The sequence below is a fragment of the Onychomys torridus genome, chromosome 5, assembly GCF_903995425.1.
Source record: "Onychomys torridus chromosome 5, mOncTor1.1, whole genome shotgun sequence".
Taxonomy (NCBI): domain Eukaryota; kingdom Metazoa; phylum Chordata; class Mammalia; order Rodentia; family Cricetidae; genus Onychomys; species Onychomys torridus.
Window position 1 is genome coordinate 131,588,448 of NC_050447.1, and position 144,179 is coordinate 131,732,626.

The 144,179-nt window shown below is 44.3% G+C and overlaps 1 protein-coding gene across 1 annotated transcript; it reads right to left on the bottom strand.

Moving 5' to 3' along the window:
• Positions 1–13,483: 13,483 nt before the first annotated feature.
• Positions 13,484–69,086, bottom strand: Slc28a3 (solute carrier family 28 member 3). The gene is made up of 18 exons (XM_036186705.1): positions 68,976–69,086; positions 46,624–46,713; positions 40,950–41,035; positions 38,890–38,981; positions 37,072–37,261; positions 34,836–34,980; positions 32,346–32,459; positions 31,566–31,643; positions 30,735–30,815; positions 29,190–29,270; positions 27,473–27,598; positions 24,750–24,880; positions 22,730–22,898; positions 21,684–21,881; positions 16,838–16,919; positions 16,193–16,291; positions 15,858–15,969; positions 13,484–13,610 (listed from the first exon to the last, which is right to left on the bottom strand). Exons 1-18 carry the CDS (start codon positions 69,084–69,086, stop codon positions 13,484–13,486), a joined length of 2,112 nt encoding a protein of 703 aa, XP_036042598.1.
• Between the last annotated feature and the right edge of the window lie 75,093 nt (positions 69,087–144,179).

The following is a 144,179-nucleotide window of genomic DNA, read 5'->3' on the forward strand; positions in this document are numbered from 1 at the left end:
GGTATGTACCTGATCTAAGGAGCTCAGCGGGTTCGTGGATGGTGGGAGCGGAGGCTAAATACAGGGCATTTTTGTGCTCCTGAGCTGAGTCTTGTTAGTTCTGGAGCTGGAGATGCCTGCTGCTTCCTGGCTCTTCAGTTTAGCCTGACCTTTAGGAAGACCACCAAACTCTGTCAGTCAAAATCATGTTTTACTATGGTTCTTGGCATCTGCCTGTGGCAGATGATTAAGACTTGGGGCATTAAGTAACTTGTACAATGCCACTTAGGTGATAGGCAGTGGAACTGGGGTATGACCCTTGGCAAGCTGGCTCCTAGTAACCTTTCTGTCCCAAGTGAATGAAATGATGTAAGAATGCTTACTCCAAGCTCACAGGAGGCAGCATCAGACTCAAGATAATGATATAAAAGCAACTTCATAATGAAATTATTTGTCCCTACATAATTAAAAAGATCAATATTCCAAAAATTGCAGACACCTCATCTCTCCTCTATCTGCAAAGCTCTCGGCTTGGAGATGGCTTGGGGATAACATTTTGACAAATGGTGGACTAGCAGGTGCTAACTTCTCGAAGTCTATTATTTCAAAGTGGCATAAGCTTGGGGATGGTATAGAACAGGTATTTAAAGAAACAGAGTTTTCTCTAAACACTTTACTTTCTAGGTTGTAGAAGAGTTCAGCACCCTCTTTTCTTCCTCACCCAAACCTGATGTGCTCAGTTGAGTGTGAACCTAAAGTGTAGTGATTTGATGAGGCGCTTTTACTGTTGCAGCAGATCTGGCCTCCTGACATCATAAGAACCAATGGGCATGGAGAAAACATCCCTTCTCACCATGGCAATTGGTGCAAACTAGTCCCCATCTATATGTTTCCAGGCTAGGGACTCTGAAAAGAGCCTACCTGTATCCTAGCAACAGGAGGATGCTACAGTTGACTTTAGTTTTTCAAATGCCCTGGAAACATTTCCCTCAAGCCCCCTAACCCCTTTCTTTCTGTTGTCTCTCAGGTGCAAAGCTGTTGAAGTCAGAGCCTGAAAGAAACAAGGTGGGAAGAGAGAACACAGGACTTTAGTAATGTTGGTAGCAGGTGTGTCCAAGTTGGGCCAGCAGGAAATGTGAAGCATGAGTCTTAGGGAAGGGAGTGAATTGTATTCACTGATGCAGCTTGAGAGATAGGTAAGGGGTGAATTACAAGATCTTTACTCTATGAGGTATTGAGATTTAAGGAAATTAACCATGCCTGGTTCTTGAGTGTTGAAGACAAAGAGTCACTGATGCAGCTTGGTGCCATGGTGCCGATCCCCTGAAGTTCCCTGTATGAATGCTGCTGTGAGCCCAATATTCTGAATTAACTTAATTCCTAAGGCTAGTTCTATAAAATAGAGATGACAGACAGATAGACAGATGGTAGACAGAGAGATAACAGACAGACAGACAGATGGTAGATAAATGACAGACAAGTAGATAGATAGACTGACAGATAAATAGACATCTAATGCTGATTAGAATAGATAGATCAGTGAAATAGAACAGAAAAGCCCACAAAACTCCAACATGTGAAACTTTATCATATGCTAAATGGAGTGTCTACCTAACAGAGGTGTGGATGAGGGATAGATCGAATGTTCTAGAAGATGAGCTATAGATGGTTCATATATACATACAAAGAGATGCAGAACCTCACTTAACTAAATTAAAGCTGCATTGCAATGCTGTTCCTTTGTATTTGGTAAAACAAACAAACAAACAAAACCCCCAAACCAAAAACCATTAAAGTTCAATAAAAGACAGCACTTTTAATGGCTGGTGGGGATGTTACTTGGTTAAACCTCCACAGAAGGCAACATCTTTTGAATTATTATGTCCTAAGTTTCAATAGCTTCATTTTCCACAACATCTCCAAGAGGTGTACACGTGAAGTAGATATAGACCAGAGGATAATTACAGTTCTCTAGACATCTAGAAAGGACGTTGTGTGTGTCCCAGGGGGGACTGGGAAGAGTGGGGAGAGATGGTATCATCAGGTACTCCAGACCTGGTCTTGGAAGAGCCTGGGCCCAGATGTCCAGGAAGACAAGAAAGAGGCAACAGTGAGGCTGTGGACATCATGAATTCTGGGGGCGGGGGTGTGTGTGTGTGCACATAGCCACCTGAGGCCACCTGACCCGGGGAACAAGTCGGGGCTCCTGGATGACTAACCCTGTAAGAATGGCCAGCTGAGATGAGATGGTAAGGCCTTGGCTCTGGAGTATCAGCCGGCCACCTTCTCAGGGGACGGGCTTTCTGCATAAAGCACAACTTGGAGATTCAGCTCCACCTCCACTCTTGACACTTGTGGAGAGATGCAGCATGAGCTCTGGTGATCCGCTTACAGAGTGACGTGTGCAGAGGCCATTGCTGCAGCGTTTTGTAGAAATAAAAAATGGATGCAATATCAACAAGGGCTACTAAATAAATCATAGCAAAGACATATGCTGTGCTCAAAATAATGAGAAAGGTCTTTTTTCGTTTTTGAAAGGTAATGGAAATTATCTTTCATTTGGCAAGAGCCCAGGGTGTATTGTTAGAGGATCGAGCAGGGTTGAGAGCAGTACACACAGTTAGCTCCCACAGTGGAGCGGCTGGTCACCCTGCCCACATGGTAAGCCATGGAGTAGGACAAAGAGTTCTGCTTTTGCCATTTGCTGATGGAATTGCTAGCCTTCCTTTGATTGGATAGATAGATAGATTCCAGATAACAAGGACTTAGATGCACTGGCCACTCTGCTGTTGCTGTCACATTGGTGGGATCTCTGTGAACTAGGACCCCTTCATACTGCACTGAGCCTAAAGATTACAACCATTCAAAGGTCTTTGTTTTTCTTATTGAATTCATGTTGATTATATGAATATAAGATAATGAACTCAATGTTCATTATAAAGGCTGAAGACACAAGGAAACCCTGTTAAAATTCCAGAAAATGCCTGAGTCAGATGAAGGTAACCTGGTTTGTCATTTCCCCAGTGGGTTTTTACAAGTGGTTTAGTGGAAGAAATCCTTCATAATGGGCTGGTGAGACTGCTCAGTAGGTCAAGGAGCTTGCTGTGAAAGTCTGGGTGACCTGAGTTTGATTTCTGGAACCCACAGTGGAAGACTCCCCTCTCTGCATACAGGCAGTGGCATATGTGTGCATGTACCCACCCATATACATCATACACCTCCACATGCCCTCTTCCCGCAGCACAAATACTCACATATACATTAGATAAAGCTGATTTTGGGGGTGGGTAGTGGAGACAGAGTCTCTCAACACAGCCCTTGTTGTCTAGAACTCACTATGTAGACCAGGCTGGCCTTGAACTCACTGAGATCCACCACCTCTACCTCCCAAGCTTGGATTAAAGGTGCATCCACCACTGCCTAGCTTGTTAATGTTTTTAAAAATATTTATTTTTTTATGTGTATGAATGTTTGCTTGCATTTATGCATGTGTACTAGTGCCTGTGGAGGCCAGAAGAGGGTGTGGGACCCCCTGGAGCCAGAGTTACAGATGGTTATGAGCCTCCATGTAGTTGCTGGGAATCAAACCTGGGTCTTTTGCAAGAACAGCCAGTGCTCTTAATGACTGAGCCATCTCTCCAGCTCCAGGGTTATTAATATTTTCCTATAACAAAGCTGAGTACTTTCATAGGAGCATCTTACAAAGCTGTCAACACAGTGGGTTCCCACCAGTGCAGCTGTAGTGGCCCAGCATAGGGTCTGGGAAGTCCCCCTGGAGTCTGAAACTCTGTCTGGCCCTCACAGACCACTACCAAGTTTCTATGAAGTAGCCCCTGGGTGGTGTTGGTGTACACCTTTAATCCCAGCACTTGGGAGGCAGAGGAAGGTGGATCTGTATGAGTTCAAGGCCAGACTGGTCTACATAGCAAGTTCCAGGACACCTAGAGCTCCATAGTGAGACCTTGTCTTGAAAAAGGAAAAAAAGAAAAAAAGAATGAGAGGGAGGGAGGGAGAGAGAGAGAGAGAGAGAGAGAGAGAGAGAGAGAGAGAGAGAGAGAGAGTTCATTTCCAGCTGGTTATGGTGGCACATGCCTTGGATCCCAGCATCTGGGAGGCAGAAACAGGTGGATCACTGTGAGTTCCAGGCCAGCCAGACTACCCGGTGAGACCCTGTCTAAACTGAATTTAGGGGCTGGAGAGATGCTCAGTAGTTAAGAGTACTGGCTGCTCTTTCAGAGGACTAAGAGTCACTTCCTAGCAACCATTTGCAGCTCTAGTCCCAGGGGATCTGGTACCTTCTTCTGACTTCTGTGATACTGTATAGACATGGTGTCCAGATGCACATTTGGGAAAAACATAAAAATTTAAGAACATGAGAAAAAAAATTCATTTTCATATTCTCTAGAGGACCCAGGAAGAGCATCCTTCACTCATCCTGCTTTAAATAGAATTCTGATTGGATTCTTTCTGAATACTTCAGTAGCATTTGAGCAAACAAAAACGCTGAGTATCCAGCTGCAGGCTCCCTGAGCACATCACATTCTGCACCTCTCTCTAGTTGGAGGACTCCATAGTCTGTTGCTATGGAAACAGTAGTCAGGCCACTCTTCTACAAAGGACCTCTCCTGGGTCCGAATATATTGTTTCCTTCTGTTTGGTTTGGTATCCATGGAAACCTGCACCTTCTGGACAATCTGCTCTCCATGGCTGACTGATGAATGGACAGAAGGAGAGCAAGCAGCTGTGCTGTGAGATGCTCCTGCCAGGTGGGCTCCAGGGTCTTATCTCCCCCTCCCTCCCTCCCTTCCTCCTCACCCCTCCCCCAGTCTCTCTCCTCTTCTCTTCATCTTTGCTGTCTGTCCCCTTCTCTTTTCATGGAGTCTCCCTGTGTAGCCCAGGCTGGCTTCCACCTCATGACCCTCCTGCCATAGCCTCTCAGTGGTGGGGGTCACAGGATTGTAGGTTGTGTTTGATCAGATAATTCTAATGAGACACACATGTTATAGAACTGGCCCACCTTCCAGAGAAGCAGGGACAATTTTTTATAACAACCAAACAACACAATTTTCAGCTGGTGGCACTCTGTGACTTACAGGCTGCTGGAGTCATACTGTTACTGAGCAGAGCTCAGTACGCACACACAGTGACTTTTCCACAGTACCTTCAAACAACTATTTTTCACATTTCTTCCCCACTTCCACTACTGTTCTTATACCATATCCATATGAAGTAAAAAACGGAATGATTTTTCTCAAACTTGTGGGAGACCTTTTCCACATCCCCTTCAGCATGAAGGGACCTTGTGGCATTCTGTCTTGCTCCTTTTGAAGGCTAATCATCATTGGTTGTCTTAATTTGGTCTCTGTTGCTGTGATAAAACATGGACCAAAAGCAGCCTGGGGAGAAAGGGTTTTATTTCACCTTAGAGATCACAGTCTGTCATAGAAGCAAGCAAAGGCAAGGAGCTCAAGGTAGGAACCTGGAGGCAGGAACTGATGCAGGCATTATGGAGGAATGCTGCTTGCTGGCTTGCTCTCCAGGCTTGCTTAGGTTGCGTTCTTATGCAGCCCAGTCCCAGCTGCATAGGGGTGGCACTGCCCACAGTGGATAGGCACACTCACATCAATCATCAGTCAAGAAAATGCCCCCCAAGGCTGTCTACATCAATCTGATGGGAACATTTTCCCAATAGAGACACCCCCTCTTCCCAGGTGGGTCTGATTTGTGTCAAGTTGATGAAAATGAATCAGCACACGGGCCTTCCTGATGGCCTCCTGAATCCAGGAATCTTTTAAATCTCTCAAAGAAACCAATAAGTACAGAGGGTCCCCAAGTTTAAATCAACACCAGTTTCTGCCTCCTGCTGTCACTGATGGTTGTGAAGGTCACTGGAACTCCCCTTCTCTATCATCATAGTTCATCATTAGAAGCAGTTAGGGCAGGGATGCAAACAGGACAGGAACCTGGAGGCAGGAACTGATGCAGAGACCATGGAGAACACTGCTTACTGGCTTGTTCATCATGGCTTGCTTAGCCTGCTTTCTTATAGAACCCAGGACCACCAGCCCAGGGGTGGCACCACCCACAATAGGCTGGACCCTCCCACTTCAATCACTAATTAGGAAAATGCCACATAGGCTTGGCCACAGCTTGATCTTACATTATTATTGTTTTTTCGAGGACAGGATTTCTCTGTGTAGCCCTGGCTTTTCTGGAACTCACTTTGTAGATCAGGCTGGCCCCAACCTCAAAGAGATCTGCCTGCTTCTGCCTCCTGAGTGCTGGGATTAAAGGCATGTGCCATCACAGCTTGATCATATGGAGGCATTGTCTCAACTGAGATCCCCTCTCTCAGAGGGCTGTAGTTTATGTCTGGTTGACGTAAACCAGCACAAGAACTGTCCTTCCATTTTTTTGCAAAATGTACAATAGTTTAGAAGGGCTGACATGATATGAATGAATTTACTCCTCAGCGCTTCTTGAAACACAGCATAGAGTGCAATGAGCAGGGTTGGAAGGACTCCCTGCAATGGCTTGTAGTAACATGGCTAGTGTGATGTAAAGGATAATAGACTTTTTATCAGGAGCTTGTATGGTCTTCAGAGCAGGAAACAGAATGAGTCAATGTATTCATTTGCTTGAGATTAAAAACAAAATTAGTAACAGCCTATAAAAAGTGGCCTCTCCAAGGTGACTCAGTGATTACAAGCACTTCCTGTTCTTCCGGAGGTTCAGGTCCCAGCACCCACATGGTGGCTCACAGCTGCCTGTAACTCCAGTTCCAGGAGACCCAGTGCTCTCTTCTGACTTCTGTGGGCATCAGACATGCATGTGGTACCCAAACAGACATGCAGGCAAACACTCATACAACATGAAAAAGGAAACCAAATAAATCTTTAAAAACAAACAAACAAACAAACAAACAAACAAACAAACAAACCACAAAAAGTAACCTCTCTCAGGACCCCTGCCGGCTCATTAGACCACAGAGCTTAGTAGAACTAGATGATTCCTTCTTAGTTCCCAGGCCCTGCCTGGTTGGTGTAGTCTTTTCCGATGGGCTGTCTTGTTGGCTTTAATGCCTTCTTCATACCATGGCTGATAGAATCATCTGGGAATTGAGAATCAGCTCTGCTGGGCAAGGCACATCATTGCTATTTAGAGTTCCCTAGCAGCCTAATTAAAGTACAGAAATCTAAGAGCAATTAGGTGGGAATATTTGCAAAATGAATGCATATTAGTACTCTGCATAGTTACAGGGACCTGTCACTCAGGTATGTAGATATGTTGATTTTACCAATGGGGGGAAAAAAAACAAAGAAAAAATTATCTGCATCTCATGACTCTACTCTATTCTTGGCTGAGGTGCTAAGATTTCCCCAGGGATAGAGGGTTTATTTATGAAATTTGGAATCACTCACAGTTGGAGCCATAATGCTGTATATGAAAAGTCATTTTCAGATTAATGAAAAATAAACCAATGTAAAGACAAATTGAAGGAAGGTTGGGGATTTAAAAAAAAATATTTTATTAATTCTCTGAAAATATCACGCATGCACCCAACATATTTTCACTATACCTTAATTTCATTATACTTAATTCTGGAGTTCTTTGCTATTGAGGCTGCACCTTCACCATTGGCCTCTCACCAGCCAGCATAGCCGATCTCCACCATGCTCCCTGAGCCTTGGGAAAGGGTATGATGTAAATTTCTCTTCTAAGGCTGAGTGCTTCACAGACACTTATTTTCTGCTTCTTGATTAGTTGTAAGTTTCTGCATTAACCACTGCCCAGTGCACAAAGGAACTTCTCTGATGAGGTCTGAGAGATTATCTACTTAGAAGACAGTTTGATACTGTTCGTTTAGAAAATAATAGTTGTAGGTTCACTCTTGGGGGTCTATGAATTCCAGAGTCCTGGACTCTTGGCCAGATTTATAGTATCAAGCAAATACTTCTTCCCACAGAGCAGGCCTCAAATCCAGTCAGGGAACAGCTGATTGCCCCATAATCTTTGTGTCACTCTTGTGTCATGGGTATAATTTGCCACTGCAGCTTTCAGGGTTCAGTGAATAAAGCTGTCGGTGGGGTGGCTTTTGTCCCTCAGCAGCCTGCATGGTGCCTTCTAGTATCACAAAAGCTGGCCAGCAGGGAGGAAGCATCCCAGTCAGTACCAAGTTGATTCTCCATGTTCTGTGAGCAAAGTTATCCTGTGAATTCTGGTGGGTAAGCAAAGACAATGGGGTTCTCTAGCACATCCCTAAACAACTGTAAGGCAGGTGTTGTGGAATAATCTTTTTTTTTTTTAAACTCTGTGAAGATGTGTCACTCGGATTGATTTAATAAAAAGCTGAATGGTCAATAGCAAGACAGGATTTTTAGGGCAGAGAAGATGCTGGAAAGAAGGTGGAGTTGCCAGCCAGACATGGAGGAAGCATGGGCAGTACAAAATAAAGGTAATAAAGCCACAAGGCAAAAAGCAAATTAATAGAAATGGGTTAATTTAAGTTATAAGAGCTAGTTAGAAACAAGCTTAAGCTATTGGCCGAGCTTTCATAATTAATAAGTCTCTGTGTCATTATTGGGGAGCTAGTGGTCCCAACGAAAAGGTCTGTCTACAGGCAGGTATCCCACACTTGATGTTGAACTTTTTATTTGGTATCCTATGGCTTTTGGGAACTTTTAGTTGGAGGCAGCACTGAGCCAGCCCAGGGTCCATGTGCTTGTGACACTGGCTGGACCGGACAGGTTCAGGGTGTCAACCGGCTGATATTCCTGTTGTTAATCTAGCCAGTAGCTCAGAATACGCGCACCCCCACCTCAGGTAGATGGAGGATATTCAGAAGAAGAAGCCAGTGTGAGAGCTAAGCAAATGTGTTGTGGGAGAGGGGGAGGGGAGAATGAGAATGTCTCATCAAGGCAGGGGAGAATCAGGACCACATGTTTCTCCAGAAAATCACCTGGCACCCTGTATTGACACCAGAAGTTCAGACACACTTTACCAGAAAGACACCTGGCACCTTGCTTTGCCTAGTGGGGCACTCACTAATGCTTAAACTGTGGAGAAACTATGTTTTAATGTAAATTTAAAAACCATTAATTTTGATTATCTGGAAACTAAAAGCATGTTTAGGAGAACTTGGGTATGTGAGTTTACTTTTTAGCTTTAAATTTAATGCAATCTAAATACAGATAAAGCATTTCTAGTACAATTTTAGTACCTTGCTTGAGAGATGCACACTGGATCTTAAAGACTTTGTTTGATAAGGGGAATATAAAACATCTCCTTGAAATACTTTTAAATTAATCTTACTCCTTACTGTTTTCTTTCTCTTTCTTTCTTTCTTTCTCTCTTTCTTCTTCTTTTTTTTTTTTTTTTTTTATAAAACATCATGACTACTTGGGAATCTTAAATTATATATTATTTGATTGTATCCCATTCCTTTTTAGGGAGAGTCTTACTGTAGTTTAGGCTGGTCTACAACTGTGTAGCCCAGACTAGTCTTGAAATTAGGGCAATTCTCCTGCCTCAGTGCCCAAGTACTGGGAATATAGTCACAAATCCCCACACCCAGATGGTATTGTTTTCTATGAGACAGCACTGCTATAAGAACAGGAAGGCACTGGTTTGTAAAGAACATGTACACATGCTATTTGAAGTAGCAAACCAGAATTGTGGTGCTGGGGATGACCAGCATGGGGATAGACATATTTTCTAGACAGGAACAGATACGTATTTTAATAAAGAATATATACTGTGGTCAGAAACAGGGCAAGCACTCACATGTGTAAACTTGCCAAAGAACAAATTTAATTTCTTAAAGTGTGGCTTGATCATAACATATCTCAGCTTGGAAGGGGGAGGTGGGTATCACAGCCCACCTTTAGCTGACTCAAGCATGAAATCTCACCCTTAGCCATGGAGCTACTGGCAATTGTTAGCTGCTGGGAGAGGGAGAACCAGTGTTTGATAAGAGTGTGGCTCCTGGGGCTGGAGAGATGGCTCAGAGGTTAAGAGCACTGACTGCTCTTCCAGAAGTCCTGAGTTCAATTTCCAGCACCCACATGGTGGCTCACAACCATCTGTGTAATGAGGTCTGGTGCCCTCTTCTGTGTATATAATAAATAAATAAAATCTTAAAAAAAAAAAAGTGTGGCCCCTATTGATTTGGCCCTGCCCCAGTGGAAGACCGCTCATTGAGAAATATTGGGGCAGTACAAATTGATCTTGATGGGTTTAAAAACAAATAAACAAACAAACCACAAAGTTGGGTGGTGGGAGATGAAGATAATCAAAACATGTTGAATAAAATTCTCAAACAATCAATTAAAAAATGTGTCTTAACACAGGCAAAGCAGCCATACCTTTAATCGCAGCACACAGGAGGCAGAGGCTGGTAGGCCTCCATTTGAGGCCATCTTGGTCTACATAGTGACTTCCAGGCCAGGTAGGGCTGCATAGTGACAGCGGCCACTTTATCAGGTGTTTTAACTTAGTTATATCTATATGGCCCGGAGACAGTGGAGCAGAAGCAAGCAGAAAGAAAACAGAATGCATCTGTGCAGACCACCTGGCTCAATCACTGCATCTGCGCAGACTACCTGGCTCAATCACTGCATCTATGCAGACCACCTGGCCCAAATCGACTTCTAAGGAAGAAAGATTTATTTGGGCTCACTTTCAGAGGTTTCTGCCCATGATTGATTGGATTTCCAGTATTGTGTCTGTAGCAATATAGTATATTATGGTAGAGGTGGGTAGTGGCTGTCCTACTTCCTGGTGACTGGGAAGTAGAGAAATAGAAAAAGGAGAGACTGGGATCCCAGTACCCCCTCAAATGCATACTACCAGCACCTAACTTTTTTGCAGTGGGCTCGCCTCCTAAAATGTCTCCCCGCTTCCAGCAGTGTCACAGGCTGAGAAACAATTGAAGATCTGAACTCTAGGGAATATCTAACTCCATCTCCTCCTTGGCATTATATTATCTCACTTATAGAGTGCCACATACATGTGTATCCAGATGTTTAAAAAAAAAAAAGAAAGAAAGAAAAAAGAAAAAAGGAGACGGAAAAGCTAAGGCTAGAACTATAACAAGAGGGTAGGAATAGTCAAGGTGTTTCACCAGCTGTGAAGAGGAAATGGAAGCAGCCTGCAAATACTGGCTCCCCTGTGTGCTTCTGTGTGTTGGTGTAAACAAGAAAGGTGTGTGTACTAATCAATTACCAGTGAGCTCTGTGGCTCTGCTGGCCAGAGAACCAGGGTGGGCAGAATGGAGAGAAAGATACTTAGTTATGTTTATGTAAAACTAAAGACAACAGTTAAAAAACAGCTTGACAGACAGGCACACTAGAAGCAGCAATGAGGTCCTTTCGGGGATTTACAGGAAGAAAAATACACTAGAAAAAAAATCAGTGAGTTAGAAAGCATCAGAGAGAAGACAGTAGCTACAACCGACAAAGAACCAACAACATACGGATAATTGACACTCATGACGTGGACCCGTAGGCTGTAATTAAACCTTAAGGAGTACAAAGTCTAAAGACTGAGATTGATGCAAATAATAAAAAATTAGAACTATCTTGATCTATTTACTTCAGGAATAAGAAGTCATGTAACTCCTTCTTCCATACCACCAAACAGAAAGCAAAAACAACAAATAATTCCAACTATTTATATGTAGATTATTATTTTTTTAAAATTGCTCTTGTGCATGATCAGAAGGGAAAACAATAAATCATTTAAGGTGTTGTATCACCATTTCCCCATGGAGTCTCTTCCTTTTGAGTCCCTGTTTGACTTGGAGGTGTCTGCCCTGCTCTGCTGACATGTCCCAAATGCTGATGCTCAGGAAGCACGTGTGGTGATGCTGGTGTCCTGACACTCAGGAAGCATGTGTGGTGATGCTGGTGTCTTGCTGATTGATGGAAGAATCAATGAAAGGCAGTCCCATCTCAGTCAGCATTGATTTTCCTTCATGGTTGGTCCTTACATGGCTCTTTGACTGAGGACTAATGTTTTACAGTCTTGTCATCAGGAATGTAACAAAATCGCACAGTTACAGGCCTATAAACACAGTCTACCCAATGACAGAGGCATGGATAACAGGCACCTTGGTAATCTACTGTATTATTTCTTTGAAGTGTTCACCGTTCTCTTCCTGTGACAGGGTAATTTACTTATGGCCATAGATATCATGTCTGTCACGGGACTTACTTTGGCTCATAGTATATAGTGGAAATGAAGAATATTACAACCTTGCAGAAGTTCTGTTGTTATTGCTTGGAGACATGGTCTTGCTGGGTACCCTATGCTGGTTTGGAACTCCTAATCTTCCTGTCTCAGTTAGCAAGTGCAGGGATTACAGGAGTGTCCCACCAAATCTGGTTCCTAGCAGAAGTTCCAGGAGCTGTCATGTTGTTTGTGCATGTTTCCCTAAGGCCAGTGAACCCCACACAGGGGCTGCTTCTTTGGCCTGGATACTGGAAATGGACACAGCATAGATTAAGTCCACTTTCAGCAATGCAGACTCATAACTGATAAATGTGCTGAGAATAAAAGACTACTGAGTGCTCAGCCCCAAAACAGACATTTCTACAAACTTCCTCAAGGCACAGGAGTAGCACACAAGGCGGGGTGGGTGGGCATGGGGGTTAAGAAGAGTCAGGGAATGGGGAAGCTTGCTGTGAATCCTGTCTTCTGGACATGATTCGGCTGTGCCTTCCTGAACTCACTATAGATATGGTGACTTGCACAAGATCAAGTCAACATTCCATGGGCAGCCCTAGACTCGGTGAGTTACAGGACAAAGAGAAGACATGAATGTGAGATGGGACATGTTGAGGGAGTTGGGAATAGGTGTGATCAAAATACATTATACACATGTGTAAAATTGTCAAAGAACAAATGAAAGATATTCTTAAGAAAATACAGTACTAACTTTAAAAAGATATGACCTGAGTGCTTACAAGTCTCTGAAGTTTATGAGACTCTTGATTTAAGAAGAGGGTAGCCAATGAGTGGGTCATTGCAGATTATCCCTCTTTCCCATGAGAGTCAAACTGAAGGTATTTCAGATAAAAGAGCGAAGGTGGGATGATGTTACTTGAGATGTGTTTAAATCATATCATCCTCAAATACTTAGAACACCGTAAGAGGGCATGGCCAAGTCATAGTCCAGTTGTTGGGGGGATACCACATATATGCACACATACATATATTTTCTCATGAAATCCTTGAAAATAGGAAGAGAACATTATTTGGACTGAAGATCACACCTCGATTTGGGATGTCGTCATAGAAATTCTCCATGGAGAGAGGGTGGGCTAGGAAGGGGAGGGAGGGAGGAGACACTGTCACTCAGGAGTCACTCCAGACTTTCTTCCTTCTTTGCTCTTAGAGCTGAGTCCATGGTAGATTCATCAACCTGTGACAAAAGCTTTCTATGCCCTCCAGAGCAGAAAATCCAGCATCTGCATAGAGAATCCCACTGGATACATGGCTGAGCTCATGGGGCATTAGGGACCCAACTGCAGTTCAGTGTTGATGGTTTCAGCAACTCACAGCAATTCTTCACAGCATAGACGCTGAAGTTCCCTCCTGGGATGACCTCATTTGGTCCCTTGGCAACAGTGCTGTGGGAGCAGAACCAAACCGTTAGTTGGGCTCAGAGGGCACAGGAGGGGTGTGGACAGTGAGGCATTGAAAACGGTAAAGGCAGGAAGCTGATTTCCTTGTTCCCAGGCAGAGACCCCTCAGGGTTAGTTAGTTTTGGTTCTCAATAATCTGGGTGGCCTTGAGGACTCCCCCTATTTATCTCAGAATAGCAGTGACCCAATAAGATCAATTCTTATTAAAACAAAACAAAACACTTGAACAGGGGTTGGAGAGATGAGTAAGAAGTTAAGAGCCCTGGCTGCTCTGAAGGACCCAGGTACAATTCCCAGCACCCACATGGCGGCTCACAACTGTAACTCCAGTCCTGAGGGAATCTGATGCCCTCTTCTGGCCTTTATGGGCACTGCCTGCAGTCAGTGCAAACACATACAAGCTTATACACTCATACACATAAAACCAAAATCTTAAAAAAACAAAACAAAACAAAACAAAACAAAAACCCCAAACCCTTGTTAATAAGAACATGTGAGGGCACTGATCTTGCAAATCGAAATTATAGAGGGTGGAGACACATGGCAAGAGTCACTGGCAGCCTAGCCTCTCATCTGCCTTTGCCCTTCACCATGTTGTCAGGATCGCTGGGATTCTCTTGAAAATGAGGCAGTAAAAAGGAGAGAAAATAGTAGGTAGCTAGTTAGAAAATAGCAATCTCGAGGCCACTGATGCTTGATTCCATCCCTGAAATCAGCCTCTGCCCTACTTCCTCTGTCCCTGTTAATTTTGCAGGTGAAGATTAGTGGCAGGCAAAGGAAGGGTCCAGTTCAAAACTAGACCACCTTAAATTTTAAATTCTATATGAAATTCTAGACAGAAAGTCTGCAGGCCGAGGTAGCAGGGTTCTACTGCTATCTCCAAAGAAAGGCAATTCCTGAGGAAGCATGGCTGTGTTTACAGATTTCTTTCTTTAGTTCTTCTTATCTGCTCTGTCACACATTCTCTGTGGGTCCAAGAGTGGGATCTGGTCCTATCTCTGTCCCTGGGTGGAGACAGGACATTTTAAACTGCCTAGGAGATCCTGACATCTCTATCTAGTTAGAAGGTTTCTGTAAGGAACAAAGCTTTGCCCTCCCCTTTAAGAACTAAACTAAACAGACCTGCCAATCCCCCGGACAGGAAAACACTCCTCAGGAAAGGATTTTAAACAATAGCATAAATGCAAAGCTTATCTAAAAATGTAGGTTGGCCTTTGTCCACTCTCATCCCTTGAGGCTGCTCCTCTTTACTCTGGAATAAATATTACATTGTGTGTCTCATCCAAATTCTTTCAACTGAGCTCACTAGGACTGTGGAGCTGAGGTGAGGCCAGAGAGGGATCTTAGCAGCAATAACTAAGGACACTGGCTTGTGGACAGGCCTGAAGTTCTTGTCTTGATAATGCCAAGAGTAATATTGCTTGAATGGACACACCCTCAGCAAGACTTCATTGTGTCAAACGCAAAGGGAAAGTTGATTGAGCCTAACTTACATGGTGACTGAAAAGTTTGAATGAGTTTGTTCACACAAAGTATATAATGATATATACTTGTGAGCAGCCTAGGGAAGTGTTTTAGTTTCTAGTTTTTTAGTCTTATCTGAAAAGGAAAGGCACAGGGTTGTCAGTTGAAATAAACAGTTAAGGAAGCCATGCTGGGACTGTAGTATGTCTGTTTGCTCCTAAGATAACATGATCACAGTATCTGCCTTTCTGCCCACCATCATGGAGTAGAGATAAGCTTGGCGCAGTAGTCATGACAACCAAGTAAGTGCAGTAATACCATGATAGCTAGGTCTATTATAATAGAAAGAGGTCGATTAGCATTCCCTATAAGAAGGCAGGGAAGAAAGGTAAAGAAGCCTTTACCTGAGATCTCATCTACCACTTCCCACCTCTCAACTGCATGCAGTCTTGGGAGGTGCTAGGATATGCAGCACATGGAAGGTTAACTTAAGGTGGGACCCTATGACACAGTAAGTCGTCACCCTTATTGGCATGAGATTTTTCATTGATACTACCATTTGGGGGCTACCCACACTTCTGTAAGGAAGCCTTCTAATCTCACTGGTTCACCGAGCAGGCAGGGCTTTGAGGAACTGTACACTTTGTCTATCTATTGTCGGTGTCCTACCTGGAGTGAATAGATACTTGCCCACATCTCCCCCAGGAAAAGGCACACAACAGTTAGATTTGATTATTACTAAGAGATCACAGAATAATAAAAAGGTACCTGTTCAACAGACTTTGGCAACAAGACACCACTTCCGTTGTGTTGCTGAGTAAACTGGTGTTCTCTAAAATGTGATGGCAGTTGATATCTACAGGGGTGCTAGAGAGTATGCCTGGAAAGGAACAGAGTGCCATTTATTGTCATAATTTACAGAACTCGCCTTCTGTTCTCAGCTTCTCCACTCCATCCCACACATTTCATTTTACAGTGTGCTTAGCCCTGCTCTGATTCTCAGCTTTCTGAGGCAGCATATGCTGCACATGCAGCCTGGAAGCCTGCCTCCCTGAAAGCTTCCATCCTGTGGGCATCCAGGGCATGAAGGATGAATGTCATACCCGCAATACAGGCTGTCATAAAGCAGGCAGTGGTCCCTGCAATCAGGGCTCTCAGTGCTCCAGAGGCAATGTCACGCTTTCTGGATGGAGCTATGGATGCTGGAAGAGAAAGAGGAGGCATTTGAGATTAGGTTGATTAGAAACCCAAATTTGTAGCTTCTGATAACTCTTTTGTGACTGGACTCTGAGGTCGGTTGAAAAGAAACAAGTCATGAAATGATCCAAAGAGCACTGAGAACACAGCAATGCCAGTGGGTTACCAGGAAGAACCAATCAATAAGATGATGTCTAGTTAGCTGTCACCATCTATGGCTACATCCATGGCAGACATCAGTAACAAATGACAGCATCTTCTATAGTAAACTTCCATGGGCCCCAGAATTCCCCTTCAGATAGCTGTTATAAATCTATTAGCATTGGTAAACAAGAAACTGATGATATTGGCTTGAGAGAAGTACCTGTGTGTTTGAACATATTTATCTTGAATACTAGAGTGTACATAAAAAAACTGTAGTCCAGAGCAAGGATAAAGCATAGACCCTAGGGGACTTTACTGTTGAAGAGCCATTTTCCCTGACACACATTATAGAGCAGGATGGACTCATAAAGTCACAACTGTTGTTGAAGAATATTCTTTTCACTTACTAAGTCCGCCGATCACTATTCCTAGGGAACCAAAATTGGCAAAACCACAGAGGGCATAAGTCGCAATGGTCTCCGAACGAATCTGTAAGCAAGCATAAACACTGATGTGTACATGATCTGACACACCTTCAGAAACCTGACACCCCAACTGGGCTTCATTGGCTACAGAATTAATGTTGATAAGTAAGTACACACTGTAGACTATCAAATAACCATTGATGGTTTTTTTTTGTGTTCTTGCATTTCGAGGGAGAGTGGAAAGAAGGGTGTAGATTCAAGGAACACTGACAACAGACTGGGAATTAGTGGATTTGACATCCAGAAATGCCACTTCCTGTTTATTAATAACTTCTAATATTCCATATGACTTGGTCACCTGCTGTATTATAATAGGCACAGTACTAGTTGGTGGAGATAAGAAGTTGGTCTCAGAAAATATTTACACTATAATTATCTGACAAAAGACTTACTTGGAATATGTAAAGAGCTGCTATAATTAAAAAGGACTATTGTCCAAGTTTTGGATACATTGCTACAAAAGATATGCAAATGGGTAATAAGCATATGGAAAGATGCTCAGTATTAGTCACCAGGGAGGTGCCAACCACTGTATGGAGAGCCAAAATAAATCCTTCTTTAAGTTGATTTATTTTAGGTATTTTGTCAGTTACTGAAAGAGCTAAAATTAAAAAGCAGAAACTGCCTATACTAAGTATGTCAGGATGTAAAACATCTGGGATGCTTATGCATTGCCTTTAGGAATGTTATAGATGTGCTCTCCTGGTAAGCTAGTAGAGTCTCACTGAGGTCACACATGATGCCTGAATCACCATTTAAAAGAAAATAGAATGTATCACACGATGCATCCAAAGGGTCCACAGATTCCTGAGAACGTGGCAAAGCCGGTTACAAGGTTACAAGGAAAAGCCCATCAATGAGATGATGTCTCACTCAACTGTCACTGTCTGTGTCTACACCCCTAGGAGATATAAAGACGCAGGCTCATAGGAAGACTGCTCATGAATGTTTGTGCAAATTTGCTCACAGGAGCCTCACATTTAGAACTCAAATGTTCTTCATTAGAGGAATGTATAGACAAATTGTGAATATCCATAAAATAGAATATTGCTCTGCCAGAAAAGGAAAAGTGGTATGCATGATGGGTGGCATGGATGCTAATGCAGTCTATTTATTCAAATACACAAAAGTCATTATTATGGTCAATCTTGAATGTTCCTTAGAAGCTCATGTTGAAGGCCTGGTCCTCAGCATACAGTGTTTAGAGGTGGGGTCTTCAGGAGATATTTGGCTTATGAAGGCTCTGACTTCATGAGTTGGATTGCTCCCTTTATGGATTCATAGCTTGATGGGTTTGGAGGAAGGGGTTTGTTGTAATACTGAACCTTTTCTTTTGATTCCTGACCTATACCATGCATATGCCTTACCATTATCAGCAACCATAATGAAACCTCTAAACAGTGGTTCTGAGTAAACCTTTTGATTACCTCAGGTTTTTGTCACAACAATGAAAAGTGATTAATCATCTACAGTGAAAAAAAAAAAAAGACCATTAGTTGCTAATATGTCTTTGGGTATGTGTGTGTTGTCTTTTAATGGCCACGAGGGAAATTAATTAATTATATCAATAAACAGGAACTCTGAGCTGTAACAGGAACACCCTTACAGTCTGGCCTGCCTTTGTTCTTCAGCTCAGACAATTCCAGGAGAATTTTAGGGTGTTCATTTGGAAATGCAAGAGTGAGTAGCCTTTCCTAGAGTGGGAAGACAAAAAAGTGAATTAGCGAAAGGGAGCATGTGGGGCTGGCTCTGTTGCTACTCAAGGCTGCAAGGTCTGTGACTGTCTTTCAGATTGAAGGGTCCAGGACAGAAGTTTCTGCTGATTGGTGAGTCACTGCTTCTCCTGAGCACACTGCTTCTGTGGATCACACTGCTTCTCTGGATCACACTGCTTCTCTGGAGCACACTGGTTCTGCAGAGCACACTGCTTCTCTGGAGCACACTGCTTCTGCAGAGCACACTGCTTCTCTAGAGCACACTGTTTCTGCAGAGCACACTGCTTCTCTGGAGCACACTGCTACTGCAGAGCACACTACTTCTGCAGAGCACACTGCTTCTCTGGAGCACACTACTTCTGCAGAGCACACTGCTTCTCTGGAGCACACTGCTTCTCCAGAGCACACTGCTTCTCTAGAGCACACTGCTTCTGTAGAGCACACTGCTTCTCTGGAGAACACTGCTTTTGTAGACCACATCCAACCTGGCAAAGGCACTGTTGAGGTAAAGCTGAGGACTGCCTTGAGCCATTGCACATTATATAAAGCAGTGGGTTTCCAGACTGACCCTAGTTCTGAGAGATTTCATTTCACGAACAGCATGTGACTCTATATTGAGTGTGAACACAGGATGATTATACTTGGTGGACACTGAAAACAGCCCCATCAGCCTGGCACCATCAATGAGGCCCAGACTGATAAGTCACTGAACCTAAAAGTAAAAAGAGGGTTACCTATATGCTTACCAGAGCAAGTATGGCATATGGACATATCAGCATCACACTAAGAACCAGGCCTGAGAGGCCCCTGGTCACAGCAGATTGAGGAAAATATGCAGCACCTTGACTCAGACCCCATAGAAGACATCTAACACTTTAGTGCTCATTTTTGACAGGGATCTGGCAGAGGTGTGTGCAGACATGGCTGTGTATAGTTTTATCAGAAGTAGAAAAGGAAGCTGGGACGATGCCACTTTCTTTTGCCCCCAAACTCAAATGATTATGCAGCGGGATGAGATGGGCTATACTAAGAAGATAATGGTCTCCTGTGTGTGAGCCAAGATGCTCAGAAATTTGGAGTAACTGCTTTTCCTAGTGCGATTCAATAATAACAGAACTGTTTTCACATGGACCCTGTGTGCCTGCCTTCAGCTGGACTCACTCCCAAATGGAATCATCTCTACAATCGGGGCCCCACCTTCCCAACAGGCTTTTCAGAGAACCAATTAGTTTTGCCAGAACTGGCAGCTTGCTTTGCTCATTAACAAAAGCACTTTCTCCTGGCAACGGGGAAGTGGAAAACATGTCAGTTAATTTAGCCTATTGTTTACTCTGGGCAGGGAAACAAACTGCTTTAGATGGCATCCAAACAGTGAAGATAGCTGTCTGTGTCCCACTGTCAGGTTACCTGAAAAATGTACAGTGATCCCCATTCCTGTTAGATTAGTGGGGCAGTGCCCTGGCGACAAAATAATTCACATGAAGATGCCCGGGGCAGTCACTCCACTTATATAATCCATGTTTGGGTTTGGGGAGTCCAGGGAGGAAGTCAGTGATGGTCTCTGGGTGAGCATCTAAATACTGGGCAATAAGCTTTAATGCTGGAGACATTAACTCCAAATGTGTTGTTTCAGAAAGAGACAAAGATGGTTAGAAATGCCCATTTTTCTTACTTCTTTATGTGATGATTCTGATCTTGGGAGGGAAATAAATTGGTCATTCAGCTGCAAATACTTCTTCACCCTAGTTAAGTTCCTACTCCATCAAAGCCTAAGAAGACATGAGTGCCTCTTTGCATGGTGACAGGGTGACTGACCCAAGGTTTCCATTCACAGACAGAAGCGTTTTATCCCCCCTTCTCCCTGTCACACTGGCAATTGTGCCTCATTGTCTTTCGAGGGTGATAAGGTGCAGAGGGACATGTAGTCAGTTTCTCAGAACCTGTGATGCTAGAAGAGGCCTTCATGATCAGCTATCAGCCCAAGAAGGTAAGACCTGCTGTACTGACTATCTTCCACAGGCCTCTGTGCTGAAGGTGGGAGTCGACAGAACCTCAGGAAATGTGAGGACAAATCTACTTGATACACCCTTACTTGCGTAGAGGGACCCTCAACTGAAGATTTGCCTATATCAGTTGGCCTGCGGCACGTTTGTGGGGTATTTTCTTCATTGCTAATTGATGTAGGAAGGCTCAGCCCACTCTGGGCAGTACCATTCCTAGGCAGGTGGGCTGTGTAAAAAGGTGCTGAATGTGAGCCCAAGAGCAGCCAGTAAATAGTGTTCCTCCATGGTCTCTGCCTCCAGGTTCCTTCCCTTGGCTTCTCTCAGTGATGAACTTTCCTGAAAATGTAAGCTGGACGAAACCTTCTCTTTCCCAAGTGGCTTTTGGTTATGGTGTTTTTCACAGCAGCGGAAAAGCAAGTTAGGGCAGGAATTCAGGTCCAGGAAAGGAAGGTAGGTCCCTGGACCATGCCCTTGAAGGTGATATTGGGACTCTGCCCCTCCTCTTCCTCTCTCTTTACCCACCAGTTTCTTTGTGGTGAACAGTCCTCCCCTGCTGCATGCTCCCACCTCGATGAACTGCTTTGTTCAGAAGAACAACGAGCTCGAGAGCCAGAAGCTCTGAAATTGTGAGCCAAGAGGAGCTGCCTTAAGTTGCCTACCTTGGGTGTTGTGTTACCACAACACAGAGGTGACTAGAAGAGGCCAGTGGTGTCCTCAGTGTTGTTACCTTAGTACCTGCCACTCTGACCATAGAGAGCACTGGATAAATCTGTGCACCAATGCCAGTCCCAGCTCATATGACCCTGGGTCTGTGTTTATAGTCTTTAATTCCCTCCCTCTTCTCCCCACTCCCTCGGTCTCTCCCTCCCTCTTTTTCTTTCTTTCTCCACACAAATATCACATGGTCAAGATAACATGACTGAAATTTATGCTGTGCTCATTATAAGCTCTACAAGATCAAGGTTTTGGACTGTTCTCTTCTACCATCACTCAAGTTCCCGATAGACAGAGGAACAAATCACAATGTGTTCATGTGATAATTATACATACCGACATATATTGCTGCACGCCATTCACAAATTTGGGTCCAGCTGCTTTCCTCAAATTGATCCATTTTGAGAGGTGGTCATAAGCCACAAATTCATTGAAGAATGTCTTGTAACCTATGAGTTTGGCGACCATAAAGCTGTCTTGCCAGTCGACTCCCATCATGAAGGAAAAGGGCATGAAGATGTAGGAACAAAGGAACTGCAGGAGACAGAGGTGTTGACATTGATTCAACAGTGGTTTGCCTTGAATTCTGCCACCCGCCCCTTAGTGACTGGGGCCTTCCTGCCTCTTCTGGGCACAGGAACCCCTTAAATTCAGCTGCCCGTCTTTATACATCAGGAGCATGTAGATAGCCCTCAACAAACAGGTGCCAAGGCTTGATTCTCACGTGGTGGCATCAATGGGTACCTGGCCCTTAAAAATGAATGAGTGTCTTTCTTATATTGCATTAGTTCTCTGTGGAATCAATTAATTTGAGAGAGTATTTGTTTAAAGAGGGTCAGTTCCTCGGTTCCCCTTCCATTTTGAATGTGTCTTTTTCTCTCCTTTGTCATGCATGGGTCTGCATGTGACCCTCAACAGATATAATCCCCTGACTGTGGATTCTCAGTCTTCAGAATGGCAAGTTAAACAAGCCTTTTTTCTTTATAAGCTTCCCAATCAAGTGTCCTGTTACAGTGTAGAAAGCAGACTAAAGCAGGGATTGGGTTAGAACTGGGTCATTAAAAATAGCATGTATTCTTGGGAAGAGGTCAGCAGAGAATGACTTTTCTGGGGGGAGGAGGGTGACAGAAGACAGAGCAGGGGCGGGATGATGGGGGTGACCAACACGTGTCTATAGTGTATGTGGGAGCACAACATAGTTGGTTAGGAAAGACTGCTACACTTTCATGACTTGTTTCCTGGGCCTAGGTCTCACTCTGTAGCCCATACTTGGCAATCCCTGTCTTGGCCGCCTAAGTGATGGGATTAAAGACATGAGTTACCATACCTGGCTCCTAAACTTAAACAAAGATAGTCAGAAACAAAACATGGCAGAATCATACCTCAAAACTGAACTGTGGGTAGTCGAACATGTTTCCAAACCAGGACAGAGCCGAGTTCACAAAAGATAATAAGGCCAGGAAGGCGATCAGATTCACAGCAATGTTTGCTACCAGGGGAATGGACGAGGATGCACCCTGTGTTGCCGCCTCCAGGAAATTTCTTGAATCACTTCATCAAAAAAAGGGAATTCCGGAATTACCACAGAGTATCTCTGGATGGATACTCCAGCACAGCAACGGCCCAATCATAGTTGCCTGGTAAGAGGTAAACCCCTAGACACATGCCTTTGTCAAAGTACTCAATCACTTACAGCCTCAGAATCATCATGGGGCTTAGGATTGTTGACCGTCAGTGGTGGAGATGTGGGACTCCACTCTACTTCATGCAGGCTAAGTATACATACCCATTCCCACCCCTAATCCAATAGTGCTTTTTAAATTGGGGGCATTTATAATAAAAAAAAGTGACAAAATTGTTTATGTTTAAAAACTATTTATCAAAAATAGCTACCAGGGAATATTTATAAAATCTAGCTCTAAAAACTAGCAGTTGAAAGAAAGCCTGTATCACTTTCACTTCATTTAAGATTGAATCACTGCACTCGGGAGGCAGAGCCAGGCGGCTCTCTGTGAGTTCAAGGCCAGCCTGGGCTACACAGTGAGTTTCAGGAAAGGTGCAAAGCTACACAGAGAAACCTTGTCTAGGAAAAAAACCCTGCCCCCCCAACCCCCCCAAAAGACTGAATCACTGAGAAGTACTTGGAAGGCAGAGGCAGGTGGATCTCTGTGAGTTTGAGGCCAGCCTGGTCTATAGAGCTTATTCCAAGACAGCCAAGGCTACATGAAGAAACCTTGTCTTAAGCCCCTCCCCTGCAAAAGATTGAATCTCTCTGTGGGCTTGTCTCTGACTTCCCATTTACCCCTGTAATCTCAGAAGTCTACCCCTAAATCTATCCACCCTTCCATTTTTCTTTACCACTCACCTACATGGCTGTATCCTTACATAACATACCTTATGTAATATACCAAGCAAATTTTCATGGTTCTGACTCTAAGTGGAACCTTCAGGGTGCTATCCCTTATCCCAATTATTTAGACCAAAAGTGCTTCCTATTTTGGTGTTTGAGACAGTTGCATTATCCATAACAAGGAGTCTTGCAGGAGGGTAAGGCTTAAAATGTAACTATATTAACTGATATCTCATATATACCTAATACACATGACTTGAGAGTAATTAAATATTTATTTATTTGCTATTACTCTTCACGTGAGTGTGATGTGTATGGCCAAGGTCATAGGACAACTCCGTGGAGTTACTTCTCTCCTTCCACTCTGGGGATCAAACACAGGCCTCGAGGTTTGTATGGTGAGTGGCTTTACCTGCCGAGCCCTCCTGCAAGCCCTATACAATATCTTAAATAACCCGTGCCTAAAACAGAGCTGGGCGGCATGGATTTTCCCCTTGTGGCATCGTGACAGAACTCATGTTTCAGATTTCTGGGTTAGGGATGCCCACCCTTTATTTAATCCTTTTGACAAGTTGTTGTCATACTTCTGGTTATGACTATTTCCATGTGAATAAGGGATGAAGCTCAGACACACGTTGGTTAAATTATGCGAAGCATGAGTTACTTAGAAACAGCTTAGCTCCTGCAGTCACTCCGCCACTTTCATCTCTCTTTCTCAGTGCAGAAGAAAATGAATCAGCTTTTTTACCCACAAGGGACCTTGGCAACAGCCGCCTGTAACTTCCCAACAGTGTTAGGGCAGGGCTCAGGGAACACTGGCTGTATTTACTCACAATCACCTTTATCATGGGCACTTAAGAAGCAGATGTTTGAAAAGGCTTCCCTGAGTATGGAAAGAGTTTGTTTTGTTCCTTAAACTCTAAGAAGTCACTGTGAAATTAAATGTAATACCATTCTGATGCCAAGATTGGCTGCACTTTCTTTCTATTATCAGAGTTGATTTTGGCATCCCTAGCCTGTACGATCATTCATTAGGTGATCTGTCGACTTACCCACTTTGAATTTTCATGGCATTCTTGAGGGTTACTTTGGGTTTTTCTGTTTCAGGCCAGAAGAGTTTGGCCACAGCCAGGGATGCCGGCGCCGACATGACGGAGGCGGTTAGCAAGTGTGTGGCTGACACCTGTGGTGGAGAAGGAAGAGGCTGATCTTGGGCCAGAGAATAGTGTCTAGGAGGTCTGGAAGAACAGCTACTCCCAGTGTGCCCAGTCCTATTGGGAGTAGAGGACAAGACAGGAATTCATGTCACCTGACACCTCCTTGGGAAAAGCCAAAACTTAAATCTGATTATTTGGGATGAGAACTAATCCTGCATTGTAAGAATTTTCAAAGACTTCTCAACTCTTCTGCTGTCTCTGAACATTCAGCTGGCCCTACAGCCCATTTTCTGTCACAGTTCAGATGGGGGTGTGTGAGGCAGAAGGAATGTGGAGAAAGGACAGAGATGGACAGTCCCTACTCTACCTGCCTCTTCTCTCTTCACACACCATGAACTCATCCTCTCTCCCTTTGTTGTGTGAACGATTTCTCCTTTCCTTGTTGCATGTCTAGTCCCTTCTCACCCACCCCACACTGGAATTGTTTTGGATTTTCTCCCCTTCTGTGAGGGCTAATCTTGGTTGTCCACTTGACTCGTGGTGGTTTGAAAGAAAATGGCCCCCAAAGGGAGTGGCGCTATTAGGAGGTGTGGCCTTGTTGGAGGAAGGGTGTCACTGTGGAGGTGGGTTTGAGGTTTCATATATGCTCAAGACACTGGGCAGTGTCCCAGACCACTTCCTGTTGCCTACAAGGCATAGGACTCTAAGCTACTTCTCCAGCATCACATCTGCCTGTGTGCCACCATGTCCTACCATGACAATGGACTAAATCTCTGAAAATATAAGCCACCCCAATTATTTTTCTTTTGTAAGAGTTATCACTGTCATGGTGTCTCTTTACAGCAATAGAAACCCTAACTAACTAAGACACTACATCTAGCATAAACTAAAACTCAGGCCTCAGGCAACTCCTGTGAGTGATTTTCTTGATCAGATTATATGAAGCAGAATGATTCACACTAACTGTGGACCTCACTTTCAGCCCAGATGAAAGGACATAGAAGCTGACTTTGCTTTTTGCCTGTCTGCTCTCACTCTTAATGGCGAGTCCATCTATCTGTTTGCTGTGGCGTTCCTCCATTGGTATTACAACCTACTTCATCTGGCTCCCAATGTAAACTGAAAGACCAGCTGCTTGCCAGGAATCTTCTAGGTCTTCAATAACAGATTGAGACTGCTGAGACAGCCAGCCTCATGGATTGAATAACTACTGTATTCATGGTCTCTTTAGTGTAAGACAGCCATTGTTGAACTGCCTGGACCATATCCTATAAGCCAGTCTAATATAGATATGCACACACACACACACACACACACACACACACACACACACACACACTTCATTCTATCAGCTCGATTCCTTTAGAGAATTCTGACTATATTTTCAGAGTCCTGAAAACAGTGTCTCTCCTACCCCCATTGTCATTATACCTAGCTCATTGATGAAGACAGCATTCCTACCTACAGTGGGGAGGGTGGACCATTTGTGAACTTCATAGATTGCTTATTCTCATAGCAGCCCATGGTTTTTTTGTTGTTGTTGTTCTTGCCGCCCCCCCCCCCCCTTTCTACTACTGGGTTCTCCCAGGCCTTTGTGATGATCTGGGACGAAGGTCATATATCTTCTAAGAAATCCTGATGCACACTGCATTGCTAATTTCCCTACTAGGTTCTGTATCAATGTGGGGCCACAGCATATCCTAGCCTTAAAAAGCTACTAGCTCTTAGGATGGACTCTGCATTAGAATTCGGGTTTGCTGAAAAATATTGATGACTAGGTCTCATTCCAAGAAATTCTTGGTTAATTACTCATGGGTGTGTGCCAGAAAATTAGGACCTTTAATAAATTTCCAGGGGACTCTAACGAATCAAGGTTTAAGAACACTGCTCTGCATAAGAAGCCCTTTCCAAAGTGTCAGGTAAATTATTTGGCTTTGATGGTCAAACTATTCAACTACACGAAACAAAAGAATAGGAGAATCTAGTTTTCGACAAAGCCTTCTAGAAAAATCTAGCAGGATCTAGATTTGCCTCATGGGATATGATTTGCTTACCCTTGATTTAGACCAGGGTTCTTACAACTTTCTAATGCTGTGACCCTTTAATATAGTTCCTCATGTTGTGGTGACACCCAACCATAAAATTATTTTCAATGCTACCTCATAACTGTACTTTTGCTACTGTTAGGAATTATAATGTAAACATCTGTGTTTTCCAATGGTCTTAGGTGATCCCTGTGAAAGGACCATTCACTCCCCCAAAGGGGTCATGACCCACAGGTTGAGAATCACTGGTTTGGACTGCCTTTGCTGATGTCAATAATGGATTTTGTTATTTCCCCCAGATTGAAATTTTAGGCAAATAATCTTGTCATATACTATGACATTTTTGTGGTTAGGTATAATGTAGGAAGGTGGCAGGGATATGACAGTGAAGCCCTCAGTCTCCTTGGGGTCACTATGTTCAAATGCCAAAGCAACAGTGGCTTCTTTGTCATGCTGACAAGGGGGATGCTTTCTTGATGTCATTTTCCAACAGCAACAAGAAAGAAAAAGAACAATAAATAAAAAGTGGGAGATAGAATTTACTTCAGTTAGTTATATACCAAGCATTATTACCCCAAAAGAGATGTAGGCGCCCAATACGCTTCCAGCGATCGTAGCAAAGCCAGCTGTCATAATGGCATGGAGTTCTGACCTGGTGACATGTGGTAAATATGGTTGGACCAGTAGTGGAGATTCTGTCTGGAAACAAATGTTAAATGTTAGCTTTCAGATGCTTAATGTTGTTTTCCCTATTGTAGTTGTTAGAGAGACTCTTAGACCATCTCTAGTGTCACCAAGAACTCTGGAATCAGAAATGCTAAGCCCCCCCCCCCATCCCAAGTCTGTCCTTTGACAGCTTTCCAGGTGAGACTGGGTATTTCCAAATCACCGTAACTTTCCAGCTTCCAGGTTGATCTTGACAGAATCATACATGATTTGTGGAAATAGAGACCATTATGGAAAAAAGAATAGCATCAGGTACCTATAGGCCCCTTCATAATTAAGACTCTGGCAGGCCAGGGTATAGTGGAACAGGCAGGCATGAATCTCATTACAGAGGGCAGGCATCCTGCAATGTAGGGCTCTCCATCAATAATAGCAGCACTTTGGGCATATTAACTATTAAAGTGAATGCCACAGACGCATGCATGCAATTTTACAATTTTCTGCTCATTATTTCTAATTGTTCTGTGAGATTGAATGTGTTGGGTCTCAATTTACAGACTAAATAGGAGCCCAGTACGTGAGACCTTTTACTCCACAGGTACTAGCCATCATCTCAAGACTGCACCTTAATTAGTCCTGAGAGATTTTATGACTATAATTATTGTAATTTCAGCTCCCAGGGAAGGAAGCATTTTACCACCACACACACTGAAGACGGCTTCAGGCTAGTGAGCCAGCCTTACCAAGAAGGCTCAGCCTGCCTTGAGCAGTTGCAAGCCTGGGATTTGGGACTATGTATTTTCTGTGGCATGATTTTTGCTTCAAGTCCACTTTCTTTGGGCAATGTTGCTGGCAGCATTGTGGGATTTCATTTTCCCTGAAGCTATGTGTCCAGAGTGGTGCAGCTCAGTGGCATTCCTAATCTCTCCATTCCTTAGGGTTCCTCCAGTGTTGAAGGATTACATTTCTTTGTTTAATGAGCTTCAGGCAAAAGGGTATTTATTCATCTGATGGATTAGGAAAGTGAGAATCATAGCCTAAAAGTTTATCTTTGATGAGAAGAAAAAATCCTGAAATCATTTTCTGTAGGTTCAGCAAAGGTGGATGGCTAAACATGTCACGGATGAGGCTAGTTTACATGTCAATAGGACTGTTGGTGGTAGCTTTTCTCTGTCTTCTTCATTGCTACAGGCATTGCAGGGAGGACCATGAGGGTACCTATTTACTGTCTGCAGCTCAGACAGTGAAATCCATGAGGCGAACAGCTACTACCCTCTGCAGACTTTACCAAAGGCCTCAAAGGATAAAAGATTTGTGGAGAATGTACATGAGAAGTCCTATGATTTGATAAAAACAATGGTGTTGTCTCTCTGAGCTTTCAATACTCAATTCCATACTAACATAATCTCCCTCCCTTTCCCTTCCTCTTTCTACACACACACACACACACACACACACACACACACACACACACACACACATAATCCTAGGGATTCCTTATTTTATACTCTTCACTCTACCCTGAAGAGATGATGCCTCCATGGGCATCTTCATCTGCTTTGGAAAGACAGCGTCCCTATCAGCAACTACTTTGCTTTGCTTAGTTTTTCTTATTACAACTTACTTGCCCAACAAATATGTTGCCAGCAGCAACTACAGACTCAATGGGAGATGACCCCATAGTGACAAGCATTAACCATCCAACCTAAAAAAAAAAAAAAAAAGGACAAAGTTAGCAAAGAACTACTTATATAGCAAAGACTTAACAGTCGGCTAAAAATCGAATCTGCATTAAAGACCCTGGGCTCTTTAACGACTAATGGCAGGTTGGTGATGGGTTAAACATGCATAGAACTCCTCCAGCCACAGAGCCAATCAACCAAGTCTTTCCATTCAAGTCTAAATCTGCACTACTGTATCTACTTTTGAACACTATAGAAATGGGTTTCTGTAGATTAAATAAAAGTGATGAATAAATAATTGCTACCACTGACAGAAACTTTTCTGTGGCCCAAGAATGACTATAAGCAGCAGACCTGAGTAACCCATCTATTCTTGGCTCTTTGGAGCAGATGCTGTTGTTCCCTGTATTGCAGAAGAGGGGGCTAAGGCAGAGGGCAGTTACTCAAGGCTAGCCCACAGGAAATGCTAAGATGGGTGTGGCTGAAGGTGTTTTCCCTTCTTAATTCAAATGAGCACATTTTTGGGGTTCCTCTTTCGTAATGGCTTCATGGGATAGTTAGATCTAGAGAGGCTCCAAATGTCTACACATTAAATGTCTGGTACACAGCCACAGTGTTATTAGGAAGTGGTGGCCTTTAAGGGGTGGAACCTAAGGGGAGGCCAGAAGTTGTTGGAAGGTACCCTTGGGGAGATCCGGAGATTCAGTTGGTCTCCCTCTATTTTGTTTTCTAGGCTTGAGGCCAGCATTTGTTCCACCTGACACTCCTCTACCCTTTATTTATGTGTGTGTATGTTTTGTGTGGCTGTGGGCCACGTGTGTGCATGTGCCTACAGAGGCTAGCAGAGGATGTCAGTGGAGCTGATTGTGAGCCCTGGTTGTGAGTGATGGGAACTGAACTCAGGCAGAGCAGAAAGTGTTCTTACAAACCGTGCCATCTCTCTAGCTCCCGTGTGTTCTGATAAAGATGAGGACTCAATTGTTGGGGCACAAGAATATGACTAACTTGCTTAAAAAAATTCTATGCTTAAAAAACTTCCAGAGCGAAAGCAACTTCTTTTTGTTTCTATTTCTGTACCATCTGCAAGGCCTGGAGGACCTTTGGTACCCCAGTGGGAAGCCCTGACTATGGGCCTGTGTAGAAACCACAAGGAGAAATAATGCTGCTTCCCTGACAGGCATCTGACCCCTGTTCCCTCGCTGAAGAAGTAACTTTTATGGATTCATGGAGATATCCAGTGAGTTGCAAGTCAAAGTCCCTTTGAAGGTTCCTGAGATAAAATTCTTGCTGTGGATTATGGGCTGGGACTTAAGAACTTAGATGGTGGTAGAGGAGAGTCTTTGTAGAAAGAATGGGATATATTGTAAATGCCCGAATAACATGTGTTAGGACTTTGAATCTGAACTAACTCTACATCAGCCAAGTGTTCCCCAGCAAAGTCTGAGTTCAAGAGAGAGGTCATTTTCAATAGCCCTGCATCCCAGTACCTTTCTGATGATCCATTGCATCAGCCCCACATAGTAGAGCACAGACATCACGGTGCTGAAGAAAACCACGATTGGTAGGACCTGAGGGTGGGATGGGGGCACAAACGTGGTCACTGGTCAATGCAAAAAGTACCATGAGTTTCCTATTAAGCTTCCCCTGCCTCCCCTTTGGCCCTCGAAACATCATAATAGAAGCCAAGTCCCTCTGAACTAAAGACTGCTTCCATCCAGCGGTTGCCCTCTGGACAGCCTCCAACTCTTTAGTTCTTTATTGAGGTAGTTTGGGTGTGTCTCCTAAAGTCCACACAGTGGATATTTAAATATTTTCTAAATTCAGTGGTGATACTTCTGGGATGGGGTCTTTGGGAAGTAATTAAGATTAGAGGAAGTCGGGGACTGGAGAGATGGCTCAGTGGTTAAGGACACTTGCTGCTCTTACAAAGGATACAATTACTACATGGCAATTGCCTATGACTCCAGCCCCATGAGATTTAATGTCTTCTTTTGGCCTCTGTGGGCACTGGATGCATGTGATACATATACATACATGCAAACAAAACACTCATACCCATTAAATAAAATAAATAAAGAAAAAAGATTAGATGAAGTCATTAAAATGGGATGCCCATAACAGAAGTGATGGCTCCCTTCTTGGACCCTGCCCCTGCCCTACCCCAGCCTTCTCCCACTATTCTATAGCTAATTGGTCAGGAAAGATGCCCAAAAAATTTGTGCAAGATCTAATTTAGAAAAATTTATTAGTAATACCCCTAAACCACATTTTGTCTCAGCATTTTAATAAGCAGGCAGAGAAAAGGTGTCTGGAGTTACCTTAAATGCGAAGAAGTGGTCTGTATACTTCTCACCGAAGACAAACATAGCTCCAGTATCAGTGTACCCCAGGAAAGTCTGAGTCCAAGAGAGAGAAGTCATTACAAACCATGAACCAGTACTACGAGCCACAGACGAACCTGAGGCCCTGCAGAGGATGGCTGGGCCAGCACACTCATTAAGCAGACTTAGGAAGTTAATATTCTCAGCACTGATCCTCTAGTGAGTGCTATGAATTCCTTCTTTGGAATCATCCCTGCATGTAGACTTCCTGCAATTTCTGACACTTAGTCTGACTTGCATGGACTGTGGTCATCAGCTCCAAAAAGCCAAGGGTGCTGAACGAGGGTGACTCTAGTTACCACTAGATGCAGAGAAAGGCTCTTTCTCTGTTTGGGGAACTGTCTCAGAAGGTTGGCACCCCTTGTTCAGGATGCTGGGGCAATAGGGATAAGGGTATGGCCATGGATGACACAGGTAGGGGCAGCAGCAGGCTTAATTAACTACATAGGTGAACATATTTGACATAAGCAGCAAGCCTAACTTGGCTGTGGAATTATAATTAGGGTACAATATTACAGATAAATTACCTACTTAAAATATGTCCTGAGGGCTACATCTGAACATTAAAAGTACAAGTACAAATTCTTTTTTTTTTTTTTTTTTTTGACAAGGTCTCATGAGGCTCAGGTTGGTTTCTCACTTGCCTTGTAGCAAAGGCTGGTTTTGAACTCCTGACCTCCTGTTCCAGATCATTCAGCTCTCTTTTGAACTGCTCACCTGAACTTGTTTTCCCAGGAAATCAAAAGCAATAAATCCAGGCTTAGTCCTTAGAATTAAGAGCCCAAGAAGAAACTGTAATCCAATTCCCCAGATAACAGGCCTCCAGTAAACCTGTGGAGAAAGATGGAGACGGTTAAATATCATGCTAACTTCAACATTGTGATGAGGCTGACATGAACAATGCAACACTGGGCATGAAGAGACTAAGCTTTCAGAAATGGCAGCAGACACCTTTTGGTTGTAGTTCTTATTAGGAAGTTAGATGTCCAAGAGGCCACTGTTCCCTTAGGAACACCCTCATGTGTGACACATGGCTGGGGAGGCCAAGCAGCCAGGAGCAGAGAATTGTTTTCCAATTGATTAAATTTGCTCTTTGACAATTTCATACATGGATGCAATCACACTGATTACTCTCACTCCTAGCCTTGCCTGTCCCCTCCCAGCCCTGTCTATCCTGCTCATCTTTACAAAGCTCTTTCTCACATTCCTATTTGCTTTGTTTCATAACTCACTCGGTTTAAACAGGGTTGTCTGTGTGACTGTGGATTTGAAGCTATCCATTGAGTCTGGGGGGTTCAGCAATGGGTGCACAACTGAAGACAGTGACCTCACCTCTCCTAGAATTTATCAATAGCCTATAATAATGGGACTGATGGTTTTAATCATAAATTTGACACATATAGAACTATCTGGGAAGAGTCTCAATGAAGGATTGTCTCGATCAGGTTGACCTATGGCCATATTTATTAGGGATTATCTCTATTATATTAATTGAAATGGGAAGATTTGCCTACTGTGGGTGGCACCATTTCCTACACAGTCTCTTCTGAAATATGTAAGGGTGGGGACAGGAGCTGAGCTCAGGCATGAACGCATTGATTTATTGCTCTCCGCTCTTGACTGTGAATAATATAACTAGCTGCTTTATGTTCCTGCCACATTAATTTTCTCACAGTGATGGACTATAACCTGGAATTGTGAACAAAATAAACTTTTTCTTTCTGAAGTTGATTTTGTTGGGGTATTTGTCAAAGCAACAAGAAATGAAAGTAAGACAGGCCCCACACAAGTAAACTCAATGCAATGGTTGTGTTGTGCCTAGGATGGCATTTCAAAGCCCTTATCTTTCTCTGGATCCTCCATTCTTCTTGCACCCTCTTCCGCAGTGTTTTCTGAGCCTCAGAGGGGATGTTAAAAAAGGTCTTATTTAGAGCTGGGCACTCAGCCATCACTCATTCTTAGCACCATAGTCAGCTACAAGTTTGCATTCACCCACCACTCACTACAAAGAGAGACCTCAGAGAACTTTTAGATAGAGACATTCTGTAATATATATCAGGGCTGTATCCACTCATATTGTATGTAATAATGAAGTCCTGATAAATGACTTGGGCACAGAGAATTGTCTCTGAGACACCTGGTCAAATTGTAAATGTTACATGTACAATTATTTCTCCATTTGGAAAATGGAAAGGTAGAAATTGATTTTTCTGTGTTCAAAGCTTGTTTATCTGACAATTTATAAGTGAATTAGATGAAATTTGGCCCGGGTGAGGGACTCTTGTTCCATAATAAAGGAAGCAATGACCTCTAATGCAGACCTATGATGACAGAGGAATGGACTATCATCTACGTTTATCTCGTAGCAGGAACGAGTGACCTAAAAACTTGGGATTGATGGCACAGAGAATGGAGATATTCATCTGAGCAGGGCAAATAATTTTCCTTGTATTAGGTCAATTTGGTCTCTGATTAATGCTTTTTCTGTGGGTCCATCCTTTTAGCCAGAAAGGACTTCTACAGCTTGTCATAGTGATTTGCAGGTGAAAGATTTTGGTCCCAGATTCATACCCATTTCATGGACTGAAGGCTGATTTTATGTGTGTGTGTGTGTGTGTGTGTGTGTGTGTGTGTATACATATGAAGAGGGTGAGAATTGGATACAAGGGAAGAGTGTATCAGGACAAATTTTGAGAATAAAAAAGCCCAAATCATAAACAGAATTTTCATAAAATACAGGATTGAAGGCTAGAGAAAACCAATAGCTCAGTTGGTGGAGGACTTAGTTAGCATGTGCAAAGCCTTATAGTCAATCCTCAGTCCCCTATAAACTAGGCATTAGGGCACTTGCTTTGAATTCCAATACTGAGGAAGCAGAAGGATCAGAAGTTCAAGGTCATCCTGGAGAGAGTTTGAGGCTAGCTTGGGATATATAAGTTCCCATCTCAAAACTAAAAAGTATAGGAATGAGTATAAAGGTCAGAGAGGATGAGTCTTCCTGGGGTTTGACGGTAAAGGGACCTGAGTGGACATGAAGGGCATTTTACTTGTGTGACTGGAAGTTACTAGAAATGAAACAGTCAGACAAGCACCCTTGCCACCGTAAGGACTCACATGGGGGGGAGAAAGTTTGCATAGTTAGATTCTTTCCCTTCATTATTTTGGAGTCCCATGCATCCCCTCTGCCCACGACCAGTTTGTACTTACTCTGGTTGGATGCTTGGAAAACAGAAACAACAGCATAATGTACATTATGAGTCCACCAAAGGATACCAGATTCTGTTTGCCCAATTTGGCAGTGTCAAGGATCAGCCAGAAAATAACCACCAGGATCAATGAGCTCCACATCACCCTGTGAGAATGGAAGGAAGGAGCTGCTGTCCTTTACTGTGACAACTTGAGTAACACGGTGAGGCTTATACTAACAAATGACAACACACTCCACGACCGGAAGCTGTGCTTTCAGTCAGCTGTGGCTACAGTCACATACATCCCTCTTACCTTCTAGCACAGGCTACAAGTTCAAAGATAAGCACATGAGCATCAGAGAGGAGAATGGCTGTTTGTACAGGAGTGTCTGGTCTCTGTTTAAAGGTCTTTGAGAGACATGTTAGTCTCTCTCTGTCCTTTTTGGGATGGGTGTTGCCTTCCTCCCTTCATGAGAGAACATGTTTTCTGTATTTGGGGGACCTCAGCAGAGCTGAATCAGACTGTGTGTCCTGTCTTCCCTCATGAGAGTCTGGTGACATGACAGGTAACTCAAGGCTCTGAAGGCAATGAGGAGTATGTGGTGAGTGCACTATCCTGAAGAACTAGATAAAGGAGGGTGAAGTGTCCAGGGTGGCCCACGCAGTTCTCAATGAAGAGAATCAGTCCTGTGAACTGCCCAGTACCCAATAGGGCCACCTCTAAGGAGAGAGAGAACCAGTCCTGTGAACTGTCCAATAGGGCCGTCTCTAAGGAGAGGAGATCCCATGGTGAAAAGTCAAAGAAAAGCCCTCGGGGTCATTGTAGGATGTGGATTCCTTTAGGTTCCAAGGAGCCAGCCCCATTACTAGAGCAGAAAGCCCCTCCCCAAGTCAGAGCTATCCATGTCCTCATCTTGGTACTGGCTATGGGGCAAGCCTAGAATCAGGACATGGGGAGAAAGAAAAGATAGGGCATTTGTCTGAGTTTTCTCTAACCAGGGATAGAAGGAACATCTCAAACTGAAATCTTTACATTTTTGTACAACATAGAAGATAGATATCTATTTCCCACTAAATAAAATGGGATGAGGGAAGAAAAAGTCATAATTTTAGTACATAGCTGACACAGAAACTTGTGTGCTAGATCTTCAGCATCAAGCGGGTTTTTAGAAATCTAGGTTTGTTTTTTTTTTTTTTGATACAGGTTTCCCTGTGTAGACCTGACTATCCTGGAACTCACTTTGTAGATCAGGCTGGCCTTGAACTCAGAGATCTGCCTCCCTCTGCTGGGATTATAGATGTGTGCCAACACTGCCCAGCAAGATCTAGTTTTTAAGGAGCGAAAGACATAGAAAGAAATCAGAGGAATTGAAAACCTAATCTAAAAATTATTGAATTCAGTAGTCAATAAATAAATGCAAATAATGGGATACCAGTTGGTCCAACTTAATATATAAAAATAATGTGTATGTTCATTGTGCATTGAAAACACACACACACACACACACACACAAGAAACCCCAAACAAAACCCCGAGTTATCATCTTATCTTGGTCTTCATTTCTTGTTTGAAAATTATGGATAAATAAACTAATAATAATAATAATAATAATAATAAATAAGTGAAATAAAGCATATTCAAGATCGAATCTAATCCATGATTTCTATTTTGTAAAAGAATTTAGCAAGATATGCTAACTATATAAAAGGGAAAAGGTTAGAAAAAATGCAAGCCCACATTGTCATCAGTCTTTACTGTTTTGTACTTATAAACCAATCTGAAAGTCAGCACTGAAACCAGATGGCATTGTGCAGCTGTTCTCTGACCTGGGGCAAGACAGACATTACTGATTGATCGTGATCTCATCCTACTGACAGGGTGGAAAGAAAGCTCACACCATTTCTGTGTGACTAGAACATTGCATTGTCCCATGTTCTTGGCTAATTCTTAATATGTAGATATTTAGGTGTCTCTCTAATATAGACATAAAGATGAGCAGATTGTTTTTGGACATTTACCATTGAACCAAGGGGCTTGGTGGCACACTTGAATAACTCCCCCATGAATCCATTATCTCAGCCTGGTCTTCATTTCTTGCTGGTCAAATGGAGGCACTATAACTGATTGCCTAGCATCAGTTATTTCTAGCATCAATATCCCATAAACGAGGATGGAATTTTAGAACACATTTTTGGAAGAGTGCTGGAGAGAGCCAACACACCTCCACTGCAGTAGGAGAAAAAGGGGCATTTACCATTTCAACCAGAACCAATGTCTGTCGAGAAGCCTTCTGCCTGGAGACAAGAACTCTTCAATTCGCTGCTCATATTTGGCCATCAAGTGATCCCAGATAACAAAGAAGATGGTAACCATGGTGATCACAAAAAGAGGAAGGGCTCTGTGGAAGTTCAGTACACAGGCTGCAATCAACAAAGCCAGGAAACCTGTCCAGGAGGCAAATCCAGACGGTTAGTGTTACAAACCAGTGGTCCTAGGCTTCCAGCCTGGGCCTGCTTCAGGCAAGGGGAGGCTTAAGTATCTGTTGAATACAGAGGTGCTTTAGTGTGGATACAGACTTTTTAGCTGAGCCCTTTGCTTTTCTTTCAAGCAAGTCCCTAAGATTTCACCATGCTGGAGAAAGGATGCTGTTTTTGTTTTCCTCTTACAGCACCTTCTCAGTTTTTGAATCCCAACACTTAGTCACTACTGCTGCATTTAAAGAACAGGTTCAAGTATAAGAATACCAGGTGTGGTAGTGAACACCTTTAATCCCAGCACTTGGGAGACAGACATAGGTGGATCTCTCTGAGTGCAAGGCCAGCCTGGTCTACATAGTAAGTTCCAGGACTCCAAGGGTTATACAGTGAGGCCTTGCCTCAAAAAAATAAAATAAAGTTCTTATCCTAAATAGTCAGCAAACAATGGCCCACAGGTTAAGTCTGACTTGCTACTAGAGAGGTGTCAAGGTCAGTGGCATTTGCTGTGTGTACCCTCCAATCAAATAGTATTGCTCCACAGCTTTGCCTTTCTACTTACATATTATCTGTGGTTGAAGGTCCAATATGACCAGACCTAAAAGACTCTCTGCCCTGCTAGAGGGAAGATGGCTAACCCTTGCTATTCCTGGTCCATCTGTTTGAACACCAACACAACTCTTGGCTTTGAAGGTATAGCATTCTTTACAAATTTGTATGGGCATAGTGTGAAGGTTCACATTTTATAGACAATGTTTTTTTACAATGAGCTTTGAAGACTTTGTTTTGGGAAGACAAAAATCAGGATACATTCTCATGTGCATGTAGGATAAAGTGTGGACCAGAATGCCCTGGGTCTTACTTTGAATTCACTCCTACAATAACTTTTTGTTCTTGTTTAACCTGGTGTTCATTGCAAAGCCTGTCAGTTGCCCAGGTATTCTGGATTTCATCAGCCAATGCACTTCCTCAAAAAACATGTCCCAATAACAAGGGCTCTGTAAATCCTAGGAGTGAGGCAGTCCTATGGTTTGAATGTATCCCCTGGAAGTCTGTGTGTTGGAAACTTGATCCCCACATTCATATAGTAGCAGAGGTGGGGGTTTGAGGAGGTAATTGGGATTGGATGGACCCTAAGGGCGGAGCCTCCATGATGTTACTAGTAGCTTTATAAAAAGAGAAAGAGAGACATGGGTCAATACGTGTTGTCCCATGCTGCAAAGCCCCCTCCATGGTATAATGGAGTAGAAGGCCCTCACAAATGCTGGCACGGTAGTCCCAGACTGTGTTCTGAAGAACCTCTGTGATTGAGCCCTCAGTGTTCAATTACAGCAACAGAAAATGGAGTAAGACAGTAGGAGACTCAAAAACAGAACTTCTGTGCGGCTTCACGAACAAGGTAGGCAAGCGATCTGTGTAGGCGCTCCCTCCTGGGGCTTGTGGATCCACCTCTCCACTTCTCTGGGTAAGTCTGTGAGGTCCAGAAGAAGGAGCAATTTCTTTCTTTACACAGAAAGCTAACACTTAAAAGATCCCAAGGGGGAAAAAAAAGATCCCAAGAAAAGACAACATCATTCCCATGGCTCTTTGGTATTTACCAGTCAATAAAATGCCCCCAATGATGCGCCGAAGAATGATTCTGTGCTTTCTACAAATCTCACAAATGATATCATACTTTCTTTCCAAACACCTGCAACATAAAAGCAAAAGGCCCACAGAGTAAACACCCAAACACAAGATATCTGGCGTTTGAAGCCTGGGCTAGGCTTCGTAAGCAACACAAACAGGTTTCTGAAGCCATGTCTCAAAGCAGAAATGGAACATTCATCTTTGACGGACACTAGCCATAACGTGGATTAACGATTGAATGAGGGAGAGAATAGAATGGGGATGGATAACCATTATATACCACCAGGTATATAACCAATAAACCACGGGAAGGACAGGACTTCTGACTAGAAGACACACAATGACATATCACTGTGGGAAATATTCATGGTTAGGAGTGTAGGTGAAAACGTGTACTGAGATTCTGAAATACTACTCTAGAAGATGTTAGGTGAATTGAAGTGTCAGGGTCTAGTTCAGGAAAAGCCAATAATGCACTACCCCCCAGTGGAGGAGATAGTGTTTTTAAAGTAGCAATAGTAAAGAGCCACTTTTAATAGACTCTCTGTCTGCTGCTCATTGACTTTACCAGATCTTTTAAAAGCAAAGAATGTGTGTAATTCATTGCAGCCATTGACCCTGTGAAGCAAAGTCACTGGCGTAGACACTGGCTTCATTTGGCCATCTAGGAAGAAATTCTCAACCCACCGGTGATTGCTTCAGTGCCGTGAACATTGGTGAAACCCAAGGATATGTGACTCCTCAAGAGAATTTTGCAGCCCACTGGATCAGAGCCTCATGAAGTAAATGAAGGATGAAACTTGACAAATGTCCTTGACAGTGTACATATATCAAGATCTCTCAGCCTATATTCTAAGTGGTGTGAGACACATTATTCTGAGGCATAAGAATAACAGTTCTTCTGGAGCTGGGGATGCGCGGTGGTAAGGAGTGCACACTAATCCTGAGGAGGACCAGGGGTTCCTGGCACCCACATAGTGCCTCACAACCATCTATAGTACCAGCTCCAGGGGATCCAATGGCCTCTTCTGGCCTCCACTGGCACCAGGTACATACATGGTACATAGACATACATGCAGGTAAAACACACATACACTAAAAAATAGAGAAATCTTTTAAAAGTTCTTTAGAGATATAGCAATTTAAACAAAATTTTACATAGGAATTTAGAAAATGGACCCATGTATTATGACGCAGTATCTGCCTGAAGTTCTGGACTGTTTGCTCTCAAGTGAACTGACCTTGGGTAGGTCACGTCTTCAAGCTTCATTATGAGAACCCAAAAATCAAGATAATAATACTGCCTCAATCAGGTGTGATGGTTCACACCCATAACCCTAGCATCTGACAGCAGGCAAGAGGATGGTAAGGGCAAATTCAAGGTCACACTGGATGTCTCTCCTGTTTTAGGAGATTATAAAAACTTGAACTAATTCAAGGCTACAAGATAAAAAAGGCAACAGTTTAATTTTTGTCATTATATTTCTTTGTTTTATGTGTGTATTTGGGCACATGTGTGCCACAGAACAAATGGGGAAATCGGACAATGCTCAGCAATTTGTTCTCTCTTTCCAGCAGGTAGGTCCTGAGGGCTGCAGCCAGGGCACCAGGCTTGGCAGCAGGTGCCTTTACCACTGAGCCATTGCCCTGGACTAGTTCCCTGAGATTTAATGTAGGCTTTGAGAAATCAATTATTATTGATTGATATGGAGAAGATGAATTGACTCTTTATCTAGGGATTGGAGCCATTGGTTAGAAATTTATACCTTTAATGAGAAGACTGTCCTGGGTGAATGTGAAAATAAATACTGGTTCCTAGGGCAACATCTTTTCAAACTGACCACATCTATCACCCCCAAAGGCCATTAATTTTTTCCAAGTGGTGCGGATGGGTGAGGCTCGAGGTGGTGACAATTTCTTATGAAGCATACTAAAATTTAATTTATAAGAGAATAAAACAAAATGACAAAACATAGAATAAAACACATAGTGGGTAGATGTGGCAATGTCCCTGGTTTAAGAACGGTACCCTTTTTGATGCTCATCCTGGTCATCATCCTCCAGGTCATCTCGGTTTCCTACAGACTCTTGCTCAATCGTGATCTGCCTGTCATCCTGGAGATCAAGCATTGGAGAGAGAGAATAATGAGTATCTGGGCACCACGGACTCAGGACTCCTTTGCTCAGCATTCAAGCAAAGAATGTTCAACAATCCTTTTAAAATTATTATACAGGAAATGGCTCCTCTTATCTACTGCATGGACATTTTTTCTTTTTCAGTCACCAGAAATTCAGGATCACACTTATTCCTCTTTCCTTCCAGAGGAGCCTCTGGTAACCCCCTATCACCACCTTTTTCAATTTTTAAAAGCGAACATGTGGCCGGACGGTGGTGGTGCACGCCTTTAATCCCAGCACTCGGGAGCAGAGCCAGGAGGATCTCTGAGAGTTTGAGGCCAGCCTGGGCTACCAAGTGAGTTCCAGGAAAGGCGCAAAGCTACACTGTGGTGGTATTGTGTTCCCCAAAATATTGTGTGTTCCCTGAAATAAACATATCTGGGGGCAGAGAACAGACAGCCACTAGAACAAAGCCAAAATTGGTGGCTAGAAAATGGGAAGAGTAAACTATAGCAGAAGTTGGGCGGTGGTGGTGCATGCCTTTAATCCCAGCACTTGGGAGGCAGAGCTAGCTGGATCTCTGAGGTCAAGGCCACTTTAGAAACAGCTAAGCATGGTGATCCACACCTTTTATCCCAGAAACCCAACCTTTAATCCCAGGGAGTGGAGGCAGGAAGAGAAAAGTATATAAGGCGTGAGGACCAGGAATTAGGGGAGAAAAAGCATGTAGTGAGTAAAGCATTCGGCTGGTTAAGCATTCAGGCTTTCGAGCACAGTTCAGCTGAGAGCCATTGGGATGAGGATTCAGAAGCTTCCAGCCTGAGGAAAAAGGATCACCTGAGGAACTAGCAAGGTGAGATAGTCATGGCTTGTTCTGCTTCTCTGATCTTCTAGCAATCACCCCAATAACTGGCCTCGGGTTTGGTTTCATTAATAAGAACTTTTAAGATTCCTACTACACTACACAGAGAAACGCTGTCTCAAAAAAAACAAAACAAAACAAAACAAAACAAAAAAAGCGAACATGTTTGCATTTCTGATTTTGTTCTCATTTCTTCTGTAATCATTCGACACCAGACACCAGCTCTGGTTTGGGGAAGGGCCAAAGGAAGTTAACAACAAAGGCTGTGTAATTCTCCCTTTACATTGAACCAGCTCATTTTCAGAGTACTGAGACCAAACAAGGATTGGCTTGCAGATATGAGCACCTGCCTCCTCCTTCAAGAGCTGAGACTTCCCTCTGGACTCACAAAGGTATTGCCCTTGTCCTAATGACTTAAGTGTAACAGGCACCTGAGCCGCTTTTTGTGAATAGTTTTTCTGGGAACAGTCTGACCTTTCTCCCAAATACCCATGACCTATCCTTTCCCCAGAATAGCTCCCTCTGTCCATCTCACAATAATTCTTCAGGTGCCGGGGAGCGTTCAGGTGCGGATTGGCTCTAGACACGCACTGGCAGGTGTGATGCCAGAGCTTCTGCTCACTGCTGCTCGCAGAGTGGCCTTTTAACCTCTGCTCTTCAAACACAGAGACAGATCACTTCCGACCCAGAAAGACACCAAAGGTCACACAGCACGTAGAGGACTCTCCCACTTCTGCCTCCTGTCAGCTTTGTTTCTGGAGTGGTCCTCAAGAACTAGGAAGGCATGGGCCACAGGAAGAGAGGCTGAGTCCAACCAACTTCCAGATGCTACAGTCCGCCATTTATGTCTTCTTTTAAAAACAGACTTACTTGTTTTTGTTTTATGTGTATCAATGTTCTGCCCATAAGTGTATGCACCACAAACATGCAGTGCCCCCAGAGGCCAAAAGAGGGCGTCGGAGCTGGGCGGTGACACACGCCTTTAATCCCAGCACTCTGGAGGCAGAGCTAGGTGGATCTCTGAGTTTGAGGATAGCCTGGTCTACAGAGAGAGATCTAGGACAGGCACCAAAGCTACACAGAGGCTCAAAAAACCAAAAATAAATAAATAAATAAAATAAAACAAAGATGACTAGACTGCTACACAACTCCAGGGAGGCTACCTAGAAAACGGGACCCTAGGAAAGACACAGGGATCACCCAATGACAGAGAAATGGATGAGATCTACATGACCAACCTGGACGACAGTGGGAGAAATGAAGGGCAAGGTTTGAAGGAAGGGAGGCTTGGAGGATCAGAAGATCCCAGCTGGATCAGGAACAGAAAGGGAGAACAAGGAATGGTAGACCATGATGGATGAGGACCACATGAGAACAGGAGTGGGCAGAGTGCTGGAGAGGTCCCCTGAGGTCCACAGTGATGCATCCTCTGTAGACTGCTGGCAGTGGTCGAGAGAAAGCCTGATCTGACCTAGTCTGGTGATCACATGGCCAAACACTCTGAAGGTCGGGCTGGAACTCTCATCCAGTGACTGATGGAAGTGGATGCAGAGATCCTCAGCCAGACCCCAGGTGGAGCTCCGTGTGTCCAGTTGTCGAGAAGGATGAAGGACTGTGAGAGCGTGAATTGTTGAGACCAGGATTGGAATAAGCACAGGGACGAAAGGCCAGACGAATGGAAGCACATGAATTATGAACCAAAGGCTGTGGAGCCCCCAGCTGGATCAGGCCCTCTGGATAATTGAGACAATTGAATAGCTTGAACTGTTTGGGAGGCACCCAGGCTGTGGGACCGGGACCTGTCCTTAGTGCAGGAGCTGGCTGTTTGGAACCTGGGGCTTACACAGGGACACTTTGCTCAGCCTGGAAGGAGGGGACTGGACCTGCCTGTACTGAATCTACCAGACTTAAATGAATCCCCAGGGGAGTCTTCGCCCTGGAGGAGATGGGAATGGAGGGGAGGGGCTGGGGGGGAAAGCAGGATGGGGATGGGAGGGGGGAGGACAGGGGAACCCATGGCTGATGTGTAAAATTAAAACAAATATAATTTTAAAAAGGGGGGGAAAGAGAAAAAAGAGAAAGGGGTGTCGGATCCTATGGAGCCACAGTTACAGATGATTGTGAGCTGCCATGTGGCTGCTGGAAGTGGCAACCAGGTCCTCAGCAGAGCACCCAGTTCTCCTAACTGTTGAGCCATCTCTCCAGTCCCTTATCCATTTATTCCTACCTGACATCTAACTTGGCCAATACTTTAGTAAATATTTGATTTAAATGGTTGTGATGCTCTGTTGTCAATGTGTCCCAAGCTACCTGCCACCTATAGGATGCTTCTGTTTAATTTACCATGGACAGCAAATCTATCCTGAACCTCCATCATCATGGGTTCCAATCTATCCTGAACCTCCATCATCACGGGTTCAAATCTATCCTGAACCTCCATCATTACGGGTTCAAATCTATCCTGAACCTCCATCATTACGGGTTCAAATCTATCCTGAACTTCCATCATCATGGGTTATCTCCCACTTCTCCGTCACTGCTGGAATTTGTGTGTTTCTTCCTGCCACCATCTGCTTTCACCCGCTCCCTGATGGGTCGGTCCACTGTGTGCACAGATGTGTGCACCAATGTGTGCAGACCTACCAAATGGCTTCCTTTGACTTCACCAAACCAGCTGCTACTCAGCCTGTGCATTCCTGCTTTATGAAATATGGGAGTTTTGCCCTGTTCTTGTGTGAAACAACAACAACAAAAAATAGACTTTTTAGAGCAATTGCAGGTTCACAGCAGAAGTAAGCTGTAAATATGGAGACTTCCCATAGATCCCCACATGGTCCTTTCCCCTGCCAACAACCTGCACCAGAGAGGTCCATTTGTTACCACAGATGAGCCTACTACATTGATGGCCACACCAGTCCCATAGTTTACCTCAGCGTTGTCATGGCTATTATAATTTGTCAATTGGCTACATCTGGAAACTCAAGTGGCAGGGTACATCTGTGAGGGTTTTCCCTTAATTAAGTCATTTCAAGTGGGAAGACCCACTTTTAATCTGCATCTTTTGAGGTGAGAAGATCCACCTCCAATCTGACCATATCTTCTGCTGGCAGCCTTTGTAAAGGACATGGGAGAAGGAAGCTTGGTCTTTGCTTGCTTGCTCTTACTCTCTCTGGCAAGACTGTTCCTTCACTGGCATTAGAGCCTACTTCTTCATGATTCCAGTGTATACTGGAGACCAGCCGAGACATCCAACCTCATGGACTAAACACCTACTGGATTCTGGGACCTTCCATTGTTAGCCATTGTTGGACTAGCTGGACCACAGCCTGTGAGCCACTCTAATAAAATTCCACCCCCCATACACACACACACATTTACACACACACACACACACACACACACACACACACACACACACACACCATATATATTCATTTTGTAAGTTTTATTCCTGTAGAGAACCCCAGCTCATTTCTGGAGCACTCAATCTATGGATAAATGGATAACAGTGGATCTTTTCTGTTGTAGTATACAGGATGGTTTTAGTGGCCTAAAATTCCTGCTGCTCACCTCCACATTCTCCCTAAGCCCTGGAAACCAATATCTCTTCACTCCTCTGTGGTTTTCTCCTTTACCAGGATGATGCCACTGGGGTAGTGTGGGGTGTCCCCATTGTAATCTGGCTTCTCTCACTCTGCGATATGCATGGACAGCCCTTCATCATTTGTTTCTAGTGCTGAAAAATATTGCATTATTTGGACAAACCACTGTTTATCAGTTTTACTGACGGGTATCTGGGCTGCTTCCAAGGTTTGCCAATTATGAATAAAAGCTGCTGTAAGCATCTGTGTGGGGGTTTCCATGTGGACTGTCTTGTTTGCTGGAGGACACTTAGTGACACTAACAATGTAGGAAATGAGATAAGTGGTAAGTAAGATGGACAGTGTGATCCCAGTATCCACATGCACAAGAGTCTGTTTGTGTAAACACAGGCTACGTTCCAAGACATACCAAGACTCTCCCCTTGGATAAAATGACAACTTTTATCTTCCAGTTTTGCTGCAATGTTTTTCCCAGTTTTTGGTACTCAGGACTATTTTTCCCAATGGGTGATCTACATGAGTAACTACTCACTTTTTTTCCCCAGCAACTGAAGAAATTATACCTAAATCTAGTAGCACAGAGTTCCTTGCCAGATGTGGTGCCCATGCCTGTCATCCCACACTTGGGATGCTGAAGCCAGAGGATAAGGAGTTCAAGGTCACCTTCTGTGGCATATTGAGCTTGAAGCTAGCTTGGGTCACTTGAGACCCCCCCCCAAAAAAAAAACAACAATAATAAAATGAAAACAATAAACAAAGGCTGTGTAAGCTGAAGTCCAGTAAGGGACTCTCGGGCTCAGTGGAACTGAGGGAGGGCATCTCAATCGCCTTAACATTCAGGTGCTTTTCTCTTTTTGTCAGGAGATCTCACCCTAGGCTGGCCCTGCTCCTGCCTCTGCTGGGGCTACAAGGATGGGCATCCATGCTGGCCTACGACTGGGCTTTTGGCCTTGGGCTGGTTTCCCTTTTGGGGAACTCTGAGGCTGTCTGTAAAAGCTCGTTGTTGAGGCATGTGTGGTTCCTAGCGACTCTGCCTTAGACACACTAACCCCACGTCCTTCACAGGCAGCAGAGGATCACCATAGCAACAGTTCCTTAACCATCCTCCACACCTGTCCTACCTGCTTGGTGTTTCCTTGTTCCCCACTGGGCACAACTCTGCTCCTGACTGTGCTGTTTCCTGGTGTGTCCTGCTCTTTGAAGTCTTCATCCTGGGAAAAAGCAGAGTGAAAAGATAAGGAGTCAGAGGCCAAACACAAGTGTCCTTCAGTGAAGATTCCAGGAAGGACTGTGAGAAGTGGCAGGAGGCCAGCTTCAGGGTTCAGATGAGGCACCCAATTCAGGGAACTGCCAGGGAATTGTGGGCTCATAAGAAAACAGATGAGTTTTGCTTTATTTTGCTCCGATGGGAAAGATCCACATGCTGCACACTCTGAGGAAGGACAGACAGCTTCCCACCTTTGGCTCTGACTGCAGAGTCAGTACCAGGGGACTTGGGTGGGGGAACCTAACGTTTCAGCAGGGCAAGCGAATCACCTAGCTGAGGGACCACCCCTCAGGAAGGCAGATTCATCTTCAAGCCATGCTCAATGGATAGGAGAAATGATGATCCCTTTACAAAGATAATGCACTTTTCCTTCCCAGAATTCCTGGCCCTAGTGTGGACATGTGCATGAGCTCCAACTCTGAAGCTTCTTAAATTGGAGTAGTTCTGAGAAGCAAACTCTTCCCTTTTCTTTCCATCTCTTTTCTGGCCACAATTTCTCTAAAGTTTCCTTCTCTGCAGCATGGCTGCTTGTTCATATGTTGCTCACCTCCATGCCTGTTTAACTCAGCTGGCATGGCCTCTTCTTTCTCTCTTCTGGGTAGAAGCTCCATGTCCTGGGGCTTCAATTTTAAACTCTAATAAAACTGTCCTTGGGCTGGAGAGATGGATCAGAGGTTAAGAGTACTGACTGTTCTTCCGGAGGTCCTGAGTTCAATTCCCAGCAACCACATCGTGGCTCACAACCATCTATAATGAGATCTGGCTCCCTCTTCTGTATACTAAATACATAAATCTTAAAAAAAACAAACCACCTGTCCTTGTGTGTCTGTTCTTAAATAGTCTTCCTTCCTTCCTTCCTCCTCCTTTGTTTATTTTTATTTTTATTTTTTTTAGATTTGTTCTCACTTTGTGGCCCTGGCTGGCCTGGAACTTGCTATGTAGACCAGGCTGACCTTGAACTCACAGAGATCCTTCTGCCTCTGTCTCTTGAGTGCCCAGATCAAAGGTGTGTGCTACCACTCCCATCTTTAAATTCTTGTAAGGAGACTAAGACTCCAAGAGGGTAACCCAATCTGCCTGTAACTCATGGCACCTCTGGTGGGGCCCTCAGGAATTCCCGGTACTGGTACGGGAGGGAATGAAACGCATGCATACAAAGAACGGGAAGAGGACAGAGCAGTGGCCACCATCTGGGCACTCTTCACTATTCTGCATCCATGGATTCTTACATGTTCCTTTACATTTAAGTTGAAAATAACAGGTTCCAGGATCCTGAATTACATGTATGAATAAAATCAGGTTCCTAATTTAGAGATGCAGTAAGAAGAGGATTAAGGGGAAACTCCAACATGGTCCTGAACCCTAACCCTAAGACCAAGGACAGAGCATTCCCTCAGTACACTAACTCTCCCCTGGACTTTGGGGTTTTTATTTGTAACTGTGTGTGACACTCCACAGACCATATCGTTCTAAACCTTAGTTGTTTGTCCACACAACAGCATTTTCTTTCTGGCTCTTTCCAGAATCCTGAGATTTTCCTCCCTGGAGGAGCTTCAGCCTTCTGATGCTGACCATTCCTGCCACCTGCTGGCAGCATCTGAAATCTTTGCTGAAGGAATCAGACTGTGGGTTTAAGTCAATGATCACGAAAAGTGTGTGTGATTGTATGGTGTGTGTGTGTGTGTGTGTGTGTGTGTTGCTTTGCACACTCACAGAGAGAACCCTGAATGGGTTTTACCTTGTGTGCTGGGATTGCTCTGTCCAATGGACTCACACCCTGGTCTTTATATTTTCAGGAAGACAAAGGCCTCCCACTCAAGGATTTAGAACAGAAATAAGGGTTATTGTGGGTGTGGGTGGTGGGTGGAAAATGACAAGCTTCTCTCTTTAAGTTGGAACTGTGGGTCTGTAATAGAGGCATCTATCACTTACTAACCACCATTTCTTCCTGTCTATTTAATAAGTCAGATTACTGACACCTTTGATTCTCACACCTATAAGCATGCCTGTTCTCAAGTAGAAACTCCAGGACACTGACTGGAGGAATCATATGCATGTTTCAAAGCAATGGAGCAGGGGCTGAAAACATGCATGCATACATGTAAATAAAACTTAAAAACGTATTTACGATATTAAGATATCGAAGATTAATATTTTATTAAACATATTTAATGAGATATTGAAATGTATTTCTGATAGAGCATATTATACATCTGCTGGGGGATGTTCTGTATGTTAAATGTGTTGCTCTGATTGGTTAATAAATAAAACACTGATTGTGTTGTCTTTGGGATTTTTAACTGCAGAAAAACATTTGATTATAAAAGCTGTTGAAAAAAAAGCTGTTGAGTTAAACCAATATGTATATTTTAAAGATACCTTGACTTCAAAATTTGAATGTAAGGATAGGTTGCTTTGGGAAAGGAGGTTCTGCTTTTGTTTCCACAGAAAGCCAGAAGCTATGGATTTGTTCCAGATTAAGATACAACAGGTTTGACCAGCCAAGACTGCCTGAAAGGTCTCTGATGACACTATGGCCCAGATGATCCAACATCCAGAATGGTTTCAAGGCAACTGGCTCAGATGATACACCCTCACGGACTACTCCATAATTCTAAAATTTTCTTTGTGTTCCCATAAGATACAGCACCCCCCCTCCAGCAGGAAGTAGTAAGACAAGCTACACCCAAATTCCCAGATATAACAAGCTGGCTTTGGAGATGGAATTGGCTCACCCTTTCTCTAAACCCAGGCATATTGCTAAAAGAAAAGGTTGAGAGATTCTTTTGCTCCATATCAGAAGAGCCCTCTGGTGTGGGACAGAGAGAAAAACCAATATTTTTATTTAAAACAGGTTGATTATAAATGCAATCTCTTTCTAAAGAAGAAAAGGGGATAGTTTAGATATGACAGGATGAAAGGATAGATTAATGAACCTACTTTCAAAGAGCAACAAGTTGTTTGAAATGTTTTACATTGGTATAGATTTTAGTTTATTGATTTATTTACAAGTTTAAACTTAATTTTGTTATACTGTATATATATATATATATATTACTTTGTATGAGGTATTATGTTTATATAACTCATTTAGATTGTAATGGATAATTAAGAAATACAGATCAATTAGTCTTCTATGATAGTCAAACTTATAGTCATGTTAAGTTTTCTGGGTATACATAGAGATATTTCAGATAGACAGGTAATCTTCAAACACTTCAAAGACCTACAGAATATGGCATTTAAAATGTTTTAGAAATTTAGAATTTCTAGACAATGAGACATGTCTGCTCCTGGCAGCACCAATTTACTTCAGAGAGGAGGATGGGCATCAAAAACACTCCATATGGAGTTTATATTCACCTTGGCAAAAATAGCCATTTGGGCAAGAAACCGTTCTTGCCTGGACTGATTGACTGAACATGCAGGACCCATGGAAAGGTGACCACTGAGCTTTGCTTGGCAAAAATGGTCCTTCAGGTACCTGCTTCTCAGAGGAAACGGCCAGACATTCTACAGGACACTGAGAGAGGTGACTGAGAGATTCTAGTCTTGTGGGCTGAAGACAGATGCCCCAACTTTACAGAAGAACCATGGATGACTGTCCAAGCTGCCAGCTGTCTCTGTCTACTCTTGCAAGACTCTTGAAAGTTGCTTGCATCCATCTCCCATTTCTCAGGTAATATTATATCCTTCTGAGGTCTCTGATGTAGTTAAAGACTAGAGATATAATTTTCCTTAGTTATGATAAAAGATAAGTTAGATACGAAACCTTAGACTCACAAATATAAGACAGATAGGATAGCTTCTTTAATTTTGCCAAATAGACTAGTTATTATAAATAGACTAGATATTATAACTGTAATTCTTGCTTGATAATTGTTTTGTTATCTGTAATTTTACTATGTGAAAGTTAAAACCTTCCTTTTTGAAAAAAAGAAAAGGGGAAGTGCTGTGGGATGTTCTGTATGTTGAATGTGTTGCTCTGATTGGTTAATAAATAAAACACTGACTGGCCAGTAGCCAGGCAGGAATTATAGGCCAGACAAGGAGAGAGGAGAATTCTGGGAAGTGGAAGGCTGAGGCAGAGAGAGGCTGCCAGCTGCTGCCATGACAAGAGAGATGTAAGATACCGGTAAGCCACAAGCCATGTGGCGACTTATAGACTAACAGAAATGGGTTAATTTAAGATAGAAGAAGTAGATAACAAGAAGCCTGCCATAGCCGTACAGTTTATAAGTAATATAAGCGTCTGAAGTGATTATTTTATAAGTGGGTTGTGGGACTGCTGGGGTGGGGGGGTTGGTGGGACCTGGAGAGAAGCACTCCAGCTACATATATCTCCATTAACAGTTATACTGGATGGTTTTATGTGTCAATTTGACACAAGCTAGAGTCATCAGAGAGGAAGGAGCCTCAGTTGAGGAAATGCCTCCATAAGATCCAGCTGTAAGGCATTTTCTCATTTAGTGATCAGTGGGAGAGGTCCCAGCCCATGGTGGGTGGTGCCATCCCTGGGCTTGTGGTACTGGATTCTATAAGAAAGCAGACTGAACAAGTGATGGAGATCAAGCCAGTGAGCAGCACCTGTCCATGGCCTCAGCATCAGCTCCTGCCACCAGGTTCCTGCTCTGTTTGAGTTCCTGTCCTGACTCCTTCAGTGCTTTTTAGTTACAGTGTTTCATTGCAGCAACAGAAACTCTAACTAGGACAACAGTTAAAAAGGAACAGGGGCTGGAGAGATGGTGCAGAGGTTAGGAGCACTGGTTGCTCTTCCAGAGGTCTTGAGTTCAATTCCCAGCAACTACATGGTGCCTCACAACCATCCATAATGAGATCTGGTGTCCTCTTCTGGGCTGCACGCACACATGCAGGCAGAACACTATATACATAATAAATAAAAAATTAAAAAAAAAAAAAGAACAAGGACATCAGGCAAATAAACCCCAAGGTCCAGGGGAAGAGTGTATTGAGGGAATGCTCTGTCCTTGGTCTTAGGGAATGAGCTGTGCTCCCCTCAGGCCCAAGTTAAAGTTTTCCCCTCCTACCCTGGGGAGATAAAGACAGGTGGATCTCTGTGAGTTCAAAGTGAGCCTGGTCTATGTAGTGAGTTCCAGGACAGTCAGGGTTACATAGCTAGATCCTATTTCAAAAATTTATTTATTATTCATATGAGTGCTTTGCTTCATGTATGTATGTGCATCATGTATGTGTGCAATGCTCATGGAGGCCAGAAGAGAGCCTCAGATCCATAGAACTGGAGGTTCTGGGAGCTGAATGGTCCTCTGCCAGAGCAGTTAGGGCTCTTAACCTCTGAGCCACGTCTGCAGCCCCCAGGACACAGTAAGCGGACACACCTGTGAGCATAGGAGCCCTTTCATCTTATTTGTACACGGTGGCAAGTCTTAGTTTTGCCTATGGAGCTATCCACACTATAGTCTGGAAAGTAAGTTAGTGTAAGAAGTGTAAGCGTGTCCGGGAGCAGAGGCTTCAGCCCTGTGATCATTTAGCTTCTTAAACAGTACGTGAACAGTTTGAACATTCTTCTTAGTTGTCTAAAGTCCTATTTCATGGTTTCTCTCACAGGGTTTTGCTTTTTCCCACTGGAGGTCATAAGTCCTGGTCATATTTACATGAAATATATGGCTTCCAACAGCAGGGTGTTACTGCGCAGTGTCCACTTGGGGGCTCTGCTCTACCAGAGCTGTCGGGACAGTGACTCACTCTACCCTGACTCCAGCAGGCTCTGGACCAGCTTAGGAATTAACATGCTGAAGTGCTGGGCAGCCAGACAGGCACCAGTAGATTCTGTCCTCACCAGCGGCTTTGTGTTCCATGAGAAGATGGGAGTTTTCAGGGGAAGCTAGCTCCTGGTTTCATTCAAAAGAATGAAACCCTGGGGCCAGAGAGGTGGCTCAGTACTTAAGAACCCTGGCTGCTCTTGCAGAGGACCTGGGTTCAGTTCCCAGCATCCACATGGTCAACCATCTATAACTCCAATTCCAGGGGATCTGATACCCTCTTCTGGCCTTCATTGGCACCAGGCATGCACATGATGTGTGCACAGACACACACTAAGGCAAACATTCATACAAATAAAATAAAATTAAACCAAAGTGTGTGTGTGTGTGTGTGTGTGTGTGTGTGTGTGTGTGTGTGTGTGTTGAGACAGGTTTCTCTATGTACCCCTGGCTGTCTTGGAACTTGCTCTGTAGACCAGGCTAGCCTCCAACGCCTCTGTCTCCTGAGTGCTGAGATTAAAAGTGTGCATCACCACACTTGGCTTTTTCTTTTCTTTCTTTTTTTTTTTATTAAAAATGTATTTTTAGGGGTTGGGGATTTAGCTCAGTGGTAGAGTGCTTGCCTAGCAAGCGCAAGGCCCTGGGTTTGATCCTCAGCTCAAAAAAAAAATTGTATTTTTAAAAAGGTATCTAAGTCCTACCTCTGGCCTTGGTGGAGAACAACATTCTGCTGCCCTAAAAGTGAGAACATTCTGTGTATGTATGAGGGCCATTCTGTGTATGTGTGAGGGCCATTCTGTGTATGTATGTGTGAGGGCCCATTCTGTGTATGTATGAGGGCCATTCTGTGTATGTATGAGGGCCATTCTGTGTATGTATGAGGGCCTTTCTGTGTATGTATGAGGGCCTTTCTGTGTATGTATGAGGGCCTTTCTGTGTATGTATGAGGGCCTTTCTGTGTATGTATGAGGGCCATTCTATGTATGTGTGAGGGCCATTCTGTGTATGTATGAGGGCCATTCTGTGTATGTATGAGGGCCATTCTGTGTATGTGTGAGGGCCATTCTGTGTATGTATGAGGGCCTTTCTATGGCCCTCTCTCTTAAGAGCTGACCCAGCTGGATCTGCCAATCACCTTGCTCGAGCACCCCACCGATCTATTTGAAAACGTCATGAAACTTATCACATTAGAACACAGAGTTTGGGGTAACCTCAGTTCATGTTCCTAAACTATTTGGCTCTAGAAACAACCTCTCCCTTTTTTTGTTTTTTGGTAAGAACTGTTTTTTTTTCTTTCAATCTGACCTATTTCAACCGCCACTGCCATGGAAAACAAACACAAATAAGTATTGGAGAATGTGGCAACTGCAAGAAACTAAAGACACACAACCAAGTCACTTGTGGTGTCGACTCGATGGGACCTGGTGCCACCTAGGAGACAAGCTTCCAGGCACACCTGTGAGGGGCGGTATCAGTCAGGCTGACTGAGGTGGAAAGACCCATGCTAACCAAGGGCAGCACCATTCCCTGCGCTTGGCTCCTGGACTGAGAAGAAAGTGAGCCGAGCCGGGCACCAGCACCCATGTTCCTGATGGTGGGAGTCATGTGGCCCTGCATAAAGTAAACTCTGCCAGCTAGAGTGACCCTGTCTCCCTTAAACTGCTTTGTCTGTTAGTTTTTGTTTGTTTTTGAGACAGTGTTTCCATGTAGCTCTGGCTGTCCTAGAACTCAATGTGTAGACCAGGCTGGCCTTGAACGCAGCCTCTGCTTTTCATGCTGGGATTAAAGGCATGTTCCACCAATGGACCTAAACTGCTTTTGTCAGAGTAGTTTATCATTGTGACAGGAAAAGGAATGAGTGTAAAAGATATCTGGGGGCACTTGAGAAACAGAACCGCAAACAACCCACTGAGTGTTATTGAACTGATGTTTGGTGTTGCTTTTCCTGGTGATAAAGGAGGAATCAGTCTTCCTGTGAACCCAAAAGGAAGTTCAGAGTGACCAACAACAGGGAAGTCAGACGTGATGGTTGTGGACATGCCTGTGTGGAGGCAGTAGTGTGGTTTCAGTCATGTGGAGGGGTTAATGACAAAGACTGGTCAGCACCTTTTAAACCCTCAACCTTTCTGCAGGCCTATGACAAACCATTCTACCCACTCTTCCACAGGAAGAGACCTGAACAACCACTAACCTGGCTTCTAAATGCTGTGGGCACAGGAAGGCAGAGGATTCCTGAACTCTTTGGAGCAGTGAGAGAGCTTCCTCCCTGTCCTAAGTCCTTCACTGGCCCTGATTGGTGGAGAGAACTTCTCTGTGCAGAGCTGACTTAACGCTTTGCAAAGGTCCTGGGAGGCAGCCTTCCAGTAGGCCAGAGGAAGAGCCTGACTTGAGTAAGTGCCAGTTAGCAAATCCCTCTCCTCTTTCCTGCTGTTTGCAACTTCCACACCTCTGACTGCTCCCGTTTCCTCACTCTTCCTCAGAAGGCTCACCTCTGCAGAAACTGAAAGCTCAGGCTAGTTCAGGAGTGCACTCGGTCCTCACTGACTGTAGTGATAATCAGTGCCTTGCTTTGTTCTTTGGGGGAAAACTATCCAAAGCTCTGAATCCATCCTCCTCAAGTGGCTGACCTCAGATGTCGCTCAGATGCAACTGGAGGTAGAATCTCCTGTCCACTCACTGCCCACACCACTGACTTGTCTTACACCCCACAGGACGATTATAAAAGACAACAGTCAAGATTCAGACAATGGGGTAGGTGTGAGCCAAGAGGACATTCCACTTCAAAAAGGAAAAGCCAAGCATAACTAACTAGCCGCTAATGCTGCTTTAAAACAGATGGAGGCAAATGTGTATGAGTCATATTGATTTTAATTTTCAGAAATAAAAGATTTGTGCAAGTCTCACCACTGGCTGTGCTGTTGTCTGTAACACCCAGTACATGATTATAATTTGAAACCCAAATAAATCTTCAACACACAGAACTCACACAAGACCTTGTCTCCAAAAGACCAACCAAACAAACAAACAAAAATTCCAAACCAACCAACCAAACAACAAGGTCCCCCCACAACCAACCAAACAAAAACAAAAAACCTTAGATACAAGGGGCTGTCGAGAGAGTCAGTGGTTGAGAGCACTGTTCTTGCAGAAGACCTAACTTCCATTCCAAGCATTCCCACAGTGGCTCACAACTACTGTAATTCAAGCTCAGGGACCTGACACCCTCTTCTGGCCTCTGTGGGTACTTGCACTCCTGTGACATATACTCACAAACACACATAACACATATGAATAAATGTTTAAAAAATAACTAGTTGTGGCAGCACATTTGTTTTTTGTTTTGTTTTTGTTTTTTTGAGACACAGTTTCTCTGTGTAGCTTTGCACCCTTTCCTGGAACTCGCTTTGTAGACCAGGCTGGCCTCGAACTCACAGAGATCCGCCTGGCCTCTGCCTCCCGAGTGCTGGGATTAAAGGCGTGTGCCACCAATGCCCGGCAGCAGCACATGTTTTTAATCTCAGCACCCAGGAGGAAGAGACAGTTGACTTTTAGGCCATCTAGGTCTATCTACATAATGAGTTCCAGGCCAGTCAGAGCTACATGGTGAGATCCTGTCTAGGAAGAAAGAAAGAAAGACAAAAAAAGAGAGAGAGAGAGAAAGAGAGAGAGAGAGAAGGAAGGAAGGAAGGACGGAAAAAAGAAAGAAAGAAGGAAAGAAAAAGAAAGAAAGAAAGAAAGAAAGAAAGAAAGAAAGAAAAGAAAGGAACAAAAGAACCTGTGTTTACCTTAGCAGGTGTCCTAGTTAGGAGTACTATTGCTGTGATGAAATACCGTGACCTAAAGCAACTTAGGGAGGAAAGGGTTTATTTTGCTCACATTATAATCCATATTTGAGGGAAGTCAGGACAAGAATTCAAACAGTGCAGGAACCTGGAGCTGACACAGAGGCCCTGGAGGAGGCTTGCTCTCGTGGCCTGCACAGCCTGCTTTCTTATGGGACCCAGAACCACCAGCCCAGTGGGGGTCCCACCCACAATGCACTGGGCCCTCTCCCATCAATCACAAATTAAGAAAATGCTGTACAGCCAGATCTTATGGAGGCATTTTCTCAGTTGAGGTGCTCTCCTCTCAGATGACTCAGCTTGTGTCAAATTGACATAAACTGGACAGGACAGCAGGGTCACCAAGAAAAATGGGGTTATGTGGCAAAGTGATGCCACTGAACATCTTACCTTGTAGATTCATTGTTACTCTGAAAGCAGATTCTGTAACATTGTTATTCTGATGTTACAGAAAGACACAAATAGGTTAGTCTGCTTCTGTTTTGGTATGCTCATGACTGTGATCCCCCTGCCTCCACCTCCCAAGTGCTGAGACTACACTATGCATTGCTATGCCTGGCTCTCCCTTTGTTTTTAAAGGCTGGTTGACTTCTGTGCCCATCATTTGTGTTGGATTGTATACACAATGATTTCTGCCTGATTCTAATTTCCAGTACAGTGTCTAGCCTTTCTCTGATTTAGCTTGGCCTGTCTGATGTAAAGGAAGATGTTCCCATGAGAACCTCTAAATATATTCTTCAGGGAGGGGGCCAGAGAAGTCTAAAAGCACAAAGCAACTGATTGTGAGAACAGGAGTCTGACCATGCTCCTATTTCTCTGTGCCATCCACAGTGCGGTGTGTTTCTCCACACGGTGCTGCCTGACCTCTTCACCGTAGTCTGAACGTGGGCCCTTTCAGTCTGCCCACACCCGGCCTGTGGCAAGAAGCCTTTTTCCCGTTGAGGCTCCTGATGAAGCCCGAGACGAAGAATGTTCATGTGTTGTCTGATACTCACAGGCGAATGACCCAGAGATGACAACAGCACTTGTCTGAGACGCAATTTGGTCAGATGTTTCTCAAAAACTGAGAACAGAAAACATGGCTTCAGTCTCTCTCTCTCTCTCTCTCTCTCTCTCCCCCTCCCTCCCTCTCTCCCCTTCCCTCCTAAAACAGAGTCTTATGCCATAGCCCAGGGTTTTTACCTTCCTGGCAGGAGAACAGCAGAGAAGGTATTTCAAAGGGACACCTCTGCTTTCAGAGATCTAACAGAATCTCGTGCTGGGGCAGGGAAGCCTGATGCTGGGCAGAGTGGGAAGAATTTACACACAGTTCTGACAGCAGATCATCCTGCTTGACTGACCCAGCAAACAGGGGAGGTCAAGGGTCAGTGATAGGTGGGGCCACATCTTGGCCGGGAATGCTGAATTACACACACTCTCTTGCCCTTTCCTTACACCCAGCTCATCCCACATCGGAAGATGCCTTGAGGTTTACCAGTTGTTCCTCTTTCCACTGTGGCCACACTGAAAACATCTCATCGCCTGCATTTCCCCATTTATCCCTCTAATTGGCATACTCGGGGCAGGTGTGCCCCTAACTGTGGGCGGGCAGACCAGTCTAGACCCTAAACACTCCTGGAACAGGCTGGACCACGCACACGCTATTGCCTGCCTCTGCCTCCCAAGTGCTATGTACTCCCCCCGAGTGGCCTTAGTCATTTGCTCTAAGTCAGGTTGAAGTGAGGAGGGACACAGGTTGGGCTGAGACAGTGGTGGTCATTACTGATGCTTTCGGCCCATAACTTCCTCTCAGAATAGGTCCTAGACAACTCAAATTATGGTTGCTTCTGTAATGATTGACTTACATGGTTATCACAATTTGGTTTGAGGCTGGATTTGTCTATATAGTGAGTTCCAGACCAGCCAGGGTTACATAGTGAGTCTCTTCTCTGTCTCTGTCTGTCTGTCTGTCTCTCTCCTTCCTCCTGCCTTCATTCTCTTTAAAAAACAAATATCAAACACATGTCATAGGTTGGGACTTACTGCATATTCAGTGACATTGACCTCAAGTTACATTCGGAAAACAGTTCTTTTGTGGAGATTTCTAAATTAACTTGGCCATGTTACCTATATCAAAGGGCTTATGATTAAATAGATATAAGATATAGGAACACATGGCATGCATTTATATATCATAAAGACTTTAGGAAAAACTTTTGCCTAAATAGGAAGTACGTAGGCCACAGTTGACCTCAGTTGTGAGTCGACACACCTGTGAAGAAGGAACCACAATTAAGAAACGGCTTCACGGCTGGGCAGTGGTGGCACACGCCTTTAATCCCAGCACTCAAGAGGCAAAGGCAGGTGGATCTCTGTGAGTTCAAGGCCAGCCTGGTCTCCAAAGCAAGTTCCAGGAAAGGCACAAAGCTACACAGAGAAACCCTGTCTCGAAAAACCAAAAAAGAAAAAAAAATAAAAAAATAAAGGGCTTCACATCCATGGCCACAAGCTAATCTGATGGAGGCAAATTTCCCATTGAGGTTCCCTCTCCTGGGTGTGGCAAATTGATAGTTGAAGCTAACTATGACCTACTCCAAGCCTCTGAAGAGTAACTCCAAAAGCCCTCCCAGGCACAGCTGGGATCCATGCTTGGCCCAGACCTAGCCGCTCAGGGGCTTCACATCGAGTAGATGAATTAAATCAAAGCTGGGTATGGACACATGGTGGCACAGGCCTATAACCCCTGCTACTCAGGAGCAGGGGGGGGGACATCGTGTGGCATCTTCACAGGCCTCATACCAGGGACCCTGGTGTTTGTTACAGGCAGAAACTGACGTTCTGCACTCAAGTAGCAGTCCAGCTACATGGTATGAAGTCATTGCTGATACTGCAGCATCTGCTGAGGCCGTTGCTTTACACTCATTGCTCAAAAGCACCGTGGCAGGCAGGGTGGGGCCTCCACTCCCCAGGGGCTCCTGGTTTGGGGATTTCATTTCTCCATAGGACTATAATGCAGGGCATTTATTTACCTATTTTCTTAAATTATTTTATTTATTAATTTTATTTTGTGTATGGGTATTTTGTCTGCATGTATGTATGTGTACCATGTGTGTCCTGGTGTCTGTGGAGGTCAGAAGAGGGCATCATATACCCTGGAAATGAGGCAGTGGACGGTTGTAAACAACCACGTGAGTGCTGGAAACTGAACACACATCCTGTGTGTTCAACAAATGCTCTTAAGCACTGAGCCATCTCTCCAGCCCTTCATCTAAAATTTTAAGAATTTTTTTATTTCTACTTATGTTTATGTGTGTGGGTCTGCATGTGAGGATGTATGTGCATGTAGGTTCTCACAGAGAACAGAGGCGTTTGATACCTGGAGTTGGAGTTACAGGGTGACCCTGGTCCTATTCCTTTGGAGTAGTTCCTGCCCTTAACAGCTGAGACATCTTTCAGATGAGAAAGAAGTAGAAAGGTTAGAAAACTTGCCTGAGTAATGTGTGTGTGCATGCATGTGTGTGTGTATGTATGTGTATATGTGTGTACGTGTGTGTGTGTATGTGTGTGTGTGTGTGTGTGTGTGTGTGCACGTATATGTGTGTAGTTGCAGATCCAGGCAGCCTGACTCAACTCTCCTGCACAACCTTTGCTTTTCCTGCCTCACAGTGCATGGCTTTTCTCTTTCCCATCTGTGGTGCCTCCTGTTTCAGAAGTTAATCACTGTCTTCCTGTTGGCAAGAGGCCACTTGTCATATCCAGCCAAGGTCTCTGCCACACTGAGTACAGTCAGTACCTGGAGCACCGACAGCAGCCTTTCAGCACCCGCCTCTCCGGCTGCCCTGGCTCAGTTCCCCCAGAGCTTTCTTCCTCTTCTGATGAAGCTTGCATTTTACAGGGGAACAAGGAAGTAGCCGTGTGGGCCAAGAGGATGCTGGTGTTTGGTGGCCCCTGAGACGCCGTCTCTCTGTTCTTCCCTGCTGATCTGTTACGGTTCAACAAATATCTGCTGCTTTATCTCCTGTGCTTTACCTGCGCTGGCCAGTCTCAGTGAGACACATTTCCCTTTTAGAGCTTCCTGGCCCTCACACCAGGCCAAGGTTCTCTAACTTCCTCTCTGCAAGTATATCCCTGATCTGATGGAAACTCTGAATTCAGTTACTTTAATTAGAAATGTGCAGCTAGGCGGTGGTGGTGCACACCTTTAATCCGAGCACTCGGGAGGCCGAGCCAGGAGGATCTCTGTGAGTTCAAGGCCAGCCTGGGCTACAGATGGATATCCAGGACAGACACCAAAACAATACAGAGAAACCTTACCTCAAAAAACCGAAAAAGAAAAAGTAATGTTCAGGCTGGGTGTAGTGGTGCATGCCTTTAAGTCCAGCATGGAGGGTATGTGGGGGTGGGTGGCAGGGAGACTGGGGGGCACTTGAGAGGCAGAGAGACAGGAGGATCTGAGTCTGAGGCCAGTTTGGTCTACAAAGCGAGTTCTGGGACAGCCAAGGCTGCACAGAGAAACCCTGTACATGTTGTAAAGCTCACGAAGCTTTTCAGTCATGAGACTGAAAGGGAGGGACACTGAAGGAAGCTGGGGGACTGTCAGGGACAACCACACAACCCCACGGCTCCTGTTGCTTTGGTACCCTCCCGAAGATGGGGAGGTGAGGAGAATGTATGACCCATAATGTCATGGACTGGCCCATCTTGGTCTCTTTTGGACTGTGGCTGACACTCTTCCATGGCATAAAGAGCTTCATCTCACATTAGCAGGCTGCTTTCTGGTTATACTTCATGGAGAAGTCATACCATTACTTCAGTTATAACTCTTTATCATTTACCTTACTAGTTTATTCTAGAATGTTCACAGAACACAGAAGTTCAATTTTAAGTCTGATACCGGTTTTAGAATCTTAGGGCCGGGATTTTATAGTCAGCAAGGTGCCTTGAGGTAAGTCAGAGGACGTGGGCTGTGTTGCTGTCCGTCTCCCTTTTCTACCCTGTCCACTTGCAGGATCTGACCCCTCCTACCTTCCCATTCCAGATCTGATTCTTCTTCATAAAATACAATATAGAAGATAGCTCAGGCGACAGCATCGTGTGTGCCCTAGTCAGTGTTTCCTTCTGTCTCGCACCAGATAGTTAGGATAGTTAGACTGAATGAATGAAAGTATATATAAAAATGTTCATTTGGCACAGGTGGAAACCATGACTCCCCGATTCCCAGGCAAGGGGAAGGCCCCACCTATGCCGGGAACACAATTTCGCACAAACAGAGTGGTACTAGTTTGTCATTGTTTGGTGGTAGCCAAACAGAGGCCTTCTGTTTGTGGTTCCTGTTGTAATGCCTGGCATGGTGTCAGGGCTCAGTACACTTCTGATGAGTCTGTAGGAAACACTGGAAGTCAACAGCTCTGGCTCTCAGAAGCAAAGCCAAACAGAAACAAAGGTTTGAGGGCTGGAGAGAGGGCTCAGCTACGAGCATGAGCAGTTCCGGTAGAGGCCTGGAGTCCTGTTCCTAACATCCATGTGACAGACCAGCCTGACTCCATTTTCAGGTTAAAAGCCATTTTGTTATAAGGTCAGCATGAGTTCATTTCTGTTGCTGCAAACTTCAAGCTGACCATGCTTTGGCCTGTCTCTGGGATTTGACTCACACCTCAATGTATGCTTTGGTCTGTCTCTGGGATTTGATGTGCTCCCCATCCCATGGAATTTGACTCACACCTCAATGTACTCTATCCCGATAAGGTTTTCTGCCAAGGAATCTTGAGATATCTTGAGATGTTCTGCCAAGATGATCTGTCAAATAATCTTATCTTCTGTCTGCTTCTGTAAAATTTACTTGCCAAGTCCTTACGTTAACAAATTCCTTTGAAAATCCCCAGTTGGCACCTTTTCTCTATAAAAGAGGTTTGAAAAGTTAACCCACACTGCTCTCTTCCATCCTGCTTTGGAGATGACACACACCTTTAATCCCAGCATATGAGTTTGAGGCCAGACTGGTTTACATAATGGGTTCCAGACCAATCAGGGTTACATAGTGACACCCTGTCTGTGCTGGCTAAATTTATGTCAACTTAACACAAGCTAGAGTCACTGGAGAGGAGGGAGCCTCAGTTGAGAAAATGCCTCCATATGATCAGGCTATAGGCAAGCCTGTGGGAGTGGGACATTTTCTTAATTAGTGATTGATGTGAGAGGGCCCAGCCCATTGTGGGTGGGGCTACCCAGGGGTTGGTGGTCCTGGGTTCTATAAGAAAGCAGGTTCAGCAAGCCATGGGGAGCAAGCCAGTAAGCAGCACCCCTCCATGGCCTCTGCATCAGCTCCCTCCTCCAGGAACCTGTCCTGTTTGAGTTCCTGTCCTGACTTCCTTCAATGATGAACAGTGATGTGGAAGTATTAACCAAATAAACCCCTTCCTCCCTGGTCATGATGTTTCATCACAGTAATAGTAACCCTAACTAAGACACTGTCTCAAAACAAATCAAAAACAAGTACATAAAACTTATGAGATGAAGCTAAAGTCATGGCTAGAGGGAAATTCAGAGTTTGTAATTGCTTGCCCTACAAAGAAAAAGATCTTAAGTCATGGTATGGAGAAATGGCTCAGCAGTTAAAAGAATTGTCTGCTCTTCCGGAGGAATCAGGTTGGACTCCCAGCACCCACCTGGCAGCTCATAACTGTCCATAACTCCAATTGAGGGGATCTGACACCCTCTTCTGTCCTCTGAGGCCAGCAAACATGTACATGGTGTACAGACACACATGCAAGCGTACACATAAAATAGACACAATCAATAACCTAACGGTTCACAGAAACCGAGTCGGTGTTTTAAAAGGAGCGAGCGACCACTGTTCAATAGGCTGACAAACAGAACCACAGACTGGGCACGCAAGCGAGGGCATCGCTTTGACGCCGAGTAGAGCCTGAGGCAGAATGGCCAACCGCTGTGTCCAACAGAACAATGCCCATGTTCTCTGCCCAGGACTCAATCACTGGGAGGAAGAGGGCCTCTCAGAAGGATCATTCAGGAGTGTTGGAGCCTGGAAGGCCTGACCCCAAGTGCTTTTCCTGAGGGGACAGGGAAGTGATTTTGTTTTCAGTCACTTAGGTTTCTCCGCAGATGAAAGTTAGTGTAGACACACTCATGCCCATTTTAGGAAGCAGTAGAGTAGACTTTTTAAAAACTTTCTTTACCAGTATAAATAATAAATAAAATGGACATAAAGACCAGAGGGGACATGCTGACAAGTTATGGCGGCAGGGAGGAAGCAGAGAAGGGGAAGGTGTGGATATGATCAAGAGAATTGTGTGAAACTGTCAAAGATTAAATAAAAATATTAAGAAACTTCCTTTACTGGAAGTCACTGGTCAGGAGCCAGAGGATCTCTGAGTTCAAGGCTAGCCTGGTCTACAGAGTGAGTTCCAGGACAGCCAGGGCTGCACAGAGAAACCCTGTTTCCAAAACAAACAAACAAACAAACAAACAAACAAACAAACAAAGTCACTATCCTGAATTTTATACATTTTAGTTGATGTGTGGAAAGGCTCAAGGCCTTTCTAGTTAATCTTGTCCTGAGCCCTGAGAAGAACCCCTGAGCAGCCTGCATGTGACTCGTTAAGATGACGGCCCTCTGCGTGATTCCACCCAACCGTGAAGTCATCTACACCTGCTTTCCAGCTGGTCACATCCTTGCCAGATGGACTTACTTTCCTAAGCTCTCTCCAGTTTGAACTCTGCTGAACAGGCTTTCCAAACCTGCCTGGCTGGGTCCCCAACCCATTCACTGAGTCATTCAGCCAGTGCTCAGTGTTGAGGTGCATTTCCGGACTCTGGTCGTGCCCCAGCCTTGCCTAAGTGGGTCCCACCCAGCTGACTTTTTGTTTGTGTTTTGTTGTTGTTTGTGGTGCTGGGCATGGAACTCAGGTCCTTGTGTGTGTCAGGCAATCCTTCTACCTGAGGATTCTGGTAGATCTGAGGATCACCTGTGGTAAGGCTGATGCTCGTGCACAGGAGGAAGAAAGTTGAATTAGGGTGCTAAGGGATACCTTTTAACAAAAGTGTTCTTTCAAAACTCTGCCTGGATTGTCACCTTTGGAAACTGAGCTGTGTGACTTCCCTGAGTCAGCTCCATCTCCTCTGGATTTTCTCCCACTTCCTCTGAGTTTAAGGAATTCTTTCAGATTTCCTAGTCCAGAAAGTATACCAGGTGTGGATACTTGAAAAACTGTTTATGAAGTAGGAAAAAAACTAAAGAAAACAGAAGGGTTGGAAATGACTCCCCATTTACACTGTACATTAAACTCAGTTTCTGGGAAACTAGAGACCTCAATGAGATGGAACCCAGGACCTGGTGCATGCTAAGTAAGCGTATGTCACTGAGGTATAGAAGAGCCTGTTTACCTTTCTTTCTTTCTTTCTTTCTTTCTTTCTTTCTTTCTTTCTTTCTTTCTTTCTTTCTTTCTTTCTCCTTCCCTCCCTTCTTTCTTTCTTTTTGAAACAATTTTTAGATAGGATTACACCACATTGTGTAGGCTGACCTCAAATTCACCATGATGCTCCTGCCTCAGGCTCCCAATCCTGGGATTTGCCTGTGGCACTATGTCTGTTTATACTACCTGTCTACTTTTGGAGACTCCCTCCCTCAAAAGGTCTCGATGTGTGGCCCAGGATGGCCTTGAACTTGCTATTAACTCAGGATAACCTTACGCTTGTGATTCCCCATCTTAGCCTTCTGAGTGCTGTATTACAGGCTTGGGTCACCACATACATAAAAAACAGCTTACTATTTATTTATTCAGTGTGTGTGCGTAGGTCAGAGGACACCTTGCCCCTACCATAAATGGAACTCAGTCACCAGGTGTGGCAGCAGTCCCCTTTTTCTGCTGAGCCATCTCTTGGGCCCTCCAGAGCCTTTTCTGCTGCAGAGTGTGGGTCTTTAGCTTACAGAGGGAGGCTGTTTACCCTGGCAAGGCACATCCTGCTCACCACATCTCACTGTGGCAAGCCCAGAGGCCTGCCTACACTGTCTAGTCTGTGTAAAGAGGGTATTTGTAGCCTGGCAGTGGTGGCACACGCCTTCAATCCCAGCACTTGGGAGGCAGAGGCAGGAGAATCTCTGTGAGTTCGAGGCCAGCCTGGTCTCCAAAGCGAGTTCCAGGAAAGGCTCCAAAGCTACACAGAGAAACCATGTCTCGAACTCCCTCTCCAAAAAAAGAGGGTATTTGTACAGCAACAACAATATTGCCTGATGATGTCTATCTCAGTGTGCTGTGTCAATTGATAATTGTATAATTGTATTGTTGCACACCACCGGAAAAACCGTGAAGCTGAGAAGAAACAAGAACCCACACCCTTCCGACGGGTCTAAATTGGCATAATCATCTGGGAAGCCAGCTTGGGGTTATTAGTGGGGTTGAAAGTGTCTGGGCTCAGTTAGTAGAATGCTTGCTCAGCATACACAACGTCTTCCTTTGGTCCCCAGGACCACTTAATCCAGGCATTGCAGCACACACACCTCATCCCTGCCTTAGGAAGTAGAAGTAGGAGGATCATAAATTCAAGGTCATCCTCAAGTACACAGAGTCAGAAGCTAGCCTGGGCTACATGAGACCCTGCCTCGAGACAAAACAAAAAGCAAACGTCAGGGCAACAACAACAAAAAGCATAGATGGGTTTCAATGTCACATCCTAGCAATTCCACTCCTAAGAACAGCCCAGAGTGAATTGTTTCTGGTGTTCCCAGGAGGGTGTGCAAGTGTGCCCAGTCCTACACTGATTTTAGAATCTCCAAGAAAATCTCCACAGTAATATTTATGGGCCAGAGAGCTTATATCACTGCAACTGTGGGGCCTGAGAATAGCCCACAACACAACATGATGGTGACCCTTAGAAAGCCCGCCACACAGGCTGGACAAAGCCTCCCATTTTGTATCTAGAGGTTAAGGGTGTCAGCAAAGGGGAGGGGTTGGCCAAGATCGGCTCTGTGTGGGACTGGGCACTGAGGATCGCCATGCCTGGTCCGCTCAGCTGCTCTGCCTTTCTTTCTGTTGGCCCTCTCTTTCCTATCCCTGACTACCCTCAGACCTGCCTGACTCTGCTCAGCCCTCCCAGTGGCTCTCCCTGCTTCCTTCTCCAAATCCTCTAGCTCCCTCCTTCGTTGAGCCTTGCCACAGGAGCTATACCTTCATGGAGACTCTTGGAGTCTCAACCAACAGGACTCAAATGGAATTCATCCCTTCCCTTGAACTAGGCTAACTCTGGATGTCCTTGATAAACAGGAGAATCTCTGACATCCTGGGCTAGAAAATTTCACTTTCCACTGCCATACCACCAAGTACCACTGTTATTATGTTTATGCTATGTGTCAGGCTCTGTTTTTCACAAACATGTACGTGTGTGTCACACATACTTCTTTATAGTGAAGCATACTTGCACCTTGGGCTTTCTCAACAATCCTGACATAAGTAACATTCTGATCCTATCTAACAGAGGAAAACTGCAAGTTTAGATGGAGAATCTTACACACCCTGTCCCCACCCTGCTCTTCACTCTGGAGGGCGTATTCCCTGTCATTGCCTGGACTACCGCACCTGTGCCCATGCCTGTGGCCTGGTGTCCTATCCATACAGCCATCCTTCAATAGGGTCACAAAAAGCGTCTTTGACAATCAGTTCCTGGAGATTTCCTCTTTAGCACTTTGCTCATAGAGACCTCATCATTGGGTGCCACCAGCCTCCTCATGCCCCACGCTCCTGCCCCACCTCTGCTTCAGACTTGCATTCCTCTCTTATGCCCCTGGGCCTGTGGGACAGACAGCTCTTTGCCTCCTAAGCTCCGCTGATCCCCTCTGCTCATCGGATGGCCTCACGGGAAGCCCTCACTTCCTCTAGGGCACCCTCATGCTCCCCGGTAGATTCAGCTCCAACTTTGCACTGATTTTCAAGTCCTTCTTTTCTGTTGCATCTTTCTGTGAGTTGCTGCCCTGCTCTGCTCCTTGAGGGCAAAAGCTATGGCTGTCTGCTTGAACCGGCCTTCCCTCTTAGTGATGGCCATATTTAGGGTGGCAGGTAATGATTTTGCCTAGTAAATAGGGGTGTACAAAAATCCCCCAAATCCTGGTAAAACAAATTTTGGAGGAAGGAGTAACTTGGACTCTGTTTGCCAGGGATGGTACCTGTACTGTGAGAGAACAGGAAGGATTGAAAAAAGAAATGGAACCCTCACCGCACATTCTGTCCGCGTAGCCAGCTGCTGGTGACACAGACTTTCTGCGAGCCCTTCCCCCATCACTATCACTGCTGCCTTCCCTTCGTCGGTATTCCACACCAACCTCCCTTCCTCTGAGCGGAAGCTCCTTCCTGTGTTTGAGCTCCCTTCCCTTCATGCTTATGACAGCATCTTTCAAGGATATGCCACCTTTCGAGTACGCCAGTGTTGCCCAAGAGTGTGTCAAGCTGACTCCATGCTCCTGGCCTTCCTAACGCAGCCCACAGGTTTCCCTCCCATGGCGCACTGGGGAGAGACCTGAGCCAGCCGCCCTTTAGCAGGGAAGTCTGCATAAATAAACCTCAAGACAACAACCCTTGTCTTCCATGAACTCTCCATCTATTTCTAGTCACTGCAATAATTTACTGACCCTAAAGCCCAGTCCCTTGTCTTTCCCAGTCACGTCTCCACAGTATGCAGCCGTGTGATAAAACGGTGCACATGCCCTGGCATTCACACACCACTCCTGTAGACCCTCCACGTCTTCTTTTCTGAGACACCATACATAAGCAATTTAAAATGCTAATAAAATTGTATGATTCCCCTTCCCACCAACTTGTCTTTTACCAGTTTCATTTGTAGGACTCCTTATATAAACCATGGGACAGGAGCCATGGTGACTATTGATAGACAATCAAACCTGGTCTTCCAGAACTTACAGTAACTTGATGGTGGAAGAGACCAGGCTCAGGCCAAGCACTTCTACCTTCCACTTCTTGTGTTAGCATTTAAAAGTTGTGTTCTGCCCATTAAGTGCCCATGAAGCCCCAGGGTTACTGAGCCCTGCTTAGGTTGGCCTCCTATCTTTTCAATGCTTTGTTGCTCGCCAGATAAGGAGCAACTCAAATCCAGGTTCCCGGGCAGGGAGAACATTACAGCAGGCTCAGTTACTGACCTCCCTCTTGGGCCATCTGTGGCACCCAGTCCCGAGACTAAAGTATTAATCACTCAGTAGTCTTGGCTGAGGACACAGCTTTGCGTAACTAGGCTGTCCTGGGCTACATTCCATGGGGGCTGAGAACCCACTCATGTTTCTGCTACCTCCACTGGGGGTCTGAGGCCCCTGCTCTTCCCCTGTCCAGATCTCGGGGAAGAAACCTGAGGGTAAATCCCGAAACTTGCTGTGAGTCCAGGGGCAAAAAGGCGGCAGTTTGTTTCCCGAGTGACGAGTGCAGTCCAGATCAACAGGAGACCTTGAAAGACACTTTTCAGGTTCACCAACCAGAGAAGAGCGAGTCAGAAAAAACAATGGGCTTAAAGCGTACCCATTACAGAATTAACATTCTTTCTGTGGCTCAGCGAGCCCACGGCTCCTGTTACTAAGCTTGCCAGATGTGAAGACAGCAGGTTCCCTGGTCCCCTTCAGCCCTGCTCACCTGAAAGGCTGCGTTGCTGTGGCCCTGGTTGCCCGGGGCGGTTGGCCTCAGCTCCAAGCTCATCTGGCTGCCACTGGCCTTAGAATTCTTTCCCTGTTCTGACCTGGACATCCTCTGCTTGAGAGCAAGCTCTGCCTCTACTGTGTCAGAGGGCCACCTGCTGCTGCCTCAGTTTGGAAACCCTTCCAACAACTTTTTAAATGACTCGGGCTGGAACCTGGTTGGGGTGGGGCAGGCAGGGCAGGCAGGAGGGCGGGGTGAGGTCTCCTTTTGAGCACGCCCACCCCCTTCCTCTTTCCAGGGATGCCCAACATAGACTTCCCATCACAAACGGGAACCTCCGTTTTCTCTGTAGTCCTTTGCAAAATCGTTTATTTCCTGTGGATGGCATTGGGGGCTAGGCAGGTGTTGCTGCATCGATGCCAGGCACGTGATAGGTACAATGTGCATGACTTTGTATTCTGTCTGGAGGAAGACAGTAAAAGGGTGAGGAGAATCAGATGCAGGTCTGGCCTGGAAAGCCTTTCACTGCCGCCCTGCTTCAGAGTGAGGATTTCAAAACCTGAAGAACAGAAATGCAGAGGTGTGCCGCACGTGTGGAAGGAGACTATTCACTAGTAATATACTTCCTAGTTTGTTTGTTTGTTTGTTTGTTTTTTTTTTTTTCGAGACACAGTTTCTCTGTGTAGCTTTGCACCCTTCCTGGAACTCGCTTTGTAGCCCAGGCTGGCCTCGAACTCACAGAGATCCGCCTGCCTCTGCCTCCCGAGTGCTGGGATTAAAGGCGTGCGCCACCACCGCTGCTGGCAACTTCCTAGTATTTTAAATGAACCTCTCACTGTCTGTCTAGCTGCTCCTCCTCCTCTTCTTCCTCCTCCTCTTCCTCTGTTATTATTATCATGTAGTTTCTCATTAGTGAAAACCTAGAATTATAAAATTTAATACTGAGAGACAGTAGATATAATAGGAGAAAAACCCCTCCTAGAGGCCATATCTGGATGGTGGTTTTATGAAAGATTGTTGAAGTGTCCTTTGTATTTTCTATGCGTTCATGGCTTTTATTTTCACTTCTAGACTGTAAATAATGCTTAAGGGATCATCCAAACTTGTTGTGTGGCTTCAAATCCTGACTTTCTTCCTCTCAGGTCATCAAACTAAAGCTTATGAGCTAAATCCAATGTACTTCCCATTTTCATATGGTCTAAGAGCTAAGAGTGAATAATTGAAAAAATAATTAAAGGGAAGAATATTTCACTTATTTATTTTAAGTTAATGTTTTTAGACTGGAGTACAAAGTAATGGGCTTTATCATTGCATCTTCATATGTATGTGTCCTAGGGTGTCCTGTTGGTTACCGTAGTTTGAATGTAATTGGCCTCCATAAGCTCATAGGGAGTGGCACTATTAGGAGGTGTGGCTTTGTTGTAGTGGGTGTGGCCTTGCTGGAGGAAGTGTGTCACTGTGGGGGTGGGCTTTGAGGTTTCCTATGCTCAGGATACCACCCAGTGTTGACTTCTGCTGCCTGCAAGATGTAGGACTCTCAGTTACTCCTGTAGCACCATGTCTGCCTGCATGCTGCCATGTTCCCTGCCATGATGATAATGGACTGAACCTCTGAAACTGTAAGTGAGCCCCTCAATTAAGTGTTTTTCTTATAAGAGTTGCCGTGGTCATGACGTCTCTTCACAGCAGTAGACCCCTAACTAAGACAGTTACCCTCCCCACGGCCACATTGCCCCATCCACTCTCTAGCTGATTCCAGTTAGATTTCTCTTGTACTTTCTATTGCACATAGGGAAGAACATTTTGTGACACAGGAAAATCATATGAGATTCTAATTTCAAGCTGGGTGTGACAGTACATCCTTATAGCCTTGGTACTTGGAGGCAGAGACAGGGTTGCTGCAAGTTTGAGGTCAACATGGTCTAGATAGTTTTAGCTCAGCCAGGGTCAGTAGTAAGACTGTCTTAGAAAAAAAAGAGCAGGAAGATGCAGGGCGGGTAAATGCACTTTTGGCTCAAGTCTAGGGACCCAGTTTTGGTCTTGGAGATAGTAAAAGGGGAGAAACAACCCCTGAAAATTGTCTTCTGACCTTTGCACTGTGGTAGTCAGACTCCCTTGAACACACGTAATGAAGTCTTTTTTTAACATTAAAATTGTAGTGTCAGAAATGGTTTGTCTGGAACATTTGCTTATGCACAGTTTCAGGTGGCTTCATTGTGATTGTAGGGACTGACTGATGGCTGTCATTCTCTCAGCAGCCTGTTAAGAGCCACATCCTGGAGCTACGATTGCAATGCAGGGGTCAGACTTTTGTGGAGCAGCAAAAGGCCCTGGGTCAATCCCCAGTCTAGGCAGGAAGCCATAATCCAATGTGTTTTCTGCTCATTGGCTAAAGACACAATTCATGGATTCTTTTGAGCCTATCCTCTGGCAACAGAGAGGACTGTACAGTCTGATTATAAAATACAGTGCTCTGCATACAGTAGAGCATACTGCAGAGAGGGTAGAGAGGACTGTACAGTCTGATTATAAAATACAGTGCTCTGCATACAGTAGAGCATACTGCAGAGAGGGTAGAGAGGACTGTAAGTTCACGGTCAAACTGGGCTGTGTCCCAAGACCCTATCTCACCCCACCCCTCTTACACAGTCGTCACTGCTTCTCATTCTCCAACCACACTATGAACACTTGCAACCTGAAGAGGTTGCCTATACAACCATGACCCGGATATGCCCCAGTGGTCACATCTAGACTACAGGTTGGTCTCATACGTAACCTGGAGCTTGTGCAGATTTAACTACCAGAACCAAAGGGAATCCATTGCTGAAACGTCAGCACTGACTGGACTTATGGTGGTATCATGGAGTGGTGATGTCTGCTATGTGCACTCTGGAAACAAGCCATGCAATCGGAAAAAGGTGAGAATTCTTCCTCGTTTTCTTGGAGTGGATTGGTGTCATCTAGACTCAGGTCAAGTCCTGGTTTGTTAGAAACAGATGCGTCTCCCAACCCCTCTTTCTCTTTTCAAGTCCTCCAATCTCGTGTTTTGTTTCTTTGTTTGTTTGGTTTTTTGAGATTAGGTTTCTATCTGCAGCCCAGGCCGTCCTGGAACTCACTCTGTAGCCCAGGCTGGCCTCAGAGATCCACCTGCCTCTGCCTCCCGAGTGCCAGGACTAAAAGTGCACACCACCATCACCAAGCAGCCCCAACCTCATTTTCAAACCTTGAAAGCACCATGTATCAACCAAACCAGTGGGCTTTTCAGCCAGTCGATAACTGTACCCTTCGCCTCACGATGGCTGAGAATCCCCGTGTGTATCCACTGAAACCAGCCTTTGCATTGAAAGTACAAAAAGAAACATACTCTTCCCCCTGCCTATGCATGTCATTCTGTAACCAGGCTGCTCTTTATGAAGGCATTTTCAAAAGAAAAAAAATAATTAAGGCCACTGTGTGTAACACCTGTGCAGCGATAAGCAGGCTGCTTTGCAGCCAAACTTGCCTTTGCTGTTCTCTGGAGATTCTTCTTATGTCACACATCATCATCTGTCTGTGTGCTGCAAGATGAAAGAGCGTTATTAACGATGACATCCATACTAAAGCTAAAATAAAACACACTGGGTGCCATGGTACATGCCTGTGCCCCCACATTCGCAAAGCCGAGGCAGGAGGATCATGAGTTCTGACACTAAACTGGGCTTCACAGTGAGGGTTTTGTCTAAAAAAAAAAAGCCCTCCTGCATGGTTTGTAAACTGCTTAACCTAACCCACTTTAATTTTCCAGATTACCCAGTGGCAGAGAAGTTGTTATTTGGGGATAAAGCTGCATGGAAGTGTAGAGAATGTGTTAGCATGTATGAGGCCCTGCCACCAGCCTCTAGCCACCAACAAACAAAACCAAATAACTCCGGGAAAAAGGAAATATATATTGAAAACTGCGCTGCCCCAGGCTTTTCTCGGAGGCAGCTGGGATTCTCTTTCCTCTGCACATGTTGCCACAGGTCCCAGGAATGGTGGCAGGAGCCCTGCCAATGCCTTTGTGGGGCTTATTTGGCTGCCTGATCACTTTGATTAGAATTCCAAAAAGGAACTTGGAACTCTGGGGATTGAGAGGGTGATGGGGAATCCCTCTTTCCTGCCTTCCTTCCTGATCTACCTTTTGTGTTTGTCTGTTGAGACAGGGTCTCACGATGTAGCATTGACTGCCTTGGTACTTGCTACAAAGCTCAAAGTAGCCTCAAACTCCTGATAATCCTCCTGCCTCATGCTCTTGAGTTCTGGAATTACAAGCATACACCACCATGGCCAGCTAGTAGAGTTCCTTCATTATTTCTCTCTCCCTCCCTCTCTCTCTCTTTTTTAGACAGGGTCTTACTGTGTACCTCTGGCTGGTCTGGAATCCTATGTGGTCTAGGCTGGCCTTGAAGCCACAGATTCCACAGAGCTCCTCCTGAGTGCTGAGATCAAAGTCCTATGCCATCCTGCCCAGCCCCAGAGTACCTTCTTACTATGCTCTGCCCTACAGCAAACACTGGCCTACCCTGAAATCATTACCTTCCCACCCATGAGTCTTGAGGACCAGGTGTGAGTTTCAAATGAGTGATTAGGTAGCCTATGTTTACACCAGCCACTTCTCCCCAAGAGCCTGAGCCGGAGGTAACTGAAGAGCTGATGGTGCAAGACAGGAGCAGTCACCCTTAGGGTCAAGTGAAGGCTTTGCACTGAGTGTGAGTAGTACAGGTTTTGACTGGGCGCAGAAGGCACCTTGCTGAACTCACTCTACCAAGCAATGGGTCTAACCTGCTTCCAACACAGGCTTTACCTTTGTGTCAATAAGTTGACTGCCAAGAGCCCCAGCTGCTGTTAGTTGCAAAATGAGGATTTTAGTCACACTTGTCATCTGTGATGAAGACTGGATGAGGTTGCTGCATGGAGAGTGTTTAGCACATGGAGTGAATGTCCACACACAAAAGACTGCAGGCGAACCTGAGGGCGGCTGCGTTTCAGTGGGATTCCTGATCACGTGTGGACTTCCCCCTCTGGCCTGTCAGAAGAATGGTAACATTGTGTCTATGCAGATGCGGCTGACAGAGGCTAGGAGAACAAACCCTGGCTTGGCCTGGGTGAAGGCCTTAGCAACAGTCAATGTCTGGGTCAATAAAGGTCTTCTAGGAACTCTATTCTGAGAAAGGATGTGCTGAGATAAAGGTTTTTCCTTTTAATACTATTATTCCTTATGTGTGATGTTCTGAGAACAGCTTGCTCCGTGAGTGAGCAGCAGACACACCTTTGCATGGATGCACCTTGGGTAGAATTCTCTCTGTGAAAGAGGCTGTGAGCAATAGTGCCAGTTGTTTTCCTCTGCAGCAATTAGTGTGTCAGCTGTGTGTAATTTAAACCTCTGCAGACCCAGCCCTAGGTGTGTGTGTGTGCGTGAGTGCATGTGCATGCACGTGCATATTGTGTGCACAAGTGAGGAGGCCAGGGCTTGATGTTAGGTATCTTTTTCAATCTCTCTCCACCCTTTCCATGGAACCCCAGTTTGCTGCTTTGGCTAGGATGGCTGGCCAGCAAGCCCAGGAGTCTTCCTGCCTAGCTCCCCAACTCTGGGGTTATGGGCATGTACTAGCTTTTTATCTTGGTGCTGGAGACCTGAACTAATGCTTGTGTGGCAAATGCTTTACCAACTTAGCTGTCTCTCCAGCCCCTCCAAAGTTGTTTCCTTTTTATTATTATTTTGAGACAGGATGTTTCTATGCTTCTTAGGTTATCCTGGAAGGAACCTATAGGTCAGGCTGGCCTCAAACTCTTGATTTCAGAGCAGGCCAGTGTTTGCTGTAGTGCACAGCATAGTCAGAAAGTGCTCTGGGGCTGGGCAGGATGGCGCATGCCTTTGATCTCAGCACTCAGGAGGCAGAGACAGTGGAAGTTTGTGGAATCTGTGGCTTCAGGGCCAGCCTGGTCTACATAGGGTTCCAGGCCAGGTACATAGTAAGACCCTGTCTAAATAATAATAATAATAATAATAATAATAATAATAATAATAATAATAATAGAAAGGAAGGAAGGAAGGAAGAAAGAAAGAAAGAAAGAAAGAAAGAAAGAAAAAACCGAAAGAACTCTACTAGCTGGCCATGAGAGTGTACGCCTGTAATCCTAGAACTCAGGAGCATGAGGCAGGAGGATTTTCAGGAGTTTGAGGCTACTTTGACAGACAGACAGACACACACACACACTAAAATAAATGGATGAACTTTTTTTTTTGTTTTGGTTTTTCGAGACAGTGTGTGTCTGTGTAGCTTTGGAGCTTTTCCTGGAACTCACTCTGTAGACCAGGCTGGCCTCGGAACTCAGAGATTCGACTGGCTCTGAGAGTTCAAGGTCAGCCTAGTCTACAGAGTAAGTTCCAGGACAGCCAGAGCTGTTATAAATGGAGATCTTGTCTCAAAAAGAAGAACAAAACCCAAAGAATAAAAAAACAAACAAAAAAAATCCAACACCACCACTAACAAAAAAATGCACAGTAGAACACAGACTTCTGGATCTCCTGCTGTGACTGGAAACCACAGCAGAGGCTCTCTAGTTTGGAGGCCTCGGACATCACCATCTCTCCTGGGTCTCCAGCTTGCAGGCACATTCATGGACTTTTCAGTTTCTTCATACTGTGAGCCTATCCCTCTACCGAGTGTCAAATATCTGCATTTATTTCTGTTTCTCTGAAGAACTCTGGTATAGGATTCAATAGTCTCATTTTACAGGAGGGAAAACTGGAACTAGGCTATCCCCAGTGCTTTTGGGATTTGTTGCTCTGAATAAGGAAAAAAATCCTAGATTCTAACTATAAACCCATGTGCTTTCTAAGAACCTACACCGTTTCTCAAAAAGCAAGGTAAGCTTTAATCCCAGCACTTTTTTTTTCATTTTTATTTATTTTTCTATTATCATCTTGATACAGTACAAATTCATATCCTAATAGTGAAATTTTTCATTGAGGCTTGCTTAGTAATTGAGTAAAACTAAAACTTATTATAAGCCACAGTCATCCTAGGGTCCCCCCTGCTATATAGCCTCTCTGGTTCTGTGGGTTGCAGTCTGATTGTTCTTTGCTTTATATCTAGAATCCACTCATGAGTGAGTACATATCATATTTGTCCTTCTGGGTCTGGGTTACCTCACTCAGGATGATATTTTCTAGTTCCATCCATTTGCCTGCAAATTTCATGCTGTCATTGTTTTTCTCTGCTGAGTAGTACTCCATTGCGTATATGTACAACATTTTCTTCATCCATTCTTCAGTTGATGGGCATCTAGGTTGTTTCCAGGTTCTGTCTATTACAAATAGTGCCGCTATGAACACAGTTGAGCATGTATCTTTGTGGTATGATTGAGCATTCCTTGGGTATATGCCCAAGTGTGGTATGGCTAATCCCAGCACTTTAATGAGATTAAATGTGACTAATCTCAGCAGTCTGGAGGAGGCAGTAGACTTCTATGAATTCAAGGCCATTCTGGTCTACACAGAGTTACAGGCCTGCCTAACCCTGTCTCAAAAACAAACAAACTAACTAACTAACTAACTAACTAAATGTATCAAGCAAGAATTACAGTTACAATATTAAAGAAGTTATCCTATGTATCTTATATTTGTGAGTCTAAGGTTTTATATCTAACTTATCTTTTATCATAACTGAGGAAATTATAACTATCTAGCCTTCAACCACATCAAAGACCTCAGAAGGATATAATATTACCTGAGAACCGGGAGAAGGATGTAAGCATTTTTTGGGAGTCTTGTAAGAGTAGACAGAGATAGCTGGCAGCCTGGACAGTCACCTAATGTTCCTTTGTAAAGTTGGGGCATTTGTCTTCAGCCCACAGGGCTAGAGTCTCTCGGTCACTTCTCTCAGTGTCCTGTAGAATGTCTGGCAGTTTCCTCTGCAAAGCAGGAACCTGAGGGACCATTTTGTCAAGCAAAGTTTAGTGGTCCCCTTTCTATGGGTCCTGCATGTCCAGTTGATCAAGCAGTCCAGGCAAGAACAGTTTCTTGCCCAAATGGCTATTTTTGCCAAGGTGAAGATAAGATATGAAGTGTCTTCAATGCCAATCCTCCTCTCTGAAGTAAATTGGTGCTGCCAGGAGCAGACATGTCTCACTGTACAGAAAGTCTAAATTTTAAAAGTATTTTAAATGCCATATTCTGTAGGTCTTTGAAGTATTTGAAGATTACCTATCTATGTGAAATATCTCTATGTATATCTAGGAGACTTAACTAACATGGCTATGAGTATGATTATCATAGATGACTAATTATTAATCGATTTTTAATTATCCATTTCAATTTAAAATGAGCTATACAAACATAATACCTTAAACACGAGTAGAAATATACACACAGTATAACAAAATTAACTTTATAAGTTTGTATCAATAGACTACAATCTATACCAATGTAAAACATTTTAAATGAGTTGTTGCTTTTTAGAAGTAAGTTCATTAATCTACCCTTTCATCCTATCATATCTATATCATATCCCCTTTTTATCTTTAGAAAGAGATTGTATTTATAATCAACCTGTTTTAAATAAAATAGTGGTTTTTCTCTGTCCCACACCAGAGGGCTCTTCTGATTTGGGACACAAGAAGCTCTTAACCTTTTCTTTTAACAATGTGCTTGGGTTTAGAGAAGGAGTGAGCCAATTCCATCTCCAAAGCCAGCTGGGAATTTGGGCGTAGTTTTTCTTACTACTTCCTGCTGGAGGGGGGCACTGTATCTTATGGGGACGCAAAGAAAATTTTAGGATTATGGAGTAGTCCATTAGGGTGAACCTCTGAGCCAGTTGCCTTGAAACCATTCTGGATGTTGGATCATCTGGGCCATGGTGTCATCAGAGACCTTTCAGGTGGTGTTGGCTGATCAAACCTGATGTATCTTAATCTGGAACAAATCTACAGCCTCTGGCTTTCTGTAGAAACAAAAGCAGAGACTCTTTTCCAAAGCAACATATCCTTATATCCAAATTTTGAAGTCAAGGTACCTTTAAAATTTACATACTTGTTTAACTCAACAGCTTTTATGATCAAATCTTTTTCTGCAGTTAAAAATCCCAAAGACAAGACAAACCAGATTCTCTGTGTAATATCCATCTTTGTAAGACTGAAACGCCACTGTGGCTGCTGGCTCCACCCACCTCAGCTTCCCAACATGGTGGTGGTACAGTTTACCGCCAGCTCTGGGTCTGGAGCCATGTGTACCATCAACTATCAGAAGCAGTTCTATCAAAGCAGTGCATAGCCCAGAAACCTTTTTTTCTTTTTCTTTTCTTTTTTTTTTTTAACTCGCAAAGGCTAAATCCACCAAGCAGCAGAGTAAAGTGCTGCTTGTAGACTCCTCATTCCCGCTGCACTGCAGGTCAGACATACAAGCCAGAAACCTGCCACAGTAGCTCAAACCGGCAGGCTGCCACTAACTTGAGAGAGACAACTAGGAAGCTGTTTTTAGCTCCATTTTAGAATCTTTTTTTCTCAGGTTTTAGGTGGAAATTCTTGTCAACACGTTGGACACCACAGGAGCATCTTTCATGAGTTCAAGGCATGCTGGGTTATACAGAGAGATCTTGCTTCAAACAAAGAAAAAAGGGGGATTCAAACATAAGCACAGATGACCAAATCCAAATTTTGGATTTTGGTAATATATTTATGCTAAACATTCTGACCTTGAGAATTGTATTGTATTGTCTTTTTTTGTTGTTTATTTTATTTTTCAGAATGGTTTTAGGACACACACAAATGGTTTATTCATAACAGCAGCAGCCATGGCAATGCAGTGAATATGTGAATGAGCTTGAGACAGAATAAGGAAAGCAGACCTAGCAGTGAAGGAGGACCTGCTGTGGAGATTTTGGATTATTCTTGGAACTTTTCTAGAAATTTGAAATTATACTGAGTAAAAACATAAGAGAGACATTTTCTGGATTATTCATATCTATAATGTACTCAGCCTTCCAAGCTGTCTGTCTCAAAGCCATTGACATACCAAGTATTAGGAATTAAAATTAAATTTAAAAGGAAGGATTCAGATTGGAGAGATGGCTCAGTGGTTAAGCACTGGCTGTGCTTGCACAGTACCCAGGTTCAGTTCCCAGCACCCGCATGGTAGCTCACAAGTGTCTGAAATTCCATTTCCAGGGGATCTAGCACCCATTTTGGGCTTCTACTGGCACCAAGCACATACTTGGTGCACATGCATACAGGCAGGCAAGACAATCACACAAAATACAAGAAAAAAATCTAAAAAATTAAAAAGTCACATTTAGGGCTGGAGAGATGGCTTACAGGTTAAGAGCATTGGCTCTTCTTCTGGAGGTCCTGAGTTCAATTCCCAGCATCCACATGATAGCTCACAACCACCTATAATGAGATCCAGTGCCCTCTTCTGGCCTGCATGCATGCATGCAGGTGGAACACTATACATAACACATCTTTTTTTTAAAAAGTCACATAAAAAAACAACAACAAAATAAAGAGGGGTATGGATTTATGTGATTGTAAGTGGTCCTCACAATTTACCATAGGTCTAAAAGAAAACGTTTTAAATTATATTTCGAATGAGCATAATGTTTGCATTGCCTCACTACTTCTCACCCCACAGAAGAATGAGGCAATGTCTGGCTCTTAGATCAGGTGGTGGAGTATATGCAAGGTGAAGAATTATTTGTAGGCATTGAGAATGTGGATATTTTTGGTTGTTTAATTTATTTTTTATATAGGATTTATAGGATTTGCCTGCATGGCCCAGTTTTATCTCAAAAAATTTTTTTTTTTTTTTCTGAGACAGGGTTTCTCTGTAGCTTTGTGCCTGTCCTGGATCTCGCTCTGTAGACCAGGCTGGCCTTGAACTCACAAAGATCCACTTGGCTCTGCCTCCTGAGTGCTGGGATTAAAGGCGTGTGCCCCACCCCTACTGCCTGGCTTTATCTCAAACTTTTAATCCTTTGCTTCAACTTGGAGAGTCCTGGGATCCTGGGTGTGCACCCTCTGCCTGGAGGGACAGACATGCATTTAACTCTGCTCCCTTCATTGCTGTAGAGCAGTAGATGAGCGAGAAAGACTGACTTTCTACACAGTGCAACAGTTAGCGCCAAATCAGATAAACTCAGGGAAAGGAGCATTATTATAGGTTTCTCAGTTACAGTTAGCGTGTTACTTATGTGCATTGTTGCCCTTTGTTAGCATCATTCAAAGCAGTTATTCTAAATACGTTCCAGCCATTCACTCAACATACATTAGAGCTAGTAAGAAAATGGTTGTATTTCCCAGCTTCCTCTTGTGACCCCGTGTGACAGAGGGGTTGGTGTCCTGGCTTTCTGTGATGGAGTAGCATGGGCCACACTTGGCTCTGGCCTCCTCATCTAGTCTCTTTTCCTTGCTGGCAAATCTTTCTGGCCCTCAGGACTCTGTTCTGGCTTGGAGTTTCACTTGAATTTGCATTGGCCCCTGAATTGGTGCTTTATCAACGATGGGTCTTAACCTCCAAATCGGACTATACTAACCTTCCACCAGCTCACCTCTAGCTAAGGGTCCAGTCTTGAGCAGAGCCTGACACAGAGGCAGCTCAGGGATCTCTGAGCACCTGGTGCCTGCCTCCTAAGTGTCTCTGCCGACCAGTACCCAGTCAGGCTCAATCAACAACAGAGAGGTGTTTTTTTTTTTTTTTTTTTTTTTGTTTGTTTGTTTGTTTGTTTTTAGTTGCCTATCATAGTTTCTAAAGAATATAGGTGAGACATGGGGAAGAATAGTCATTATAATGCATCAAAACACATCAGAGCTATGAATGTTCAGAAGTTCATAAGCATACTCACAAATACCCCCATAACTCTACCCAAGTAGTTAATTGTTACATCAATAAACACTTTGAATAAATATATTGTTTTTGGAACAAATGTACGTGTGTGTGTGTGTGTGTGTGTGTGTGTGTGTGTGTGTGTGTGTCTGTCTGTCTGTCTGTCTGTGTGCCTGTATGTCTGTAGTTTTCCTCCTACCTCTGCATTCTGACTGCTGGGATCACAAGCATGCTCTACCAGGTCCAACCATATTGTATTTTATGATTCTTAGAAGACAAAAAGAAAGCAACTCTAGAGAAAACCTAGCAGGAGAAATGTTAAGCATTTACTCTATCAGTGAGGAAGAGTATTTCAGGGTAACCAAATAGCTTCCACAGGTAAGAAGTTAAATCTTGTGTAGCAATGATAAGGGGTGGCAGAATTTGAGGCCCTCTAGCAAAGATTAGCAATTGGTGTTAAGTCCAAGGCTGGGTTGTTAGTGACATGCTGGCTGTTAGAGCCAAAGGCACAGGGGACAGTGACACAGCATGATGTGGATATCAGATAGTCACAATACAAGGGGGTAATGTGCTTCAAGTGGCCCACAGGCACAGTGAGCCTCTGTATGGAACCACGCAAGGCACACACTGTCCCTCTGATTCTGTATGTTTGCCTCTTCTTTCTCTTAAGACCTTCTAAGATCAAAGCTGTCTCAGGAAATGAATGTCTCTAATCTCAGCATTCAGGGAGGGAATGGAGACTGGAGAATCAAGGGTTCAAGGCCAGCCCTGGCTACATAGGGAGTTCAAGGACAGCCAGAGATTCCTAGATTTGGATCCTCATGTGTCTAGGTTGGGCTCTTGAGTCATTCTGTAACTGTTGCAGCCTTTGAGGGCTTGTGTTGATCTAATGAGGATCATACTTGAAACATTATTATATTGGGAGCTGATATTTGCAAACCAATCAGCTATTACAAATGTTGATTGTTTCCCAAATGAATGCTTGTGATAGTCATGATAAACATATATACTATCAATGCCTCTTCCATCAAACCATCTTGGCCTAGGTCCCAGGGTTTTAGATTTCTACTAGGTATCAGGATGCATACTCCAGGCTCTCTGGCCAGAAAGCAACCTGCAGGACTTGTGTAAGGCACTTAAGGGACTAGAAGACAGGTATGTAGGGTGGAGAGGATCTGAAAGGTGTAATATCTGGGAAGAAAGGGTACATATACATGCACACATGTGTATACATGTATGTCCATACACAGGGTCTGGAAGGCTATCCAGAGTCACTGTGCTCCTGGTGTCTGGAAATCATGCATAAGGTGACTTGATGGTTGAGAGAAATACTTTACTCTGTTGATTTCTGATTCCCCTGGCTAGACTGTGGGCCCACTGAAGGCAGAACTTTTTAACCCACTGATGAACTCTGAGCCTCTGTAATGATCCTGGTGCACAGTACATGTTTGGTAATGATCAAGGCCTTCTTATTTGTTCTGTTCCTGATGCCAGGGATAGAACCCTGGGCCTGGTGCATGCTAGGCAAAGGCTCTGACCTCTGGGATGTAAGAACTCTGAGAGACTGGACTCTGCCTCCTAAACACCATCTCTTAATGGGGCCAGTCAGAACTACACACATCTAGCCCAAATCTTAATTCAGTTGCTCAAAACTTGTTCACTAAGTGTGAAGTGACTCTTACCTGGGTTTTATAGTCCTAAGAGGAAGAAGCGAATACGTGGCTTAGGTCTGCAGCTTGCAGAATGGCTGTGCACACCTGTCTCCATCTGAGACTTACGTCATGGAAATGTCAGAGCTGAGTGCTTGGGTGAGAGGCCTGGAATGAGCTGCGTACCTGCACTCAATGTGATGTCTCTCTCACACAGCCAGGCTGGGGTTTCCCTGCCACTCCCTCTGCTCAGTTTCAGGAAGTGACTAGGAATCCTGATTCCCCAGCCCTGTCTTTCTATTCTTTGATCTTACCAGAGTGTGGCTGGAGCCAGGAGAAGCTAAGAACCTCAAGTTCTTTGCAGCAGGGTGGAGAAGGGGTCAGGAAGTGGAGACTGTGTTTGGTATATGGCTTTGGCCAGAGAGAGCAGATGGGGCAATGTCGTCTACTAACAGAGGTGCCACACTCAGCCAGTCACCCTGTCTAGACCCAAAGAAGCCAGGAGGCTCAGAAGTTAAGCCCCGTGGCTGCAGGTGGGTACTGGGTCCAATACCCAGAAAATAAGTTAACACATACCTTTTTTTTTTTTTTTTTTACTTAATAGATTTTCTTTTTTCTTTTCTTTTCTTTTCTTTTTTTTTGGTTTTTCGAGACAGGGTTTCTCTGTGTAGCTTTGTGCCTTTCCTGGAACTCATTTGATAGTCCAGGCTGGCCTCGAACTCACAGAGATCCACCTGCCTCTGCCTCCCAAGTGCTGGGATTAAAGGCAAGCCCCACCACCGCCCAGCTGAGATTTTCTATTCATTTTACATATCAACCACAGATTCCGCCGGTCTCCCTCCTCCCCCCCCCCAGCCTTCCCCCCCAACCCCCCCCCCCCATTCCCACCTCCTCCAAGGCAAGGTCTCCCATGGGGAGTCAGCAGAGCCTTGTACATTCCCTTGAGGCAGGTCCAATTAACCCATATCTTGGCTCACATTGCTAGAACCTGTGGTAGCAGATAACCCAGCCCGGGCTGGCTGTCTTAAAGACTCGAGGCTTCTCCTACTCTTCTGTCACCTTGGGTAGCTCAAATATTTCCTGAAAGTGCCTGTGAGCAAAGCACTATGCGACACCGGGAAGTCACCCTGACAAGCACACTAGGCCTGACAGACAGGATGAGGGCAGGAGAGGAGCTGACGTCACAAAGGGAATGTCCTGAGTTCCTGGCTGGAGCTGCAAAGCCCAAGCCAGGAGAGCAGAGTGAAGACCCTGAGTGTACACCCCCAGGAGCACTATTTGTCTTTCCCATCCCTCCTCAGCTTGTTCCCCCAGCAGCTCCTTGCTAGCCTCTACACCTGTGTGGATGCTCCTCAATCTGTGGTCCATGGGGCCGGATTTGATGGAGGGGAAAGGTCACAGTCTACATCTGAAACAGGACAAAACGACAGTCAGAAATGGCAGACGGGGCTGGAGAAATAGATACATATTCAGGATGGGGAGTCATTCTGTGGTAGTGAGTGCCTCTGGCACCGCAGAAGAGGCTGAGCTGGGGTCTGAGAGCTGCTGCCTGTGACCGTTGTTGGCTTGTATGCTCCATTGGGATTTATTAGAATGGTTTGTTTGTTTTTGGTTTTTTGAGATGGCTTCTCTGTGTAGCTTTGATGCTTGTCCTGGATCTCGATATGTAGAACAAGCTGGCCTCCTGAACTCACAGAGATCAGCCTAGCTCTGCCTCCTGAGTGCTGGGTTTAAAAACATGAGCCACCACCACCTGGCTGTTTTTTTGTTTTTTGCTGCCTTTTTTTTAGACATGTAATCCAGACTGACCTCTAACTTGCTGTTAGATCTGAGTCCTTCTGCCTTCACGTCCCAGTGCTGTGCTGAGACTGTAGGGACTTAGTTGTAATTCTGTGTGTGTGTTTGTGGGCACGGGTGTGTATCTGCAGTGCACACGTGTGGAAGTCACAGGGCAATCTCTGATGCTCCTCAGCCTCCTTCTGCTTTTTGTTTGAGACAAAATCTCTCATTGGCCTAGAACTTTGCTGCATAGGCCAGGCTAGGGGTCTCCAGGTTTCCAGGGAGCGTCCCTGCCTCCTCCTATCTTGCCCTTGCTGTAATTAAAGAGGTGTACCACTGCACCAGGCTTCTGCCTCCTCCTCTTCCCCCTCTTCTCCCTCCTCCTTTTGCTCCCCCCATCCCCAATGCCCAACTTTTAATGTGGATTCTGCTTCACTGTTTCCATCAATATATTTTTAAAATACCCAGTTTATAATTTTTATTGTCCTTTCACTATAAAAACTTAACAAAACTGCTACTACCTTGGATCATCGAGATGGTCTGAATCTGTGTTCCTGGTTCATATAGTGACTCATATTTGGCTCCAGAGAGGTAAAAGTTGTGCTTTTGTGTAGACATAAGCAAATTAAGTCAGGCTCAAAAGGCAAATGGCATTTTCTCTCATATGAAGATTCTACTTATACATGTATAATTATATTATATATATAAAAGCTATGAAAATAGAATTGCAAGTCTAAAAGGGGAAGGAAGTGTCTAAGTTTCTTTTCCCATTGCTGTGATAAAATTCTTGAAGAAAAGCATCACAAAGGAGAAGGCTTTATTTTAGCTCACAATTCAAGATACAGTCCATTGTGGCAGGGAGATACACAAGCTAACGCCAGTTCTTCAGTTCTGGATGCCCTGCTTGTGGTGACATTTTATTTGTGCTTTGATAAATAACGCTTACTTGGAGATCAAGGGGAAAAGGCCAGCCATTTTAAGTAAACAAAGTCAGGCAGCGTTCGCCCTTAATCTGATCACTTATCAGGCAGGAGCTGGTGTGTTTAAGGTCACACTAGGGAACAGAGCCAAGCGTGTTGACACACACCTTTAATCCCAGTACCAACCATAGAGGCCTGGAGGTCTGTACAGACACAAGGAAGTGAGGTAGTTGGGCCAAGATAGCCAATGAAAGGGCAGAAAAGCAAGGCAATAAAGGCATGGGTAGACAGGAAGTAGCTTGCATTTGGAAGCTGCAGAGTTGGTGAGGTAAGGTTGGCTGGTGGCTTCCCCTATTCCCCTGATCTCTAAGGCTTTCACCCCTACATTTGGCTCTGTGTTTTTTATTTAATAAGACCATTTAGAAATTTGTCTACACCTGCTGAGGGAATGGTTATATCCACAGTGAAGATGAGTCTTCCCATATCAGTCAGGTCAGATAATCCTTCAAAGGAGCACTCAGATACCCGTCCCAGGAAATTCTAGACTGTCACCGTACAACACCAGCACAGGAGGCAGACAGCGGGGAACGAAGGGACTAAAGAGGGTAGTGAAGGGCAAAGGTCATAGAAGGGTCATACTGAAGTGTCATTTCCTAGAAATTAAAAATATGGAAACACCACCAACAACGTCCAGGTCAGGAATCTGAATGACTGAACCAGGGAGAGGAGACACAAAATAGGAAGGACAGATGGAAGAACCACTGGTGATAATATGGCTGCTATCTACTGGGATAAGAGGCTTCAGAGATGAGCATTGCGGTAGTGTAGGGTGGCGAAGGCTTGGAAACTCTTGAAATGCTAAGGACCTCATGAGGTATGTAAGCAGAGAAGTTGAGAAAGAAGTTTAGGTCAGATGCAGCCCTCAGAAGCCAGGATGCAGGCCTGTGAGCAGACAGTAATTCGAACTGGTGTGGACAGGAAACCACCCACAGTTAGCTTTAGCACCTCCTGTTCTCCGTGAAGATCATACTGAACAAAAATCAACCGTCTGAAACCCCAACACAAGCCAGACATGCTGCCCTGTGCCTGTGCCTTAGGAGATAGAGGCAGAAGAGCAGGAGTTCAAGGTCATTCCCAGATACATATCAAATTTGGGGCTGACATGGTATACTGGCTGGTTTTGTGTCAACTTAACACAATCTAGAGTCATCAGAGAGGAAGGATCCTCAGTTGAGGAAATGCCTCCGTACGATCCAGCTGTAAGGCATGTTCTCAATTAGTGATCAGTGCAGGAGAACCTAGCCCACTGGCCATGATGGGTGGTGTCATCCCTGGGCTGGTGGTCCTGGGTTCTATAAGAAAGCAGGCTCAGGGGGCTGGAGAAATGGCTTAGAGGTTAAGAGCACTGACTGCTCTTCCAGAGGTCCTGAGTTCAATTCCCAGCAAGCCAGTAAGTAGCACCCTCCATGGCCTCTGCATCAGCTCCTGCCTCCAGGTTCCTGCCTTGTTTGAATTCCTGTCCTGACTTCCTTCTTCAATAATGAACAGCAATGTGGAAGTGTGAGCTGAATAGACCCTTTACCCCCAGCTGCTTTCTGGTCATGGTGTTTCAACACAGCAATAGATACTAAGACACATGGACTACAGGTGACCCTGTCTCAAACAGACCAACCCTAACACAGAGCTTAAAATGCACGCGGTACTCAGTGAATATGAGCTCCTTTCTCCTCCACAAACATTTGCCCAAATGAACTGACTTTATTGATGTCCTCAAACAGTGATCTTCAAACTTTTTTCTCCCTATCTATCTATCTATCTATCTATCTATCTATCTATCTATCTATCTATCTATCTATCTATCTATTGTCAGCTTGATACAGTATAAATTCTTATCCTAATAGTGAAATATTTGATTGAGGCTTGCCCAGTAATTGAGTAAAATCAAAACTTATTATAAGCCACAGTCATCCTAAGGTCCCCCCTGCTATATAGCCTCTCTGGTTCTGTGGGTTGCAGTCTGATTGTTCTTTGCTTTATATCTAGTATCCACTTATGAGTGAGTACATACCATGTTTGTCCTTCTGGGTCTGGGTTACCTCACTCAGGATGATATTTTCTAGTTCCATCCATTTGCCTGCAAACCTCATGCTGTCATTGTTTTTCTCTGCTGAGTAGTACTCCGTTGTGTATATGTACAACATTTTCTTAATCCATTCTTCAGTTGATGGGCATCTAGGTTGTTTCCAGGTTTTGTCTATTACAAATAGTGCTGCTATGAACACAGTTGAGCATGTATCTTTGTGGTATGATTGAGCATTCCTTCGGTATACGCTCAAGAGTGGTATGGCTGGGTCTTGAGGTAGATTGAGTCCCAATTTTCTGAGAAACTGCCCTATTGATTTCCACAGTGGTTGTACAAGTTTGCATTCCCACCAACAGTGGAGGGGTGTTCCCTTTTCTCTGCATCCTCTCCAACATTGACTGTCATTAGTGTTTTTGATCATAGCCATTCTGACAGGTTTAAGGTGGTATCTCATAGTCGTTTTGATTTGCACTTCTCTGATGATTAAGGATGTTGAGTCTTTTCTTAAATGTCTTTAAGCCATTTGTGATTCTTCTTTTGAGAATTTTCTGTTTAGCTCTTTAGCCCATTTTTTAATTGGATTTTCAGTATTTTGGTGTCTATTTTGAGTTCTTTATATACTTTGAAGATCAGTCCTCTGTCAGATGTGGGGTTGGTGAAGGTCTTTTCCCATTCTGTAGACTGTCTTCTTGTCTTATTGACCGTATCTTTTGCCTTACAAAAGCTTCTCAGTTTCAAAAGGTCCCATTTATTAATTGTTGTGCTCAGTGTCTGTGCAGCTGGTGTTATCTTTAGGAAGTGATCTCTGGTGCCAATGTGTTCAAGAGTACTTCCTACTTTCTCTTCTATTAAGTTTAGTGTAACTGGATTTATGTTGAGGTCTTTGATACACTTGGATTTGAGTTTTGTGCATGATGACAGATATGGATCTATTTGTAATCTTTTACATATTGACATCCAGTTATGCCAGCACCATTTGTTGAAGATACTTTCTTTTTTCCATTGTATAGTTTTAGCTTCTTTGTCAAAATCAGATGTTCATATGTGCGTAGATTAATGTCAGGGTCTTCAATTCAATTCCGTTGGTCTGTATGTTGGTTTTTATACCAGTACCAAGCTGTTTTTATTACTATAGCTCTATATTAGAGCTTGATGTCAGGGATGGTGATGCCTCCAGAGGTTGCTTTATTATACAGGATTCTTTTAGCTATCCTGGATCTTTTGTTTTTCCATATGAAATTGAGTATTTTTCTTTCCAAATCTGTGAAGAATTGTGTTGGGATTTTGATGGGGATTGCATTGAATCTGTAGATTGTTTTTGGTAAGATTGCCATTTTTGCTATGTTAATCCTACCTATCCATGAGCATGGGAGATCTTTCCATTTTCTGATATCTTCTTCAATTTCTTTCTTTGGACATTTAAAGTTCTTATCAAAAAGGTCCTTCACTTGTTTAGTTAGTGTTATCCCAAGGTATTTTATATTATTTGTGGCTATTGTAAAGGGTGATGTTTCTCTGACTACTTTCTCAACCCTTTTATCATTTGTGTATAGGAGGACTACTGATTTTCTTGAGTTAATCTTGTATCCTGCCACTTTACTAAAGGAGTTTATCAGCTGTAAGAGTTCCCTGGTAGAATTTTTGGGGTCACTTATGTATAATATCATATCATCTGCCAATAGTGAAAGTTTGACTTCCTCCTTTCTAATTTGTATCCACTTGATCTCCTTTTGTTGTCTTATTGCTCTATCTAGAACTTCAAGTACTATATTGAATAAATATGGGAAGAGTGGACAGCCTTGTCTTGTTCCTGATTTTAGTGGAATCGCTTTTAGTTCCTCTCCGTTTAGTTTGATGTTGGCTGTTGGCTTGCTGTAAATTGCCTTTATTATGTTTAGGAATGTTCCTTGTATTTCTGATCTCTCTAAGACCTTTATCATGAAGGAGTGTTAGATTTTGTCAAAGGCTTTTTCAGCATCTAATGAGATAATCATGTGTTTTTTTTTCTTTCAGTTTGTTTATATGGTGTATTACATTGGCAGATTTTTGTATGTTGAATCATCCTTGCATCCCTGGAATGAAACTTGGTCATGGTGGATAATTTTTTCGATGTGTTCTTGGATTCAGTTTGCTAATATTTTGTTGAGTATTTTTGCATCAGTGTTCATGAGGGAGATTGGTCTGTAATTCTCTTTCTTTGTTGCATCTTTGTTTGGTTTAGGTATCAGGGTAATTGTAGCCTCATAACAAGAGTTTGGTAATGTTCCTTCTGTTTCTATTGTGTGGAACAACTTGAAGAGTATTGGAATTAGTTATTCTTTGAAAATCTGGTAGAATTCTGTGCTGAAACCATCTGGTCCTGGGCTTTTTTTGGTTGGGAGATTTTGATGACTGTTTCTATTTCTTTAGGGGTTATTGGTTGATTTAAATAGTTTATCTGGTCTTGATTTAACTTTGGTATGTGGTATCTATCCAGAAAATTGTCCATTTCTTCCATATTTTTCCAATTTTGTGGAGTACAGGTTTTTGAAGTATGACCTGATGATTCTCTGGATTTCCTTGTTGTCTGTTGTTATGTCTCCCTTTTCATTTCTGATTTTGTTAATTTTAGTTCTCTCTCTTTGCCTTTTCGTTAATTTGGATAGGAGTTTGTCTATCTTCTTGATTTTTTTCAAAGAAACAAGTCTTTGTTTCATTGATTTTTTTGTATTGTTCTCTTGGTTTCTATTTCATTGATTTCAGCCTTCAATTTGATTATTGGCTGGCCTCTTTTTCTCCTGGGTGAGTTTGTTTCTTATTGTTCTAGAGCTTTCAGTTGTGCTGTTAAATCATTGGTATGAGATTTCTCCATCTTGTTTATGTGTGCATTTAAAGCTATGAATTTTCCTCTTAGCACTCCTAAAATAGTGTCCCATAAGTTTAGGTATGTTGTACTTTCATTGTCATTGAATTCTAGGAAATCTTTAATTTCTTTATTTCTTCCTTGACCCATTGGTGTTTTAGGTGGGCATTATTCAGTTTCCATGAGATTGTAGGCTTTCTATAATTTTTGTTGTTGAAATCTAACTTTAAGGCATGGTGGTCCGATAAGATACAAGAGGTTATTCCAATGTTTTTGTATGTTGAGATTTGCTTTGTGACCAAGCATGTGGTCAATTTTTGAGAAGGTTCCATGGGGTGATGAGAAGAAGGTATATTCTTTTGTGTTAGGATGGAATGTTCTGTTGATATCTATTAAGTCCATTTGAGTCATAACATCTGTTAGGTCCTTTATTTCTTTGTTAAGTTTCAGTCTGGTAGATCTGTCTTTTGATGAGAGTGGTGTGTTGAAATCTCCCACTATTAATGTGTGGGGTTTGATGTGCAATTTAAGCTTTAGTAATGTTTCTTTTATCAATGTGGGTGCCTTTGTATTTGGGGCATAAAAGTTCAGAATCGAGACTTCATCTTGGTGGATTTTTCCTGTGAAAAATATGTAATGTCCATCCTGATCTCTTTGGATTGATTTTAGTTTGAAGTCTATTTTATTAGATATTTGGAGAGCTACACCAGCTTGCTTCTTGGGTCCATTTGCTTGGAAAGTCTTTTTCCAGCCCTTTACTCTGAGGTAGTATCTGTCTTTGAAGTTATGGTGTGTTTCTTGTATGCAGCAGAAGGATAGATTCTGTTTTCTTATCCATTCTGTTACTCTGTGTCTTTTTATAGGTGAGTTGAGACCATTGATATTGATGGATATTAATGACCAGTGATTGTTAATATCTGTTATTATTATTATTATTATTTTTTTGTGGTAGTGTTGCATTTTCCTTCTTTGGTATTTGTTGGTGTGGGATTATCTATTGCTTGAGTTTTCATGGGTGTGTTTAGCTTCTTTAGGTTGGATTTTTTCCTTCTAGTGCTTTCTGTAGGGCTGGATTTGTGGATAGGTATTGTTTAAATCTGGTTTTATCATGGAATATTTTGTTTACTCATCTATGGTGATTAAGAGATTTGCTGGGTATAATAGTCTGGGTTGGCATCCGTGGTTTCTTAGTGTCTGCATAACATTTGTCCAGGACCTTCTAGCTTTCATAGTCTCTATTGAGAAGTCTGGTGTTATTCTGATGGGTTTGCCTTTATATGTTACTTGGTCTTTTTCCTTTGCGGCTCTTAATATTTTTTCTTTGTTCTGTATGTTTAGTGTTTTTATTATTATGTGGTGAGGGGGACTTTTTTTTTTTTTTTTTTTTTTTGATCCAGCCTATTCGGTGTTCTGTAAGCTTCTTGTATCTTCATAGGTATTTCTTTCTTTAGGTTAGGAAAGTTTTTGTCTATGATTTTGTTGAATATATGTTCTGTGCCTTTGAGTTGGTATTCTCCTTCTTCTATCCCTATTATTCTTAGGTTTGGTCTTTTCATGGTGTCCCAAATTTCTTGGATGTTTTGTGTTATGACTTGTCTTTAGTATTTTTCTTTGACTGACTAATCTATTTTCTCTATTGTGTCTTCAGTGTTAGAGATTCTCTGTTCCATCTCTTGCATTTAGTTGGTTATGCTTGCTTCTGTAGTTCCTGTTCGCTTAGTCAGGATTTCTATTTCCAGCATTCCCTCAGCTTGTGTTTTCTTTATTGTCTCAATTTCAATTTTCAAATCTTGAATTTTTTCCTTCATCTGTCTAATTACTTTTTCTTGGCTTTCTTTGATTTCTTCCAATTTTTTGTTTGTTTTTTCTTCCATTTTTTTTTAAGGGAAAATTTTATTTCCTCTTTAAGGGCCTCTATCATCTTCTTAAAGTCAGTTTTATGATTGATTTCTTGTGTTTCTTCTGCCTTGGTATGTTCACATCTTGCAGGTGTAGAATCACTAGGTTCTGATGTTGTCATGTAGGTCTTCATGTTGTTGCCTGTGTTTTTGCACTGGCGTCTACTCATCTCTTCCTTTGGCCAGTATAGGTGGTGCCTGTGTCTGAAGGTGCCTTTCTTGTTCTAATTGTTAGTTCTTGGTTAAATCGGTGCTGTTGGACTCTGTTTCTTTGGGAGCAGCTTAGTCTAATCAGTGTTAGTGGGTTCTGTCTCAGGGAGCAGTTGTTCCCAGTTGGTGCAGGGTGTGCTTATGCTTATGGTTCCAGTGGTTGTTAGGTTCATAGTTTTTTTTTTTTTTTTTTTTTTTTTTTAATGTGGGGGGCAGGGAAAGGTAGCTGTCTGGTCCCTGGGACTCGAATGGGTAGAGCTTAGAGGCTAGAGACCTGATCTGCCGGTCTGGAGATGGGGGCTTACCTGTTCCCAGTCGGTGTAGGGTAGTCTTATGATTCTGTGATCTGGTTTGGTGGCTGGGCCGTGCCTTCTTTTGTGTTCTCAGGTCACGTTTTGCTCATTTGTTAACTCCTCAGCTGCTCTTGTTTCCTCAGACTGCAGACTGTAGGATTCTGAATCCTCTCCCGAATGGATCTCAGCTGAGCAGATTGTTTAGCAGGGTAATCTCACCAACCTCCAAGTTGTTTTGTTTCGCAGGATCGGCAGCTGGGCCCTGGGTTGGCCTCAGACTGAGTGTTTGCTAATGGGGAGCATCCTAGCTGTTCTAGGCTTACTTACAGGATTCAGGGTGCCCTTTCTGGGGATGACCTGGCTTCTGATACTTCGTGTGCTCCTTCCTGATAACAATGAGTGAAGGTAGAGTAAGGAGAGGGACTTGGCCCTTCAGCTAGGGCTTTAATGGCTGAGAGGCCGTCTAAGGAGAAGATCGGGAGGGCAAGCTCCTGAGAGATGGGGCTGTTTATAGTGCTGATTCTGAATCAGCATTGGGCTTCCAGGGATTATTGAGTGCCATCCATTCACCCGAGTCTCAGGTGAGAGCTGGAGCACAGGCAGAGCTGAGAAAAGCTTAGGACTTCTTATGCTTCCAGTCAAGGGTGACTGTTTTTATGCTATGGACTCCTGTGATGGTCTGGGTGAAGCCTACAGCTCCCTTTTCAGAATGATGTTTGTAAATGCATCATTGAACATAACATACAAAAGATTACAAAGGAAAATCAATGTTCACATGTAATTAGGAATTTCAAACATGTGATACCGAGACGAACCCCCGGTAAGTTACCACACTCTAGTCAATAACAAGCAACTCTACTTAAAGTCAGTATACCCTGAAAACATAAAGGTAGAGTAAGGACCTACTGGGAAGGTGGGGTCCAGAGGGGTGGGGCTGGGTAAGAGAGAGTTGGGGTGAAATAATCAAAGTGCACACATGGATGAGACTTTTAAGGAGTGTGACACTAAGCCAGGGTAGTGGCACACATCTGCAACCCACTACCTGGGAGGCCGGAGGCAGGAGGATGAGCACAGGTTGAAGCCAGTCTGGTCTACATAGCAAGTTCCAGGTCAGTCAGGGTGATGTAGTGAGACCCTGTCTTAACAAAACAAAAGCCAACCAAACCAAAACAAAATTTCAAGCAACAAAAATGAAAATAATGTAAGAAAGAATCTCAAAAAACCAACAAGAAAAAAAAAAACAAAAAAAACCCTCAAACTTATGCATGGCCTGCAGTCTCTCCACAGGTGTATTGTGTAGACCATCCCCACTGTCGTCCATCCATCCTGTGTACTGACCACTGGACCATCCCCCCTGTTCATCCAGGAGCACGTACTGACTGTGGGGGGCTGGGTCAGTGGGCCCAGGCTCTGTCCTTGACTCATGCACATAGCTCTAAGTTGGCGAGAGGTTCCAGATAGTAAACAGTTGACTGAACCTTGAGCAGAGTGCATGCAGAAAGGGAGCTACTGCAAGGACTGTGTCTTTTGTTCATGGCCCTCCCAGAAACTGCTTGCTCAAGTCTCAGGAACTGAAATTGAGGCCTGATCTCTGAGAGAAGCCTGTTATGGCATCTGCTTGATCCTTTCAGACCATCCCCATTGTTCATCCATCTATCTTGTGTACTGACTACTGGACCATCCCCACTCTTTGTCCATCCATCCTGTGTACTGACCACTGGACCATCCCCACTGTTTGTCCATCCATCCTGTGTACTGAATACTGGACCATCCCCACTGTTTGTCCATCCATCCTGTGTACTGACTACTGGACCATCCCCACTGTTTGTCCATCCATCCTGTGTACTGAATACTGGACCATCCCCACTGTTTGTCCGTCCGTCCATTCAATCTCTAATACTTTTTTTGCCTCAACAGTGCTTCAGGCAACATGTCCTAGGGCTGGGAGTTCAGAAAGAACATCTGCCTGTCCTGAAGATATGCTGTACCCACTAATTTAGTCCCCACAAATACCCCTTAACCCATATTGCTGTTACAACCACTCAATAAGTGAAACTGGTATAATATGCTTGGTATTAATGCAATAAAGCACACTCACATATCTAATAGTTAACATAAGTTCAAAGCAGTAAAAAGTAAATTTGGCTATCTGGAGTAACACACACACACACACACACACACACACACACACACACACACACACACACTGGGGGACCAGTGGATAAAACAAAATAAAAATCCTTAAAACCGCAGCTTCCTCCCTTGTTCATTCACTTCTCCACAGGCTTCATAAATACCCAAGAAAGGCTGCCTTAAGCTTGTCAGTGGCAGTGGGGAGGCAGCCGCTACTGCCAGCCTCTGGAGGAGTCCCTTTCTCCACTAGGTAAAGCCAGGACCTTGACCACACTACACACAAAAAACTTCAGGACCAGCCAGCGAGTTTATTGTTTAGACAGAGTCATAGGGGAAAAGTATAGTGTACATACCAAATATTCTCAAGAGAGAGACTTGTACTTATGTAACGCATCAAGATTTAAAGATGAAACAAAGCTTAAATTTTAAGTTGTTTAAAAATTAAGTGAAAATACATAAGCTTGTAACAGTCATGGCAAGTGTGAAGAGAATCTCTAGGTACTTGGGCTCTTCCTTCTGCCGCAGAACCATTGAGATGAGGGTCCTATGAAATTAGAATTTCCCAGGAGTCTCACGCTGGAATAGGCCAATCAGAAGAGGAACCTGTCTCCCAGGAGATTTCACACAGCTCTGTCTGACAAGTCAGAGTGAAGCCCCAGAAAGACTGGGCAAGCATGGAAATGCTAAGGAGGGGAGCCCCTCTGGGAGCCTGGAAGCTCGGACTCCAGCATGTTCGCAGCAAAGGCTGCTGACACAGGTTGTTTGTTAGTTCTCTACACCAAGAGACTTCGTGTTACAGCCAGGCTTCCACATGTACAAGACGTTGGGGCCTCTTCCTCAGACGTCATAAAGAGAGTCTAAAACAAGAATGCAGACTTTGGACAGAAATGCCCCGCTCTTTGCATCCTGGAACTTAGCAACCATGGTCTTACTCCGTGTCCCCAGAACCACCCTGTGATCCCAATTGGACTTCTTAGCAGTACTCACTCCATATACCACCATGATTCTATTTATTGAGCTGCGGTACCTCCTTGAGGACCCATGCCCACACTTAGGGATGTCTCACTCCTTGCCACTCTCTATGCTGGGGAAGCCCACACCCAGGTGCTCCGGGTTTCTTCCCTTGCTGTCTGAGAGTCTCTTTCAACAGCTGTGCGTCAGCATATATTAAAATGTACCATCTTCATAGAGTGGATTTTGTGGGTTACTTCCATAACCCTTAGATATTCTAACCTCACTCCCAGAATATACGTAATCTACATCAAGGCTTAAAGATTAAGCAAACATTAAGTTTGCTTTTTTATGTTTCTCTTTGGTTTTCTGTTTATAAGATTTCTTTTAAGGTACATTCAAGCTCACAGGTTGTTCTTGTCCCCTTAGCCATGTCCAATCAACGAATGAACCTAGCAAAGGCATCCTTGTTTTTCATTATAGTGTTTCATTTTAAATTATTTTTATTTTATTTTTAATTAATTAATTTAGATTTTATGTGTATGGCTATTTGGCCTGCATGTATACCTGTGCACCATGTGTGTGCTGTGCTCTTGGAGGACAGAAGAGGGCATGAGATTCCCTGGAGCTGGATGGACGGTTGTGAGCCACCATGTGGGTGCTGGGAATCAAATCCAGGTTCTCTGAAACAGCAGTTAATGTTCTTAACCTCTGAGCCGTCTCCTCAGCCCCTATTTTTTTATTTTGAAGACAGGTTTCTTATATTCCAGGCTAGCCCCAGACTCCAGATTCCCTTCCGCAGCCCACTGTGTATTTAGATTATGGGTCTTCACTGTCATGCCAGTTTTTCATTGCAGTGTTGGATAATTCCAACATCCCCATGTGTCTATTTAGTTTTGATATTTGCCCATTCAAAATAATTTTTCCTTTTATTTATATTTTTACATTTTATTGATAGCCAGATTTAGTACACCATGAGAAGGGAAATACATTGATTGAACAAGCAGGCCTTTGATAGTGTGTGTGTGTGTGTGTGTGTGTGTGTGTGTGTGTGTGTGTGTGTGAGTATGTGAGATTGTCTCATATCTGTGCCTTGGGGTATGGACTTCCAAGGTTTTCCTTTCTTGGGTGGGTCAGGTTGGTCAGAAGGGGCTGCGGTGGACATTAACAGTCTCCCTGGCAGGAAGGACAGCAGGGACACACTTCAGCACAGTCCCTGGCAGCTCCAGGAGCTGCTCAGTGCTGTTGAATGCAAACTCATTGTATAGCTGCTGAACTCACTTTTCAGTTCCTGGTAACTTGAGAACAGGGACTATGTTGCTTTGCCACAGCCTCATTGTCTTGTTGTTTCTTTCCTGGTACCCAGCACAGAGCCTGGCCCCAAGAGACAAATGCCTATTGTTTTGACCAGATCTAAGCACGTCCTCAGCAGGCACCGAGAGATCTGGTCACGGAATCCCTATAATTTCCCCGCACATGTGACGGTGACATTACTCAAGTATCGTGCAGCCTGGAAAGGGTGGGAAAAATTAGAGTGGAGAACGTGGAGGCAGGAGAGGGGCCACTCTGGGAGGAACCCCAGGAGGCTGTGGGAAAAGAAAAGATGCCCTACCTCCATCTGGGGCATGATGGCACATGGAGATCTGTGGCTGCAGAGATGATGGAGGGCACCAGCGCTGTGTGTGTGTGTATGTGTTGTCTGAGCTCAGGGCACAGGCACGGCTGGGTCTGAAGCCACAGCCTGCTGTACCAACCAGTTTTCAGATCTCAGTTTCTCCATTTTAAAAATGGGCATGGTTGTTTGTACCCTTATGGTGTTTGTAGGGACTAGAAAATTTTTAGGATTGAGAATTCAATAATAGGTCTGGAAAGGTGGCTCAGTGGTTAAGAGCATTGGCTGCTCTTTCAGAGGGCCTTGCTTCAATTCCCAGCACCCACATGGTGGCTCACAACTGTCCTCAGTTTTAGGGAATCTGATGCCCCTTTTTGGCCTTGTTGGGCACTGCACACACCTGGTACACAGACAAACATTCAGGCATTCATATATACATACATACATACTTACTTATATACTTACACAACACATACCTATACGCATAAAGTAAAAATAAATGAAATCTCAAAAAAATTTTAAAAATTCAAAAATTGAGAAATTAGCCAGGCATGGGGGGAAAAAAGAAAAGAAAAAAGTCACTAACTTTGTAGGTGAAGTGTAGATGTAACCAGCTTGTTAAATAAGAAACACAGAACCAATTGCAGAGTTAAAAACCACAAGGTCAGAGCAAGAGCGGAAAACCTTACCCTTCACTGCTTCTGCTGTCCTTCCTCTCTGCAAGAGACCTACTTCTGTGTGTCCTATCTTTTTTATAGACTTTCTGTTCTGTTTTCTCATTGGTTGTAAACCCAGCCACATGACCTCCTAGTCACTGCCTGTTTGTACAGACCTCCAGGTCTTCTATGGTTGGTATTGAGATTAAAGCCGTGTGTCTGCCATGCTGGCTGTGTCCTTGAACACAGGAGATCTACCTAGGTCTGCCTCCCAAGTGCTGGGATTAAAGGCGTGCACCACTACCACCCAGCTTCTGCTCTGGCTTACTCTGACCTCAAGGCAACTTTATTAACATACAAATAAAATCACATTTCCGTACAAATAAAATAACACTATAGTGAAGTGACTTCTACTTGTGGTTCTTGAACACAGGACAAAGGAGAACTGTTAGCAGTTCACTTCAGAGAGAGATTATAAAATGGTTCTTAGAAGGTGGTGCCTTTTCTCGGGAGACTGGGAGGATATGACCATATACTGTTGGAGTGATCGTTCCAGCCATGGAGGAGGGGCAGTGTGTACTCCAGTGTGCACAGACAACCACCATGTGACCACTGGGAAGGCACTCATGTTTTTGGCTCAGAGCTCCTGATCTGTAAGATGAAAGGATAGCTCTGTAGCTGTTCCTGATGGTGGTGTTCATGCAGAATGGTGTGTAAGCAGCCAAAATTCCAAGGCCAGGCCTGTTATCAAAACTGGGTGTGAGTTCACAGAGTTCACAGGGCCCTGGAGGGAACGGGGGAGTCCTGGTGGCGTCTTTCGGCTGTGTTCCTAGGGAGGTGGCAGTGTTGTGGAACACAAAGAGACCAATGATAGTTCCCTCAACTTCTAGTTATGTGGGTTCTTTTGGTTTCAGCTTGGAGAACCCATCTGAGGGCAGGATGTCTGTGTCCACCCTCCTCTGAGGGGACTGGCCGAGTGGCATAAGCTGGTCAGTCAGTGGTGTCTGAGAATGAACTCTGCTTTGGTCTTACTGTCCTTTAACATGAGGGGCTGTGTTTACTAAGTGGAAGGAGGCTGGGGAGTAGGTTTAGGGCTCGTTCTGATTTCCCCAAGGTTCTGAGGAGCTGTGCAGTGGAGAGAAGCTGTTAAATGGTGACATGGGAGGACAGCAGAGTGCTGAGGCAGTGTAGTGCAGTGGGCAGTGCTGGGGGCAAAGGGCACATCAGGGAAGCTGGGTGTGTGTGGGGCAGCGTCACTTGGTAAGTGTCCTAGTTAAGGTAACTCTGGCTGTGATGAAACACCAGGACCAAAAGCCATGTGGGGGAGGAAAGGGTTTGTTCAGCTGCCTCTTCCACAGCACTCTTCATGGAAGGAAGTCAGAACAGGAACTCAAACAGGACAGAAACCTGGAGACAGGAGCTGATGCAGAAATCATGGAGGAGTGCTGCTTGCTAGCTTACTCCTCATAGCTTGCTCAACCTGCTTTCTTAAGGAATCCAGGACCACCAGCCCAGGGATGGCCTCACTCACAGTATGCTGGGTCCTGCCTCATCAACCACCAATTAAGAAAATGCCCTACAGGCCTGCCTACAGCTGGATCTTATGGAAGCATTTTCTCAATTGAGGTTGCCTCCTTTCAGATGATTATAGCTTGTGTGGAGCTGCTATAAAACTGGCCAGCATGGTAAACTACTGACAACAACAATGCGCTGGGGAGATAGCTCAGTGCAGAAAGCCTTGCTGCACAAGAATGCCAACCTGAGTTCAGATTCCCAGAACTCACATAAAAGAGACTCTGTGTTGGGCCTATAACCCCAGCATTGTTACCGTGAGATGGGGGACAGGAGAATCTCCTGTAAATGCCCTGGCCAGCTGGCCTAGAGTACACAGCACACTGACAAAAACAGGAGAAACCAGACCCTACTCAAACAAGGTATGAAGCAAGGACTGACCTTGAGGTTGTCCTCTGACCTTAACACATAGCCTGTAGCAAGTACATTCACACTCACACACAGACATGAGCACACACATGCATACACAGAAATAAATAATTAACAGATATAATTTAAAAAGACCAATCAGTTGGAAGAAATTCTGGGCTTTGTAGAGTCAGTAGTTAGCCCTCCATATCCACACGTTAAATGCAGCATTGTTCCTGAAGGATTGTGTCTGTACTGAGCATGTGCAGGCATCATTCTTGCCATTACTCCTAAGCAGTATGGAATAACAACTATTCAATCTTTTTATTTATTATTTATTGATTCTCTCTCTCTCTCTCTCTCTCTCTCTCTCTCTCTCTCTCTCTCTCTCTCTCTCTCCAGTCAAGGACAACTTTTGGGAATCAGTTCTCTCCTTCCAAAAGCTCCAGCCAGGACTCAGACTCTGGAGGCCGCGTCTGCCATGAGCCATCTCACCAGCCCAGCAACTATTTAAATAGCATGTGCATTGCATTAGGTATCATAAATGATCTAGAGATGACCTAAAATGCAAGAAGATGCGTAGGTTATATGCAAATACCAATGCTATCTCGTATATAGGGGTGAGAGCATATGAAGGCTTTGATATCATGAGGATCCCGGACGGGTCCCAGAGTGTAAGGCTGGACTGAGGAAGTGGCACCCCGTCTCAAGAAAACAAAACAAAACAAAACAAAACAAAAAGGAAAAAATGGCTTAATTAGATCTTTTTTTTTTTTTTTTTTTAAGGCACAGTGTGTTGGTTTCTGGCGAGGCTAAGCTCTGAGCCACCAGTCACTGGAGTGAATTGGAAGGAGTTTGTGTATCTGAGTGCTGTGTGCAAACAGGCCAACCTCCATTCCTCTACCTGGGGCTTCAAGCCATCCTGTGACTGTGCATCCCATGCAAACCGTGTCAGTTTTTGTCAACTTGACACCAACTGGAGTCACCTGAGAAGAGGGACCTTCAGTTGAATAGTTGCCTCCATCAGAGTGGCCTGTAGGTATATCTGGGGGTAATTGTGTTGATTAATGATTGATGTGGGAAGGTCTAGCCCACTGTGGGCAGTGTCACCCCTGGGCAGTTGGTCCTGGGGTATGTAAGGTAGCAGGCTGAGCAAGCCAGTCAGCAGAGTTCTATTGTGGCCTCTGCTCCGGTTCTTGCCTTCAGGTTCCTGCTTTGAGTTTCTGCCCCTGCTTCCCTGATGATAGACTTTATTTAACCTGAAAGCCAAAGAAACCCTTTCCTTTTCAAGTTACTTTAAAACATTGTATTATAACAGCAAAAGGAACCTAACTAATAACACATCTCCTAAGGGATTCAGCTTTGGCATGAGGGGCATTTGATGACTGAGATGGTATGTCTTCCTAGGATGTCAACACGGCTTTTCACTGGACTTTCCATAGATGATGTAATTTTTGTCCTCATACATTTTATTCCCGGTTTTTTGAGACAGGGTTTCCTTGTGTAGCTTTGCGCTTTTCCTGGAACTCACTTGGTAGCCCAGGCTGACCTCAAACTCACAGAGATCCACCTGACTCTGCCTCCTGAGTACTGGGATTAAAGGCGTGTGCCACCACCGCCCGGCTCAGATGACCCTATCTTAAAATGATGTTGATGTGGCCCTGGGTTCGATCCTCAACTAAAAAAAAAAATGATGTTTTAGATTGAATTGTGGCAGCATATGCCTTTAATCCTAGCACTCAGAGGCAGAGGCAGAGAGACAGAGGCAGAGGCAGGCAGAGGTAGGCAGATCTCCATGACTTGAAGGGCTGCCTGGTAGACATAGTGAATTCTGGGAAAGCCAGAGTGACACGGGTGAGACCCTATCTCAGAAAATAAAATAAAATAGGATGGAACTGCACAGAGGACACACCTGGCTATGAAGCCTTTGGCAGACACCTGTGTGCAGGGATGAAAGGAGCGGGGAGACAATGCTCAGGCCTGGCCTTACCATGCCGTCCTGGCTGATTTGCTTTTCTTCTGTTCCTTGGTGCAGCTTGAAACTGGAAAGAGCTGCTCTTTTCCTGAGTCCTCAGGTTCTTCAGCTGCCCCAATGACTAGCTTAGCAAAACTCTTGGGATTTCCAGGCTGAATCATTGGCTGAGTCACAATTTATCTGAAAGATTTTGGTTTTTATCTTGTTTTTGAAATATTTATTTTTTTAGTGCCCAGCTTCTCTTTATTAAGCTCTGGATGTTAAGGGACAACTCAGCTCTGGACATGGGACATAGAAAGGTGAGGAAGAGAGACCCCGGCCCACATCCTTCTGTACTCCTTCAGATGCTCCCCTGGTCTCATTTCCAGCCTTTCCTTCTATTCCCAAGCAATCGAGTCCCTGGATTTTGTCATTATAGTATTGTCATTGGGCTCTACAGAGAGCGGTGACTCTACCAGGACTTCCCGTTCTTTGCATCTTGGGAATCCAGGGCTCCAGTAGTCTAACTGGACTCATATTTTCTTTTTCAGACAGGGTCTCACTATGTAGCCTCAGTTGGCCTTGAACTCATAGATCTTCGTGCCTCTGCCTCCCAAGTGCTGAGATCAAAAATGGGCTTTTCCCAAATAGATCTGGGAGGAATGAGCCCCACTCTTCAACACCATCCCCTTCTGCACCCCAAGACAACTTTGTTAGAGAGAAGCTTCCTCAAGGTCAAATGAAAGGCAGGCTACATATAGCTTAGAATTCCTCCTTGGGCACAGTAGTCTGTTGGGAAAAAATGGAGTCTTGAAAGAAGGTGTAAAGATGAATTAATTTACAGTAATTGTTTGTGGCCTGTGCATGGCCACAGTGTACAAACAGATATTGCAGTGTATTTTAGTGTTGGCATTTCATGAATAGGAGAGTGACTGGGGAAAATGGTCTCACAGTGGTCCTTAATGGGGACAGTAATATCAAAGATGTCTGTACTAATTTCTCAGGCATCCCTTCCTCTAGGAATACATCATTTCCAACATCCATGTTTTGAATGTAAACTGATGCTTTCCATGAGGCTCCCCCTGCAGGGCTAGCAACAGGATTCCACAGGTAGGTAGCCATCAACTAGGTGTCAGGGTTCTTTTTACTTCTATAATGAGGGACCAGGCAGGGAGACAGAAACCCTGCTTCAGAGGATCTGTAGGGGAGAGGCTTGTCTTGTCTTTTGGGACATGTGGATTATTTAAGTTAGACATAAGACTTTAGCTTGCCATAATGTAGGGAAACTGTCAGTGGTTGAGGGGGCAAAGACACAGCTTTATGGTGTTACCTTCAGGGACATCTACTCAGGCCAAACCAGAGTCCACGGGTTCAACCCTGAAAAGAATTCCCGGAGCCAGTTTATGAAGCAGAGCTGGAGATTTTGTTAAAGATATTTTAGTATAGGCTTAGTTAATGGGGGAGGGAGTGACAGGCTTGGAGGAAGGGAGGAAGAGATCAGATGAAGAGAGACACACCTGTGAGTTTGACAGTCCCCCTTTCCTATCTCCTGTTGGTGACTGTAGATAGGATTTTGGAAAAGTTTCAGAATTTCATTGCTCCAGGGGCTTCTGGGGACCCCACCCCTCCTCTCCCTCTGTTTCCTTCTTGATAATTGCTATGACAGGTTGACTTTGGAGACAACTTGGATGGGCTTACAATCTCACAGGTTGTAAAACCAGGAGCCACTTCTATAAAAACCAGAAGCCACAAAGGTTGCTCAAGGAGTTTATCTGTCCTTTCCCTAAAATGGGATTTCTGGTGAGATTCCTAGAAAACTGCAGGTTTGTGACTGGGAAGGGAGAAGGGCCATGGGCAGGTGATCACGTGCTGGGATCCCAGCTTTTCTGCTACATCTGTACCCTGTTTTCCTCCCACACCCCAGCCTTCCCTGTCTTTCCACCCTCCCTCAGAACTATGGTAGTACCGGGCCTTGCTTTTCGATCAGGTCACTGGTGAGTTGGCTTTAGGGATTCAGGTTAAATTATAACCTGCAGTTTTTTTTTTTATTTTTATTTTTAAATTCTAGTCTGCAGTTTTGTTATAGGTGAGTCTTGAGTAGGATGGTTGGAGGTACTCTCCAAGCCACAGAACAGGAAGTTCTCTCACCTGCTGTGGAAACAATACACACTGCACAGGACCACAGCTTCTCTTTAAGGGGAGCATGGGTTTATGATTGCAGCTGAGTGACACTCTGAAGTGTAGAGTTCTGATTCAGGCCCTTCCAATAACAGTTACTGTTCCAAATGAGAAATTGTCTTCACTTGAGCAGTATAGAGTATGCTTTGGGGGGGCTAGAGGGAAGGAGACACAGGACACCTCCCATGAATGGGCAGCAGGGCCCCTGAGAGCTCCAGCCTTGCTCGCCTCTCTGTACATTTTGGAAGAAAGTGTTCTTTTAGAAGGGCGCATTTGAAAAGGATGATGGCAGTCTGGGACACACAACTTTGGGACAGAAGTGTCTTTTGTGCAGAGCAGAGAGATGTCACCTTTCGGCAAAGGCCTGGCACCAGGGCTTGGAGTCAAGTGCAGGCTCTTCCCTGCTGTGGGGCCTCATTCTGTGGTCTCTACACATCTTAGAGGTCTGATGAGATCTCTCTTGCAGATCTCCCCCCCCCCCACTTCTCTCCTTCCCTTCTCCCTCCCTCCCATGACAAACCCTGAAATGGGTTCTTTGTGGTATTTAAATTTTTTTGAGTTATAGTTCAGTTACAATGTTTCTCCCTTCCCTTCTCTCCCTCCAAACTCTCCTCCTCATGCTCCTTCAAATTCATGACCTCTTTTTTTCAATTGTTATTGCATGCATATATGTATTTATAGATATGTATATGCATCTAAATATAACCTGTTGAGTACATAACATGTCACTTGTGTGTACTGTGTGCTCTCCCCATCCAGCTGGGCATGTCCATTGGTGTCCTCCTTGTTCGACTCACATTTGGTCGTGCTGGTGAGACTTTACAGGTGTAGCTTCTGGTGTTGCACAATCTCTCAGCAAACTCCCTGATCCGACGGCTCTTACAGTAATCTTTCCTCCCTCCTTTTCCACAAAGGTCCCTCAGTCTTAGGTGCTTAGGGCTCCACAACTCTACATTTTGATCGGTTGATCGGTTGTGGTTTTCTGTAAGTGGTCTCTTGCCTGTTGCAAAGAGAAGTTTCTTTGACTAGGGGTGACCACTACACTTAACTGTGGGCATAAGAACAAATGTTTATAGATTGTTGTTAGGGATTTTGCTGCTTTAGTAAATTAGTGGTTGTAGATTCTCCAGTAACCATGATTTCACTAGTACTGAATAGTTAGCTAGGCTTCCAGTACCAGGCATGCTATTCCTCTTGTCGAGTGGGACTTAAGTCCAATTATAGAACCACTGGTTGCCACCAAGGTATGCATGCCGCACCTTAAGATCATCATGCGGTGCGGGTCATTGATGTGGTTCATAGGCGTTATGTACTGCTGGCTGCCTTTCTCCTTTGGTAGCTTTCTGGAACCATGAAAGCTAGTTCTCAGGGAAGGGACATTCAGGCCAGTTCTCAGAGGTCCCGTGTGTGTGTGTGTGTGTGTGTGTGTGTGTGTGTGTGTGTGTGTGTGTGTTTATGACCATGTGTGTGCCATGGTGTACTGTGGAGGCCAGAGCACAACCTTTGAGAATTGATTCTTTCTTGCCTTTTTGTCTTGTTTGAGGCAGGGTATCTGTATTTCTGTGTGCATGCCACAGGAGAGCTGGCTGGTGGCTTCTGGGCTCCTCTGTCTCTGCTTCTCTTGTCCCACGAAAGTGCCAGGGTTCTAGATCTCACTCCCATATCCAGCTTTTCACATCAGTTCAGTGGATCTGGACTTAGGTTGTCAAGCTTTCCTGGCAAATGATTTTACCCACAGGGCCAGCTCCCTGGCCTTGAAGCTCTCTTGAACAGAGGAAATCAGGAGCAAGGTAGAACAAGGCTTGGAAACTGAGAGAAAAGTCAAGGTCAGGGGGCAGGGAGGGGGGCACTGGGAGAGCTGGAGGCTGGAAGCCTGGAGGAGCCCTTTCAGAAGTCCAGAGAGAATTAATAGGCCACCTCCTGTGCCAGCGGCAGTGACTTATCCAGACCAGGGCAGGGGCTAGTAAGGTGCTCTCTAGTGCTCCTTTATCTCGGGTCTACCAGGTACCCACATCCCAGCTAGACTAGCCTGGGCACAGGTTCAGCTTCCCTCCTTCTCTGAGGATGGAAAAGACAGCTTGACTGAGGATTGATGAGGGTGAGTGGTGTCTTTGGGTTCATGTGTGGGCTTCGCACAAAAGCTCAGAGTAGCTTTTCTGGCTCTTCCGATGGAAGCAGCTGTAATCCTCGGGATGGACTGTTCTTTCTGCCTGACTCCAGGGATTTAGGAGTGTATTTTCCAATATTCCCAGTTGCAGATTGCTGGGGGAGGATGCTTCAGCTGGTTGTAGGGAATTTTGACCTCACTGCCACACAGGCTTGCAGTAGAAAGGCAGCCCCTGGGGGTCAGGCCAGCTGTGGAGGAAATTGCTTAACATCTGGAGCCCTCTGGGCAAGAGCTATAGATGTGATGTGTAAGGGGGGCTGTGCTGGGGAGGCTGTGTCTAGTTTCTGTTTTGCGGTGGGTCTGATTCATAGTTAATATGGAGTGTGGGCACATGGGAAGGGCCATGGGGGAAATCACAGATATTCTCTGTCCAGTGCCATCATTTTGCTGGTGAGGAAACTGAAACCCAGTGAGATTTGGAGGGTGCTCAGGAGTTTCAAGGCTGAGCAGGAACTCAGACTCTGGGCTCTCAGCCAATATTTCTGAGACTAAATGGAGAAATGAATGGTCAGTTATTCTATCTTCCTGGGCCTCAGTTTCCCCATCTTATATGCACACATAATGTATCTGTATGTGTAAAGGACTCATGTGAGAGCTTTGTCACTCAGATGCCAGTACCAACATTTCCTGATTCTAGATCCTTCCCAGTACACACCCTGGCCTTTCCATTTTCCTTAAACACAGTTATTTGATTGACTTATTGAAGTCAAACACTGAAAACATCTATGTTTATATTATTGCAAACAAAAGAATAATTTCATCAAGGAGCTCAACCTGATCCATATTTGATAAAAGAGTTAAAATCTGCAGTGTGTCTGATTAGATCCTTCTACTATCAATGAAGGAAAACCAGCTGCTTTCTTCAGGAAGCAGACACTTGAATATTTGTCTGATAGTATTCAAGTTACTATTGGGTTAAAGGAAGCGAGAAGTGGTACAGACAGTTTGCCAATGGAGTCGTGTAAATCACACCTTAGATGAACTAGGGAAACAATCCCAGCAGAACGCATGTAGTCCTTACTGGTCAGAAAGGAGTTTCAGAGGCAATGCCGACCTTGCGTCCGTCAGCATTTACTTTGTTATGGCAGGCCCATAACATTATCATTATCCACAACACACTTTGTAGTTGGGTTAAACTATAAGAATAAGATCTCCATGGGACCTCCTGCCCATTTGAAGGTTTTCTTTGTGTGTGTCTGCCTGAATTTCTCACTTGGTAGGTGATATGTGCACTCCCTGCCAGAAACAGACACGTTTGCATCTTTCCATCATGTCAGGATTTATTGACTAACAGCAAATTCATAGCTCCATTGATTTTGTTGGCTGAAGTGTGCCATGCTGTCCTGGTTTTCTTTGGTAGCTGGCTGAGGCAAACACGGATTCTTTTTGTAGCACAAATCCTAATTGGTCTTACAATAAAAACCTGGAGCCAGATATTGGGGTAAATGCTGGAGGAGCAGAGAGTGCCTTTAGGACTCCCCAGCCGAAAGGGGAAGATCCTCTGTCCGCGAATCCTCAGACTGAGTGCCCCTGAGTCCTCAGCTGAAAGGGTGCCGGACTCCTGTCTCCTCCTGCCTTACATTTCTTTCTCTTCCCAGTCATATCACGTCCTGTCTCGACCTTCCTAGTGCTAGGAATAAAGGCATGTGACTCCCAAGTGTTGGGATTAAATGTGTGTGTCACCACTGCCTGGCTCTGTTTCTCTTCTAGACTGGATTAGTCTCATGTAATCCAGGGTGGCCTTGAACTCACAGAGATCCATCTGCCTCTGCCTCCTTAGTGCTAGGATTAAAGGTGTGTACCACCATTGCCTGACCTCTGTGGCTAACTCTGTGGCTGGCTCTGCCCTCTGATCTTCAGACAAGCTTTATTTGTTAGAGCATACACAAAATATCACTACATCTTTTAATTGTAATCACAATTATTAACTCTCAGGTCACAAATTATGCATCTCATAGTAAATCTAAGTATGTATTATATATATGTATCATCTATCTATCTATCTATCTATCTATCTATCTATCTATCTATCATCTATTCATCAACTATCTATCTACCATCTGTCTATCTATCAATCATCTATCTATCTGTCAGCTATCTATCTACCTATCCATCCATCCATCCACCCACCCACCTATCTATCTATCTATCTATCTATCTATCTATCTATCTATCTATCATCTATTCATCAACTATCTATCTACCATCTGTCTATCTATCAATCATCTATCTATCTGTCAGCTATCTATCTACCTATCCATCCATCCATCCACCCACCCACCCATCTACCCATCTATCTATCTATCTATCTATCTATCTATCTATCTATCTATCTATCTATGTATTTATTTATGTATGTATGTATGTATGTATGTATGTATGCATGTATGTATGTATGTATGTATGTATGTATATATCTATCCATCTATCATCTATCAGCTATCTATCAACTATCTGTCCATCTATCTATCCATCCAGTTACAGAATGGCTACAAAGATTTAAAAAGGACACACCAAAGTCCAAGGAGTACTGAAGAGGCCGCATGAGACAAGTACAAGGCTGCTGAGGATGCAGAGGGAGTCTGCAGGAGTCAGGTACTAGAGGGTCTGTCTGCAAGGTCAGGCTGCTGGGTCAGAGCTGAACTTCAGAAAGGTAGTACAGGACCACCATGGAGGCTGTAGAGACAAAAGGCAGGATGCGGTACAGGTAGACAGACACATGAATGGTGTGTCCAGATGATGAACAACCAGATGAATGACTGGCAATGTGAATAGGCCACATCACCAGTGAGGCCTGAGCAGAGCTGAGGGCCCTGGGCAGGTGGGAGTTCTCTGCCTGTGGGTCTTTGATGCACATAATAATCAGACAACAGGTCAGTGAGGACGATCACCATCACTGTGTTAGCTCCTCCTCTTTGTGGGGTCCAGGGGAGCTTGCTGTACCCATTCTTCAGTCTGGTGTGTTTTGTGAGTTCTTGGGCCTGGATTCCTTGATATTATTTTTATATACCCATGTGCTCATGAGTTTCCATTTTCCTCCAGTATTTATAAGGTGGCTCCCTTTTTTATTTCAAAGAACGAGATATTTATCAGTCTGGCCTTGTGGGTGGCACCCTCAGATGGAGTTGTTTACACAAACAGCAAGATACAGAGTCATCCTGCCTCCGAGTTTGCACTCAAGATGGAATCAAACACTGCTTGTGAAGTGGAGTCACAACAAGGCACTGCATGAACCCCATGGCAGGAACATTCACGCCCTTCAGATGACTGAAGCCATTACAGTGTCTTACCCCATGGCCAGTGTTCAGTGCTTTTCTGAATGAGAAGACCTTGGGGCTGTTCCAGAACTTAGCCTCAGGCCTTGGCTGCTGCTGAATCAAGTTTGTAGTAAATGCTAAGGTGACACAGAACACTGAGCAAAGCCTTTGGGACTAGAAACAGGCAAGCATGCTGGGGACATCACAGGCCCCAAGTTAAGCAGCATGCAGAGCTTTGCAGACAAGCAGGGGCTACCTGGGTTCTTCTAAGTTTTATGCCATGTAGATCCCTCCTCTTTCTCTCTCCTCCATCTTCCTTCCCACGCCCCTCCCCATTCTCTCTTTCCCCTTCCTTTTCTCTGTGCCTGTGAAGATGAATATGATGTGTACTTGTGTGTGGAGGCCAGAGGATGACCATGGGTGTCATTCCCTAGGAGCCATCCACAGAGTTTCTCACTGTCCTAGAACCAAGCATGCCAGGCTGGCTATTGAGCCCCAGGGAGCCACCTGTCTCTCCCTCTCCAGGGTTTGGATTTACACCACCATGTCTGTGTTTTTTTTTTTTTTTTTTTTTTTTTTTTTTTTTTTTTAGTAAAATAACAAAAAAAAGAGGGTTTAGGAATGAAACGGGGGCTGCATGTCTACAAGGCAAGTACTTAACTGAGATATCCTCCGAGTCCTTTGAATAAATTTATATGAATATAAATCAAATGTTTTTTGTTTGTTTGTTTTTTAAAAGAGGAGGGAAGGGCTATATTGGCCCAACTGAACTTTCAAGTTTTATCACGTCTAGGAGGCAGGTGCTTGGGAAGGTAAGGAGTCCAGCCTGTGATGACTTGAAAAGGCCACTTGGTGGCAGTGTTTCACTTTGTTTGGTGCTAGGTAACCCAGCCCCATGACAATAACCCCTTCTGGGGCTTTTTTTTTTTGACAATCCCTCAAGGTTCAATTTATGGGTATTAGGCAAAGATGCAAAATAGGACCCTGAGTGGAAAGTAATGGCTGTAACAGGCCCCTCCTGGCTCCTCCCTGTCTTTGGTCCTAATTGCAGAGGCAGAGGGAGAAGCCAGGCTGTATAGTGACTGAACACTCTGTATCAACCAGGCAAGCATGCCAAGGAAGGATGTGAGACTCCAGAGCCCAAGCAAGTGACGTGGAGTGTTGGGGAGGGTGTTTGTAGCCATTTGAGTGAGGTCCTGGTCCCTTGCAGGTATGTCCCCAAGGACACGTATGACTTCAGCCATAAAACGATACACTTACTTAAAATGTTATGAGATTTTATTTATTTACTGTAACTTGATTGCATGATTCTCAAGTGTGAACTTTGCCGATGACAACATTGTGTGATCATCTAGTCTGAGACAAGACCAGCACCCACCCAGGAGTAGAAGTGTATACCTTTAATCCCAACACTATGGCAGTAGAGGCAGGAGGATCTCTGTGAATTCCAGACCAGCAGGGGTGCACAGTGAGAAGACCATGTCTCAATAAAAAGTGTATACAGTTATCTTTAGGTGATGTGTATATGTATGTATAAAATCTAATGAATTTTGTGTTCACACTTGAGCAAAACTCCCACGACACTCATGATGTATATGCAAATATTCTAAACTCAGAAAAAAAAAAAAATCTGAATCTAAGCGCTTCTGGTCCCAAGTGTGTCAGATGAAGGTCACTCCACCTTGCAGGGACTGGGAGACCATGCAGCTCCTGTCTCCTCAGTACTAGGATAACAATGGCTGTGTGTGGTTTCCTCAGACTCCAATGTGGTACCCAGCAGAGGCTGGGAGCTGGGAATAGAAGTTTGTCACCATCCAGTTAAGGTTTATGCTCACATTTCTCCAGGTTCATATCAAAGATGATCTTTTTATGTTTTGTTCCACGTCTAGACTTATGATGTCATTTCCTGATACCTCCCAATGCATGCAGCTGCAGAAATCCCAGATGGGACTTTGGGACTTGGCATTTAAACACAGCATGAGGAAGGTTTCTTTCTTTTCTTTTTTATTTCTTCCTTCCTCTCTTCTTTTCTTTCTTTTATTTTCTTTCTTTCTTTCTTTCTTTCTTTCTTTCTTTCTTTCTTTCTTTCTTTCTTTCTTTCTTTCTTCCTTCCTTCCTTCCTTCCTTCCTTCCTTCCTTCCTTCCCTTCCCTTCCCTTCCTTTCCTTTCCCTTTTTCTTTCTTTTTTAAACACCAAACAAATACCAAGCTCTAGAGACAGTAGAATACAAACTCCCATAGATCTTGAGTTGGAGGGGCCTAGAGGCCACTTCGTTACTGTCCCCAGTAATGGACAAGACAATGGTTGTTAAAAATACCACTTCTTCAGACTCTGCTGTGGTTGAGACTAGGTGCTCATTAGCTCTTGGGAGTAAGGCCAGGATCCTCCAGGAACAAAAAACCAGAATGGAGGTCTTGTGGACACACTTCCAGGGACTCTGCAGCCTGACTCACTTTCTGTCCATGTTGTGGCCTGCTAGGTCTCCATGCACACAGATATGGCAGGAGGCACCAGGAATCTTGAGAACGCTCCAGCAGATGGGGACATACTTATGAACAGCCCTGTTTTCTTCCTAAATGTGCTCATACCAGCTCTGCTTGGTGACATAATACACAATTTAACAGAGCTTTAGAAATGGAATTGGGCTGGCCAGATTGCCGCCAAGCCCGAATACCTGAATTTCATCCCTGACACTCCCATGGTGGAATAAGAGCACTGACCCATGAAAGTTGTCCTGTGGTCTCCACGTATATGTGGTGGCACATATGTACATATGCTTACAACAAATAAATGTAAAAATGAATGGTACCTCATTCACTATTTTTAAAAAAAGATTTATTTTTATTTTATGTGTATGAGTGTTTTACATAACTGGACCCATAGAGGTCAGAAGAGGGCATCAGATCCCATTCTGAAGTTCCAGAAGGCTGTCAGTTGCCACACGGATGCTGGGAACGAAATCTGGGTCCTCTGCAAGAGCTCTTCAACACTGAGCATCTCTCCAGCCCTCTCAGTCCCTGCTTCACAGATTCTCCTCAGAGGTCATTCCATGTGACATTCTGTGAGCATTCCAGAACACCAGCCACCACTTACTCCCCTGATTCTAGACTCAGTTTCCATGTTCCATGCCAAACGCTGCCCAGACCTGGATGCCAAGCTGTAACTTTCCAGGTCTTTTCCTTGCTGGCTGCTGCAGGCCCAGCTATCTGTCTTGAGTTCCTGTATATGATTGTTTTCAGCCTCTAGGTGGGAAATGATAGAAATTATTCTCCATCTTGCTTCCAGCCCATTGCCTAGCTTGAGCTCTCTTTCTGTTTGGATCATGATGCATTAACCTGCACAGCTCACTGACTACATCTTCCAGCTTGCTCTTGTCTGTAAATCTGGTGAGGAGGCCTCTGCGGCTTTCCCTAGCAGTTGGGAAACGCAGGTGTGTGTTGCTCAGCGACAGGGACACTTCTGCAGCATGTCCTGAGGTGACCCCTCTGTTGTTTGAATGTCGTGGAACAGATCTAGGCAGTTGTGTTGTCACTAGCAATGCGAGTGATGGCCCATTCTGGCATAGTATGGCATGAGTATGTCCTCACATAATATCACACACACACACACACACACACACACACACACACACACACACACACACACACACCAGGATTGAATCTTCAAGCTATGTTTATTTAGAGAGCCAGGGATCTGTGAGAACAATGAATTCACATCCAAACAAACTGTCTTCCCCAGAAGATTATGTCGGAGGTGAAACAAAGGCAGCCAGTCAATTCAAAGTTTAGCTTTCCCCTCTGGTCAGGTGAATTATTTATTTATTAGAGACAGGGTCTCACTATGTAGCCCTGGTTGGCCTGGAACTTGGTATGCAGACCAGAAAGGCCTAGAAAACATGGAGATCTGCCTGCCTCTGCCTCCTAAGTCTCCTAAGTGCTGTAATTAAAGGCGTGCACTGCTCTGTTGTCTATCTTGTCTTGGAGACTTATAGGATTGGGGCCTTTCCCTCTGTCTCTTCTCTGTGGCAGGGGAGGGTTCACAAACACTGTGCCATCATTTGGATGACATCTAGATTGAAGGTCCCATGGGAACAAGCCAATCATCAGCGGTGTGCATGGCATGTAGACTCCTAGAAGGAAGTACAAAGGTCCTTTACATATGTCTTCATTAGGGTTTCTATTGCTGGGAAGAGACATCATGACCATGGCAACTTGTATAAAGGAAAGCACTTAATTGGGGCTGGCTTACAGTTCAGAGGTTTAGTCCATTGTGATCACGGTGGGATTCAGACAAACAGATGTAGCATGAATCTTAACAGGTCTTATTGATAAAAATCAAACCTGGAGCTGGATATTGGGGTGAATGCTGGAAGATCAGAGAGGCAGAACAAGCCACAGCTACCTCACCTCACCAGTTCCTCAGCTGATCCTGTTTCCTCAGACTGGAAGCTCCTGAGTCCTCATCCATATGGATCTCAGCTGAACTGTGCTGCTCAAAAACCTAAAAGCTTAACTAGGCCAAAAGCTTCCAGTTTCTGGTCTTCACACCTTATATACCTTTCTGCTTTCTGACATCATTTCCTGGGATTAAAGACATGAGTCACCATGCCTGGCTATTTCTAGTGTGGCCTTGAACTCACTGAGATCCATGCCCCCGGAAGGCTAGGATTAAAGGTGTGTGTGCCACCATTTTCTGGCCTCTGTATCTAGTGGTTGTTCTGTTCTCTGACCCCAGATAAGTTTATTAGGATGCACAATATTTTGGGGAACACAATAGCATCACAAACAGGGCTCTGGAGAGTTGGCTGAGAGTTCTACAATCAGATCAGCAGGGAATGAGTGAGACTCTGGGCCTGGCTTGAGCATTTGAGACCCCAAAGCCCATCCCCAGTGACACACTTCCTCGAACAAAGCCACACCCACTCCAACAGGGCCACACCTCCTAATAGTGCCTATGAGCCTATGAGCCTATGGGGGCATTTTCATTCAAAGCACCATTAGAAAAGGTAGTGCTGGGCTGGGGAGATGGCTCAGTGGATAAGAGCACTGGCTGCTCTTCCAGAGGACCAGGGTTCAATTCTCAGCTCCCACATGGCAGCTCATAACTGTCTGTAACTCCTGTTACTGGGGATCTGACACTTCCACAGAAACATACAGGCAGGCAGAACACAAATGTACTTGGATTAAAAACAAATCATTTTAAAAAAGAAAGAAGTTGCAGTGCTCTATGACTGCATGTCTATCAGTTATAGTTTCCTGAAACTACTGTGTATTGGGGGGCAGGCCTTGGTTGAAGTGTAGTGCATGGCTGTATATTGGGGGACAGCTATGTGATACATTGTGTGCGTTTTCTGCCTCCCTCAGTCCATTTAAATGGTATGTGTGAGGTGTCATTCTTGATGCTGGCTTCACAGTAGTGGAGAACGTTCCACCCTCCACAGCTTAGATTTTAGTGGACATCCTGGTGACTAAGAAGTCAAGCCTCCTGTCACAGAGACGTTGGTCCTTTTTGAATTCAGCTCACACTTATTCATAATGATAATTATGTGCTATGTGCAAAGCCTGCTGCTGGCCTTCGTGTGTGTAATATGTCTGCACTGACCTCTAACACAGGAGTCCTCTCAGGAGACTGAGCCCTTAGGTTTTTCTTAGGGTTAGTCCCTTCTTTAAAGATCATCTGTAAACTTTTTGAAACATTTTAAACTTAGAGTAGTTTCTATAAACTTAAAACCAACATATCCATTCATCAATTTAGCATTGTCTTTGGAATTATTTCAAATTTTCATTTTCTGTGAGAAAGAAAAAAAAAAATCTAAATGTTGTCAGCAGCTCTGCAGTTGTACTGATGACCACTGGAGGGCACGGCTGATCACAGATTGACTTCTATTATTTTACTCTGAGCTCAACCCAGGCCATGGGCTAGTCTACACAGCAGGGGCCTGTCAAAGGCAGGTTTGTTTCCTTCTGGCCTTCCTCAGCATAGTGGGCTTCTGGGTAGATTCTCTGGAGTAGTTCTCAGATGTTCTCCTCTGGACTGACTCCCAACAGTGACTCAGGAATTCCCATTGGAGCCTCTCGTACTTGTGGTTTGTGAGCATGTTGTGGGAATTCTCTCTCTCTCTCTCTCTCTCTCTCTCTCTCTCTCTCTCTCTCTCTCTCTCTGTCTCGTGTGTGTGTGTGTGTGTGTGTGTGTGTGTGTGTGTGTGTGTGTGTGTGTGATATTATGTGAGGACATACTCATGCCATACTATGCCATGCTTGTGGAGGTCAGAGGACAATTGTGTAGAGTTGTTTCTCTTTACCTTTATGTGGTTTCTGGAGATTGAACTCAAGTCAACCAGCTTGTGTGGCAAGCACCTTTACATGACGAGCCAACTTGCTGGCCCCTACTCTCTTCTTGAGGTAGCATTGTGACTGTTCTTCTTTGTTCTAAGTGAAAATCTGATTACTTCCCAAGGAAGGGGACAGGCAGGTGTTCCTTTAGGGGTGCAGCTAACCACTGGCTGCTCCTGGATGTGTAGAAGGGATGTTAGTAGTAGGGGGAATGGCAGAGATGGCATGGTGAGGAAGACATTTAAATCTTCTTCTTCTTCTTCTTCTTCTTCTTCTTCTTCTTCTTCTTCTTCTTCTTCTTCTTCTTCTTCTTTTCAAGACAGGGTTTGTCCTGGAACTCACAGAGATCTGCCTGCCTCTGCCTCCTGAGTGCTAGGATTAAAGGCATGTGCCACCACTGCCTGGCTGACATTTTAAGTCTTAATGTGTGAGTTGCCATTTCTCGTCAGTGGACTTAGGGCATCCTTAAGTCTCAGTGGGCATGAGGGGTCTTCCTTTCACCACCCAGACATATATATTATCTCACACGATCTCCTGAGCAGCCTTGCAGGGCAGCAGTATTGTGTCCACTTCACAGATGAGAAAGGGGCCCCAAGATGACCAGACCACAATGTACATGAGTTTAGAAATTGCGTCAGTTGGGTTACAAGGTTTCCCTTAGTCTGTCACACACAGCCCATCTGCCTTGTTCCAGCCTGAGCCCTATGATGTCTTGGACCTCCCCTGACATAATTCAGCCCTCAGAGGGGACTGTGGAAAGATGGCAGGAGGGGGTCAATGAGATTTTTATGAACTGAGAGCTTCAGAAATAACTTGCCCTTCCCAAGGAACTGCTGATTTGATTCTTGAAGTAGTCCATCCCATTAATCCAATTAGCTAATGGGAATGGAGGCATCCTAATACACTGGAGCTGGAAGGGGCATCAGCAGTCACATGCTTGGCTTGTTTATCAAAGGGAGGGTCAGGGAGCTCGTGTGACAGCTGGGACAGCAAGAGCCCAGGTGGTAGCTTGGGCATTGTGTTGGGGCTTATTCCAAATTGCTTATTGATAACATTTGCTTAGAGTTTTGTGTTATTATCACAATACTGATGATTACTGAAGTATCAAAACATGTAGGACTCTCCTTTCTGGCCAAGACAGAGTAACAAGTTAAATTTTGTTAGTAGCAGCTGAAAGATCAAGCAAAAGACTTGGCAACTTTTTGTAGGCTTTCACAGTAGATGTTATGGTTTCGGTTCTTGAGAGAGGGATGTGCATGGGACAAGGGTCATGTTCGTCTCCCTTTTTGTTTTAAGTATTGCCTAACTTCAGCAAACAGCAGCTTCACCAGAGTGCAGAGTGGTAGTCTTGCTGGTAGGGGAAAGGGAGACAGAGGTTGCAAAGGCGGGTTTGGGATGATGCCAGGGGAGGCCGTTCAAGGGATGCCACAATCTCGGAGTTTCCTTCAGGTCCCTGGCATATCTTTAGTGACATATCTACTGACAAAGATCTAAAAGACTAGATGAGACCAGTATTGATGGGGCCCAGAAGGGGACTGTGATTTTAGACCCACTGTAAGAAGTCAGAGTTCTGATCCCGCCAAAGTAGGAGCCCTAAAAAGACCCACTGTGAGAGGAGGATTATGTTCCATGAGTGAGGACATGATCACTGTCACGACTCTAGGTCCACCTTAGAGCCCAAACCCCCGAACTCAAAAGGATCAAGATGATGATGGCATGTTACATAACTCAGCTGGTTAGCAGAAAAAAAGGCCACTGTGTACAGAGGAAGACAAAGTCAGGTTTTCTACCATGTGTCATTGCTCCAAAGCACCCTGTCTTAATAGTATCATACTAGATCAGGTTGTAGGTTCCATTGTGTGGGTTTTGAGGGCTACGCATATTTATGGCTGGACAATATGTAATAAAAAGCTCTAGACCTATGAAGAATAAAGTTAAACACATAGGCTTTCTTTATCATTTGAAATGCCAACTTCTTTTCATCGGTTCTGTCGGGGTATTTCAGATTGTTTTTGCTGATTAATGGAGTGTGGTGTTGTGGGCTTCACCACTGGGTTGGGTCTCTGATCTAGGATCACAAGTTGATTGTTTTTGAGTTGTTCTTGTTGTCCTGACTCATCTCCCTTGACTAGTAAGCTGTAGGAAGACTGGCTTCTTTAACTGACAGTGCTTTATGGATTAATTGGGAGATACTGTTCAGAAACATGTCCAAGGGTCCCTCTCTTCTTCCTTTTCTTCCCCTTCTCCCTCCAGCCACCCCTCCCTTCTTCTCCTTTCTTTTCTCAGAAGAGATTTTATGGGGTTAAGATAGGTATGGGGGGGTGGTTCAGAGTGTATTGTATGCACTGGGTGAATATTCTAGATTTCACTGAACATCTAGATGGCTGAATAGGGAAAAGAACTCCATATTTAGCGTAAAACCTGAAACTTTCAGGAGAAATACCTTTTGGCTTTCTTGATTCATGGTATGAATTATAAGCAATTTTCTCATACAACTTTAACTTGTGTTTTAAGTTATTTTCATGTTTGCCTTGCTATGATTCGACTGTGAAACATCTCTCCAAAGCTCATGTGTGAGAGGTGTGGTCCCCAGCTGGTGGATCCAGTCATTGAGAGATGGTTGCATCATGAGTCTCTGACTAGCATGATGAATTTATAACCTGATGGTACTATTGTGATATGTTGGAAACTTTCAGAGGCCGGGCCTTGTTAGAGGAAGTAGGTCATTGGAGGTATGTACTTGGAGGCTGTGTCTCATCTGGGTTCCTCTCCTCTCCTCTCTTCTCCTCCCATACCTCTCCTAGCCACTGTGAGGTGAGTAGCTTCTACCATATGATACCATCTGCCTCTCCCCAGACACAAACTTCTCAATCCACTGATCTTCAGCTGAGAACTCTGAAACCCCGAGCCACGGGAAACACATCCTCCCTGAAGATGGTTTCTTTGTCACAGGGACAGAAAAATTAACTAACATGCATTAATTAAAACTTAAATCTGCTGATTGTGGAAGAAACTCACTGAGGTTCTGTTGTAGCAGCCTTAACTAGGGGGTTCTGTGGAGGCCCCTTTGGGGAAAACTATTTCTTTGCCCCAGGTGGACACTTAACATTTTGAGCTACCCCACTTGGGTGGGTCAATCATCTAGCCAAAGGCCAACCCTCAGGTAGGAGGATGGATTCATGTTAAACCACGTTAATGAGATGGGAAAAATAATTATCCCTTAAAGGAGACAACAGTCTTCCTTCCCTGCACCTGCTCAGGTGCTACTGTTTCCAGAGCTGCAGCCATGCAGCTTCCTAGGTCTGTGGCTGTTTCTGAATCACTGCGGGAAGCATAATGTCCCCTTTTCTTCTCTAAGCATGGTCTCCCTAACATGTGGGCTTCATCCTTTCTCTACAGCTCTCTCCCTGCCTCCTACTTGCTCGCCCACCATGCGTCCGACCTCTACACCTAACCCAAATGGCATGGCTCTCTCTTTTCCTCTGCCCTACCCCATCACAGCTGCTGAGGGTAGAGCTAGCTTGCTTTGGAGTTTTTCTTTTAAACTCTGATAAAATTGTCATTGAACTTCCTTTTGAGGCTGTGCTTAAATTCTTTTATTAATGAGACTCAACTCCCAAGAGGGGCCCCGATTCCCTTGTGACGGTGTAAAGAGTCACTGTTTGTAGGCCTCTGTTTTATGGCCTAGTTAGAGGGTCGGTGGCATTCTAGGAAAAGCAAACCCTCACTATAGATTTTTTTCCTTTAGATAAAAAGTAAAAGCTTTTTAATCAGAAAGGAAGCAGAAGGTTTCTGTTAGAAATCTTTTTTTTTTTTTAAATTGTGATTTCTATTGGATTTGGAAAGATTTACTGTTCTTCAAATAAGTACATTTACTCAAGGAGGGAGTAAAATCAAGATTATTAATTTTGTAAGGCAGAAAACATCGTGAATCATGAAAACTCTTAATTCATGAGTTTTAATCATTCTCCTGTTTGTAATAGCAAATGGCTGGTCCTGTGGCTCGTGCTTCTGCGTCCTTGGAATGCTATGTAACTAGTTAAGAATCCATTTATGCTGCATGAGGCCTAGAACGGGGCAGGGGTGGTTGTCTATCCCATGCGGAAATTGCTCTGTTGGCTGATGCTGTCCCGGTGGTCTGCTTGGCACAAACTGCTGAGTGAGAGGCCAGAACCCAAAGAGCAGAGGTGCAAAGCAGGGGTATCATGATGCCCGTCTCTTCTCTAGCTCATCCTCAATTTGACAAAGTCTCCCACTGGTGGATCAGAGGAGATTTCACAGACTTGGTGTCCTTTGGAGAGTGGAAATGGCAAGATTTAGTGATTCAAACCCTGACAAAAGGTCTTTACTTGCCGCCCCCCCCCCAAATAAATTAACATGCAGCGGAGAGCTGTAGACACATGAGCAGACTCCTTAGCATCCTTTCTCCTGATTCTTGACCCCTTCCATCTGAGTTTCAGTATATGAGTAGATTTTGTTTGTTTGTTTTGTATGGGTACTTTTTGAAGGTTCTCATGTTGGCAGATGCTGAATGGCCCAAACCATTGGTACACCTGGCTCCTTTGGACAGCTTCCTGATAAACTACGGATTTCCACTGCTAAGAGCTCCCATTGCTCTGTGTCTTTTCCACAGAAGCACCCGCTTTTCAAATGGCAGCCACTCTTCTTGAGGAAATGGAGTTCAAGGTGAGCTGGGAAGTCAGGTGGCCTCTCTTCCAGCCCTAAGCAAACTAGGACATTGAAATACAAGTGTGGCGGTGCTGTGACGGTCATTTTAAAATTCAGAACTGGATTTACTGCCTTATTGAAAGTGACAGTACTTACTAAAAATGTTAGGAAACTACAACAAGTAAAAAGAAAACATTAAAACAAATGACCTCTACGCTGAGTCTCACTCCTGCATGTTGGGTCAGTGAACCCTTGTTCTAAATGTACAAATGGTAACTTAGCTTCTTCAGACTGTTGCCATGACTAAATGCAACACTGATCCTATGCTGAGAGATGGACTGAGGAGATATTTAATTATTCTTGTATTTTTTGAGATTATAATTACATCATTTCTCTTTCCCTTTCTCATATACTGCTCTTTGCTCTCTTTCAAATTCATGGCCTCCTTTTTAATTAATTATTGTTATATGCCTATATGTGTATATATATACACATATATATACACAGACACACATATATATATATATATACACACACACACACATACACACATATATATTCCTAAATATAACCTGCTCAGTCTGAATAATGTTTCATTAACCCTACCAGTTGAGAAAAAGACCACGACCACAATTTAAAGCTAAGTTTGAAGCAAGCTTTAATTAAATACTGGCCAGGAGGATGGGCTCTGGCCAGGTCCATCTTTAATTCCCCAGAAAAATGGCTCCAAATCAAGTTTTGCAGCAGCCTGAGTATTTCCCATTAGGTCCAATCAGGGGCAAGCATACATCTTGATGTACCTCCATCCTATATCCAACCAGGCAGGTATATATCCTGACGTATTTCCTGTCTGTGAACCTCCCACACATCAAGCACACCTGGTGCAGATGGGTCAAACAAACTTGTTTCCCATAAACAACAGCCTCCAGCAAGTCAGGAACTATCTGTCCTTGGGCTAGGGGCATGCTGATCAGGGACATGTTAGTTTCATGGATCTCTTGGCCATAGTAATTAAAACTTAAAATGTCACTTTGGCTCTCACAGTTACTTGTATGTACATTTTCAGGGCTGACTATTTGGATTTGGATACCCAATTGGTGTGTCTTCCCTGGGGAAGACTATTTCTCCACTTTCAGCGTTTCGTAGTTGCCTGTAGATCTTTGTGTAGGGTTGAAGACACATGGGTGGGCTTTTCTCTTTCTGGTGTGGCATGTTTGTTGGCGCCATCCTTGTTCAGGTCATGTTTGGGCAGTCATGCTGATGAGACTTTATGGGTGTAGCATCTGACGTTCCTAGGAGCCAACAGTCTTACAGCAAGTTCTCTGTTTCTCTGGCTCTTATGATCCTTCCAGCCCCTCTTCCACAATGTTCTCTGAGCCTTAGGTGTAGGAGCCGTTTTGTAGATGTAGCCATTGGGAATGAAGTCCACATCTGTGAATTTTCACTGTTTGTGTTTTTTTGTAATGGCCCAGAGGAGACATTGCAAAGTGTAAGGAGAGACCTCTGTATAGCTCCCCTCAGCTACAAGAGACACCAGACGGTCACCTTTCTTTTCAGCACATACAAAATGAACGAGTTGAGCAAGCAATCAGAACTCCAGGTTTGAAGGAGACCTTCAAAGAAAGAGATATAAAAGCCCCTACCCTCTATCTGTCTAAGCAATGGACATACAGACAAAGAACTCTGTCAGCCAAGGAAGTGACTGTGGAGTTGTCCATACCTCCTACCCCTCATCCTATAAAACCCTGAGACTTCTTTTCTGTTTGGAAAATGAGGCATCTTTTTGAGATGGACATTATTCCTCAGACTCAGACATGAGTAAAAAAAATCTGTCTCTTCCACCAACCTGCTTCCCGGTTTGTGGGGCTGGGGAACAGAAGAACCTCCGGTTCCCCAACACAAACGCTGCAATTAGAGGAGGGCAGGCATCTGGCTGGTTAGTAGACTGTCAAACTGAGGACATGGGACCACAGGACCCCGAGCAACAGTGAGAGGAACAGGACCTGGGTCAGATCTCTGGCCCTGGAGAGAGATGATATTCTGAACGGCATGGAAGGCCATAGTAATTATCTAAATCTTACAACTGGGTGCTTTCTGATAAAGAACAAGGGCAGCATATCATTGCCCTGTCCTGATACGTGTCCATCATCCAGACAGGAAAGGCCCATAGGAAAAGCTCTAAAAACACTGGAGACTCTAGAAATCGCAAAAGCCCCCTGAAAGGCTTATTGGGAGAAGATTCCTTTGGCCCTTGTCTGTCCTCACCCTGGAGACTGTACCACTTTTTCTGCAGTAAATTCTGCTCAGTTCCTGTGCTACAGTTTGTGTATTTCATCTGAATTCTTGTGATGGCAGTTACAAGTGAAAGGCCAGTGAGAAGGCCAGACATGAGGAGTAAGCCACCGAAGACAGCATAGGCTTTTATGTGGGGAAAACCCTGCAGAGGGCATCTCTGTAAAACCAGAGCCTGCTGTCTCCTTACTGAAAAGCCTCTTCACCGATGTAGCAATCCAAATCAGACCGAATCAAACTGAATTAAGAAAAAGCCCAGGTTTAATGGTTAAAACATTCCCAGATGATTTTCCAGCCTCCAGAGAGGAGATGGGGACGAGAGACCAAAACAAACAAACAAACAAACAAACAAACAAACAAACAAACCAACAAACCAACAAACCAACCCACGTATCTGTTTTCTGGGGTGCGGTTTAAATACCCTGTGGGAGTGGTCTTGACCATCTCTGGGGGAGGAGCTGAGTTCAGCAGGCTTTCTGAGATGAGGCAGGGTTGGGGAGAGAGAGGTGGGGGAGGGGGTTGAGGTGGAGCTCCCACCAGAACATCCCAGACTCTTTGGGTACATGGGTGGCAGGGGCCGAGTGAAGCTCCCACCGGAAATGCTTATATGCTGGAGAGTTGTAGGACTGAAGGGGTGCAGGGAAGGAGATTTGAATTTCCATTTTGTAAATTTTTTTTTTGGACTCAGTGCATAGTCAGTTAAAGATATTCGGTAACCAGCAGACATCTTTCCTCATGGTCTTTACTAGGGTTCACAGGGCCAGGGAGTCAAGAATCTAGAGAAGGAAGTTAGTTTACTTCTAGAAATCAAACTATCATTATTATTGGAATTATCAAGGTTTAAACAAAATGGAGAAATTTTACACAATGGTGTGGCCCTGGATTACAAAAGACGGAGGTTGTTGGGGTGGAGGTATGGTGGCTGCTGAGGGGAGTCCAGATAGAGAAACTGGTAACAATGTGAAAGCAGTCACAGACAATATGGAAATGTATGTTCTAATAAAATTTTATTTAGGGCTAGATTCAACCTGCAGGTTAAGGCTTGCCAATTTCTGAACTCACCCTCACTATATTAAATGCAATGCCATCTTCAAATATTTAAATTTTACTCTCCTCATATCTTTATTGGTATATTGATGGAGATATTGGGGTAAATGCTGAGAGATCAGAGAGACAAAGGAAAAAGCCACAGCCATCTCTCACCTCACCGACTCCTCAGCCGAAAAAGACCTGAGCTCCCGTCTCCTCCTGCTTTATATTCCTGTCTCAGCCCAGCCATATCACTTCCTGTCTCCACCTTCCTAGTGCTGGGATTAAAGGTGTGAGATCTCAAGGGCTGGGATCAAAGGTGTGTGCCACCACTGCCTGGCCTCTGTGGTTAACTAGTGGCTTAGCTTTGCACTCTGATCTCCAGGCAAGCTTTATTTGTTAGATCACAGACAAAATATCACTACATGGAGAAAAAAGGGAAACAATTTTATATGAATTTCAATGAATTAGTTTATTGTTGCAGTGTTGGGGTCTGAACCTATGGCCTTGTATGTCGTAGGCTGGTGCTCTACCATGGACCTACCTCACCCACAAAATGCTTTCCTAAAACAGAGAACTGTATGTAGACATATTTTAAACTCAGCTTTACTTAAGCTTAGCAGAAGAGAATGAGCAGAAATGAGGCTGCAGAATCTGCCGAGATTCACACTGTGTGTTTTCACTGTTCCTGGTGTCATTCCTAAAATATTTCCTGGGAGTGAAGGCAGAGAGGATGGTGGAGAGGCCGGAATAGCTTTTACTTTTCAAAACTGTATCTTTCAATTTTGGCTGGGGCAGTTGGCTTCCTACTGTGACAAGAGTGAAAATACACATCTGCCATTCCTCACGCCTCGGAACACCCATTACTGGTTCATTGTCTTTAAATGTTCTATTGTCACAGCAAGACACCCCTGAAAAGCCCCTAAGGGAGGGCACCCTGTCTAGGCATGCTGAAGGGCTGGCAGTTGATCAGGAGGCTGAGGTAAATGCTGCTGCTGCCACAGTCACCCCCCCCCCCTTGGTTTCCTCAGTCCACTTTTAGGGTGGGTCTTTCCTCCTCATTTAAAGATCTCTGGAAATGCCCTTATAGACACATCCGGGAGTGTGTCTCCTGGGTGATCCTAAAAGTCCATCCATGTTGATGATAAATTTCACCTAATAGATCACTTTTTCTTTTTTAGAGACCAAATCTCTCTTTGTACAATGAGCTGGTCAGGTACTCACTACATAGCCCAGGCTGGCCTCAAACTTGTGGAGACCCTTCTGGCTCAGTCTCCTGAGTCTTGGGATTTACAGGTGTGAGCCATCATGCCTAGCTGAATTTAGCATTTGTGTGTGTGTGTGTGTGTGTGTGTGTGTGTGTGTGTGTGTGTGTGTGTCTGTCACTAATGGTGCAGGTGCCCACAAAGGCCAAAGGAAGGTACTGGATCCTCTGGAACAGGAGCTACAGGAGGTTGTGATCTGCCTGAGGCAGATGCTGGGAGATGCACTGAGTCCTCTGTGTGAGACACAAGTGCTGTTCCAACTCCATAGCCATATAAACACACCACATTTAAAGCGTCACATCCCTCCCCTGGCTTATGGGAATCTCATAATGGAAAATATATTCAGTTCACTTTTGCAAGTTCCCATCTTCTAACAGCCCAATACTACTCAAGTGTCCAAAATCTAACATTATTTTTTTCTGGGATTCAAGGCCACCTGGTGCTTGCAGAGACCAGAAAAGGATGCTAGATTCCTGGAACTGGAGTTATAGACAATTATGAGCCACCATGTTGATGCCAGGAACTGAACATGGGTCCTCTGCAAGAGCAACAAGTGCTTTAGTCACTGGGCCATCTCTCTGAGGTTTGAGGTTGTGGTCCCTGGGGACAGGGAAGTCATGCCAGTAAAAGCTTGAGGAGGCAGTGGTCACCCTGTTCCTGCAGTTAGTGGGTGCTGTCCATCAGGAAGGTAGGAGCATCAGGCTGCTGGTCACCCTGTTCCTGCAGTTAGTGGGTGCTGTCCATCAGGAAGGTAGGAGCATCAGGCTGCTGGTCACCCTGTTCCTGCAGTTAGTGGGTGCTGTCCATCAAGAAGGTAGGAGCATCAGGCTGCTGGTCACCCTGTTCCTGCAGTTAGTGGGTGCTGTCCATCAGGAAGGTAGGAGCATCAGGCTGCTGGTCACCCTGTTCCTGCAGTTAGTGGGTGCTGTCCATCAGGAAGGTAGGAGCATCAGGCTGCTGGTCACCCTGTTCCTGCAGTTAGTGGGTGCTGTCCATCAGGAAGGTAGGAGCATCAGGCTGCTGGTCACCCTGTTCCTGCAGTTAGTGGGTGCTGTCCATCAGGAAGGTAGGAGCATCAGGCTGCTGGTCACCCTGTTCCTGCAGTTAGTGGGTGCTGTCCATCAGGAAGGTAGGAGCATCAGGCTGCTGGTCACTCTGTTCCTGCAGTTAGTGGGTGCTGTCCATCAGGAAGGTAGGAGCATCAGGCTGCTGGTCACCCTGTTCCTGCAGTTAGTGGGTGCTGTCCATCAGGAAGGTAGGAGCATCAGGCAGTAGTCACACTGTATCTGCAGGCAAGAAGCAAGGAGCAATGAATGCTGGTACTTAGCTTGCTGGCTTTTTTTTTTTTTTTTTTAAATTCAATTCAGGATCCTGCCTCAGGGAATGATGCCACTCATGATCAAGGTATGATTGGTAATCTTGACTGGATTTAGGAATGTTTAGGAGAGTGGTAATGCACACTTCTGGGAATGTCTATGAGAGAAATTACAGAGAATAAGAAGATGGCACCATATAATGGAGGAAGAGGGGAGGAGGAGGAAGTCCCCTAGCACAGGCCCATCTGTGTGCCATGCTTGCCCACTGTTGTGATACTCTCCTCACTGCAGATCCACAGAGTGGAGCAAGCCAGGCCCAGGCTGAGACATCTGAATTCTTGAGCCAAATAATTGTTTTTGGGATTGTTTCTCTTCGGTGTTTGTCCTAGTGGTGAAAAGCCTAACACACATGAGTGGTCTCCTCTGGGTGGATATGATCTTTAATCTAAAGACAATGCCAAACGATGGTAGGGTATGAACAAATTGGATTGTCTTAAAGAGGATAAAGGAATACATTACTTTTTAAAAACTGAATGAGCAAGTGGTCAGAGTTTGTTTCAGTGTGAGGAAGCAACAACAGAAAGTTAGTGCGCCTCCAGAGCAGAGGGAGACCCAGCAGCAAACAGCAGCCTATTGTTAATAGTTACCCGATAAAGGGCCGCTAGGAGGGTGATTAAAATGTCTGAGTGAACTTGGCTTCAGGCTGAGGTCGAGCTGGTGTCTTTTTACTAGAGAGTGGTCTTCAGTTGGTTTCTGCATTGGGAGGACTTTGACATCCGGGGCTGGAGTTGATGAAGTGTGTGGTACAATGCACTTAATACACAGTGCATCAGAGAGCTTTCTGCATGTCCACTGTGGGGCTGGTTCTCGGGCTTTGGGGTCCAAAAATTGTAGGATGGCTTTCTACTGTCACGGGGGGAGGCGGTGGTCTCTGGGGTTCTACACACGACATCCCCACATTCATTTTAGCAATTTCCCATCTTCAGGTTCGTAATACTCTGGGCCTTGAGGGCTTGGCACAAGTTCCTATGGAAGGGGCTTTTGACACACCTAGAGAGCTAGGTGCTTGGTGTTGGGCTTTATCCTTTTCAATTACAGTCATGGCTCCCCCAAACATGTCTGCATCTCTAGTCCTGTTCACCTTTGAGTTAGAATCTTGTAGGGGCTGGAGAGATGGCTCAGCAGCTAAGAGCGTGTACTTCTCTTCCCGGGGACCAGAGTTAGGTTCCATTCATGATGCCACAGCTCTCAGGAGCCGCTCATTTCTGAAAGCCCCTCCTCTGATCTGGCTACACTGGGGACTAATCTTTCTACATATGAAGTCTTAGGGGATGTTTCAGATCCAAACAAACCGTAACCATCAGGGGCCTTTCCGGGAGGGAAGTAGGCTGTAAGCGTGGAACCTCCATGAATGGAGTTTACATCCTTAGAAAAGAGATCACAGGTATTTAGCTTGCCCTATCTACCAGTGTCTTAGACTTAACTGCTGCAACAAAACATCATGACTAAAAAGCAATTTGGGGAGGAAAGGGTTTATTTGGCTTATACTTTCCGATCATAGCTCATCATTAGGGGAAGTCAGAACAGGAATCTGGAGGCAGGAGCTGGTGCAAAGACCATGGAGGGAGCTGCTTACTGGCTTGCTCATCATGGCTTGCTCAGCCTGTTTTCTTATAGAACCCAGGACCATCAGCCCAGGGATGGCACCACCCACCATGGGCAGGGTCCTCACCAATTGATCACTAATTGAGAAAATGCCTTACAACTTGTGGTGATATTGTGTTCCCCAATATATCGTGCACTCTAATAAATTTATCTGGGGTCAGAGAACAGAACAGCCACTAGACAGACATAGAGGCCAGAAAATGGTGGCACTCACGCCTTTAATCCTAGTCTTCTGGAGGCAGAGATCCATCCGGATCTCTGTGAGTTCAAAGTCACACTGGAAACATCCAGGCATGGTGACTCAAGCCTTTAATCCCAGGAAGTGATGGCAGGAAGCAGAAAGGTATAATAAGGCATGGGGACCAGGAACTAGAGCTAGTTAAGCTTTTAGGCCTTTAGCCACAGTTCAGCTGAGATTCATTTGGATGAGAACTCAGAAGCTTCCAGTCTGAGGAAACAGGATCAGCTGAGGAATTGGCAAGGTGAAGTGGCTGTGGCTTGTTCTGCTTCTCTGATCTTTCAGCGTTCACCCCAATACCTGGCTCCAGGTTTGTTTTTATTAACAAAACCTTCTAACAATTTGTGCTACAACAGCTGGATCCCATGGAGGCATTTCCTCAACTGAGGACCTTCCTCTCTGATGACTCCAGATTGTGCCAAGTTGACACAAAACCAGCCAGTACAACCAGACAAGAGCATAAAGGTGAACTGAGAAGAAGCTGTGGCCATATGTGGCCTCCACATCCAAGCCTCCAAAAATTAGCAATAAATTTCTATCATTTCTGCCACCCAGTCTTTGGGGATCAGGTTAGTCCACTGAACGGCCTGCATTGAGAGCAAAGTGGACCAAGAGAGACAGACAGGCTTCCTCAGGGAAAGAGCCTTGTGTAAGCCCTAAGAACATGGCAGAGGGAACAAGAGCCTGAACAGCAGAACATGAGGGAAGGAGGGAGCCAGATCCACTGATGCCCTCGGAGCTGCAGATTGACAGTCACTGCTTCCCGTATGCACCCCACTGTCACTTTAGAAATGTATTACTTTCCCAAATGTGGCTAGATCATCTTAGGTTTTCTGGTTTTTTTTTTTTTTTTTTTTTTTTTTTAATTAGAAATAGTCCTTCAGCTGTAGTTGCTAAGATTCACATGTCTCAGAGGCAAAGGGACCCTGCCAGTCTTGCTTGGAGCATCCAGGACTGTTTCTTTTCCTGCCTCAAGCATTCCTAGTAGGCTAGGGGAAAATGGGGATCACAGTTCAGTCTGTAAGTCCCCCAAAATGTCTTTTCTGCTTTCCTGGCCTTCTGAGTCTGCAAGTTTCCATGCTGCTGGGGCTCATGTAGCCCAGGCTGGCCCTGTGCTCCCTGTCTCAGCTTCTCAAGTGCCAAGAACTTTCTCTATTTTTTTTCTCCTTGGATTTTTTTTTTCCTTCGAGACAGGGTTTCTCTGTGTAGTTTTGGTGCCTGTCCTGGATCTCATTCTGTAGACCAGGCTGTCATTGAACTCACAGTGATCTGCCTGGCTCTGCCTTCCAAGTGCTGAGATTAAAGGCGTGAGCCACCACAGCCCAGCTCTCCTCTGATTCTAAGGATTCTTGAACTTAACTGTCTTTTGACTTTCCAGGGAAAAAAACCAAAACTGAATTTCTGTTTTCCTTTTCAAATTCATTTCTGCCTGTAGGTTTCTATAGGATTGTCTTCTGTAACTAAGCAAAATTTACTCACTAACTTATGCTGCTGGCTCCACCAGATAGAAGGCTGATGAGGTTGAAGAAGTTGCCTTGTTCACATTATATAACTGAGAACAGTGGTTCACCCATGGCCAGACAAACTGTTTTACACGTATTGCTGAAAGCCCGGGGCTGTGCAGTGAATCTTTGCACATTTGCACATTAGTTTCTTCTAAGGTTCAGGCCTTTGTTCTCTTGAAGTGCTGGGATTAAACCTAGGGCTCTGAATATTCTACCACCGAGCCACACCCCATCCCATTCCTAAAACTTTTCTTACTTCTTTTTTTAGAGTCTAGACTGGCCTGGAATTTTCTGTGAAGCTCATGCTGGCCTTGAAGTTGTGATCTATTGCTCAGTTCTCTGAAAGGCTGAATGCTGGAATCGCAAACCCATCCATTATTCCTGGGGTTGGTTAACTTTCAAGTTGGTTCTAGTTGTTGACACACAATGGAGGTCTGCCTGAGAGACATAGCGCTTCACCCGCTGGATGAGAGACACAGCGCTTCACCCCTCGACGTGAAGCTCCTCTGCAGCGTCTGCGGCAGTGTGAGGAAAACCCAGATGAGAACTTGAGGGGCAGATCTGTAGGGCAACAAAAAGGCCCCACAGGGCCAAGTGTCTGAAGCGGGACCTGCACAGTTGTGGGATTTACAGGCTTCTCTCAGGTGACTGAGGGGTGATGGGACCTTCATTTCTGCCATTTTTCCCTGTGATATTTTGGTCTTTTCAATGACCAGGGAGAGCGGAACAATTTTCCTTAAGTGTTCATTAGTGGGGCACCAGGATGGAGTGTGGCCAGTTCTACACTGATAAAATGTCTAAGGATATTTCAGGCACCCTCTCTTGGCTGACAGTTCTTCCCACGAAGGCCTCCACTAATGGTTCTTGGTGGTTAACCCTGACAACATACATTGTGGGTGGTGTGGTCTCATTAGTTTGATATTCCTAGTCAATAACCACACCACCAAACGACTTGATAATCATGATTATTCTTCTACTGGGAATAAGGTAGATTGTATGTTGTTTGTTTACGGTCAGCAGAGGACTGAAGTATTTAGAGGTATTTAGATCCAAGTAGTTAGAAATAAGAAGGGTTGATTTGAAAAAAATGCTTAACTTTTGATCAGGGGTTTGGATTTCTAAGACTTAGAACCCTCTCCCAACTGAAGTCCAAGAAAATACTGCCTCTGCTTGTAGCACTGTGTGATGTAGACATCTACCATGGCTGAATCATCACCCATTGTAAACCCAGTATTGGCTAACAATCAAGTAGCCAGGCAGTTTGTCTAAATTATAGGTCAGTTTGAAAATAGAGGAAGTAATATTAAATTATAGCAATAACTTCAGGACTTAAAAATCTCCTTGAGATTTTTAAAATCGTGAGATTCCTCTTTGAAGATGGGTGACCCAGGAGTCTGCTGCTCTGGATCAATTGGCTGTGGCAGAATAAAAAGGAAGGTGGGTGTGTCGGGCCTGGCTTGGGCACCTTTGGAGATTTTCTAAGTAAAAGAATCTCAATCCCAGGCCAGGCTGGCAGGTAGAATTCGGGAAGGAGTAGATGCTATGTGATAGTTATTCCTTCCACATGGCTTTGCGTTCCACAGTTGAAGCTATCCACAGCACTTGGCCAGAAAATATTAAATGGAAAATTCTAGCCATAAACATGTCAGGGGCCAGTGTTGGGGTCCATTTCAACCTGTTGAAGGGTCCCTTGAATGGGGGAGTGAGAAATTGAGCAGTAATAGGAAGAAATATAGACACAGACAGAGAGAAAGACAGAGACACATGATAGCTTGGGGAGGATCCTGGGTCAATACCCAGCAGCCTCAAGTTTATTTCTAATGGGCTTTTTATACACTAGCAACGGGAGAGGCAAAAGACCTTCAAGATCAAATACAATGTACAACCAAGTGTAGACCTTCAAAACACTTGGTAACCATGTCCCACAGCAAAGCATCTTGTAATTAGGCCTTGAAGTATAAGATACCTGGTAACCATGCTTTTGCACCCTATTATGCAGCCTTGGAGAGCAACATAAACTCTGACTCTCTGATCTTGAATCAAATCACAAGTTGGAATCTTTGTGGGCTCCCACATAAACAACTATTTTTTATATTGCTCATCACTCTGAGGGTGTGATGGTATCTCTCATTGTCCCCCTTCTTCCTACCCAGACTGTGGATCCCTTCCCATCATCTTCACTCTATTGTGGTGTCACAGGAACTGTGCTTAGGTAACCTTTATTCTCCTAAAAAAGAAAATAAGTCTCCAAATCCCGTAGAGGTAAAGATGGAGACTGAATGGATATTTCAGAGAGAAACTGGAAAGTGAAAGAATGGCATCGCTTTCTGTTGCTGGGACAGTTAGAGATGCTCAGCTTATGTTGGCTTTTGGTTTTGAGGTTGGGGCCCATGATTGATGAGAACAAAGCTTTGTCTTTCATGGCTGAAGTGAAGGAGAGTGGAGGGCTGAGGTCCCATTTCAAAGTCCAGCTCCTGATGAATAGAAGACCCAACTATGGGATACATTTTCATAATTGCTCTATTTTTCACATGTTACTTAAAATTTCTTTTTATATCTAATTTGTAAATTAAACTTTATCATAGGGTTACATACATAACAAAAACTGCAAATTTGTTATCATTGTATGGCTTCAAATAGTTACTGAGTTGCTTCCAACATAAACCTCAGATAAGGGGAGACCTGTAGTCTTTTTTTTTGTTGTTGTTGCTGCTGTTGTTCTTTTAAGATGAGGTTTCTCTGTGTATCCCTCCTGTCCTGAAACTTGCTCTGTAGACCAGGCTGGCCTCAAACTCAGAACTCAGAACTCAGAGTTCTCTGTCTCCTGAGTTCTGGGATAAAAGGTGTGTGCCACCACCATGAAGCGTAGTCTTAAGGCAGAATTTCTTCTGGGAAACCTTAATTTTTTGGTCTTAAGGTCTTAACCTGAGGCCCTCCCGCACCATAATCCTCTTAAAGCCATCCATTGCCAATGCTACCTACAGAACAGCTGAATCTCAGAAACACCAAGACCAGCGTTTCACTGAAACATGGGTACCACGGACAAGCCAGGCTGCCACAGAAACCTAACCATCATTTATGGTAGGTGAAGCTCCACTGTTGCTGGCCAAACAGCCAGAGAAGAGGAGCAGGAAAGATGGATTTCCAAAGCAGACCCTGGTTTGGAGAGGAGGCAGGAGGAGGGTAAACAGTGGCCTCCAAGTTGATGTTCTGTGAATCAGAAGGAATGGATGATACCTGGAGTGGATGCATACCTGGAGTGGATGCATACATCAGCTCAAGATGTTTAAAAAGGTTTTGTTTGAAAAATAAACTCTGGATATGGAGAGATGACTGTGGTGGTATTGTATTCCCTAAAATATTGTGCACCCTAATAAACTTACCTGGGGTCAGAGACAGAACAGCCACAATATTAAACATAGAGGATAGGCAATGGTTGCACATGCCTTTAATCCTAGCATTCCAGAGGCAGAAATCCATGTGTTCAAGGATACAGCCAAGCATGGTGACTCATGCCTTTAATCCCAGGGAGTGATGGTAGAAAACAGAAAAGTATATAAGGCATGAGGATCAGAAACTAGAAGCATTTGGCTGGTTAAGCTTTTAGACTTTTGAACAACAGTTCAGCTGAGATCTGTTCGCATGAGGACTCAGAGGCTTCCAGTCTGAGGAAACAGGATCAGCTGAGGAACTGGCAAGGTGAGGAAGCAATGACTTGTTCTGTTTCTCTGATCTTCCAGTGTTCACCCCAATACCTGGCTCAGGTTTGATTTTATTAATAAGACCTGTTAAGCTTTGTGCTACAGATGACTCAGTAGTTAAGGGCACTGGCTGCTCTTCCAGAGGACCTGGTTTTGATTCCCAGCACCCACACGGTGGCTCACAGCCATCTGTGACTCCAGTTCCAAGGGACCCCTTTGTGGGCAAGGCATTGCACTTAGTGCACTTACATACATGCAGGCAACCCCCAAAAATGCATTAAGAAGAAAACAAAAGCCTTTGGAATTTCTCAAAGACCAAGGCAGATAGTCTTTTTGGGGAGGAGGTGGCTGTGGCTCTGGGCTGTCAAATCTGTGTGGTGGAATATATTTGTTGGAAAGATGAAGAGAGGAAACCTACAAGAGTGTGTTGTACCTGTACCCCCAGAGACCACCAAGGAGCTGGTGTCTGATATAAGCACATAAGGGTCCTTTTATTGTCAGGTTTGAACCTGGGCCACCACCAGGCAGATGGGGGGAAACGCAGTGGCAGCAGCTGAGGGCCCAGGGGTAGAGGGGTTTTAGGGGCAAAAACCGCAAGCCTGGAATTACATGCTTTGGTAGCTGGGGATTGGGAAGAAGGGATATGGGGCAAGGTGATTTCTGAAACTATTAGTCTAGCCTTTTGGTGTGAAACCACATTTGAAACTATTGGGTTGGACTTTTTGGTGGGGAACCACAACTTGCTGAACAGGATTATCTGGGGTGCTCAGCAGGATTGTCTAGACATCTTTAAGGGCCACAAACTGCAGACAGACAGACTGTCTGCAGCACCATACTGCCCTGTATCTGTTCTAATTGTCACGGCACATTCCTGAGGACCTTCCTGGAACTGAGTACAGCAGGTGGTCTGAGATGGCGGCCCTTCCCTAGGATGGAGTCTGTATTCCTTCACAAGTACAGAGAACCCACAGCATCCTTCTGAAGTCTAAAGAAAGAGAATCATAATAAATACCTGTAAGGAGCCAAGGACTCAGAGATTAACTGCACAGAGACCACTGTTACTAATCTAAGATGTGTAAAATCATTACTGTCCACAGTCAATACAGTGTGCTGTTTAGCTTACTATTGTGTCTTAGTAAATGGAAAAATATTTACTAAGGGCTGGCGAGATGGCCTACTGGGTAAAAGAGCTTGCTGCTCAAACCTGAAAACCTGAGTTCAATCCCTGGAAACCTTGGTGGAAAGAGAAAACTGACTCCTGAAAGTTGTCTCAAATCTCCACACATGTGCTAGGCCACATGTCTGCACACACACACACTCTCTCTCTCTCTCTTTAATAATAAGCAAAAGTTTTAAATGTGATTCTGCCCATGGCCCTCTTCCTTCAACTTTGCCTTTCTCAAGCTGTCTCACTATCCCACAGCTGGGAATTCTACCAGGGAAAATTCTCAGGGGCCCAAGCATCAGGATTTGGGAGGGATTCTGTTCCAAGTTTCCTAATGTACCAGCAGGATCATGTACGTCATCATCATGTAGAATGTTGCTGATAGATCACATCTGATGGGATGCTGTGAAGGGCTTATGGTTTGATTATTAACGTGTTAGCATTATTTATGTACTGAATGAAACTCATTTCCTGTCCATGAGAGCTGACATTGGCTGTAGTTGGAGAGCTTCTCTCCAGGTGCCACCAAGCCCTGTTAGTCCAACAACCCATTTGTAAAATAAACACATAGACATTTATGTTATTTCAACTGCTTGGCCATTAGCTCAGGCCTACCATTGTCTAGCTCTTACTCTTATGTTTAGCCCATTTCTATTAATCTATACTTTGCCATGTGGCTCGTGGCTTAGCAGTACCTTATCTCTTTCTTCTCATGGCAGTGGCTGCCCCAGCCTTCCACCTCCCAGAATTCTCTTCTCTCTTGTCCCGCCTATACTTCCTGCCTGGCCACTGGCCAAACAGCATTTTATTTATACAGAGCGATATCCACAGCACTTGGCCTCTTCTAAGCCTGGCCACTTCAGTGCTTTAAGGAGACTTGTGTCACACAGTGTTGGTTCTCACGTGTCTTAATCAGTGTTTTTCTTCTTCAGAGGCTTTTGATCGGCTTCTGTCTAGAAAAACAGAATATTTTCTTGCTACATTTTTCCTTACAATACTTCCTGACAATGGTCTGTAAGTTAGAAAACATCACAACCTTGTAGTAGAAAAATCACTAAGCATTTAGTTTTGCAGTTGTTAGGGGGCGTGTACAGGTGGGCCCCGGAAGAATTCAGCTGCTTTGTTAAACTCTCTACACTTCTGTCCTGCTGTTTCAGAGTGTATGTATGCTTCTTGTAAACTTCTATTCTGGTTAAAAATTTAAGAGGAGCTACTTGTAATGTCCTTAACATTCACTTAAGTTGTATTAGGCCCCTCAAACAATCACTGAGATGCTATTAAAATTATATGAATAATAAAACACCTCCAATCAGGAAAGTTTTACAAGAGTGATGTGGCCTGGTGAGTCTCCCTTTGCAGAAGGCCTGGGGTGGGGGTGGGAGGCTGGCTATATCCTAGACACTGACAATTAAGTGCTACTAAGAATTGTGTAATTTGGACCCTCCTTTTTTTTTTTTTTTTAATCCTTATTAGGAGTAAAGACTGTGGGGTGTTTTCTAGGTTGTAAATGGCAACATAACACAATGTAATAAAGTTCCTAGGAAACCACCTTGGGCCACTTTGTTTATAGGTGGTATTTATGAGGGCTCAAGTTTTACAAGGTGGCTTTATGGGTGAAAGTCAAAGGCACTCAGGGCCATGTGAGAAACTATATGGGGTGTGGTAGACAGCTTTGGAGTTTGGAGCAACACCATCTGAGGTTTAAAAAAGTCAGTTCTTTCAAGTTAGCATAGGACACAATGGGTTTCCTCACGATGTCTTCATACTTATGCATTGCTATATCTGCTCTTATTTGGTCCCGGTACTGTCCCCCTTTCTGGTCCCACCCCTCTTCCAAGTAGTTCTATTTCAGCTTTCTTGTCATATATACATCACACACACACACACACACACACACACACACGCACGCACGCACGCACGCACGTAGAGGAATTTGTCTTTTTGAGTCTGGCTTACTCACTGAGCATGTTCTCTCCAGCATCACACATTTTTCTGCAGACGCCTTCATTTCATTCTTCCTTACAGCTGGATAAAATCCCACTGTGTGTTTACAGCACATCTTCTCCATCCGTCCACCTGTGGATGGGCACCTCCTCTCATCCTACCTCTTTGCTGGAGTGTAAAGAGCACCAGTAGCTATGGACAGTGGACCTCTCTGTGGGATGCCTACATAAGAGTTCTCTGGGTGAAAGCGCTGCACTGCTATAGTCTATGGAAGTTTTGATTTAGTTTCTTGAGGAACCTCTATTATGCCTGTAGAGGTTGCACAGTTTCTATCTCCAAGCACAGCTGTCCCACCGAACCCTCAGCAGCATGTGTTGTTTTCTGGATGGTTTTGCACATTTTGCTAGAGATTTCTAAATGTTTCCAAAGTGGTTGTACCATCTAGTCCACAAGCAGTGTGTGAAGGGCCTGTTGTGGTTGGCCTGTGCCACCTCGCTGGAGTCAGACTGTTAATTTTAATTTTAGCTCTTCTTCAGGCAGGCTGTGGCATCTCACTTTGATTTTGATTTCCATTTGTTTTTTGTTTTGTTTTGTTTTGTTTGTTGTTTTTTCGAGACAGGGTTCCTCTGTGTAGCTTTGCGCCTTCCCTGGAACTCACTTGGTAGCCCAGGCTGACCTCGAACTCACAGACATCTGCATGTCTCTGCCTCCTGAGTGCTGGGATTACAGGCGTGTGCCACCACTGCTTGGCTTGTTTATTGCTTTTTAAAGATCCCCTCTTCCTCCTCTTGTCCTCACCCCTTCCCTTCCACACAGCAGCACCCTCTTCTCGTGCTGTGTGGCTGCTCTGTAGGTCTGCCTGTCTGCCTGAAATAGGTGTTCATTCAGATGGCAAAGAACTGACTCAGAACAGCCATGGAGGAAGCAGAACCTGAGATCTGAACTTGGTGATTGCTGTATTTGACTCTAGAATGTTCTTTCTCTCTCAATTCCTAACAAAAGACATATGATATGATTTAAACAGATTTTTGTAATTATATGGATTTTGACAGAACATGAATCATGTCCTTACTATAAACTGAGTATTTCACCCAATCAATCTGAAATAGTGTGTATGAAAACTGGGTCCCATGGTCTTTTGATTTGGGTCTACTTATATGATAATCTTACGAGAAAGGACTCTAGTCTGCTCCCTGGTCTCACTGAGAAGGGTCTAGCCTATTCCCTGGTCTTACTGAGAAGGATCTAACCTGCTCCCTGGTCTCACTGAGAAGGGTCTAGCCTGCTTCCTGGTCTCACTGAGAAAGGCCTAGCTTGCTCCCTGGTCTCACTGAGAAGGGTCTAGCCTACTTCCTGGTCTTACTGAGAAGGTTCTAGCCTACTCCCTGGTCTCACTGAGAAAGGTCTAGCCTGCTCCCTGGTCTCACCAAGAAGGGTCTAGGGGAACTGAGGCTGATGAGACTGAGAAACTTGTGATTTTTATGAAAACAAATCTCTTGGTGATATTATAAATGAGATAATGTATGTGTCAAAGTAAAAACTGGAATTTCTCAAAGGAGGTCTCAGCCTTATCTTTCTTGAGGTTTGTGACTGTATGTGTTGCAAACTGAGGCTTGCATTAGCTGTGGACCTCCACACTCTTGCTTGCCCAGACATTTGTTCAAAGCAGATCTGGAGACTGTTGTAGACCTGATGTTGCTGACTGTCCATCAGAAGACCAACAGACATGGCTTCTCTCTCCTTTGGGGACCTCACTATCTCTGTCCATGAGGAGCAGCCACCAAGTGCTCAGACCAGATCTGTATGCTCTCTGTTTCACAGACCTGATTTTGCTTAGGATAGATTTCAGACTTTGATTATTGGCTCCCAGGTTTGAACTCAGGACACAGGGGTTTCATGGTCCTTTGGATCCTCTGGTCTGCCCTGGGTTCGTTCTTAAGCTCCACAGGCTGTTGGTATAATTTAGCTTCTACAGTCTTCTTCTCACTCTCAGTGAGGTCTTCCCACAGTGCAGTTTGCTTCAAGCCAGGGAAGGAGTGAAAGAATTCAGTGACATTAGGGGAGACCTCCTTTTTAGGGACTCTTACCCTGGTAGCTCAGCCCCATACAGGAAAATCACTCTTGGTTGAATAAGAAACATTGACCTGGTGCCTGAGTCACAGCACCCAGATCCTCTTACTCTTACTGCATTCTGGTAACTCAAGTCCCAGGTTCTATCCCCACAAGGCTGTCAGCAGCACCTGTGACTCTATCCATCACTGGTTTTGAGCAGAGTTGGCATTCCTTTATCTGTGAAGGGTTGGATGGTGAATGTTACGTGTATGCAAGTGCGTCTGTGTGTGTATGTATGTGTATGTATGTATGTGTGTGTATGTGTTCATGTGTGTGTATCTATGTATGTGTGTGTGCATGTGTGTGTATATGTATATGTGTGTGTATGTGTGTGTGTATGTATGCATGAGTATGTGTGTGTATCTATGTATGTGTGTATGCATGTGTGTGTATATGTATATGTGTGTGTGTGTATGTGTGTGTGTATGTATGCATGAGTATGTGTATGTGTGTGTGTGTGTGTGTGTGTGTGTGTGTGTGTGTGTGTGTGTGTGTGTTTAGGGGCTCCTAGCCACAGCCACTGGACTCTGGCAATGGACAGGAAATTGACAGTGGCAGCACATGAACACAGCCTGGATGTGGCCCTAAGGACTCAGGAGCTGTCTATCCTCTTGTGGTCTTGTGGCCCAGGACGTCCACTGCAAGCTGCAGGCGGTGAGGTGGGAAGAGTGTGAGGAGGAACCATGTTCAGGAGCACTAAGTCAAAGCAAACCACCCTGCTCAGACTCTTACATCTGCTGGGCAGATTCATGGCACTGGGCCTGTCTCATGACTCAGGGCCGACGGCTCCTGGGCTTTGCTGACAGTACATTGGGAAAAGAATGGATGCGTGGCCATCCTCTGGGCCGTCATCAATTAGGAAAGACTGAAGTCAGATCAATGTAAGTGTGGAACACCCATCTTTAGAAGAGCAGACAGGATCATGAATTTGGTCAGTGGGTTGTTGCTGACACTTGACTTAAGGGGTCTATGTTGGGTAGTTTTTTTTTGTTTTTGTTTTTTTGGTTTTTTGTTTTTTTTTTGTCAACTTGACACAAGCTAGAGTCATCTGTGAAGAGGGAGCTTCAATTGAAGATTTGCCTCCATAAATTGGCCTGTGGGCATGTCTGAGGGGGCATTTCATGATTAATGATTGATGGCACCATTGTGGGTGGTGCCATCCCTGGTCCTGGATTCTATAAGAAAGAGCAAGCCATGAGGAGCAAGCCAGAAAGCAGTACCTGCCCCTCCACCCCCAACCCCCACAACCTCTGTATCAGCTCCTGCCTCCAGATTCCTGCCTTGAGTTCCCTCAATGAAGAACTAGAGCTGCCCTGGGATGTGTAACCCAAGTAAATCCCTTTCTCTCTGGAGCACAGTCCTAATTAGTCTTATTAAACAAAAACCCTGATTCAGATACAGAGGGTGAAAACTGAAAGACCAGAGAAGCAGAGCAGCCGTCTACTAGAAAGTTCTTACCTCTACCAAGTACCAGATTGAGTGGGGCTATCCTGTCTCTGAATCTTCAGACTGAATGGCTGAGATCTGGTCTTCACACATTTTATATTCCTGTCTCCACCTTCCTAGTGCTGGGATTAAAAGTGTGTGTAGTAGGTAGCCATTCCATCCTTGGCCTGGAAATTCCAACCCCAATTGAGGCTTCGGTAATGGTCATGCCTACAAAGCAGGTCTGAGAGAGGATGCTGAAGACCCAGGGTCTAGAGGAGAGGCTTCTCTTGGTTCTGGGACCCTGGACGCTGGAGGAAGAACGAGCAGAGTTATCCAGAGAACATCGCTGGACTGCGCCATACCTTTCCCAGACCCTGCAACCTATCCCTTCATTTGTAAGTTACCCCACAAAATCAACCTCCCTTTTTTAACTACATGGAGTGGCCTTAATAATTTCGCCAATATCTGGCACCCAACAGGGGGCAAGAGTTTCCACCTAAAACCTGAGGAAAAAAGATTCTAAAACAGCTTCCTAGTTGTCTCTCTCAAGTTAGCAGCAGCCTGCCGGTTTGAGCTACTATGGTGGGTTCCTGGAGTGTGCTTCTGACCTGCAATGTGGCGGGAATGAGGAGTCTACAAGTGGCACTTTACTCTGCTGCATGGTAGATTTAGCCTTTGCTAGTTAAAAAAAAAAAAAAAAAAAAAAAAAGGTTTCTGGGCTATGCGCTGCTTTGATAGAACTGTTTCTGATAGTTGAGGGTACACATGGCTCTAGACCCAGAGCTGGCAGTAAACTGTACCACTACTACTTTGGAAACTGAGGTGGGCAAAGCCAGCAGCCACAGTGGCATTTCAGTCTTACAAAGATGGATATAAGATGGATATTACACAGAGAATCTGGTTTGTGTTGTCTTTGGGATTTTTAACTGCAGAAAAAGATTTGATCGTAAATGTTTAGTTAAACAAATATGTAAATTTTAAAGGTACCTTGACTTCAAAATTTGGATATAAGGATATGTTGCTTTAGAAAAGAGTCTCTGCTTTTGTTTCCACAGAAAGCCAGAGGCTGTGGATTTGTTCCAGATTAAGATACATCAGGTTTGACCAGCCAAGACCACCTGAAAGGTATCCGATGACACCATGGCCCAGATGATCCAACATTCAGAATGGTTTCAAGGCAACTGGCTCAGAGGTTTACCCTCACAGACTACACCATAATCCTAAAATTTTCTTTGTGTCCCTATAAGATACAGCGCCCCCCTCCAGCAGGAAGTAGTAAGAGAAACTATGCCTAATTTCCCATATATATCAAGCTGGCTTTGGAGATGGAATTGGCTCACTCCTTCTCTAAACCCAGACATATTGCTAAAAGAAAAGGTTAAGAGATTCTTGTGTCCCAAATCAGAAGAGCCCTCTGGTGTGGGACAGATAAAAAACCAATGTTTTTATTTAAATCAGGTTGATTATAAATATGATCTCTTTCTAAAGAAAAAAAGGGGGGCATATGATATAGATATGATAGGATGAAAGGGTAGATTACTGAACTTACTTTTGAAGAACAACAACTTGTTTAAAATGTTTTACATTGGTATAGATTTTAGTCTATTGATACAAACTTAAAGTTAATTTTGTTATACTGTATATATATTTCTACTCTCGTTTGAGGTATGTATATGTACCTCATTTAGATTGTAATGGATAATTAAGAAATACAGATCAATTAGTCTTCTATGATAGTCAAACTTACAGTCATGTTAAGTTTTCTGGTATACATACATATATTTCAGATAGACAGGTAATCTTCAAACACTTCAAAGACCTACAGAATATGGCATTTAAAATATTTTTAAAAAATTTAGACTTTCTGGACAGTGAGACATGTCTGCTCCTGGCAGCACCAATTTACTTCAGAGAGGAGGATGGGCTTTGAAGACACTTCATATGGAGTTTATCTTCACCTTGACAAAAATAGCCATTTGGGCAAGAAACTGTTCTTGCCTGGACTGCTTGATCAACTGGACATGCAGGACCCATAGGAAGGTGGCCACTGAACTTTGCTTGACAAAATGGTCCTTCAGGTTCTTGCTTTGCAGAGGAAACTGCCAGACATTCTATAGGACACTGAAAAAAAAATGACCAAGAGACTCTAGCCCTGTGGGCTAAAGACAAATGCCCCAACTTTACAAAGGAACATTAGGTGACTGTCCAGGCTGCCAGCTGTCTCTGTCTACTCTTGCAAGACTCCCGAAAGTTGCTTGCATCCTTTTCCCATTTTCAGATAATATTATATCCTTCTAAGGTCTTTGAGGTAGTTGAAGACTAGATAGGTATAGTTTTCCTTAGTTATGATAAAAGATAAGTTAGATATGAAACCTTAGACTCATGAATATAAGATAGATAGAATATTTTGTTTAATTTTGCCAAAACAAATAGACTAGATATTGTAGCTGTAATTCTTGCTTGATAATTGTTTTGTTATATGTAATTTTACTATGTAAAAGTTAAAACCTTCCTTTTTAAAAAAAAGAAAAGGGGAAGTGTTGTGGATATTGCTCTGTATAAATAAAATGCTGATTGGCCAGTAGCCAGGCAGGAAGTATAGGCAGGACAAGAGAGAAGAGATTTCTGGGAGGTGGAAGGCTGGGTCAGAGAGATGCTGCCAGCTGCCACCATGACAAGCGAGATGTAAGGTACTGGTAAGCCACAAGCCACATGGCAAATTATAGACTAACAGAAATGGGTTAATTTAAGATATAAGAACTAGATAACAAGAAGGCTGCCAAGGCCATACAGTTTATAAGTAATATAAGCATCTGAATGATTATTTTATATGTGGGTTGTGGGACCATGGGGGCTTGGTGGCACCTGGGGAGAAGATCTCCCACTATAGGTGTGAGCTTCTGAATCTGCTGAGATCAGAGGCTTGATCCTCCTAAGTGATGGGATCAAAGGCATGCACCACCACCACCCATCTCTGTTTTTCTTTTAGACTGAATCCTCTCGTGTAGCTCAGGATGGCTTTGAACTTCTGATCTTCCTATTTCCTCCTCTCAAGTGCTAAGATTAAAGGTATGTGCCACCACTGCCTAGCCTCTATGATTAACTAGTGGATAGCTCCACCCTCTGATCTTCAAGGCAAGCTTTATTTGTCAGAACACAAACTATCATACAACACCCCTCCAGTTACTTTTGGTCATGGTGTTTATCACAACAGTAGAAAGCAAACTAGAGCAAGGCCAAGACATGATACTGTAATACATCCTTTCCTTCTTTAAAAACACATCTTTAACCCTAGAACTAGGGAGACAGAGGCAAGTAGATCTCTGTGAGTTCAAGACCAGCCTGGTCTAAGTAGTGAGTTCCAGGATGGCCAGAGATGCATAGTAAGACCTGGTTTCAAACACACACGGACACAGACACATACACAGACAGACAGACACACTCACAGACCCACACAGGCACATGCACACACACAGAGAGACACACAGACACGCACTCACAGACACAGACACACACAGACACACCCAAACCCACACACACAGACACAGACACCCCCGACCACACACACACCTCACCGACTATGATGCTGTTTAACCTATGGGGTTGTCATCAAGTCTCATGGGGACTATATGAAATCATGATGGGGAACTCTGAGTGGCTTTTGTAGTGCTGCCTTGAGGGAGTAGTGCACTCTGTCTCTCAGCAGTTCATATATGATGCTGCATGTGAAGAACTTTCTTGGAACTTATTGCCAACAGAGGTTTGGCTTTCTCTTCTTGATTGAAGCTTTCATAATTCACTCAGTTGCCCTTTTTGTTTTGGCTTCCAGGAAGCTCAGTCTCTATCATGAAACCCAATTATTGTGGATATAAAGAACTAGCAGGCTGCATTTTGTTTATTTACCAAGGCATGTAATTTGCTTTATTTTAATTCTTTGTGTTTCTCTAGTTTACCTATTTTTAATTGGGTCAATTCCTCTGTAGAAGAATGCTGAGTGTAATATGGACCTCTGTCATTGCCATGGAAAAGGCCACTGACACTGTACTCATAATAGCTCCAGATTAGTCACAGCCCAAACATCTGTCAGTGAGAGGATTAATAAATTATGGGGGGAAAGAGATGGCTCAGCAGCTAAGAGCACTGGCTGCTCTTACAGAGGACCCAGGTCACTTCCCAGCACCCACATGGATGCTCACAATT

Bases quoted from the DNA above. Each gene is read 5' to 3' on its own strand.
- Slc28a3 (XM_036186705.1), bottom strand. From the start codon at position 69,086: ATGTCCAGGTCAGAACAGGGAAAGAATTCTAAGGCCAGTGGCAGCCAG. The intron at 41,036-46,623 runs GTAGGACAGGTG...CTTGATCTCCAG, and splicing joins AACAAGGAAACACCAAGCAG to GATGACAGGCAGATCACGAT. The intron at 31,644-32,345 runs GTGAGCAGTTCA...TCTTGGACTCAG, and splicing joins TCCTGGGAAAACAAGTTCAG to ACTTTCCTGGGGTACACTGA.